We start from the raw sequence: 129,885 nt of genomic DNA on the forward strand, positions 1-129,885 counted from the left end.
ACTAGTGTGTTTCTTTGTACCAGTCCTAAGCCCGGATAAATGGGGAGGTTTACGTCAGGAAGGGCATCCAGTGTAAAGTTTTGGCAAATGAATATGCGGACAATAATACAAATTTCCATACCAGATTGGTGGAGTCCCGGGTTAACAACGACCGCCACCAGTACTGTTAGCCAACAGGGTGCTGGCAGAAATTGGGGTACTATTGGCTGAAGAAGGAGAAGAAGAGGGGGGAAACGTGTCTAAAGGCAGGAGGAGAGGAGGAAGGTAAAGAGAGTGGAACTAAGGGTAGGAACTTTGAATGCTGGCAGTATGACTAGTAAGGGGAGAGAGTTAGCTGATAAGTTGGATAGAAGGAAGGTTGATATATTGTGTGTGCAAGAGACTAAATAGAAGGGGAGTAAGGCCAGGTGGATTCAGATTGTTCTATCATGGTGTGGATGAGATGGGGTAAGGGGTTATTCCGAAGGAACAGTATGTTATGGAGGTGAAAAGAGTGTCGAACAGAGTATTGATTATGAAGGTGGAAATTGGAGGTCTGATGATGAATGTTGTCAGTACATTTGCCCCACAAGTTAAGTGTATGATGGAGGAAAAAGAAGATTTTTGGAGTGAGTTGGATGAAGTGATGAACAGTGTACCCAAGGGGCAGAAGTGGTAATTGGAGCATATTTCAATGGACATGTTGCTGAATGTAACAGAGGAGATGAGGAGGTGATGGGTAGGTATGGTGTCAAGGAGAGGAATGAAGAAGGTCAGAGGATAGTGGATTTTCCCAATAGGATGGAAATGGCTGTGGCGAAAGCATATTTTAAGAACAGGCAAGAACATATGGTTACGTACAAGAGTGGAGGAAGATGCACACAGGTAGATTACATCCTATGCAGAAGAGTCAATCTGAAGGAGATTGAAGACTGCAAAGTGGTGGCAGGAGAAAGTGTAGTTAAGCAGCATAGGATGGTGGTCTGTAGGATGATGTCGGAGATCAAGAAGAGGAAGAGAGTGAGGACAGAACCAAGGATCAAATGGTGGAAGTTGAAAAAAGAAGACTGCAAGGTTGAGTTTAGAGAGAATGTGAGACAGGCACTGGGTGGTAGTAAAGAGTTACCAGACAGATGGGAAACTACAGCAGATGCAGTAAGGGTGACAGCAAGAAGGGTGCATGGTGTGACATCTGGACAAAGGAAGGAGGAAAAGGAAACCTGGTGGTGGAATGGGGAACTACAGAAGAGTATACAGAGGAAGAGGATAGCAAAGAAGAAGTGGGATAGTCAGAGAGATGCAGAAAGTAGACAAGAGTACAAGGAGATAAGGCACAAGGTGAAGAGAGAGGTGGTGAAGACTAAAGAAAAGGCGTATGATGAGTTGTATGAGAGGTTGGACACTAAGGAGGGAGAAAAGGACCTGTAACGATTAGCTAGACAGAGGAACCGAGCTGGGAAAGATGTACAGCAGATTAGGGTGATAAAGGATAAAAATGGAAACATACTCACAAGCGAGGAGAGTGTGTTGAGCAGATGGAAAGAGTACTTGGAGAGGCTGATGAATGAAAAGAACGAGAGAGGGAAGAGTTTGGATGATGTGGAGATAGTGAATCAGGATGTGCAATGGATTAGCAAGGAGGAAGTAAGGACAGCTATGAATAGGATGAAGAATGGAAAAGCCATTGGTCCAGATGACATACCTGTGGAAGCATGGATGTGTTTAGGAGAGATTGCAGTGGAGTTTTTATCCAGATAGTCTAATGGAATCTTGGAAAGTGAGAGGATGCCTGAGGAGTGAAGAAGAATTGTACTGGTGCCGATATTTAAGAATAGATAGATAGACAGATAGATACTTTATTAATCCCAAGGGGAAATTCACATAATCCAGCAGCAGTATACTTATAAAAAAACAATGTTAAATTAAAGAGTAATAAAATTGCATGTAAAAACAGACCATAACTTTGAATAATGTTAGCATTTACTCCCCGGAGTGGAACTGAAGAGTCGCATAGTGTGGGGGAGGAACGATCTCCTCAGTCTGTCAGTGGAGCAAGACGGTGACAAAAGTCTGTCACTGAAGCTACTCCTCTGCCTGGAGATGACACTGTTAAGTGGATGCAGTGGATTCTCCATGATTGACAGGAGTTTGCTTAGTGCCCGTCGCTCTGCTACAGATGTTAAACTATCCAGCTTTATTTCTACAACAGAGCCTGCCTTCTTAAAAAGTTTGTCCAGGCATGATATGTCCTTCTTCTTTATGCTGCCTCCCCAGCACACCACCGCGTAGAAGAGGGTGCTCGCCACAACCGTCTGGTAGAACATCTGCAGCATCTTATTGCAAATGTTGAAGGACGCCAACCTTCTAAGAAAGTATAGTCGGCTCTGACCTTTCTTACAGAGAGCATCAGTATTGGCAGTCCAGTCCAATTTGTCATCCAGCTACACTCCCAGGTATTTATAGGTCTGTACCCTCTGCACACAGTCACCTCTGATGATCACGGGTCCATGAGGGGCCTGGGCCTCCTAAAATCCACCACCAGTTCCTTGGTCTTGCTGGTGTTCAGGTGTAAGTGGTTTGAGTCACACCATTTAACAAAGTCTTTGATTAGCTTCCTGTACTCCTCCTCCTGCCCACTCCTGATGCAGCCCACGATAGCAGTGTCATCAGCGAACTTTTGCACATGGCAGGACTTGTATTGGAAGTCTGATGTATATAGGCTGAACAGGACCGGAGAAAGTACAGACCCCTGCGGCTCCTGTGTTGCTGACCACAATGTCAAACCTGCAGTTCCCAAGACGCACATACTGAGGTCTGTCTGTAAGATAGTCCACGATCCATGCCACCAGGTGTGAGTCTACTCCCAACTCAGTCAGCTTGTCCCTAAGGAGCAGAGGTTGGATGGTGTTGGAGGCGCTAGAGAAGTCCAAAAACATAATTCTTACAGCACCACTGCCTCTGTCCAGGTGGGAGAGGGATCGGTGTAGCATATAGATGATGGCATCCTCCGCTCCCACCTTCTCCTGGTATGCGAACTGCAGAGGGTCAAGGGCCTGGCGGACCTGTGGCCTCAAGCGGTGAAGCAGCAGCCACTCCATGGTCTTCATCACATGTGACGTCAGAGCAACAGGCCGGAAGTCATTCAGCTCACTAGGACATGATACCTTTGGGACTGGGGTGATACAAGATGTTTTCCAAAGCCCGGGACTCTCCCTTGTTCCAAACTCAGGTTGAAGATGCGCTGTAGAGGACTCCCCAGTTCCAACGCACAGGCCTTCAGCAGTCATGGCGATATACCATCTGGACCTGCTGCTTTGCTGGCACGAAGTTTCCTCAGCTCTCTGCTCACCTGTGCTGCTGTAATTGTGGGTGGGGATGTCTCACCTATGCTGGTATCAGCAGAAGGATGGTTGGAGGATGCAGTACTCCAAGGTGAGAGTGGGTTAGGGTGGTCAAACCTGTTAAAGAAGTTGTTCATTTGGTTTGCTCTCTCCACTTTTCTCTCGATGGTGGCACCCCGCTTCGAGCTGCAGCCAGTGATGATCTTCATCCCATCCCACACTTCGTTCATGCTGTTATTCTGCAATTTCTACTCCAGCTTTCTCCTGTACTGCTTCTTTGCTGCCCTGAGCTGGACTCAGAGTTCCTTCTGCACGCGCTTGAGATGATGCTGATCACCAAATTTAAAAGCCCTTTTTTTCTGTTTCGAAAGCGCCTTGATGTCACTTGTAATCCATGGCTTGTTGTTAGCATAGCAGTGTACTGTTCTTACTGGAACTACAATGTCCATACAGAAGTTGATGTAATCAGTCGTGCAGTCAACAGCCTCTTCAATGTTCTCACTATGTGACCCCAGCAGTATATCCCAGTCTGTAGTTCCAAAGCAGTCTCTCAGAGCCTGCTCTGCCTCAGGAGACCACTTCCTGAATGATTGTGTGGTTGTAGGTAGCGCCCTCACTCTTGGTTTGTAGTGAGGCTGAAGCAGAACCAGGTTATGATCTGCTTTCCCAAGCGCAGGCAGCGGGGTGGCGCTGTATGTATCTCTAACGTTTGCATACAGTAGGTCAGTAGTCCTATTTCCCCGGGTGTTACAGTCCGCATACTGGAAGTAGGCAGGTAATGTTTTATCCAGCGTTACATGGTTAAAGTCTCCAGCAATTATCACAAGCACCTCAGGGTGCTGCGTTTGTAACTTAGCAACTGTGGAATGGATGACGTCACTCGCTGTGGTGTTATGGGTCCGCAGCTCGCTGAGCAAAGGCCGTCTTTTTAAATAAATAATCACCGCACTCGCTGCGGTTTCGTGAGGGGGCGTAGTAGTCGTAGCAAGCCTCGGGGCGATCTGCGGTGTGGGCGTTTCTCACCGTGTGCACAGCTGAGGAACTGCCCACATCCGTGATTGTTCCCGTGGCTAATGTGCTGTAGCTGCTATGGCCCCTCTCAATATAAAAGAAGCGCAAGTCGGATAGAGAGAAGAAAAAGATGAAAAAAAAGATCAGAAAAACGAAAAGAGAAGGAGACGGAGGTTACAGGGAGCGAGGGAACAAGTCGGTGCAAGAGAGAGCAAGAGAGAGACACACGGAGCGTGTGGGCAAGCGAGTGCTCGTGGGCAGCTGAGCAGACAGCCTGGGTGTTAGGCCAACAACCAGGGCGTAGTAGTTGTTGTCGCTCCCGCTGAACAAGCATGTAGCGGGAGTGACCAAAGAAGGAGACGGGTGACTCCACATGGGGCCGCGAATGGCAGCGGGAGTCAGGATTTGGGATGTGGTGTCCTCCACGTGAGAGCCTTGGCCGTGAGAGGAATTCCCAAGTCGCGGTCTCGAGGGAGCGGAACCGAAGCCAGGGATCGGGACAACTCCAGATCAGTTGTAGAAAGAAGGTCAGCTGCAGGTAGAGTGGCTCCCCTGTTGCGAAGACTGGACAGGGAGAAGCAGGGGAGTCACCAGTTAAAAGAAGGCACCGGGCTTGTTGTTGTTTTTAAAGACTGCTTCCCGTAGGAACATTTTAACCTCTGATTTTAAAGGATTGTTTTTTTCTATTGTTTTTACCTCCACGTTTTTTTTATGGATTATTTATTTAATGAAGATTTTGAAGTCACTGCACTATTTATTTGAACACTGTTTTTGTTTGACTGTTTTAATAAAAGCACTTTTTCACTTTTTACCATCCCCTTGCTCAATTGTTGCCTTCACTGACTAGCTCATCGGTGACATTACCGACGGTGTTGGGTGGAAGGGCTCCTGAACAGCTATGGGAGCATGGAGTCAAACCCGCATCGTCAGACTCGCTATCTCTGCGTTCGCTCATGGGGGAATATAAACAATAACAATAATCACGTGTCCAAACTCTCTTGGCAAATAATAGGGACTTACGGCCAACAGTTCGATGTCCCTGCAGCAATTGGAGATTTTAATGTTTATATGTCCTGAGTTGCACCACTTTGTATTGACATAGAGAGCGACACCCTCTCCTTTTTTTTTTCCGCTGTCCGCTCTAACTGTGCTAAACCCGGGTAGCTCCACGTTAGCATCTGGGATGGTAGTTGTTAGCCACGTTTCACTAAACACAGCAAGCTGCATTCTCTATAGGTTCTGACATGGTAGTGAGTTCACATTTCCAAGGATCACAGAAGGAACCAACGGTTTATAACGCCATTTTCTCGCAAGCTGTTTGGCTTTTATCTTATCTTTTATCTTTGCACCGGCTTGGCTGCCCCGATATCGTCTTTTTACCTCGTCAGGTAAATAGGGAACCACACCGGCGTGGGCATTTCTTCTCAGTGCTTTAAGTTGACAACTTGAATAGGCAAGTCTCGGAGTGTAAAAATCCATGTCAAGTAGTAAAAATAGTAAAAAGTGTCCAAGGAGCGATTCCACATAAAAGAAAGTGGTAGAAGTGATCAGTGAAATAGAGAAAAATAGAGAAAAACAGGTAAAAAGATAAAGTTATAAAACGGAGCTGCTGGAATGGCTGCCACTCGCACGGTGCCGGAAATTAGAGATGATGAATAAGGGGGATGTGCAGGACTGTAGTAACTACAGGGGGATAAAATTGTTGAGCCACAGCATGAAGTTATGGGAAAGAATAGTGGAAGCTAGGTTAAGAAGTGAGGTGATGATTACTGAGCAGCAGTATGGTGTCATTCCAAGAAAGAGCACCACAGATGCGATGTTTGCTCTAAGGATGTTGATGGAGAAGTATAGAGAAGACCAGAAGGAGTTGCATTGCGTCTTTGTGGTCTACAGGGTGGTTGTGAGACCAGCTACTGTATGTTATATGGGTTGGAGACAGTGGCACTGAACAGAAAGCAGGAGACAGAGCTGTAGGTAGCAGAGTTAAAGATGCTAAGATTTGCACTGGGTGTGACGAGGATAGACAGGATTAGAAATGAGTACATTAGAGGGTCAGCTCAAGTAGGACGGTTGGGAGACAAAGTCAGAGAGGCGAGATTGCATTGGTTTGGACATGTGCAGAAGAGAGATGCTGAGTATATTTGGAAAAGGATGTTAAGGATAGAGCTGCCAGGAAAGAGGAAAAGAGGAAGCCTAAGCGAAGGTTTGTGGATGTGGTGAGAGAGGACATGCAGGTGATGGGTGTAACAGAACAAGATGCAGAGGACAGAAAGATATGGAAGAAGATGATCCATTGTGGCAACCCCTAATGGAAGCAGCTGAAAGAAGAACAGAATAAGTTTTCATGTATGAATTTAACATATAAGAAAACACTGGCATCATCTTTCTCTTTTCTTAAGATTTCTCATTATTTACAATTGTGCTGAACAGAAATATTAATGATTTAATTGTAAAAGTTAATTCTCCGAACAGAAACAATTGTGTAATTGTGGGGCAGGAATGATAGCACAAAGAGTGGGACATTTTACCTGTTCATGGTGTGGACGTTATACCAACTGTAAAAACAGACTAACAAGGTGAAAGGGTTGGAATCTTCTCAGAGCAACCCATTTAACAGAGAAATAAAAACACAAAAAAACTAAATAGTGGTTGGGTCTAATCCTGACTCTGAGTCCTGCCACGTGCAAAAGTTCGCTGATGACACTGCTATTGTGGACTGCATCAAGTGTGGGCAGGAGGAGGTGTACAGAAAGGTAATCAAAGACTTTGTTAAATGGTGCGACTCAAACCACTTACACCTCAACACCAGCAAGACCACGGAGCTGGTGGTGGATTTTAGGAGGCCTAGGCCCCTCATGGACCCTGTGATCATCAGAGGTGACTGTGTGCAGAGGGTGCAGACCTTTAAATATCTGAGAGTGCAGCTGGATGACAAATTGGACTGGACTGCCAATACTGATGCTCTATGTAAGAAAGGTCAGAGCAGACTATACTTTCTGAGGAGGTTGGCATCCTTCAACATCTGCAGTAAGATGCTGCAGATGTTCTACCAGACTGTTGTGGTGAGTGCCCTCTTCTACGCGGTGGTGTGCTGGGGTGGCAGCATAAAGATGAAAGACGCCTCACTCCTGGACAGACTTGTTAAGAAGGCAGGCTCTATTATAGGATTAAAGTTGGACAGTTTAGCATCTGTGGCAGAGCGACGGGCACTAAGCAAACTCCTGTCAATCATGAATAATCCACTGCATCCACTGAACAGTGTCATCTCCAGACAGAGGAGTAGCTTCAGTGACAGACTTTTTGTGAGGAGATCGTTCCTCCCCCACACTATGCGTCTCTTCAATTCCACCCGGGGGAGTAAATGCTAACATTCATTTTATTTTAATTTTTTTCATTTTTTTTACTATTTAATATTGTTTCTATGTATCAGTATACTGCTGCTGGATTATGTGAATTTCCCCTTGGGATTAATAAAGTATCTATCTATCTATCTATCTATCTATCTATCTATCTATCTATCTATCTATCTATCTATCTATCTATCTATCTATCTATCTATCTATCTATCTATCTAATCCTTTATTTGGTGTTAACCTGAGCGGAAAGGAAGCCAGGACTGAGGTAATTCATCTGGAGTGAGATCATCATCTTGTGGTAGAAGAAGGAAGAGAGGTTAGTGGCTGTGCCCCTTTCTCTCACCTATGGTGCAGAGCCTCAAGCACACTCCCGCAATGTGGTTGCATGACACAATGCTTATAAAGAAGATGATTTAGCTTGTTTTACTAGGCTGGATTATCTGGAATCCCACACTGGAAGAAAGGGGAAAACCAATGGAATGCAATCTCATCTGGGATGGGTACAGGACCCTTACCTGGAAAGAAGAACAAAACAAAGGAGCAAAGGGGAAACAATCCTTTTCCAGAATATATTTGTCTCCAACCTACTAGATGGCAGCTTCCCAGGAATTCGGGAACCATGTGGACACCTTCAGGGCATGATGGGAATTGTAGTGTCATCAATCAGACCTGCTGGTTCCCATGGGTTCCGCCAGAGGGTGCTGCGGGGATTTATGAGCTCTGTTTTACAGGACTTATGCCTGACCCAGAAGTGCTCTGATTGGGCTATGCACTGCCTCCAGCAGTTCTCCCAGATCCTACATAAAAGGAAACCATCCAGCCTCCTTCAGGGAGTCAGCATCGGGAGGAAGGAAGGCAACACTCACTGGAGGGAGGTGGATGGAGAGTTCAAACCTCTGTTTTCAACCTATGATAGTGGCACCCCTATCTGTCACAATTTATATTTTTAAATAGTTCTCATAGTTTGGTCCTGAAGTGGGGATTAAAGATCCTGAAACACATCAGTCCATGAACTTGGATTGTGTAATTTACGAATATGTAGCACTGAACCTTATCAGAGAATTAATGCCTCCAAGAAACCTTAAGTATATACAGTAATCTAAAGATGTGGGTTTGATTTAATTGATTGTTTTTATTGAATAATGGAGGATTAAAAATTGATTATTAAGTGAATAAGTTCTCTAAATCACCCAAACCACATGTATTCCACAATGTATGCAAAAAAAACTAAAACCATCAGCTGTGTCTTTTCCCTTATTTTGTCATACCAGTTCATACACCCAATTATTAACATAATTAATAACAAAACTAAATTTAAAAATGTATTAACCCATCCATTTCCAGTAAGTGTTTTATCTAATTATGGGTTATAAAGGACAGTCTCATCCTACCAGCATTAAGAACATTATTATATGTAGTGTGTTCATAAAGTATACAGGTTCTTTCTCTTTCTGCATTCTTTACTATGCTGTAGATTTCATTTTAATATGGCTATATGTGCAGCTTCTGCTCAATCTACACATCATAATCTATAATGACAACATGAAAACATGTTTTCAGAAATATTTATAAATTTTAAAAATATCAAAATCTGAAATCTCTCATTCATATAAGTATTCCAACCCTTAAATCAGTACTTTGCAGAAGCGTCTGTGGCAGCAATTACAGCTTCAAGTCTTCTCGAGTAAGTCTCTACAGGTTTTCACACCTGGATTTGTTCAGTTCATCCCATTCTTCCTGACAGATCCTTTCAATCTCTTATAGAATGGATTGGAAGCTTTTGCAAACTGCCATCCTCAGGTCTCTCCACAAAAAGGAGTGCCCACTGGTCATCAAAAAATAAGAATGTTAATCCAAAAATCAAAGTCTGCAGCCAGAAAAGCATTTTGTTTAAAAAAAAACAGTAAATAAATCAAAGAAAATAGCTAAAAGAAATCAAATAGAGAATAATAATGTTGGATGCTCAGGAAACCATTAAGCCAACCCCGGTGCCGGTGCTCTGACTGACATCACATGCTGTGCACTCCAAGGGGCTGTTGGGATGCATCACTGTGGCAATGACTTTATTAAAACCCTGGTTTAATAAACACAAAAAATGGCATAACTCTGAGATGTTATAAGACTTTGAATTAAAAAGTGGCGTGAAATTTCCAAAATTAATATGAAATTCACATTCCTCATGGGTTAAAATTCCAGCATACATGAAAAATATGTTCCCAGCAAAGACAGAGAGACAGGGAAAAATAAAAGAAACTTGTAACAGATGCGCAGCCACACTTGTCGATGCTTCCAGAGAACTATACCGTACTTAGAATTTCAGCATGTCTCACTGATAATGAAACTTGGATGAAGGAACACCACCTCTAGCTCAACCTGACAAAGACGGACCTTCTTGTTATCCCAGTATTTCTGTCTACTCAGCATCCCATCTCTGTTCAGCTTGGCTCATTATCACTAACACCCAACAAATCTGTATGCAATCTTGGGGTGATGATAGATGATCTACTGTCTTTCACTGGCCATTCTTGAAACAGTCTCTTGGTCTTACAGATTTGCTTTATACAACGTGCACAAAATCAGACCATATTTGACAGAGAATGCAGCACAACTCCTGGTCCAGGCTTTGATCTTGTCTCATCTGGAGTACTGTCTTGTGTCTCCAAGCAACTGCAGATGATTTAGAATGCAGTAGGACAGTTTTTTTTTCAACCAGCTGAGGTGGGCTTGTGTCACTTCTTTTTTCAGATTCAATATGGGCTCACTGCAGTGGTATTCTTTATATTTAAATCCTTGATGCTTGCCTACAGACTACTCAATGGGTGAGCACCTATAAATATGGAAACACTTGTGAGACCCAATGCTCCTTCCCAATCACTCAGGTCTGCTAATGAAAGGTGTGTGATGATGCATGGAAACACGAAGAACACCCTGAATGAAGTCAAAGTGAAAAATTCAGGGATATTTTGTTAAAATCATAAGTGAATGTGTATTACATATTTAACAACTGGGAGAGCAATTAAACGGAACATGTTGAGACCAGGCAGAACACAAAGTATCAAAGTAATAGCAGACAGAAACAAAGTCTTATAACCATGTTGGGCCTGCCTGGGATGGGTTTTGCACAAATTATTTTTGGGGTGTCTGCTCCATTAGCATTTCTCCCAGTTCTTCAGAAAGAAATCCCTCCTTCAGATTTCTCCAGTGTCTGTCTCTCTTTCTCTTTCTTTAATTTGGCCTCTTCTCCTCTTTAACATGATTTTCAACAATTGCACTAATGGAAGGGACTGTCATTTAAACCCTACCCAAGGTTTACTCTCAAGGCATTTCCAGTGTCAAAGATGTCCTTCAGTACAAATTTCCACGTCTGATAGTTCACGATCTCCACCCAAAGATTCCTGAGTCCATTGTTTCTTATGAGACAAGGACCCCATGGCAATATCTGCTCCAGAGTTGCAAAGTCCTTAAAAATGTATATCCCAAGGACACCTCAAAAAGTCCAATACACCTAATAAATGGAGGGTATTATTGTTAGAAATATACTATTGAAGATGGCAGGGAGACCTCCAAGATTTTAGAACATTAAAAGATGTATATACTGTAGGTGTGAAGTGCAGGGGATAGGGTCCCCAATGGATTAAAAAATGGTAACATTTCCTGATAACCCTGCTGTCTCCTCTAGCTTCAGGATTTTTCCTTTGGCATCTCCTGGGTTCACTTCCATCAGGAATAGTTATGAGAATACAGGCTGTTTCATCTACATGGAAACCCATAATGGTATTTGCTTGAAATATATCTGTTACTTTCTGATTGTCCTCCATAGACACCCCTGATTTATCATGCACTCTGGTAATCTGTTGCAATCCTTTGTGGTCTGATACTTATTTTTTATTTGTAAATGTTATTTCTCCTTTGAATAAGACCTGTGATGAGCCTTACCCTGTCCTTTTCCACTTTGGCTTAATCTTTGTTCCAGCAAATCTTTAGCATGTACTATATAAATAAAAGAACATAACATGATGAATATTTTAATTTTATTATTATTTATTTTATTTACAGTACAGCGTAAGCTATACATTTTTTAAATTTGAGTTAAATATAATTGCGACCACCAGGTGGTGCCAGGGAACCCCAAACCACAGACACTGTAATAATAAACACAATATATGAATAAAATAAAGGTTCCTTTTTTCTCATCAAGCACTTCCTCCCAAAACCTCTTCCAGCAAACAGCCACAATAACCATACACATCACTGACAAATCAGTAAACCCTTCTCCTTCTGTCCTCCACTGACTTTTGTCCACTGCCTCCAGACTCTGACTCTCTGAAATGAGGCAGCAGACTCTTTTCATGTTGGATCCAGGAATGCTTACGGTGCCATTTGGAGGATGGAACCAATCGTGATCCTCGGCTTTTCCTTGTCCATCCATTATCTCATCCCGGCCAGGTACAATTTTATTTCTTCATCCTGCCGAAGTAATGTTACGTCCTCTGATCCAGCCAGTATGCACGTTATCCTCCAACAATAATCAACAAAGCTATTTTTAAGTTTAAAATTGACATACATATGCAGTAAAAGATTATATTACACAATAAATAGACATACATTGGTGCTTAATATAGCAAATACTGTAGGTGAACAGTCAGGTTACATTTGTTAAATAGCAGCCAATAAAAAGTAGCAGCATTCCTTTTTTAAAGTATCCTTGTACTTCAAAGCATTTACATTACTAGGCTTGAAGTAATAAAATAATCTTTCACAGTTTTATGTACAGTGCAGCCTGCGTAATATAAAGTTCTCCTCTTCAGATGTGATGAGAGAATCGGCCACTGTGAGGCAGCGACAAACCACATTAAGGTCAGCATGTCTTCTGTTCTCATCTTCTAGCACTACATAAGAGTGTTCTTTCTGCCAGATGCTAAAACCTGTAGTGGACTTCAAAAAAGAATTAATATGTACATTTTTAGCCATGTGACTGAATATATTGCATTTTCATGTTAGACTACAAGCCATGTAAAACTCTTTTGGTTGAGACAGCTGAATTTTAACACGTCTAAAATCTTAGTTGGCTTCATAAAGAATTCAAATCAAATCTTGTGCAGTAAACTATTAATGTTACCAGAAACTGTGATGAGTTATTGTAGGCAATATTTTAATTAGTGACCTTCATAGCAGACATTTTACAAAAGGCCTTATTTCTTGAAAAGCTATACAGTTAAAAAGTGTTAGTACAGCTAAAAAGTATTACATTTTCATAGCAATTTCACCATATCTCTCTATTACATAAAAAAAATCTTGGGTCAAGACGTGATTTTCTTGGAGACACTTTAACATCCTGCAAGACAAGGAGGACAGCTGCTCTACAGGCTTTTAAATGTTCGAAGTACTGTTCGACAAACAGATCACGCAGCACGGCACAAGCAGCAGGAGCAGCAAGCCAGCTGATCGAGCATAGAGGAGGTAAAAAAATTTATTTGTTTCCCATTGTATCACTGTTTAAGAGGTGCGAAGCTAGCAGGGGGCAAAGCCCCCTAGTAACATCTGAAAAAAAAACCCATACATTACTTTAGACTCTATTAATCAGCCGATTAAGAAGCTAGCATTCCCCCAATATCTAACAGAATACTAAAAATTTGCGTTGTCAGTGTTAAAACAGTTTTACTCTAAAACAGAAAATTCTTATATTTTTTCGGTTTATCTTCACTATTGGGGAAGTACTCTGTAAGGATTAATTTAAACACAGATTCTCCTTACAGATATTTTTTGCTGCGATTGAAGGCTGTACTCTTGGATTCATATTAATGATATCACATGTACTTTGTCTATAAAAAGACAAACAATGCGGCAAGTAGAATTTCTGTCAAGTTATGAAGTTTAGTACACTTTGCACATGTATGAAAATCCCATTGCTTTAGGGAAATATGTTATTGACAAATCATCATGAAAGTATTAAGGCATAACAAATAACTGAAGCTGTAGAAAAGTTGGCTTTAAACAATGGTTTACAGCAAGCAATATGAAACACTGAAAAGAGAACATTGAAGTGAGAGTGTCATTCGGTCCATCAGCCCTTCAGTTCCTCCTATTGAAGACGACTTTAAAACCATAATTAGTGACACTTTAAGGCACAACACTGTCTCTGCGCTTTAATGGAAGAAGCTGGCATTTTTGACATTGCTTTTTTATGAATTCCATTTTAACACTCATCTCAGAGCCTCTACTTTCCAGTTTTAGAAGCTTTAGCTTCTTATGTCTCATTTTACTTGCTGTACAAATATTAAACCTGTTTTTATAAGTACATTTTCAATCTTCAGTTACTAGTTATTTAAAATAATGCATACATAAGAAAACCTGAAGTACTTATCGTACGCTTAATGAAGAAGTTCTGATTTTCTTATGCCTTAGAAAAGGATTTACATAATGCTCAATCTTTGTTTTCCAGTGCACATTTCAAAAAGTCCATCACTGTGCAACAAAGCATTCTTCTTTGTAATGCAGGAAATAAGTCAAATTGTTTCTGTCTTCTTTTAAAAAATCAAGCTGTTATTCAACACTAAAAAGTGCAAGAAACATGCAATCAACCAGAACTATGTGCAGTGCTGGCATGTGCTTAAACTGTGGGCTGAAGACAAACATCAAAGAGGCTAACAAGACATTTGAGACTTATGTGTTATCTCTTTATCATACAACACAACATAGCTTGCAGAGTAAATGGACATGCAAGAAAGAGTACTTTCAACTTTATTTATACTTTGTAATGTATGTGCCTTTCAAGGTATATTTCCAAAGAGCATAGTATCTTGAGTATTTAAGAAAAGAGAATAACAATACAATAACATAGAATGGTGAGCCGAATATTAACAAAATGATTAAGAGGTTCCAGCAATTCAAGAAGTGACATGAAAGACTGAAGTTAACTGCCATCATATTGCTGCTTGATATTCTAAGAGATGTCATTCTGGTGCTTCAATGAACAATCAAATTAGTAATGAATTTAGGACACTAAAAGACAAACATACAGTATATATAAAATAAAAAAAAAATAAAAATTGTATTCAGTATAGCAGTGACTGACATTGTTGATGTGCAAAACATCCTGCAGTTATTGTGTTCAGTAAGAAGATAAACGGCAGGTAGTATGGCTAGGACACAGTACTCCAGAAGAGGTATAACCAGTGCATTATAAAGCTTCAGCATAACCACCTTGGACTTGTACTCTACAACATCACACCTCATATTCTAATATTTTGTCATCCTTCATAATGGCTTCTGAACACTGTCTGGCTGTTGATAGTGACGAGTCGACTATGATTTCTAAGTCCACGATTTCTCAAAATCAGCACTTTCAAGTTTCAGACCCCTTAATTTTGCATTTAAATTTAGCATTTTTACTTCATACATATAATACTTTGCGTTTACTTATATTAAATGTATTTTTGTCAAAAATCTGGCTATCCAGATCATATATATTTAACATCACCCTGTTCTAAAAAGGCTCCTCGCATCATCATCCTCTGCTTCCTGTGTTTTAGCCAATTCTGCACCCGTCTACACACTACACCCTAAACCCCCAATACTTTTAGTTTGATGCCAAGTCTCTCATGTGGGACCTTATGAAATGCTTTTTGAAAGTCCAGATAAATATCATATGCAGCACTTTGATTGTATCCTTTTGTTGCATCCTCATAGAATTCCAGCACATTAGTAAAACATGACCTCCCCTGCTGAAACCCATGCTGACTGTTCAGTAATACACCTGTATTGCTATGTAATTGTTCAGTCTTCTCCTTAAAAATTACTTCCATTAATTTACATGTGATTCAGGTTAAGCTTACTGGCTTATACTTGCTTGGTTCTACCCAATGACCCTTTTTATATAACGGAATAATATTTGCCAATTCACTGTCCTCAGGAATTTCCCTAGTGTACAATGGCTTTTGAAAATTATGCATCAAGAGTTTATGTATGCAGTCACTAACCTCCTTAAGCACTCAAGGATAAATGTTATGTGGTCCTGGTGATGTGTTATGTTTCGGCCTATTTAATCTGAGTAGTACATTTCCAAATCACTCTGTACCTTCTTAGTATTCACTTTTACTACTGGGAGGTAATTCACTTCCTCACATGTGAAGACTTGTCTCTCTATCATGCCTAATTCCAAATTATGGAAAAAAAAATCCTTACTTATATACACACAGTGCTGTTTGGTAAAAATATTCTGGTGGGGACATGCAGACCTGGAAAAGAGACATTGTCAGAAATGGTGCTGCCATCCTGAGAAGTCATGCAAAGGGTTTGCTTCTCTGAGTGTGAATGTGAGTGAGTAAGTGATAGAGAGAGATGATCAAACCCTTACAGAGCAGAGCTTATGAAACCCATTACTCTGCTTAAATCCATTGGCCTATATATGGATGGGGGTACACAGGGATGACTGGATGAGAAGACCATCTCCCGGCAAGGACAACAAGATGAGAACACCACTTCCAGGCAGGAATGAATGGATGAGAAGAATGAGACAGCTCTGCTTCACTGTAGTCAGAACGTTATGTCTGATTAGAGGTACCAGGCTTCCATTTTCAGATCAGAAGAACACCAGCAGCTCGGAATCACCGCTGTGGCATGTGCGGTCTGGAGAAGAGAGATCAGGAGAGTGTCAGGAAGATTAGGTCAAAGCCCAATATTAAATGATGTAAAATTATGTAATAAAGCTTTCCAGATTTTCTAATATAGTGGGCAGACACTCCAAAATACAGGGAGGGTCTACAAAGCTCAAAACCTTGTATATAATTAATAGGACTTTGAATCAATCCTGCAGGAAATATATAGCCAGGGCAATAAGACTAAGACAGTTTTCTGAAGTTGAGAAAAAAATAAAATAAAAAAAAAAACAGGCAGATACTTCTTGATTATTTGGCAAAGGCACAGTAGATCAAGACCAGAGATTTAGGTAGCGGATTCTGGATGTGTCAGGCAGGAGGGCCCATCACATTACTTCAACATGGCACACATCTGTCCTTCCTTCTTCTTTAACTGTTGCCCCGTGTTACGGCTAGACTCTTCTACCTCAGTATAACTGTTAGAAAGGAAGACCGTAGGTAAAAGATGTTCATGCACTTAGTTCAAACATTAATAAAGTGTAACGTTATTTCTTGTTCTGCCTCTTTTCTTAATACATCTGTACATTTTTTTAAAAATAAATTTTAATGCAGCCCCATTGTTGGCCATTTTTATTAGATCAGTGTGCTAGTTAAACACATTTACCATTTATATGTTTTTATGCTTACTGATTTTTCTACTCATTTGACCTTTTCACTGTTTTTGTTTGAGAAACATTTTTCTCAATGTTCTACTTTTGTTATTTTTAAATGTACCATTTATTTATTTGATTTTTTTGAAGTTACAAAAATTAACTGGAACTGTTTAAATATAGGTGAATAAAAACATTCACATTAGATGAGGAGTGTGCACACAAAAGAGAGCAGAGATGCGGTTAGACATGTAAGAAAGAATTTTGCTGCACTCTGTTAACATGCTATTAATCAAGAACTGAACTATTTGATGCTGTTTTGATTCTGGTCTTTTACTAGAAAATATTTTAATTTTAAAGCTGTTATATTCAAGTCAATTCAATTTTATTGTCTCAATCGATGTTTGGTCTCTCAGCAGATTTTACAGAGTCACCAAGACATAACATTAAAAAATCATCACAAAGAACATAAACTTATTACAAATAAAACATATGAGGAAATCAGACTGATTTAACATGTTAATATCACCCACAACTTGTCAATTTTTCATAACCACTGTCAATATATATTTTTTCATATTCTTTTATGGGGCAATATGCATATGGTCCAAGTCTTTAGTGCTGTTCTTCATAGCTCCATGGACCAGGGGCCTCATGTATAATGCCGTGAATAGAATTCACACTAAAACATGGTGTACGGACAAAACTGGAAATGTGTGTATGCAAAAAAAATTCAGATACATAAAACTCTGCGTAAGCAAAGTTCCACACACTTCCCCTTCCCCTTTTAATGCACATGCACACTATTACAGCCCCCCCATGAGTACTCCTATTTGAATATGCAAATCAATATAAATAGCTCCTTCCATTCAGTGTTTTGTTAAAAGGCCATGGTAACAGTACATGTAAAAAAGAATTTCAGCAAATGTGAAATGGAAGTTCTGCGCAGTAAAGTTGAGACATTGTAAAACACACTATTTGGTAGCTTAAGCAATGGTATAAACAACAAAAAGAAACTGATGGAGTGGCACAGTGTGGTGGAGGCACTCAAAAGGTCAGATATCAAAGTCACCGTGAAAAGGCGAGTCACAGCCCACTGTCTGAAAAAGTTCTATATCAAGATTAGAGTCGACACCAGCAAGCATTGAGGCCTGGGACAAGGCGCCAGCTCATTGCTACCACTTCACCACCGTGCCCGAAAATTTTTAACTATTAACAGTATACATTATTTAAATTAAGGTAACAATTTATATCTAAAATGTGATATATATATATATATATATATATATATATATATATATATATATATATATATATATATATATATATATATATATATATATATACTTTAAAGCATTTCATCATAGAAATGATATCAAGTATACATTCTAGTTTTCTAACAGCACACAGCTCCAAGAGCATACCTCTTGGAAAATTAGGATTTACAAGCCAGTCATCATCATCTGTAAATACGTACCACTCTCTTCTAATTCTTCCATTTGTGATGTCTTCTAACAATGCTAAAGCAGCTATGATAGTTGAAATAGTTTGGTCATTCCGTGCACCATTTTATTATTACAGAATGAAATGCAATTAATTTAAGTGTGTTTGATGATAAAATCGGCATCATGGATGTGAATCTAAAAAAGAAAGGTAAATGACACAGAAACAGTAGCACTGCATCGACGCTGGGTGCCTCCAGTTTGTAAAACTAAGCAGAAACGTGTATACACATGGCATGAAGCTGCCATGAACATGTGCGTGGCTTATCACCAAGTTTGATTTTTATACATCTCAAAGTGTGCGTGGAAACAGGCATAAACAATATTTTTGTGTGTAAACACCATTTATACATGAGGCCCCTGGATTCAAATCCCAGCCCAGTCATGGGGTGTGCAGAACTGTCACATTTTCTCTGTATCTCCTTCATTTTTTTACAGTTATTTAGGATTCCTCCCCACTGCTTGAATTAGCAGCTCAAGCTTTAAATCCTAGGTCAGGGGTCCTCAATCACAGTCCTGGAGGGCTGCAGGTTTTTTTTCTAATACGGTTGCTTAATTAGAAAGCAATTCTTTCTAATAATTTAATTTCATTGGTTGTTAGCGCTTTAACTCTGCTATGTCAGGTAATTCTCAAAACCTGGGCGTTTCCCCCCTTTCTAAGGATATCACCCACAATGGATGAGTTGTTCTCAGTCCTTCACTTTTTTCTCTTCACTTTCCTTCCAAGTATTTATTTAAACCCAATAGTGCCTGATAAATACACACAGGTGTAAATGGTAACAAGCTAAATGGAGAAATGCTGATCTCTTTTGTCATTTGCATGTTATTGCTAATTAGGAGCAATTAAAAACCAAGAATGCAGCTGTTTAAGACTAAAATAAGCAATAAGGGTTCAAAATCGTAACGATCAAGACAACTAAAATGAAGCAGAATTTGTTACTTGAGCAGTAAGTGCTTCTTATTAAGCAACTGGGTTTTAGCAAAAACCTGCAGCCACTGAGGCCCTCCAGGACCATGATTGTCCTAGGTTATATAAGTGTGCTTTTGTGGTGGATGAACATCCCATCCTGCGATGGCTCCTGTCTTGCACGGCCAGAATACACTCCAGCAGGCTGTTCTAGTGATAAATCAATAGGTCCAGTTTAGAGCCATTGCTTTTAATACTGTGTGCATACAATCTTCTTATTGTCTTGCTTTAATAATAAGCTGCAGAATCTAAATCTATATTAATTTGTACAAAAATATATTTTTATACACTGTACTCAAAATGTCTATAAATTTTCTTTTTTTCTGAGAAACTGAAAACAAAAAATATATAAAGCATTTGCCTACTGATTGATGTTCATTTGATCTTTGTTGTAAATCAAGTATGAAGAACTGACATTTTAATGCTTTCATAAATAGCAAATCTAGCACTTCCCATTATATATATATATATATATATATATATATATATATATATATATATATATATATATATATATATATATATATATATATATATATATATATATATATATATTTTTTTTTAAATGCTCCATTTTCTTTGTCGTTGCCACTTAAAGAACATTATTACTCAGCAGTTAGTATCTGAGCCAGTTATTGTGAACTGTTCTATTTTTAAATCAGTATCCATTCTGTCTGACTGTCAGCCTCTCTCACTGTATCATGTTACATGTTATGGCTTACTAACACAGAAACATATTTCTTGGCACACTGCGGTAAAGAGTTCTAGTACACAGTTTCTCTTCTAGGGCCAGGCTAAGTCAGAAGTAAGGCAGAAGGTATGACTGACTCTTTCATGAAGCATGCAGGATTTGTTTACATAAATTTAAGTAATCTAACTTTGTTAACTTTTTAAATTCCTTTGCCATGAATGCATAAGTTAAAGAAGCTTGTATTTTTTATTACATTCATACCATCAAAAGTGATAAGAGCTTAAGAAAAGCTGCACAAAAATCCATGACATTCTAACTAGAGTGCGTAAACCTGACCAGCTAGATATTCCACAAAGCGTTTTCAGTTAATAAGCTTAATTTAAATTAATAAACTGGGAATATTTCAACCAGTTTGGGTTTCACTAAAGCAGATTATGCAAGTCGTACTTGGTAACTGAGGTAGCAAAGTGTAACCTTTTGGCCTGTTCTGCACTAGTCAATAGATGGAGCTTAGCAAAATGTTATGAACTGAGAGTTCATGAAACTCATGTTCAATGACAAACAAAAACTCAGAGCAAGGTTTAGAGGATTATTTTTTTACCATTTACTCATCTAAATTAATTTTGCATGTTCATTACAGGTTGCATTACAAGTAGTGTAGTGGTAGTGCAGCTACCTCACAACAAGTGCACTGACTTTCAAGTCCCATGTACTCCTTCTGTGGAGTTTGCATGTTCTTCCTGTATACATACTGGATTTCTCCCACAGTCCAGAGAAATGTGTGTTAAGTGGATTGATGATGCTTTGAATTTCATTACTGTTTGGCTGATAGAAAAATGAAGGTTTCTGAATCATTAAAACTAACAGGTTTTATTAGCAGCAGTAACTGGTTAGTAATTAGGAAAATATCTGGAATAAAAAACCTACTGCCACTGTGAATGTCCGTGAATGTTTGACACCAGTTGCCTAGAAGCTGGTTATCTTAAAAGTTTATTCAATGTGTATACTTCCTAAGAGATCCTTTTAGATTTCAAGGTTTTTACATTTCTGTATACAGTAAATGATAAAATAAGAAGTCTGAAGATGATGAAGATTGGGCTCTGAGGCTAGGGATCTGCACTAGCAATCTTGCTGGTTCAAATCCCACAAATGTCAGAAGTGATTTCACTCCATTGGGCCCTTGAGCAATGTCCTTAACCTGCAATTGCTCTGTCCTGGGTATGACGTTAACCTGCATCCAGCTCTGCAAGCAAGTACTTCAGCCTACAGGGAAAATATGGGGGTTGGTGGCAGGACTGGCACTCTAGTCTCCATAAAAAACCTTACACTGTTCCATTCCATCTGAACTAGTGTGGTGCTGAGGTGTCATCATTTGCATGGGACCTAATCTAGGATCCAGAGGTGGTTTGTCATGTGGTGGGTGCAGCAACGCGCAGTATCAGCGTATGCTCCTTACCTCTTCTCTCTCTGAAGACTGGAGGAGAAAAATACAAGTGAGAATTTCTTGGTGGGGTGGCCTGATGGCACAGTGGTTAGTCTTGTATCCTCGCGGTTTCATCATCCTTCACTTAAATAATGTACCCAGTCAACGTCTGCCAATTCAGTTACAGAAAGTCCTACTTATAAGAAATTACTAAAAATGGCATTGGAAGATGTGAGTCTTGTTGGATGTTGGATGAACATTAATGTTTATTGATGCCTACCATTGGCTTAAAGTAGAGAAACCACAATCAGGCAGATAAAACACTTTCAGTTAAGAAATCCTTTTTCTGGGTCATTAATGCAAGTAAAAGCATTAGGTGCTTTTCATATGATCATTTATACTGACACTGCATCACACGCTAATAGGAATGGTCTCAGTTTATTCATTTTTTGTTTTAACTCCTACACAATTAAATGAAGATTTGACTTTCTCACTTATGTACAGTGTGGACTATGGCCGGCCGTTCATCCCAGCCAATACCCCCATGTCGCTTGATGGAGCCCATCCGGCAGCATGGAGGTACCCTGAATTCCAGCAGGGCATCATGGATATTGGAGTTTTCCTTCACAGTCCTGCTGGATACCATGGGGGCCACAAGGGGACGCTGCAGGGAGGGTCAGAGACTTGTATTTACCCTATAACCCGGACGTACATCCTGATCACAGGGACAGAGGAAATGACGTACTTCCAGGATGAAAAAGAAGAGCTTTTGATCTGACCCGGAGGTGCTTGGGAGTCACATGGACTGAGCTTTCAGAAGCACTTCCTGGTCAAGGACTATAAAGGATTCTGGGAAATCCCAGATGGACAAGCTGAGCTGGGTGGCAGGGTGGCAAAGCGTCTGTGAGAGTGGAGGATTTTGTATTGGAGTAATTATTGTATTGTTTATTAATATAGTGGAGAGGAGGGTGCTTTGTGCACTTTATTATTATAATAAATTCAACATTTGGACTTTTAACTGGTGTCTGACGTTTGATTCGAGGGTTCAAGGGAGCGACAGCGCCCCCTATCTGCCACAACAGATATAAAGTTTAAACAAGGTACAATTATTGTAGTGAGAAAAAGTGCTGTACCAACAGATCTTAAACTCAATACTCAAAAACTTTCTGGTATTTTAGACATCTCATTTTGAATTTTTCCATATCGAAATACCTAATTTTTTCTAAACTCTCAAAGTAGTGCAAAGAAAGAATGCTCAAAGAAACATGCAGATAGTAGGATACAAAAAGATAGTTTAGGTAAGACTATGAGCAATGAGGGCAAATGATCCATTGTAAGAACCTTATGACTGACTGGCAAACTATCATGGATTGATTCCTGTCTTGTGCTGCACTGCTTGAATATACTCAGACTCATTATAGCCACATACAAGCAACATTGAATGAACAGAGCTGTTCATTTATTACCATTAAAACTGAATTTAGTGTGCTATTTCCTTGCCCATTCTTGTATAAGACTTCATGAATTTACCTTACTCTGTAGACATGTTATTACTACTACTGTACTATTGTCACTACTATAACTAACACATTGCTTTAATTTCATATTTATTGAATATTTATTGAAATTGAGGGTAAACTTGACAGTGTGCCATTAAGCCCTTTCTGGCAGAATTTTAAACAGCAATCTTGTATACCTAGAATACCCAGCGTAAAATGTTTTCACATTTCTTTCATTATACAATTTAAATTACAGACAGACATTGATCAGGGAAAAAGACTCTTCAATACCAAAGTAAAGTTTACAGCATCTGATCATTCTGAGAGTGTCTGAGGTTTGTTCAGTTCCTCTGCATTAACAGTATCTAGCTGTGAAGTTTGTAATGCATCAAAAACTCATTAGATTGTGTCTTATCTTCTTTAAACTGAGTACAAGTAAGGATTAAATTTGAGATATCTGATGAGACTACAGTCAAGATACAATAAACCTAAGTTAATAATAATTCTTTGCGTTTATATAGCACTTTTCTCACAGCAATTGCAGGTTAAGGGCCTTGCTCAAGAGCCCAACAGAGCAGAGTCCCTTTTTAGCATTTATGGGATTCGAACCGGCAACCTTCTGATTGCCAGTGCAGATCCCTAGCCTCAGAGCCACCACTCAGATGTGGACTGGCTCAATTACTATAATACCTTGCGTAAAAGAGCATTAAAACTAGACTTCAGAGCCACCACTCTGCCTAATCATGTTAAACAATATCGTTAGGAAAAAAAAGGTTGGAAGAAATTTTTAAGTCTAATTACCAAAATAAAAATAGATACTGATAGAATAAATGTCAGTATAGTAACCGGAAAAAAAAAAAATTGGCCAAAAAGGAAATAGAATATATAGCTATAGCAAATGTTACATTGCAGATAGACCAAGTTACAAGCAGAATCTTCTTTGCATTACCAGTACACGATATGCCTGATGTTCATATTTTAGATGATGTCTAAAAACAGATCTCTGAAAAGTAATCTAAATTAATTGCAAATATATAACAGAAAATAATTGATTGCATAAGTGTTCTTCTCCTTCAAGTCTATATTTAGTAGATGCACGTTTGGAAGCCATGACAGCCACAAGTCTGTGTGGACAGGTCTCTGTCAGCTTTGCACATCTGGACACTGCAATTTTTCTCCATTTTTCTTTGCAAAACATTGATGCACATTGTAATAAGACCTTAGTTTTCTTTGGAAAGATGTTAATTAATGCTTGGCAAAAAGTTTGAGGCAGGCCATAACATGAACTTGAGTCTGGTCTAGAAGTTGATGAAACTTTAGCTACCTTTTCCTTCTCTTTCTGACCCCTTGGTCCCCTGATCATGCTTTTAATACTGTATATTGATTAAATACAGGATATGTTGGATAGATAATAAAACAAGGTAAATAACACCACTGCCAGCGGAGCACCGTCTCATACATCCATTTCTTGCAATGGATGACACCAAATAAGCATTGACTAAACATTGTTGTTTTTAAACCCGTGTAGCTTTGGCTTAATGCTTGGGGTCATTGTCTTGCTGGAAAACAAATCTTTCCCCAAAGTGCAGTTTTCTTAAAGACAGTATCAGGTTTTCTTCCAGAATTTCCTTTGCTGCATTCATTGTACTCTCTACGTTCACAAGGCTTCCAGAGCCTGCTGCAGAGAAGCATGCCCAGAGCATGATGCTGCCACCACCATGCATGATGGTGTTATGTTTTTAATAATGTGTAGTACAAAGATGGTGTTCAGTCTAATGACCAGAAAGCTCATCTCACCATAGAACCTTCTGCCAGCTAAACTCACAGTCTCCCATATTTTGTAACTCAAGTAAAACATGAGTATTTCTTAGGCTATAAAAGTGCAGGCATTACTCAGGCAATGGTATAGGCACACCTTGGATATGTGTCAGGCCCAAGTGTTACCCTGGATGGTCTTCTCCTAACTTTATAATTGCATCTTGTAAGAAACACCTCTCATCAGAAGTGATGACAAGGTGAATCTGTCTTCAGACAGTGAAACTGAAACAGACAGTGAAACCGAAAGTGATTTTGGTGAATCCATATGTGCAGTGTGCTGTTCATATTATTATTATTATTATTCATTATTGTTATTATTATTGTATCATTATTATACTTTCTACATTTCAGACTTTTTACTTTTAGTGTTTGACCCATGGGTGGTGCAGTGGTAGCGCTGCTGCCTCGCAGTTAGGAGACCCGGTTCACTTCCCGGGTCCTCCCTGCGTGGAGTTTGCATGTTCTCCCCGTGTCTGTGTGGGTTTCCTCTGGGCACTCCGGTTTCCTCCCACAATCCAGACATGCAGGTTAGGTGGATTGGCGATTCTAAATTGGCCCTAGTGTGTGTTGTGTCCTGTGGTGGGTTGGCACCCTGCCCAGGATTGGTTCTTGCCCTGTGTTGGCTGGGATTGGCTCCAGCAGACCCCCGTGACCCTGTATTCGGATTCAGCGGGTTGAAGATGGATGGATGGATGTTTGACACATTTTACAGTAGAAAGATGAGGTTTAATAAAAACATAATTTTTCAAGCCAAAAAATGCAAAACTTTTTACATCTTCTTTTGAGAATAAAAGAAATGTTAAGGATGTTACCGTGACTCCAGAAGATATTCACTGACTTCGATATTTGCTTGCATCCATCCCACAACTTGTGCTTTTTAATCACACTTTCACAGAGTTTCTTGAAGCGTATTTATAACACAATCAGCCAAAATCCCGAGGCTACAGATCGGTGATCTGCATTGAACTAATTATGTTGCTTCTAAATCCAATTGGCTACCCAGTGATGATGTAGGTGTGTTAAAATAGGGGTGAATACTTATATGATCAGTTACTTTGACTTTTATATTTTTGATCAATTTAGACACCTTTGCAGAGATCTTTTTTCACTTTGACATCAATGATCCTTTTTTCTGTTGATCAGTATGTTAAAAAGCTAGATAAAATTTACCTGTAATGCAGAACTGGTTGCTGTCCAAACTGTGTCCATTTTAATTTAAAGGACAACATTGAAAAGTCTGAATTCATTTAAGTCGCTTTTCTTGCCATTTTTCTAATAGCACAGGACGTCTTCTCTGAATCATTTTTTTTCCAGTTTAGTGCTACACTTTCTTTAACATAAAGACTAATATTCCAATCGTTTCTCACTCTCTGACAAAACAAGTGTCTGCTCAATGCTCTTTATTTATACTGTCGGACGTTTGCAGCAGAAAAACAAAAAAAGAGAGATGTGGACTGGCTCAATTACCATAATACCTTGCGTAAAGGAGCATTACAACTAGACTTCTGTAAAGCTTTTTTGTGAACAGCCAATTTACCAATTTAGTATTTTTGTGAAAATCGTCCGATTTATCGATCAGAGTATCCCTAAGCAAAGTACATTTAAATGTTACGTTTAGTAAATATTCCAATAATCAAAACTTTATCTTATAATATTTATTGCTTGTAAAATAATATATTGCATTGCAACCAGTAGTTATTGTTAGTTATTCTAAGCACTGTTGTCAACTTGCACTATCAGCATTGTCATGTCATCTAAAGGATGCCAGACTGACGGCAACCTTCCTCTTCATCCTATCAATCCTAGGAGGCTGTCTGAGGAATAGTAAGGCAGGAGACTTATGAAGAGCAATGCAGATAAAAAATCTTAAAGCATTATCTTGGGCTGTGATTTCTGTATCATTTGCACAATATGCTTGCCAGGTAAAGAGGTCTTCACCAATGACATCTGCACTTCACATTCCAGTTTTGCTGTACTCTGCTTCCAGTACAGTTTGGAAGCACTTGGCCTTGTAAATTAATAATACCAATTGCACAAGCAAAACATAGTCAGACCCATTTAGTACAATTCAGGGTCATGGGTAGCCAAGCCCTAAGCAGGCACCACTGAGTGCAAGGCAGGAACCAAGCAGAATAGGGTGCAAATCTATCCCAGGGATCAGTCATAATCCCACATTTGCACAGGGCGAATTTAGAAACAGAAATCAACCTAAAGCATATAAAATTTAGTTGTGTGAAGACATCCAGAGTTCCAGGAGAAAAACCTTGTGCAGAGGTTCAAATGTGTTCTGCCTGAGCTTTTTGAGATTCTGTGCAATTCAGACACATGTAGATTAGGTTGAGTGGTAAATCTAAACTCATCCTGTGCGCTTCTTCATTGTAGCTGATGTTTGAGTTGTAGACTCTGATTGTTGTCTCCATATAAAGGAAAAAGTAGTTTCATAAATCAAATATGTGAATTCAACTCCCTTATAGATTGTAATGTTTATAGTCATATGTGTGGCAGAGTAACAATTTTTTTTTATTTAATTAGGCAGAAAGCAACATGTAAAGGTCATAAAACATAAGAAACCCTGTCATTTATTTTGAACAGTATTATTTAAATTATAAGGCTGTCATTTTAAAACAGAGCAAGAGCAATCATTTCCAAAATTATTACTGATCAATACAGAGGATTTCTTTTTTTTTACTTTCATTTACAATATTCATCATATTTCAGAAGGTCTCCAATCTTTGTTCCTGCAAGGTGCTTCTCAAATTTGAGATCTACAGCCTTGCTTTGTTCTTCAGTCAAATAGTTTTTCCAGTCACCAATATCACCTGAGTTGTAGGGAAAACAAAATGATATAATTAGTTTTAATTTTACACCAATCTGATTAGCTCTTAGACTTTATAACACTGGTTCATCTCATTTAGTTTTCTTTTCAGATCCTATTCTGTCAGTGTCAAGCTCTAATAGAATGCCAGTCTGTTATCCTGCAAATACAGACTAGTTAGCACAGACTATTTGTCATCATGTACCCATTGTTTGTGAGTCAATTTGCAAAAACGTCTTTGCTAAGTAAATACATTTTTCCTCCAAGTAAATAATGAAAGAAACAATTAAAGAAATAGTGTCAATACGTTGATTTTGTAAGTCAGCAACAACTATAACAACAGGTTTACATTGTCTAACCCAATTAACCCAGACCAGGGTCTTGGGGTGTGCTGGAGCCTATCCCAGTTATGCACAGGATACACAGCAGGAACAAACTCTGGACAGTGTGCCAGTCCATTGTTGGGCAAACACACACACACTAAGTCCAATTTTGTGTCACCACTTCACCTAACCTAACCTGAATGTCTTTGGCCAGTGTGAGGAAGCCAGACCACCTGGAGGAAACCCACACAGAAACGGAGAGAACATGCAAACTTCATGCAGGGAGGACCTGGGACATAAAACCTGGACTCCTTACTGGAAAGCAGCATCATAGCACTGTGTCATCCAAGGATTGCACACAAAATTAGAACTTACTATAACATTATAACAACGATTTGGTTTGCTTTAAGTGTCTGCTGTCAACTGTCAACCAATCGGGATCAAAATTTCAAAATTTCTTCTCTGTGATATTTTAGTTTCAAAGCTAATGGCACACTGTTTCCTGTGTGAAAGAAACAGGATTCCCACACTCATTGAGATCCCGGAAATATTAATGCAAATTAAATCTATTTTATTACTGTTAAAAGTGTGTTTTTAAAAAAAATGAAAGTCTTAGGATTAAATAATCATGCAAACATTATATTTTCTTTTCTTTTTTCCAACATAAACAATGTCACATAAAAAGTTGCTTTCATTGCTTTAAAATAAAAAAAATAGTGAGAACAAAATTTCAGTGTGTAATTTCATATTTAATAAAATTACAGACTTTGGTCAAGGGATTAAAACATGAATATATAACACTATATTGTGACGTGTGAGTCCCTGTCTTGCACCCCAAAACACAAAGCTGAGTTTCAGTACTTTAGCAAAACCAACTTTATTCAGCTTGAAACAGGAACAGCACAATTATTTATTGTAACGGGACCTACCACTCCCCTATACACAAACACAGCAATCAGGCAGCGTCGTAGCCAGGTTAGTGGCTAAGTAATACTGTTCCCTGCATTTAAAATGTTCCTTGCATCTCCCATTGATGATGGTGCTTATAGCATGACTGCAGTTGGCTTGGATTTGCTTCAGCAACACTGGGAGCCTGTGGTTGCCCTGGCAACAGATAAGCTGTCTTCCACAGACATGACAATCGCGCTTTGGGATGCTCTTCGGCATGTCGTCCCAATGGGGGGTGTCCCAAAAGAGTTTGTATGAATATATGCACATATATATACAGTGCATCCAGAAAGTATTCACAGTGCATCACTTTTTCCACATTTTGTTTTGTTACAGCCTTATTCCAAAATGGATTAAGTTAATTTTTTTCCTCAGAATTCTACACACAACACCCCATGATGACAACGTGAAAAAAGTTTACTTGAGGTTTTTGCAAATTTATTAAAAATAAAAAAAACGAGAAATCACATGTACATAAGTATTCACAGCCTTTGCGCAATACTTTGTCGATGCACCTTTGGCAGCAAATACAGCCTTAAGTCTTTTTGAATATGATGCCACAAGCTTGGCACACCTATCCTTGGCCAGTTTCGCCGATTCCTCTTTGCAAAACCTCTCAAGCTCCATCAGGTTGGATGGGAAGCGTCGGTGCACAGCCATTTTAAGATCTCTCCAGAGATGTTCAGTCGGATTCACGTCTGGGCTCTGGCTGGGCCACTCAAGGACATTCACGGAGTTGTCCTGAAGACACTCCTTTGATATCTTGGCTGTGTGCTTAGGGTCGTTGTCCTGCTGAAAGATGAACCGTCGCCCCAGTCAAGAGCGCTCTGGAGCAGCTTTTCGTCCAGGATGTCTCTGTACATTGCTGCAGTACTTTCCCTATATCCTGATTAGTTTCCCAGTTCCTGCAGCTGAAAAACATCCCCACAGCATGCTGCTGCCACCACCATGCTTCACTGTAGGGATGGTATTGGTCTGGTGATGAGCGGTGCTTGGTTTCCTCCAAACATGACGCCTGGCATTCACACCAAAATGTTCAATCTTTGTCTCAGCAGACCAAAGAATATTGTTTCTCATGGTTTGAGAGTCATTCAGGTGCCTGCCATGTGCCTTTTACAAAGGAGTGGCTTCCGTCTGGCCACTCTACCATACAGGCCTGATTGGTGGTTTGCTGCAGAGATAGTTGTCCTTCTGGAAGGTTCTCCTCTCTCCACAGAGGACCTCTGACAGAGTGACCATCGGGTTCTTGGTCACCTCCCTGACTAAGGCCCTTCTCCCCCAATCGCTCAGTTTAGATGGCCAGCCAGCTCTAGGAAGAATCCTGGTGGTTTCTAACTTCTTCCACTAACGGATGATGGAGGCCACTGTGCTCATTGGGACCTTCAAAGCAGCAGAAATTTTTCTGTAACCTTCCCCAGATTTGTGCCTCGAGACAATCCTGTCTCGGAGGTCTACACACAATTCCTTTGACTTCATGCTTGGTCTGTGCTCTGACATGAACTGTCAACTGTGGGACCTTATATAGAGAGGTGTGTGCCTTTCCAAATCATGTCCAATCAACTGAATTTATCACAGGTGGACTCCAATTAAGCTGTAGAAACATCTCAAGGATGATCAGGGGAAACAGGATGCACCTGAGCTCAATTTTGAGCTTCATGGCAAAGGCTGTGAATACTTATGTACAGTACATGTGCGTTCTTAATTTTTTTATTTTTAATAAATTTGCAAAAATCTCAAGTAAACTTTTTTCACGTTGTCATTATGGGGTGTTGTGTGTAAAATTCTGAGAAAAAAATTAATTTAATCCATTTAGGAATAAGGCTGTAACATAACAAAATGTGGAAAAAGTGATGCGCTGTGAATACTTTCCGGATGCACTGTATATATATTGGTATATATAGTGCTATTGTTAAACACCCTTTTGGCATCTTTGAACACCAAGAATAAAGACAAAGACATGAAGCTGGTCTTAGTGTGAAGTGTTAGTATTGACTCAGAGGCATAAAAAACGCTCTTAATTTAAGATGAGTCTGCTCTTTAAATGTTGCAATGCAGAGCCTCCCTTTAAACCCCATGTTTTTAAGGAATTCAGTTTTCAAGAATATCGTCCTGACTTCTAAAAATCCTAATTATCATCATATACAGCTTAAATGTGTGCACCGCTTCTATGCCACCTCTTCTGAACGCTATGCAGTGGGCCTGCTCAGTGATCCTCATTACCAGCTCTGCCATATTAAAAGCCCAGGTATGTTTTACATATGTTTTGGAATTGTTTGTCAGTGTTTACATTCCCTTTATGTGGGTGTATATGTGTGTATAATGATTCCCCTCTTGTCAATTTATAATGCTTTTCTGAAACCTATATGACAAAATGTTTCTGTGACATTCTTGATATTGCTTAACAATAAAATTTAATTTAAAAAAATACAGCAAAAACAACAAAATTGAAAGACATAAATGACTGTCACATAATATAACATAGTAAAGTGATAGCTGACAAACACTAGAGCCTTCAGTCTGAATTTATCTACACAGTAACCACTTCAAAGACTTGCCAACAAAAGCAATAGTTTTATCCTACTGTTTGTGTGTTGATTCACATTTTTCTTTCTTCAACAAATCTTTCTTAACTATGTTTAAAAGTTGCTGTTGGGTTCAGTGAAGTTTAATATTTGTATTAGATCTTTTTAAATAACAAAAAACAGTCTGAGTTCTATGAACTTGCTTTATAAGGCATGTTGTAAATATGATAACTTTTTGCAATACTGTTGTGGAGGATTGCCGGCTTCGTGCTCCGGCCCTCACCCCCAGGCCGCCAGGAGGAGCTCTCCCGACAGCAGGATCGTGCCCCGAGTTCCAGCAGGGCCTTATGGACTATGTAGTGTTTTTACTCAGCCCTGCTGGATACCTTGGGGACCACCGGGAGTCCCTGTAGGGGGGCTCATGGGCTTTTGTGTGCCCTATAACCCGGGAGTACGTCACGGTCATGTGACAGGAAGGAATGACGTGCTCCCGGGTTGAAGAAAAGGACTGTTTGTCCTGACCCAACAGTCCACAGTTCCTTATTCCTTCTGGGTCAGGGCAAACATTATGGTTTAAAAGCGCAGGCCGGTTGTGTATCAGCTCTGGCATAGTAAGAGGTCAGTATTCTGAACTACGTACAGAAGGGGCCTGTTTGTGAAATGCGTACTCTTTCTAATCGAGCTCACTGTAGCAGGGGAATCTCTGCCCCGGGATCCGCATGTTTTTAAATGTCTGGGATATCGAAACATTTTAACTTTATAAACTCTCATTTGTTACAACCGGTTGGAGACAACCTCCAACGATGAATGGGATCCAGGAGCATATATCAAAGCGAATGCTTAATAGACATAAGGCAACTGTGTTTTCATTCATTTCGCTAAATGAAAAGTAATTATTTTAATACAGAATAGTAGCCCCCCAAAGGCCGGGTGATTTTAGACGTGTGAGTAATATAATTAAGTTATTTTTAAAAGTAATCCCACACTGCACAAGAGAGACAGATTCCATATGTGTTTTAGGATTTGCTGTGGTCTGTAATGATTTTAATTTTTTTTCCTTAGCTCATTTCTATAACATAGGAGCCTTTTGACAAAGGAAAACTCTGTAAATACACTTGTGCATTTAAACGGAGATTTAAGAAAGCAGGTTTCTACCTTAGGCTGATTACTCACCTTATCCCAGTTTTGTACGTGCATGTGAAAGCACTCACTCACTGTTACACTAGCACAAAATTTTGATATTTTCTGTCTACTCAAAAAACTAAAATTATTTCTATTAACACAGGTGATAACTGGAAAACATTTCACAATTTTTAATTAAAAACTTAAAAACTGAAAACCCCAATTATGATTTTTGTTTTGTCATGGTAGGGTCCTAGGGTGACACTTTTCCCCTTTATACTCTCTTATGTAGACCTTAACACATTCTTACCAAAATAGTTCATCATTTCCCAATTCCTGTAACTTCAGGTAATTAGACAGAGCTCCATAACAGGCAAGAGAAAAGTATTATAGGTCAAATACACAGTGCCATAAAACAAAAGCACTGAACCCATACAACCTGGTATTGCTATTTGTTTCGTTTTTTTCCAGGTAACAAAATACATTTTCAGTAGCCACGTAAAATGACCAGTTGCTTTAACATGAAAATAAAGCATCTTTAGAAAATAAAGCATCTAAAAGCATCTTTGCAAAGGTCATATTTTTAAAACATAAGAAAAATCCTTGTTTCCAAAAGAGTTCTGCCCATTTTTTCCAACAGTTTTCTTGACAGATCTTTGGAATCATCATAGCCTTTCTGATCACATCCACCCCAAACATAGCATATAGCTGTCAGCTGCCAGAGGGGACTGGGCGGTATCATGGTCTGGAATCCCTACAGATTTTATTTTTTCTCCAGCCGTCTGGAGTTTTTTTGTTTTTTCTGTCCCCCCTGGCCATTGAACCTTACTCTTATTCGATGTTAATGTTGATTTATTTTTTATAATTATGTCTTTCATTTTTCTATTCTTTAATATGTAAAGCACTTTGAGCTACTGTTTGTATGAAAATGTGCTATATAAATAAATGTTGTTGTTGTTGTTATTTCTGTACTCATTTTAAATGATAATAGACAGTATAAAGTCCCTAAAGGAACTGGGTAGGAACTGGAGACATCTGATATCTGCTATTATATCTTTTTTTGCAAAAAAAGAGTTTTCATAACAGTTTTAATCGCGCCCCCTAACGTTTTTTGGAAAGTAGCCCACTAATACCAATATGTCCTTTTTTTAACTTAATTATGTACCATAGATGCATATTTTATTATAACTACTTAACTTTTATGAACTTTTATCTAACTCAATATTTATTTTTCTAGTATCAGAATGTAGTTTAAGTTATTTTGTTTTGGGTTCAATAGATGTATTTTTCATATTTTTGATACTTTTTCTTTTTTTCACAACTTCGCGCCCCCTTTTTGTTACTTCGCGTCCCCTAGGGGGTCATCCCCACAGTTTGAGATCTACGGTTGTAGGAGATTATTTGTAAAACACTCTGTGGCACTTCAAGCTAAATTAGATTTCCTTGGTTATTCAGCCGTCCATCGGTGTTCCGTTTTTGTTATAAATTGTATTTAATCTCTATTTACTAAACATTTTATGTTGATTAGAAAACAGTTATCTTGTTTAGGTTTTAATTTAAAACCACATTTTCATCAACAGGCTCTTTGGTACTCAGGATGCTTTGTATAATACCAAGTTTTAGAAATTCTGTTAATGCTTGGTAACAGCCTTCCATTTTACATCAGTTATGAACCCCTGAAAATAAGAATGGTTATAGTATGTTATAGGAGCCTGTACACTACAGGGCTGATGATTAGGCTTATGCTGGACACATTAGGCAAATCAGGATGGAAAATTTAGTGAATAGTTACATAATATTATATGTGTTAGCACAAGGATTAAAATTTTACTAAAACTTTGTGGTTTATTCTTTCTTTTAGGTAGTCCAGGTTACATAGGACAGCTATCATTGAAAACTGCTTTTCCCCTCTGTTTGTGAAAAAGCACCCTTTGTTTTAGTAGCATTCAGGGTGAAGGGGATGTAAGTTTAAACTGTGATTCCAAGAGTCAACAAGTGTCTGCAATCTTCTTGAATACGAGTCAAAGGACCAGGGTTTGTGCAGGGATCATAGTCAGGGCAGAGTTAAGCTAGACATTATTATTCCAAAATGTAACATTGATTCATCCATATGACAAATATAAGATAGTAAAAAATAAACTTTACAAATACCAAGTCACAGAGGAGATTAAAAAACATATTAAGACTGGATCAACAAGGGATCACCCCAAGCTCACAGCACACTACAACAGAACCTACGTGTTCTGAGGTATATTATCAGCTAAACTGTCATCTGTTTACCAGTTCCACGGAGTTGCAAAGAGTTAGGGAAAAACATTATTTAACATCTGCTAGTATGAGGCTAATTAACATTAGCCGGTTATTGTTAGAATCTTATCTGGAACTAAAAGTCAGGTTTGTGTTCCTCCTGATTCAGGAAGAACATTAAATATTGGAGTTTAGAATATGAACTAGACTGGTAGTCTTTATGGTAAGGACATTAGTGCCAAAATAAATAAAGTTAATTATGAAGTAAATAATTACATGAAAAAGTGGAGTTATAAAGGAGTTATTACAATTTGAAAAACTGCTGTGATGTATAAAAAGCATTGATAGATGACAAAATCAGCATGAAAGGAAACCTTTTGAAATAAATAAGCTTTTTTGACATGCGCAGTCTGGAATAGTCTGAATATGTCTTAAAGAGTTCATTTTTAAATAAAACTTAAAAAGGCTAATTAAAAATATTAAATAATAAACCTGAATAAAACACATTTAATGATATCAATCACTGTTAAGTATTATCAAGCACCGGGATCTATTTATAAGAATTATTTAATTTTGTTATAAACAAAATGATTGGGTACATTTTGCTTTGAAATTAACAATAGTTTGATACAGCTTTAAGAATTAGAATGCAAGACAAACCTATACACTTAATAACAAATGTTGCTGATTCAATAGGAGTATCTCAGATCTCTGTTTTATTTTAACCTTTTGACAAGAAGCCCCTGGTCAGGGAAATATACCACATATATTGAAAATGAACAGCGCCGACATGCTAACTAAATAGATATAATCGAAGATATTTTAGAATATGGACCCTGCTAACCCATGATTCTGATTCTGGTTTTCACTTAATTGTCAAACATCCTGAGAGGCCTATGGATCTTGTAATGGAGAGTGCAAAAGATTCAATAATCTTTATTCTTTAAAGGTCAATATGACGGAGATATAGCGCCTGTGTCCACAGTGTTAATCAACCATAGGACATGATGTTCAAAATTCAACTAGGGTTTTTCAGAAGAGATAGGACAAGTGCGGCGTGTGTTCTGTATTCTCTTTTCTGTATTAACTATTCACAATGACCATACTCCCGAGACCTTAGGTTTTTTTATGCAAAAGTACATTTCACAGACCCGAATAAGAGACATCCATCAAAATGCTCTTGACACAAAGGAGGCCCAATCAGGCCAGTGGGGTGGGAGTCTCTTTTCAAAGAGTCTTTGCCCCCAAGCAGCCTGGATTTGTCGGGCTATAAAAAACATTTTCAACGACGTGTTTTGAACTGTTAACAATCAACATCTCTCCGGCTATGCTCCTGATCAGGCATGATGGTCTAAGGACCAGACGGCCACCTACGATGGCCTGTTTTGACCTGAAGATATCGTGCCCGACTCCGAGTACTCTACGCCTAACAGCTAGCCTCCAGACCAGCCTTCTTGGCCAGACCTTCTTATGCCTTGAACTGACCAGATCTAGGATCCTGAGCCTCAGGTACCTACCCATGGTGATATGTATTGGTCAGATCGTTTCCTGGAGAACCGCGCAGTACCTGACATTTTTGTATCTGCTAATGTTGTCCCAGGGCTCCTAGCAGGGGGTGAGGAGATAGCCATTCAGGCCATGCAACAAGAAGAGGCCGTGGATGACCTGGTAAAGGCGCCGGTCGTTTCAAACATATCACCCAAGGATGGGATTATGCAGACATGGCCCTTGAACAAACTGACAGACCCTGATTGAGACATTTCAAAAGGCTCTGAAACTGTTCAAAAGTTTGATCGCGGCTCTGCCGGATATAATAATGGATAGGCACCTAAAAAGTACCGGGCAGGGATGTTTAATAGACCAACCCTGCCAGACATGGCCTGCGTGTCTGTTTGACACTGACCAGCTCAGGAGCCTGGTCATAAAGACTCTGGGCTGCTTCAGCATCTTTCTACTTTTTCACCAGATTCACGACGTCGACGATCGGAAAAATTAATATTCTATTCAGGAGTCGATTGTACAAGCCTTTCATAACATGGACGCTGACTCTTATTAAAAAATGCCTGAAATAGCCGAGACTTTCTCTAAACGCCATTTTATGGACCTAATAGGTCTGATGGACCTTTAAGGTTTTATGGGTATATGACCTGGCAAATCAGATGAAGTGTCTGAACTGAATGTACCGGTGAGATCACCAGTTTTTTGTCTGCTTTTAATCACGCTGTTTAGATGTAATATGTTTTGAAGTGGTTGGTAAAACCTCTTTCAATTTTAATATTGTTTTTGAAAATAAAGTACCATTTGATTTTTAAATTCTAACCCTAATTTCTTTCACCGTCAAGGATGGAGGGTCGTTGAAAAAGTTTTTTATAGCCCGACAAATCCAGGCTGCTTGGGGGCAAAGACTTTTTGAAAAGAGACTCGGCCTGATTGGGCCTCCTTTGTGTCAAGAGCATTTTGATGGATGTCTCTTATTCGGGTCTGTGAAATGTACTTCTGCATAAAAAAAAATTAAGGTCTTGGGAGTATGGTCATTGTGAATAGTTAATACAGAAAAGAGAATACAGAACACACACCGCACTTGTCCTATCTCTTCTGAAAAACCCTAGTTGAATTTAGCGCACAGGGTTTTAGGGTTAGCGCACAGGTCCATATTCTAAAATATCTTTGATTATATCTATTTAGTTAGCATGTCGGCGCTGTTCATTTTCAATATATGTGGTATATTTCCCTGACCAGGGGCTTCTTGTCAAAAGGTTAAAATAAAACAGAGATCAGCAACATTTGTTATTAAGTGTATAGGTTTGTCTTGCATTTTAATTCTTAAAGCTGTATCAAACTATTAATTTCAAAGCAAAATGCACCCAATCATTTTGTTTATAACTAAATTAAATAATCCTTATAAATAGATCCCAGTGCTTGATAATACTTAACACTAACTGATATCATTAAATGATACTTCTGTGTTTTATTCAGGTTTATTATTTAACTAGACATTAAGCCCGTTAAAATAACGGGTGCTAGAACAGTAGTGCATAAACATTTGTAGGAACAGTCTATATTAAATGGCAAGGGACCTTGTATGTGGCTGTAATATGTGTCACTGTATTGTGTGTCTTTAATTTTCTCTCTCAGTAATACTGGTTTGTATTTCCGTGAAATGCCTGTAATTTTGTCTGACAGTAATACAGTGGAACCTCGGTTCACGACCATAATTCATTCCAAAACTCTGGTTGTAACCCGATTTGGTCGTAAACCGAAGTAATTTTCCCCATAGGATTGTATGTAAATACAATTAATCTGTTCCAGACCGTATGAACTGTATGTAAATATATATATTTTAAAGTTTTTAAGCACAAATATAGTTAACTATACCATAGAAAGCACAGCGTAATCTATAATAATAAAAGGCAAAGCCCTCAGTGACTGACTGCCTGACTGACTCACTGACTGACTGACTGACTCATCACTAATTCTCCAACTTCCCATGTAGGTAGAAAGCTGAAATTTGGCAGGCTTATTCCTTACAGCTTACTTACAAAAGTTAGGCAGGTTTCATTTCGAAATTCTAAACGTAACGGTCATAACAGTCGACAACGTCCGCCATGTTGAACTTTCTTATTTATGGCCCCATCTTCACGAAATCTGGTAGGTGGCTTCCCTGCGCTAACTGAAACCGATGTACTTACTTTATTTCGAAGGTATGACGCCACTGTCAGCCGCCATATTGAACTTTCCAACGTCACCAATTTTCAAACTTCTCATGTAGGTAAAAGGCTGACCCCATCTTCACGAAATTTGGTAGGTGGCTTCCCTGCGCTAACCAAAACCGATTTACGTACTTATTTCGGTGGTATGACGCCACTGTCGGCCGCCATATTAATTTTTCCAAACATCACTAATTCTCCAACTTCTCGTGTAGGTAGAAGGCTGAAATTTGGCAGGCCCATTCCTAACAGCTTACTTACAAAAGTTAAGCAGGTTTCATTTCGAAATTCTACGCGTAACGGTCATAACGATCAACAACGTCCGCCATATTGAACTTTCTTATTCATGGCCCCATCTTCACGAAATTTGGTAGGCGGCTTCCCTGCGCTAACCGAAACCAATGTACATACTTATTTTGGTGGTATGACGCCACTGTCAGCCGCCATATTGAACTTTCCAACGTCACTAATTCTCCAACTTCCCATGTAGGTAGAAGGCTGAAATTTGGTACTTATTTCGGTGGTATGATGCCACTGTCAGCTGCCATATTGAACTTTTAATGAAAACCGATGTCTGTACTTATTTCGTTGGTATGACACCACTGTCGGCCGCCTTATTGAACTTTCCAACGTCACTAATTCTCCAACTTCCCGTGTAGGTAGAAGGCTGAAATTTGGCAGGCCCATTCCTTACAGCTTACTTACAACAATTAAGCAGGTTTCATTGTGAAATTCTACGTGTAACGGTCATAACGGTCAACAACGTCCTCCATGTTGAACTTTCTTATTTATGGCCCCATCTTCACGAAATTTGATAGGTGGCTTCCCTGAGCTAATCGAAACCAATGTACGTACTTATTTCGGTGGTATGATGCCACTGTCAGCCGCCATATTGAATTTTCCAACATCACTAATTCTCCAACTTCCCGTATAGATAGAAGGCTGAAATTTGGCAGGCTCATTCCTTACAGCTTACTTACAAAAGTTAAGCAGGTTTCATTTCGAAATTCTACGCGTAATGGTCATAACGGTCAACAACGTCCGCCATGTTGAACTTTCTTATTTATGGCCCCATCTTCTCGAAATTTGGTAGGCGGCTTCCCTGCACTAACCGAAACCAAAGTACGTACTTATTTCGGTGGTATGATGCCACGGTCTGCCGCCATATTGAACTTTTCAACAGTCTTTGTTACTTATGGGCCCATCTTCAAGAAATTTGGTACACGGGTTCCCAACAATAACTGAATCCTACTTATGTACATATATATACGTCCATAGCCTGCAGCTCGGTCACTGTGTGAGGCGGCGTTGGGTCTCCCATCCCAACTCCTCCCACGTTGTTGGCTGCCTGCCTATAGAAGGCCGTCCGTCGCTCCAGTCTCTACATTCTCTTCCTTGCTTCGCTACGGGATTCACGTCTCCCTACTGATAACTACAGCCTTTTTGTTTAATCCACGGCTTCTCCGTTGTTTTATTGTTTATTTATTACAATTATAATTATTGTATAGGTATTTTACACTTACTTTACATTGCTCAGGTACCCATTTCCTTTATCATTCCAACCCCCATTACCATGTCTATCGAGATGATCACTATCGATCAAAGAACTATCACTTACCGAGTGGTATCCATGCCCGGAGATACCACCTGCCTTTTCCATTCTCTGTGTTACATATTGCACGGCCATATCAGGCTCACTCTTGATATCCAGAGGAACATTGTGTCTTATGTATTGAATGATCTGGACAGGTTCATTGTGTGGACGGATGACGGTACAGGAGATAATTATACTACACAGGAGCATTATAAGAGTGAAATGCTTAAGCCCGTTACCTATGGTTCTGCATGTTAGTTGATGGCTGCCGCTGAATTGTTCAGTTGTCGCTTTCAAGTGTACCGAAATGGCCAAATATTTTACACCTTTCGACAACTGCCAATGCCTCTTAAACATCTTAGATTCACAGGTGATGATTTCAGTAGTGGACACTTTGATGTTTATGAATGTTTAAACTCTCAAAAGCTGGATGTGATTTTATCGCTGAAACCGGTTGTGTGCTTACAACGCTTGACAGATGCCGAATGTCACTTCAATACAACAAATCCTGCAAATACTGTCATAATTGAAACAAACCATGAAACTCAAACCAATTATGACAGCAGCAATCCAAGCTGTGAGATTTGAGACAACATTACTGTTCACATGGCCAACTGTAAGTTGCATGCTCAAGAGTAAGCTCAGCGCATAGCTTGGTCATGTTACAACCGGAGGGCCGAACTGACAACATGGTATACAAAGAGATCCTTAACAAATAATTATTGGCATATTTTCCCTCAGTTTAAAAAGGTAAAATTTTCTTCTTAATAAAAATTTTAATGCAGTACTTCGCCGCTTCGAAGCGCGGGTATTTTGCTAGTAGTAAACTAAATGTAAAAACATTGAATAACACTAAGAAAACCTTGAACAACAGAGAAAACTAACACTGCAAAAATTTGCGCTATAGCCTTATGACCCGCTCGCTAAAAACTCTTTTTTTAATGAGTTTTAAGCACAGGGGAAAAAATGAACATTTGAAAAATCTGTTATTTAATAAACAACCAAGAAAAGTAACATTGCAACAATGCACGCGCGCGCCTGTGTGTGTTTCTCTCTCTTGCGCGCCTTTGTGTGTGTCTCTCGCGAGTGTGTCTCTTAAGTGCACGCCTCTGTGTCTGTGTGTGTGTCTGTCTGTCTGTCTCTCACCTGTGTGTGTTTCTGTCTGTCTGTCTGTCGCGCGTGCCTGTGTGTGTGTGTGACTTGTGTGTGTGACGCGCGCGCCTGTGTGTGTGTGTGTGACGTGTGCGCGCCTGTGTGTGTGTGACACGCGACTGTGTGCGTGTGTGACGCGCGCCTGTGTGCGTGTGTGTGTGTGTGACTTGCGCGCGCCTGTGTGTGTGTGTGTGACTCGTGCTCACCTGTGTGTGTATCTGTCTCTCTATCTGCACAGGGAATGCACAGGAAGAGACTGAACACGTGCTGTGTGGCCCCACGCATGCGCACTTCACCAGAAGACACACACACACGGACACTGGACGCACACAAGGGTTTTATTAAAGAGGATGATATTTTTAATTAGCCTTTTTAAGTTTTATTTAAAAATGAACTCTTTAAGACATATTCAGACTATTCCAGACTGTGCATGTCAAAAAAGCTTATTATTTATTTCAAAAGGTTTCTGTTCATGCTGATTTTGTCACCTATCAATGCTTTTTATACATCACAGCAGTTTTTCAAATTGTAATAACTTCTTTATAACTCCACTTTTTCATGTAGTTATTTACTTCATAATTAACTTTATTTATTTATTTTGGAACTAATGTCCTTACCATAAAGACTACCAGTCTAGTTCATATTCTAAACTCCAATATTTAATGTTCTTCCTGAATCAGGAGGAACACAAAAAACCCGACTTTTAGTTCCAGATAAGATTCTAACAATAGCCGGCTAATGTTAATTAGCCTAATACTAGCAGATGATAAATAATGTTTTCCCCAACTCTTTGCAACTCCGTGGAACTGGCTAAATAGATGACAGCTTAGCTGATAATATACCTCCGAACACGTAGGTTCTGTTGTAGTGTGCTGTGAGCTTGGGGTGATCCCTTGTTGATCCAGTCTTAATATGTTTTTTAATCTCCTCTGTGACTTAGTATTTGTAAAGTTTAGTTTTTACTATCTTATATTTGTGATATGGGTGAGTCAATGTCACATTTTGGAATAATAATGTCTAGCTTAACTCTGCCCTTGACCATGATCCCTGCACAAACCTTGGTCCTTTGACTCGTATTAAAGAAGATTGCAGACACTTGTTGACTCTTGGAATCACAGTTTAAACTTACATCCCCTTCACCCTGAATGCTACTAAAACAAAGGGTGCTTTTTCACAAACAAAATGGGAAAAGCAGTTTTCAATGATAGCTGTCCTATGTAACCTGGACTACCTAAAAGAAAGAATAAACCACAAAGTTTTAGTAAAATTTTAATCCTTGTGCTAACACATATAATATTATGTAACTATTCACTAATATTTTTCCATCCTGATTTGCCTAATGTGTCCAGCATAAGCCTAATCATCAGCCCTGTAGTGTACAGGCTCCTATAACATACTATAACCATTGTTATTTTTCAGGGGCTCATAACTGATGTAAAATGGAAGGCTGTTACCAAGCATTAACAGAATTTCTAAAACTTTGTATTATACAAAGCATCCCAAGTACCAAAGAGCCTGTTGATGAAAATGTGGTTTTCAATTAAAACCTGAACAAGATAACTGTTTTCTTTTCAACGTAAAACGTTTAGTAAATAGAGACTAAATACAATTTATAACAAAAACGGAACACCGATGGACGGCTGAATAACCAAGGAAACCTAATTTAGCTTGAAGTGCCACAGAGTGTTTTACAAATAATCTCCTACAACCGTAGATCTCAAACTGTGGGGATGACCCCCTAGGGGGCGCGAAGATGTGAAAAAAAGAAAAAGTATCAAAAATATGAAAAATACATCTATTGAACCCAAAACAAAATAACTTAAACTACATTCTGATACTAAAAAAATAAACATTGAGTTAGATAAAAGTTGATAAAAGTTAAGTAGTTATAATAAAATATGCATCTATGGTACATAATTAAGTTAAAAAAAGGACATATTGGTATTAGTGGGCTACTTTCCAAAAAACGTTAGGGGACGCGATTAAAACTGTTATGAAAACTCTGTTTGCAAAAAAGATATGATAGAAGATATCAGATGTCTCCAGTTCCTACCCAGTTCCTTTAGGGACTTTATACTGTCTATTATTATTTAAAATGAGTACAGAAATGACAGCTATATGCTATGTTTGGGGTGGATGTGATCAGAAAGGCTATGATGATTCCAAAGATCTGTCAAGAAAACTGTTGGAAAAAATGGGCAGAACTCTTTTGGAAACAAGGATTTTTCTTATGTTTTAAAAATTTGACCTTTGCAAAGATGCTTTTAGATGCTTTATTTTCTAAAGATGCTTTATTTTCATGTTAAAGCAACTGGTCATTTTATGTGGCTACTGAAAATGTATTCTGTTACCTGGAAAAAAACAAAACAAATAGCAATACCAGGTTGTGTGGGTTCAGTGCTTTTGTTTTATGGCACTGTGTATTTGACCTATAATACTTTTCTCTTGCCTGTTATGGAGCTCTTTCTAATTACCTGAAGTTACAGGAATTGGGAAATGATTAACTATTTTGGTAAGAATGTGTTAAGGTCTACATTAGAGAGTATAAAGGGGAAAAGTGTCACCCTAGGGCCCTACCATGACAAAACAAAAATCATAATTGGGGTTTTCTGTTTTTAACTTTTTAATTAAAAATAGTGAAATGTTTTCCAGTTATCACCTGTGTTAATAGGAATAATTTTAGTTTTTGAGTAGACAGAAAATATCAAAATTTTGTGCTAGTGTATCAGTGAGTGAGTGCTTTCACATGCACGTACAAAACTGGGATAAGGTGAGTAATCAGGCTAAGGTAGAAACCTTCTTTCTTAAATCTCCGTTTAAATGCACAAGTGTATTTACAGAGTTTTCCTTTGTCAAAAGGCTCCTATGTTATAGAAATGAGCTAAGGAAAAAAATTAAAATCATCACTGACCACAGCAAATCCTAAAACACATGTGGAATCAGTCTCTTGTGCAGTGTGGGATTACTTTTAAAAATAACTTAATTATATTACTCACACGTCTAAAATCACCCGGCCTTTGGGGGGCTACTATTCTGTATTAAAATAATTACTTTTCATTTAGTGAAATGAATGAAAACACAGTTGCCTTATGTCTATTAAGCATTCGCTTCGATATATGCTCCTGGATCCCGTTCATCGTTGTCTCCAACCGGTTGTAACAAATGAGAGTTTATAAAGTTAAAATGTTTCGATATCCCAGACATTTAAAAACATGCGGACCCCGGGGCAGAGATTCCCCTGCTACAGTGAGCCCGATTAGAAAGAGTACGCATTTCACAAACGGGCCCCTTCTGTACGTAGTTCAGAATACTGACCTCTTATTCTGCCAGAGCTGATACACAACCGGCCTGCGCTTTTAAACCATGCCTGAATATTCTCAGAGTCCTATGAATTTGTACATTAATCGTCGTACACGCAGATATATAGATATAAATGCTGCATTTTATATTATACGCACACACGAGCGCGCTCATGCGCCTACACACGAGTGAGCGCACGCATGCACTTGAGAATAAACTTGGAAATTATTCATAGTAAGGATAAAATATAAGGGTTCATCCATCCGTTTTCTAAAAACATACTTGTTTGGTGCATATAATGATCAAAAATATGCCATACCGTGATCCTTGATGTTTCTGACGAGATTCGGTGTCCTCTTTCAGTATTAACGGCCTGCTGAATAATGGACCGGTCTGAACACTTAATTATATACCCAAAAAAGTGGTATTTTTTGAAATGTGCACGGTGATCTGTAATAACAGATGCTTGCCCATCATTTTAACTGGACACCCGTGTAATGTCTGTTGTCCGTCACAAGGCTGACATCTAAAAATCCTTACATCGAAAAGTCCAGAATTTGTTTAATAGAATCCATTGTAACCCGAAGATTTTTTTAAACAGCTGCATGCTTCTCCGTAAGACCGTTTTCACATTTCCCAAAGTTTGCTCGGCCATGAGGTCATAAAAAAGCCTGAGCCGGCCTAACAGCTGAAGTTCGACACCGATTTCCTAACACCCACTACCTTAGCTTCAGGTGGCCAGAGGTGGTGTTGGGGTTTGTTGTGCTTTGGAAAGATCGGTTTTGACAAAGAGTATTTTAAAGTTCCTTTCTCTAACCCGAGATATCCTATCTGATTAAGGCAATCAAACTTTTAGAAAAAAATAAACAGATTTCTTCATGAGGGGTGGATTAACAGGGGTGTTAATGGATAGAACAAGGGATTGTTTTAGATCGATTTAAATTAAAATTATAAATATATTAATTAATATAGCATTTAGACATCTCAAACGTGATTTAAAAGGGAACTGTTGCATCTTATTTAACTGTGTGATTTTTAAAGGGCTTATATCGAGCTAGTTATCTTGTGTTTTACACGTTATCATGAAAGTCTTTAACTTTTAAAGATCCATCCATCATGGGAAAAGTAACTGCATGCCCAATGCATGGGATGGAAGGAGGGGGGGTTACGCCCAGCTGTTGACAAGCATGCGCGCTCCTGTGCCTGGGTTAGGGGATGGGGGAACTTACACACAGCTCTGAGCATATGGCCGGCACTGACGGCTCTAGCTATGCTCCGGACTCAGTGTGAACAGCGAGAGAGAGAGAGAATGATCCTTTCTGTGTGCTTTGAACTACATGACCTTGCCTGCACATACGCGTAGAGCTTCTGCATTGGCCAGCTCGCGGGCGCGCACAGGGGGCTGCCTGCTCTGAGAGTCTCTGTGTAGACAGAGAGAGCCGGACAGCTTGTATTTCAGTGTGCTTTGAACTACACGCACTTGCCTGCGGGGGCTGCTAAAAGCTGGACTGCTTGTCTTTCTGTGAGATGGGAAAGGCTGGATCTGTAAGTGGGCTTAGATAAAAAAGTGGCTTACAAATGATAAAGTTTAGATATTTTAAAAGTAATAGTTACATAGATACAAGGATTCTTACCCAAAGCAATATTGGCAGGAACGGCGCCAAGTTAGACCGGTCCGGCCAGGGCATGTGTGTGTGTATGTCCTCGGAAGAAGTGGCCCAGGAAGTGGAGGGGCCAGCCAACAGGTGGGGCTATCTGGGTATGGATAGGAACATGCCTGAACTTGTCCAGGGTCCGGCTGCAACATGCCTGAACTTGTCTTCGGAAGAGGGGGGCTGGGAAGTGGTTGGGGGTGGTGATGGGCTCAATAGGGGCGGGGGCCTAGGCAGACATTGGGCATCTCTGGACATCCATCAAATTGCCCTTGACAGAAAGGAGAACCAAACAGGTGGATGGGGTGGGAGGATGGTAGGGGGCGAACAGGTGGTTGTGGGGTGGGGCAAGGAGGGGGGCGAACAGGTGGCCGAACAGGTGGTTGGGAGGCTGGGGCAAGGAGGGGGGCGATACGTTAGGCAAATCAGGATGGAACATTTTTAGTGAATAGTTACATAATATTATATGTGTTAGCACAAGGATTAAAATTTTACTAAAACTTTGATTGACAATTTGACAGATGCCGCCTGACAGTATACTGCTGACCACCACATACAACACACTTCACATTACGTCAACATAAAGGTTATAATTTAAACATAACACAAGTCTGGGATGTGGAGGACACCAGAATCCCTGGAGAAAACTCACAAAGACATGGTGGGGTAGATATCCAGTTTGGGTTCCCGGAGGTTTTAAAAGCAGTATTTCAGAAATTGCACACTTAGCAAATATTTTAAAAAAAAATTTAAAGAAAATGTTTCTTACCTTTCCTGAATATAATTGTGCCTAATTTGCCATGGGTATTCATAGAGTTTTCCTTCATTGATTTAAATGTACTCCTACTGCAGATTGACTGAATCTGCTCTTCAGTTAGTGTGAAATTGAAGAACTTGGCAGTTTTCTTCACTTCTTCTAACATGTTCTGGAAATGAATTAAATTGAAAAAATATATTGCATTTATAACTGATTTGCCCAAAACAATTAGAATTGCAATGAAATGCTTTTTCATTTTATAACAAACAATTTTAAAACCATGGCCCAGTAGCATCGAACAAGAGATAGGAACTAAATCTATATGATCTGCCAGTCCTTCTAAGGACCCACTCATCCTCATGAGGATAATTTAGTACTCCTTATTTATCTAACATGGAAGTCTTACAGAAATGGGAGGAAAATGACACGGACACAAAGAGAATATTCAGGATTTGAAACAAGGATGCTGCATCTATGAAATAGCAGCATTAACCTTTGTGCCATCCTTTTAAGGTTATAAGGTGTCTAAATGTTTCCCATAAATTAATGACAAATTGTATCTTTTTTCTTCAGACAATAATATAACAAATAAAACAGAAAAGTGCTCACTTTTTTCAGCTCTTCATATACTACAATATGTACATTTTCATCATTGATCTTCTTGTTCCAAGCTGATATGCAGTCAAAGTAGGAGCCATAGAAAGCTGAAAATACAATAATGAGCCAGAAAAATTAAAAATACATGCAATACCAATATTTGTTGAAGTATTGGCTTATAATGCAAAGCTATTCTTGTGAACATAATGATATTAACCAATAATAAGGAAGTAGCATAATTTACATCTTTCAAAAAATTATTTTTAATAGTTACAAGCAGTAACCAAGAACCAAGTAATAATTTTACCAACATAAACATAATTTTTTTTCCACAAACGTGTGCCATATAGACTGTTAACCTTTGCTTACTGTAATAGACAATCTTAAAAAGTTAATGTTAAAATTGACATAAGCATTTACTTAAACAGACTAAAATTTCAACTGCAGATAGTTACGTAGTTAGTAGAAGACTCTTTTATCCCATATAAGCTATTATGTAATGGAAGTTCTCAGTTATGTACTAATACTACAGTCTGTAATGTACTAATTGAAGGAGTCAGTACGTTAGTAGGGATGAGCGAACCCTGCTGAATTTGCTTTGTTCTGCATAATTGTAGAAGTGTTCAGGAATTGTGGCAAACTTTGCAAAATGTATTTAAGTCAACAAGGGAGGCAAAACCTAAAATGGTTTGGAGTGGATTGTAATAGTACAATTGTCTTTTTAGTGACTCTGAGAGCTAGGGAGGATAGAGAATATGCAGGACCATATTGTGGCCAGAAATGATACCTGACCTGTGATAGAGCAAAGCTAATCACTGTGCCACTTTTTATCTCTGAGATAAAATTGTACTCCAAGTCCACAATACTCTTTCATCTGTCTCTCTCTATGTCTCCGAAACTGCTGTCACTATGACTAACACCTACACAGCTTGTGATGCAAGAGATCAGTATTATATACTAGACAGTGCTATAAAGTATTTGGTGGGGTACACTTATAGGACACATGCATAAAAGTTCTGTTCATCCATCACGCAAATCGGGCAGATAACACAAATCGAGTAATAACATCTCTGTCCAAGAATGGCTACTACAGCTCTGTGAAATGACAGTAATTTTGCAAAACATATTTGTACGTGTTCCAAGACGTTCGTGAACCGAGGTTCCACTGTATGTATGTATGTATGTAAATTTATGTATGTGATAACATGAAAAACTTATAGAAATGTAACCAAGATATGCAAACTTTGAACCGAAACATCACAGAAAGGAGGTTTTCTTTCTTTTGTGTTTTCTCAAATTTTCTCTCTATTTTTTGTATACTATTTTTGTTTTTAATTTCACAAAAACATTTCAAACAAAGACACTTGTACTACTCAATGCACAAATTAAATTTAAAGTTATATTTCAGGACAGAAGGTGTAGATTCATTTTGTGTATTTTAAGGGGTGTGAGGGATGGCCGGCCGTTTATCTCGGCCAGTACCCCCAAGCCTCCAGGTGGAGCCCTCCTTGCAGTATGTAGGTCCCCAGAAGACCAGCAGGGCATCATGGACAATGTAGTTTTTTTGCGCAGCTCTGCTGGATGCCATGGGGGCCACTAGGGGACGCTGCAGGGAGGAATAATGGATATTTTCCCTACGCCCCGGAAGCACACGTAGATAAGAGGAATGACTTGCATCCGGGGTGAAGAAAAGAACTTGTACCTGACCCGGAAGTGATTGAGAGTCACATGGACTGGGGATTGGGAACACTTCCGGGTCAGGATATATAAAAGGACTGTGGGAGCTCCCAGATGGCGAGCTGAGCTGGGTGGAAGGGTGGCAACGCGTCTGGGAGTGGAGGATTGTTTATTATTGTATTTTATGACTAGTTAATGAGTATTGTGGAGGAGTGGGTACTTTGTGCACTGTGGAGATTTAATAAAGTCAACATTTGGACTTTTATCTGGGGTCTGGAGTCATGGACAGGGGTTCAAGTGAGCGAGAGTGCCCCCTATCTACCACAGGGGACCTTTAAAGGGAGCCTCGCTCTCTCTCATAGAATGTGAAGTGGAAGTGGAAGATGGCAGACTGTGAGCCATGAGTCGACAAACTCCAGATCTTTGAAAGTCAGATTCAGCAACTCCTTGCTAGACAGACGCACATCAGGGAACAGAAAACTCACCTGCTAAAAGAGACCTCCTCGACAGCTGGGACCAAAGCAGTTCTACTTGACTCAGCAACATCAACCCCATGGCATGCTACTTGCACATTGGACCAAATGAGTTTTATCCCCGCTAATATTTGAGATGACGATGATGATGGAATCTGGTGGTTTTGCAACACAGGCAGGGCCTCAAGTCTAGATCACCTCCGTTGTCTCAGGCAAACATCACCATTGATAACCGCATTGACCCTCTTCACTCCCCCACTGTGTCGGCAGATTTTGGTGATGTATTTGTTGTTGGGGATTCAATTGTTTGCCACCTCAGAATTTCATGCCCTAAACATAAAACTTTTTTTTGTTTGTTTTTCTGGTGCTCTAGTACAAGATATTACGTCAACAGTCATCAAGCACAAGAACATGGTTGTTGGGACCATCATACTACATGAGGATATAAACAACATTCAACATAGACAATATAGACAGTCGGAGGTTGTAAAAATGGACTTCACAGCACTAATTCAAGCCGTATATTAAAGGACCCCGGCTGAGAGAATTATCATCTCAGGTCCTTTGCCTTTGGCTAGAAGGTCGGATGAAGCCTACAGTCAACTTCTATCCTTGAACAACTAGATGAGCGGCTTCCGCAAGAGACAAAACATTGGTTTCATGGCAATCTCTGCCACCATAACCTGATCAAGGCACTATGAAGCCCTCTGAGATGATGCAATGAAGGTAGGTTTCCCTGCTGTCCACGAGAACAAATTCATCAAATCCTTTCATTTGAAGCATGAAAACAAACAGGGATGATTTGTGACCATTTATGTTAATTAGAATGCCCAGTGGGAACTGGGCGGTTATTTGTCTTTGCAACCCCAGCAGATTTTGTTTTTTTTTCTCTAGATTAAGTGGAGTTTTTCTTGTTTTTCCTGTCCTTATCTGACCTTATCACCAGACTCATCCTTAGAGACTTACATAATGACACTGTATATATGGATACTACTGTTATGCTAGATATGTATTATGTTTTAAAGATTTTTGAGATTCATTTGTTTTTTTTCTTTCTATGTCTTTAATTTTATTTCCTTATTTGTTTTTTCTTTTCTTGTAGTTTTCTGTTTGACATCTTGTAAAACACTTTGAGCTGCATTGTTTCTTATGAAAATGTGCTATATAAATAAAATGTTGTTAGTTCAGGCATCAAATACTTTTTTTGCTTTCATTTTCTAAAAGTGTTTTTAATATATTGATATCTTGTGCTCTTCACTATTAGAAATACTCAACCATGGATGAAATGCAAGGACCTATTACAGTTTGGACTGATAACAATGTCTAACAGGGCTAGGCTACATTAGTCTATAACGACAAGAGTATATAGACACAAAGTTAAACAGCTAAAAAATTAAATTTTGTGCTCCATTGAAGAGTGGAGAGAAAAATAATACATAAGAGGATTAAAAAAAATAACAATGCAAATACAAGTGTGGCTTTGATCACAAAACAACCTTTTAATTTTTATTTTAATCAATGGATTTACATTCTTGTATAAATTAGAAAATAGCTGGAATCAAACTGCCAATTTTAACCTGTTGTGTTTCAGCCACAGTTTACTTTCCTTTTATTTTTTATATCTATTACTTTTTAATTATTACTTTTCAAGGGCGGCACGGTGGTGCAATCGTAGCGCTGCTGCCTCGCAGTAAGGAGACCTGGGTTTGCTTACCGGCTCCTCCCTGCGTGGAGTTCGAATGTTCACCCCATGTCTGCGTGAGATTCCTCCAGGTGCTCCAGTTTCCTCCCACAGTCCAAAGACATGCAGGTTAGGTGAATTCGCGATCCTAAATTGTCCCTAGTGTGTGCTTTGTGTGTGTGTCTGTGCCCTGCGGTGTGCTGGCTCCCTGCCCGGGGTTTGTTCCTTCCTTGTGCCCTGTGTTGTCTGGGATTGGCTCCAGTTGACCCCTGTGGCCCTGTGTTAGGATATAGCGGGTTGGATAATGGATGGATTACTTTTCAAATGTTTTTCTTATTTTATATTTTTGCCTATTGTTTTACATAGACTCCTTAGCATTATGTTTATCCCCAGAAACACAAGTCAAAAACACTGAAATATTTTCAACAAGATAAAATGTTATGTGTAACAGAAACATACATATCAAAATGTCAATATAAATACATTAGGAAAGCTATGTCTCGTGTCCACTGATGTACTGATGCAGTAGTAGATGTCCTTTTTGTAGCAAGTTTTGAAGTCGTCACCAACGCCCAGCCCGATGTCACAATCAGGGCAGTTGAAGCATTTTTCTTTCTTTGCACACATTTCTTATAATATTTTTCCTGTTGCTTGAGCATAATAGGGTGGAATGTCAGTGCCTGATCCACACTTGTTATTTTAGGTTTCCACAGTGTAAGGCTTAGTGACTTCTACATTTACCCTGATACGAGCAATAGCTGCTGCATTGTACAGCAAATGCTTAGGGGCAAACATCTTTCTTGTCTTTCTACCTAATTGCAATCATTTTGCCTTTTTGCCATGTGCCTACTTGTACTCTGCTGTAGCTTTATGCAACTGAAGTCACCAGGCATATCACAGTCCTAGTTTTAAAAGATTTTTTGTTTCCCTTTGTCCTATTTAGCCAGAGGTTTTACACTTTCCTCTTCCTTGAAGGGCATTTTTGTGTATTTAGGATATGTAGAAGTATTTTTGCACTTTTAAAGTCAGTTCTCCATTTTGTGCCTAGAGTTTAGAGTAAGGGTTTCTAGGGTGAGGCCTGTTTTGAGGCAGACTAGTGAGATACTGATCTTGTCTTTTTATGTATTTTGTGGTCTGTGTCCCCTTTTGCCATCTTGCATCTGTTCTGTTTCAGAAAGGGATTTATGTTATCAGTGTATATGTTTTGTTTCTATTTGGCTAAGTATCTTTGGTTATGATCCTTGTGCATTGTGGGTGGACTGCCCTCAGCTTAAAAAGGCTACTTTTGGTTAATTGAAAATCCACTCATGGGGGTAATGAGTTCTCTATTGCTCTTTTTTGATTATTGCAATTTGTTGAATTTTGTGGACTTTCGCTCTGCCTTTTAACTATTCGTTGTTTATCACATTGGGACTTTGTTCACATTAGGGATTACCTTCTATGTTTTTGTGCTCTTTGAGGTTTCCGTGATTACAAGTAACTCCTTTTTATTTATAAAGATTCTTTGTTGCTCTCTTGATTACTGGCTGAGGTCTGTTGGTGTTTCCCATTCTATTGGACATGTTGAGTATGTTTAGGATTCTTTGTCCTTATGATCTCTGTAGTTCATAACAGTGTCACTGTGCTCATAACTGACTCATTAGTTCCTATTGCCTGTCACGACAAATGACACTGTCTAAGATGTCATGGTGTCTTTTTTAGTGTTCAGTTATTTGGAGTGTATTTTCCACATGCTTAGCTAGAAATAAGTCAAGCAGAAATTAGGACTTTACACATTTCTTGATTAAGCTTTCTGGTTTCCATTTTTCATGAAAATCAGTTAAGTAGTTAAAGCAATCTCTTAAAGGCTAGTAGCAAGCATTAGATGCTATCGCTCAACAAGAAATTCATATTTTAGATCTTTTGAAAAGTATCATGTCATTTCCCAAAGTCATTATTCCCTAAACAACACAGTATAACAACTACTTACATAGCATTTACATTGTATTAGGTATTATAAGTAATCTTGAGATGATTTAAAGTATATGAGGAATGTGCGTAAGTTATATGCAAATAGTACGTATGCCGTTTTATATAAGGGACTTGAGTATCTGAAGATTTTGGTATACAGAGGACTGACTACGCAGCCCTTATTAACATTTTTATTTGTATTTTTTGTTTTCTACTTGCCGTTTCTCCTCAGACTATTAACTTCCTTAATTTCCTGACTTTGGATAAGGTGCACCAACAATAACACTACTTCCAAGTGTAGCAGTCACTTGAATGAAAAGTTGCATTAGTTGGCTTAGACTGTGCTGTAATGTGAGATTTTGTATATAAGTTGATAAATATTTTGTATGTCTTTATTTGTAATTTAAGCAAAACTAAGTCAGGAAAGTGAATTTTACCACAGAGTTGGGGGAAGTGCTCAAAACAAATGTTTCTCTGCTAGAGTCTTTCTCTCATCCTCCACACAAAGCCAGGTTGCCTAACTGCCAAGCTTTACCTCAACAATTGGTTTTGGGGGATGGCAGGTGTTAAGATGTTCTATTTCCCCATTGGTCTGAAGTATGGCTGTTTGGAATTGGCTTGTATCAGAAGCCTTTAAGTACCACAACGCCCTATTGGCTGTAGGGGTTGGACAGAACACCTATGAAATTTGCTTGGTTAACCTCACTCTCTCTCCTACTAACATCTGATGAAGGAGCATCTCTCTCCTACAAAACTGCTGAATGACCATCTCACACCATGAACTGAAAAGAACAACACAATGAAGAGCGCAGCTCAGCAGCCATATTAAGACAGGCATGCGACCTGTTCTGAAGAAAGCTGACCACAAATGATGCCTTAACTAGAGACATTTTTAGTAACTAACAAGTTTGTGTGCTGCCTGAACTACACATCACCATTTATCAGGTTGTATGGTTGCCAATATTCAAATTTACTTTGCATATTGTTATTATTTATGAATATTACCAATAATACATTGTTTAAATTGTACCTTAACTCCTGCTTGTCTTTTACTACACCTAATTGCCTGAGGTTATAGATGTAGAAGGGAAGGTGGGGGGAAGTTATATACTAAAATGCCTTATAAACAGTGGTAAATCTGTGAGATTTGAGGCATTCTGACAAAGGCTACAAATTAATAATACAAAAGAGGAAAGCAGAGTAAAATATATTACTCTACCAAGGCAAAACAGCCTGCTATACCAATTGGCCATTCTTTGGCCCTCATTGCGGTGTTTGCTTAAGATTAATAGGATATTTTGCCTTGTCTTTGAGACTTTTGATATGTGGCTTGTATTATGACTTTGGAGAGTTTTTCTAGGCCTAGGTTTTTTAGGTTTGGACTTTTTAGATCATGTTTGGCTTAAACTTACACCCTTTCTTTTTGATGTCATTTTTTTGTTTTAATTTCTTCTATTTCATTTTTTAAGATTGTTCCTCTTTAATTAGTTAATTCTGCTTGTTTATTATTCTTCTTGCCTTATTATTTTGCATTAATTGTTGGAAATAAACTATTTAAGAGTGGCTTCTGTGAGAACAGTCTTCCCTGTCTTTGGTAAATCATAACAAGAACAAAAACTGGCAGAAACCCCATGAAGTTGCAAGATGACAGTCATTCCCTATTTCACCCTAAGCTTTTATGTTAAATATGTTTAGGGTTTGCCAAGTCTGTTAATCCTCTACTACTACTATGGATTTTAAGTTTGCCTGAGCGTGGGAAAGGCACTATACAAAATAAAACGTATTATTATTATTATCATTAAGGAAGAAGTTGGAGTAAGCTAATTAAATCCAGTTGTGTTGAAATGACTTTCCTTTTGTTTAATTTACAATTAGACACAACTTAACTACTGGTAATAAACTGAATTTTCAAAGGATGTACACTGAGCATGAAATAATTAAAAAAAGGGCATAATACCACATATGTGAAAATGAAAAAAACATATATCCAATATTGTAAAAGTAGGGTAGATATTTTTCAAAACTTTTTAATTTACAGCCTATTAAAGGCTGAGGTAATCTTCCTTTTTATTGACTCACCTTTTCCCTCCATAAACATAGAGAAAAATTCATCCCATACCAGCTTCTTAAACCCCACAACGGGGTTATGCAGGAAATGGTAAAAAGAAACAGCAGCGTCTTTGGGATTTCGTATCATAGTCAAAATCTGTAAAAACAAATTATGAGATAAAGTAATTCTTAAGATTTGAAAAACAACCAACTTACATCATAATGTTTTCATTTGTTTTCATCATTTTAACACCAAAATTATGTGAGCAGGTCTAAGATTACACTTGTGTCCTTGTCCCAGTCCCAGTTCCAAAAAGATTTTTCAAAGTCTTGCGTGTGCTCACTGATAGTGTACTTGACATAGCTAACTTTTCATTAGATAGTGGGAACTTCTCAGATTTTCTAAAGACAGTGGTAGTAAAACCCCTGCTCAAGAAGCATGGTCCAGACCCCTTTCTCTTTAGACTAGTTTTCTAACCTGCCTTTTATCAAGTATAATTATAGAAAAAGCAGTTTTCCAGCAGTTAAATAATTCAAATTTCAGTCAGCTTTAAGTCCAAAGCATAGTACAGAAACTGCACTGGGTAAAGTGGTATATGACCTGCTGGTTAATGCTGACACAGGTCAAATAAATGGTATCTTAAATCTGAGCACAGCATTTGACACCATAGACCATAGTATTCTGAAACACCTTAGACCAAGGGAGGGTCTCTCCGGTAGTGTCTTAAACTGGTTTCAGTCTTATTTAGGTGTGGTGATTGTAATTTGGGAATCCATGATATTGTATACTGTGTACCACATGGAATTATCCTGGGCCTACTGTTATTTTCAATCTACGTGCTCCTGTTATGAACAGTTTCAGTCTGGTTTTCGCCCCCTCCATAGTACAGAAACTTATCAAAATTACTAACAACCTCCTTATGGTAGCTGATTCTGGTTTAATCACTATTCTCATCCTTCTTGATCTGAGTGCAGTCTATGATACTATTTGTCACACTACTCTTTTTAATAGATTATCTTCGATTGGCATTACCCACACTCCACTAGATTGGTTCAAATCCTACCTATCAGGCCGCACTCAGTTTGTTAAGCTTAAAATTTTCACATCCCAACCCACCACTGTTACTTCAGGTGTACCCCAGGGCCATGTCCTGGGGCCCCTCCTTTTCATTATTTGCCTCCTTCCCCTTGGCAATATCTTTCGTAAATATAACATTAGCTTCCACTGTTATGCTGATGACACTCAGCTCTACCTCACTAGCAAACCTACTTTTTCCTTTCCACCCTCCTTGCTTATTGATTGCATAGCAGTAATCAAATCCTGGTTTTCTTCAAATTTTATTAAATTAAATAGTGACAAAACTGAGGTTCTCCTCATTGGTACAAAATCAACATTATCCAAAACTGATCATTTTTCATTTGTTATTGATAATTTCTCTGTCTCCCCTTCCCCACAGGTTAAGAGTCTGGGTGTCCTCCTTGATAGTACTCTATCATTACACTCCCACATCAATAACATCTCCCAGACTGCCTATTTGCACCTGTGTAACATTAATTGTATTCACTCCTCCCTCATTCCCCATACCACTGCTATTCTTGTTCATAGACTTGTTACTTCTTGTCTGGATTATTGTAATTCCCTTTTTTTTGGTCTTTCTCACAAATCTCTTTATAAGCTTCAACTGGTCCAGAATTCAGCTGCCCGCATCATTACTAGAACCCCCTCTATTCATCATATCACTCCTATCTTGCAGCAGCTTCACTGGCTTCCAGTTGAGTTCCACATTCAATTCAAAATTCTTCTGTTAACTTTTAAGGCTATCCATAACCTTGGCCCTCCATATCTGTCCAACCTCCTCCATGCTGCCATTTCCTCCCACACCCTTAGATCCTCTTCATCCATCCACTTCACTGTCCCCTTTATCCATCTTTCCATCATGGGTGAGCAGAGCATTCAGTTACTCTTCTCCCCAGCTCTGGAACTCACTAGCGTTTGAACTTAGAAATAATGAATCATTTTCACTTTTCAAATCTGAACTCATTTGTTTAAGACTGCTTTTTCTGTTTGACTACAATTGCTCTGTCTGATTTTAAATTTTGTGTTTTAGTTTATAATGTGTGTTTCATCTATTGTTTGGTTCAAGCCCTTCCGTGAGAATCCTAAATCCAAAGAGGACTGTTTCATTTATGTTAGGTAGAATGCCCAGAGGGGACTGGGCGGTCTCATGGTCTGGAATCCCTACAGATTTTATTTTTTCTCCAGCCGTCTGGAGTTTTTTTTGGTTTTTTCTGTCCCCCCTGGCCATTGAACCTTACTCTTATTTGATGTTAATGTTGATTTATTTTGTTTTATAATTGTGTCTTTCATTTTTCTATTCTTTAATATGTAAAGCACTTTGAGCTACTGTTTGTATGAAAATGTGCTATATAAATAAATGTTGTTGTTGTTGTTGGTGGTGTCCTTAAGTGTTTAGAAAGGCGCCTACGAATAAATAAAATGTATTATTATAATTTTAAAATAATATTAGGCCAGATTATATCAAAACACAAGGTGAACTACCACGGCTATGCAGATGACAAACAGCTTTACTTATCTCTGGTACCTGATGACCCTGAAGCTCTAGACCCTCTGACCCAATGTCTACCCTGTATTTCTGAATGGATGAGTAGTAGTTTTCTCAAGCAGAATACAAGAAACAGAAATTTTAGTTGTTGGCAAAAATGGAAATAATGGGGTACTTAGAAACAAACTCGATCCCTTAGCATTCAAAGTCAAAGTGGAAATAAGCAATTTAGCTGTAGTCATAGTTTCTGACCTGAGTTTCAAATCGCACATCAAATACCGTATATACTCACGTAAATGTCGGGTCATGAAACCCGAAAAATCGATCATAAAATCAGACCCCGACTTATACGCTCATTCAAAAATGCAACACTTAATTATTTTTATTTTTACATCTTGCCTCTTCCAATCTTGCATCAGACACATTGTTGCAGCAGCGCAATTACTAATTTCTTTCGCTACTTCAATGACGTTTCATTTAAAACCAGCTTCGAATTTTCGTCTGATGGAACATTCCATCGTAGATAAGGGATGCTCTTACGATAAAAGTGTATGAGGGTTTGAGATACAAAAAATACAAATCAAACGTTGCTTCGGAATAGTTCAGGTATTACCATGTGGTCACGTAGTCACAATAGAGAGAGAGAGAGATTAGGAGCACATGCTGATACAGTGCATTGCCACACCCAAATAGAAATAAAAGGCAGTGTTTTCCGTGATCTCTCTCTCAGGTGGGCGTTAGCATAGCATAATCCCTTGTACCAATAGCGTGAGTTTTCCGCATTCAACTTATACGACTGACATTATAAAATACCAGAAATTATATGGTAAAATCAAGTCCAGACTTATCCACGAGTATATATTCGGTATACTATTAGAACTGTGTTTTTCACAAAAGGAATATTGCAAACATTAGACCTCTTAAAACACTGCAGGATGCTGAAAAATTAATTCATCTAAAAAAATATCAATCATTTGCAGATAGTTCAAAATGCAGCAGCAAGAATCCTATCCTGAAAAAGAAAACCTGAGCACATCTAAGTAACTTTAGCATTGTTACATTGTGTCCTTTAAAACTGACATAAATACTATTAATGGTATATAAAGCACTAAATAATCTTGCTCCTTCCTATATTTTGTCCAACTACATTCCAAGTCATAACCTTAGATATTCTAATAATGGTCTGCTGATTTCTGCTATGCACCACAAATCTGGAATACTTTACTAATAGAGAGATGCCAGGTTAACACTGCGGATCATTTAAAAAAAAACTTTTAAAAACCTACTATTAAATTTCGCTTTTTCGTAGTAGTATTTTTCATTCAATTTTTAATAGTTTATCTACGTGTAGAAACGTCGCATTCTTCATGAATTTGCAATCATTAATCTTTGCTTTTCTCCGATTTCTTTTCCAGTTTGAAATGTCACCACCACTTCATCAAAGTACTGTACAGCCATCTGTGATGTAGGAACATTGTTGATGAGATCTACTGAATTGAATCTTTTAGAACGATGCATCAAAAAGAATAAGAAGTTTCTTAAGTACATTTATGTTAGGTAAAGTGCCCTGTGGAGTCTGTATGCTTTTTTGTCCTTTTAACTCCTGTAGATTTTCTTTTTAATGGCATCATTCCCCTGGAGTTTTTTTTTTCTTTTTTCTGTCCTCTGGGCTATCTGAGGATCAAATTTATCACTCAAAAATTAAAAACAAATCTATAAATAAGAACTCTACTTTATGTATTACTTGCAGATCTGTGTTGTGTAATTGTACATTGATTTATTCTTATTTAATATTTTTGGTAGTTGTTTATTAATTCATTTTATTTATTTTTAATTTTTTCTTTTTGCTTTGATTTCTTGAAAAGCATTTTGAAGCTAATTTCCTTTATATGAAAACATACAAGGAGTGTTCAAAAAGTTTCCGAATTCCAAAAAGAAATTACATAACTTTTCTACATAGTCACCTTAATTTGTGATGCGTTGAATCACCTTTTTAATGCCCAATTATTACTTCTCCCGCCTTTACCATTTCTAACGAAAATATAAAAGTGCAGAAATATTTTGAATTCCCCTTGTACTATAGAAATGAAAATGTTCTTGTTTTTGTTGTTAAGCAGGGTTGGTCAACTTCTCCTACAGCAAAGCAACATCACATGAATGTGGGTGTGAGTCGCTCTCTAACTCCAAGATCCAGAAAATGGTCAGTCCTGACTGGAGTGTCCATAGGTGTTAAATAACACTATTAACAGTCCTTATTGCTCTTTGGGACTCATTACGACTAAATTAAACTGTTTTGATTTTCTCACGCTGAGTTGCAAGTAGCAGTTAATAAGCAATGGAATTCAACTGGAAAGACAATGTGTACAACATTGGAGGACAACAGTAGCTGCATGGAAGGAAGAAAAACAAGTGTTTTGGCCCCTGCAAACAGAAGAGAGGCTTGTCAAGCTTTGAAGTTGGCACAGATGTCTGTTTAGTGTTTGCTCCATATTCTGCCTGCTAGGACCTTTGTGGCACAATATGAGAGTTGTATATATTGATATAATCAGTCATGCCAGGTGACAGAACATCAACTTGGTTACAAATACACAGTAGAGCGACATGCTGTCGGACTGGGACTTCAGAACAGTTGTAAGGCTAATAACAGTAGGGCCTTTAATACTGGAGATAAATAACTGGGTTATAATGAATACCTATTTCAGAGATTTATTTTTGTTTATTTTTTCTTGAATAAATGGGCCAGTGGCTTATTGCAATATCACATTTTAAATGTAAATGTTTCATAGAATAAACAATGAGAAAATCTAATACACATTTTGAGAGGGAACTTCTTCATGGATTATTTCAGGCTTTGTTGCAGCAAATACAGGTAGCCTAATGGTTTTATAATGTTTATGTTACAGTCAGGGTTTTTCCCTAAATGTTCATTTTCCATTTAATTCATTGATATCTATAACTTGTATTTACTTTGTACAAAAACAGTCAACTACAGTAGGATAAATACATTTGAAGCTGGAAAATTACGCTGAATTTAAAAATTAACTTGTTAGCCACAATTGTGCATATTTCTAGCACTGATAACTGGTATGGTGAGTGAAAAGCCCTGTTGCAGGATGCCTTGATCTCTTATTTACTGGTTCCTTTTCTAACTTCCTTGCCAAATTTAGGATTTATGAGCAGAAAGACACTTAAAAGAGTCACTGACCCTCTTTGTTTTAAAAAAAATAAGAAATGTTCAAATGAGAGAGGCCTGAATGTTACAGATGAGAAAGACTTAAGACTTCCCTACTTAAAGTTCTATGTGCATTGAAGGCACAACATTGTAACTTAATGAATGAGCAAGCAGAAAGGTGGCCATTAGAAGAGAATGAGAACACTTTAACACACAAGTCAAATGCAAAACAGGAATATGTGTTTTTCCACATTTGAGACCTACCTTTCTTTAATTATATTGAAGTCTTGTCAAAAGTGATCTTAACAAAGTACACATACTTTTAGTAGATTATCATGCTAAATAAACTGTTGAACAGTTGATTACAATGGGATAATGTTATGACCGATTACATTTTCTTACTGAATTTTCTGTAAGTTTGCTGCAGTGCTCAACATTTCAACAATTAGCAATAAGCTGAACAGTTCAGAAATCATAGTTGGCTGCTCATATTTATTTTTACAACTTACTGGTTCCTTCCTGATATGAGTTTCTCTATTTACACGCCACTCTTTTCTATTTCTTGCTTTCTTCGGCATCTAAGTAGGTTGTACATGTGCACATTTTTAAATGTAAACTGCAGTCACATGCACGAGACAGAAATTCTGCTTATGGATATCATGTTCCATGACTGAAAATCAGAGGCACCGTGTGTTTGTCTCGTTCACTAAAATATAAATATAATAATAAGATATCGATGGAGGCTAAAAACAAATACTTGCAAATAATAACATAATTTGGCAGTTTCAATGGCCTAAAAGTGTCTTCAATTATTTAATAGGTTTCAAGGTTATAGTATTCGTTCTGTTTATTGTCGTAATTCTTTTCTTGAGTGTTAAAAGTCATTCAGAAAAAATATCTTTACACAGGTAGCATTGTCAGACAGGAGCATTTGGGTGCCATTTTTGAAAAATCTCAAAAGGTAAGCAATACCAGCCCACACCAGGAGGGTGCGCCATCATCATTATTTTCGCCTTCTTCATCCACAGTCCGGAGGCTTTTGGACTGGAGTACCACTGACATCATTTCTGCTTTCATCACAACCAGAAACCATCATAACAGGAGCAAATCCAAGAAAGTCCCTGTTCATTCTGCACATGAAAACCAGAGCTCTAGGACTCTTCATCTTTGCTCTCTTCAGCAGTGGCTGTGGTTTTTGCATCCTCGTGTGTGATTTTGTTGTCTGTTTTTGTCCTTAAATCTGCATTAAATGGGGTTGTAACCTGACTCTGCAGCTCTTTGTGATCTTGAACATGAGTCTTTTTCTTACAGCACATAAAGTCAATTAAAAAGGTATACAGTGTCAACAAACATCTGCATGGGGTACTTTAGAAACATAATTATATGAGAATATGAAACACCTTCACAGTTTGTTGACATTTTTTGCATCTTTCAAAAGGACCATAAGGGCTCCTGTGGAAACTTGTTTTGTTCAAAAAATCTGAATATACTCCATATTTAAATGAGCAGAAGTATGAGCTCATCATGAATATATTAAACTCTTAAACTCTTAGAAAACCAAATTGTTAAAAATGAATATTAACCTTAACTTTCTTCTCAAAGAATGAACTTGGAAGATTATCAGGATGCAAATGTGTTCCCAGGATTCTTTGAGAAGGCATGCTAGAAAAAACCTGTAAAATAGAAACAAACAGTGATTACATTAGACTGATGAACATTCTTTTCCATTATTTTTGTAACAAAGTGTATTTTGTTAAAATCCAATTAAATGGTGCTGTCATTTAAATTGTAAAATGATATATTATGAACAAAGTTTTATTAAAACCACCATGGAGCAAATATAACAGAACCACCCTTTTGGACTACTCTACTGTCAGACTACTGTAGATCAATGTGGTGTCTCAGAGTATCCATTTTCTGTGCTGGATGGATAAAATTATTCCTGTCTCCAATTAAGCATTTTGTTTGTCTCTTCTTCTATAATATCAATATAATTTTCTTTTAAATTTCATTACTCGCTAGCAGAGTGCACAATTTTTATTTAATGAACAGCAATTTTTGATTGATGAGCAACAAAATTAATATTAAATAAAATTACCAGTATTTATCAGGGGAATACATTTGATTTTAAAGTACCAAGAGTAGTAATAATCATAGTCAAAATAATAATTAAAAAGGTAACAAATCCATCCATGCAGCATTCCATTCATTCTTCATTTTCCCTAATTCAGTTTTTTTCCATTTCAGCAACAAATGAAATCACAATCTCTTCCAGCAGCACCAGGCACAATGCAGTAACCAGCTCTGTGTAGGACGCATTCTATCTCATACTACACTTGCATATACATCTAAACCAATCCAAACTGGAGAAATATGAGAAGCTGCACTGGAGAAAATATGGTAACTCATTGTGACCAGGTATGGAAACATACCTGATTTGAACAAATACATACAACTATCCAGGTAACAAGGAACTGTGTCTGAGATCTAGGCTATATGGTACATAATGCCTATTGTGAATGATTGCATAATAACTGCAGAAAAATGTTCAAATCTTTTATGTATTGTAAAGTAAGATGTTACTTATTACTCTATGGCATTAAGCATGAACAGATCTAAGGGTTTAAAAATCAAAGGTTAACTATATGTCTAGTCTTATTCTATGCCAAGCTTTATGATTGCTGAATGAAAGACAAAGGTTGCTTTTATCAAGGGTTTATTTTTCAGTACATACTAATTTTGGATATACTTTAGATATACAGTATGCTACAAGGACAAGTGGTATCACATTTCAACTGGTATTGCAAACCAAAGAGGGTTAATCTGTGCCTAAAAATTGATATTTTCTGAGGACAGAAAATATGTGTCCTTGGTATCTGGTTTGGAAAGAAAAGGGATGTACTAGGAAACTAGAGACAAATCATTTTGTTCAGATTTCAAATTATTGGCAGAGGTGCCCGATATTTAATACTAGATTTTGGTTTGAAGACTCAAAACATTTATAGTCATAATTTTCAATTAAGCAGCTAATATCGATGGGATAAAAAGTTTTTCATGGCATTGTACTGTATATGGTAAAGTAAGGTATCTGCCTCCTGCTGAGAATGATCCCAATGTATGTAGAGTTGTTTGGGCTGTTTTACATTTTCATTTTCTTATTTTTTTTTATTTTGCTATTATTTATGCCCTTTACATCTTTAGCATTCTACAGTATATAGTTACAGAAATGAGGCATTTTTTTCCAACATGTTAGCTGTGCAATAAGATGATTCTATGCCACATATTAATTACCTATACAAATTCTATCAATTTTATTACTAAGTAGTTTTAACAAATTTGAAGGAGGAAACAAAGTCTATAAAATTTTAAATAATAATATATGTGTTAGTAATATGTGCAAAATATTTCATGTAATGTATATTGCTGTAAGATTTTTCTATTTAAAATTATTTTATATGGAAGATGAAATTATTAGAAATATAAATTTTCTACCAACCTGAAGATTTTCGGGTTTTCTGAATTCCAGCAAAGGTGGCATCATTTCATTTCCTTTTTCGGTTGTACCAGCAGTAATAGCAAGACTGTTTAAGATGTGAAACATCCAGTTAAATCCTAAATTAAAACATAAGGGGGAAAAAAAAGTGGGGAAAAAAGGGAAATTTCATTTTCCAGCATTTTTACACTCAAGTCAAAAGTAAAAAAACTGTAGTCACGTAGCATACAATAAATGTGAAATACTAGCTGTTTACTTTTTGTTTATAATATTGATTCTCATTCTACATATATATATATATTATCTGCTAGCACAGCAAGAAGACAGTTTATTAAAATAGGCTTAAAGGTACAATTGTAAGTCCTTCTGCTTTGATTGCATCCTGCATTTATGAACATTTGTTCACCAGATATGCCAACCCCTACATCCATCTTTCCTTGTGTGCTTCTTATTGCCTTCATTCATCTGACATTTCAGTCTGGTTGTGGATGGCATGATGCCAGGACATATGAAGGTATGCTGCATGGTTTATTCATTTATGCCAGCTACTTTCCCTTGTTCTTTGGACATTCCTGCCCTCTTGTGGATGCCGGATGACATTATACCTCAAGGGCATGTACGACAGACGGTTACATGTTATCGCTTTATATAAAACAGAGATGATGTTATGACTCTGTCTAATGTATATCATGTCCTTATGCCAGAATAAGTTAATCAGTGCTTCATTTAATTAATAGTATTATGGCACTTTCATATCTCCCATCAGGCCTTGTCATGTGAACTCTAAAATAGCTCTATGATGTCCCAGGTACTGGCACTGCATTTGTTCCTTTAAATTCTGGGCATCTGCATGTACGTGAATGAATCAATCTGTTTTATTTCTAGTGCCAGAAAATAAATCCATTGCCATGCACATGACTAACACAGTCCTCTGCAATTACACAGAACTTCATTCTCTCTTTATTTCTTCAGAACTTCAACTCAATTACAACACTCTCTTGCACTGGCTTGCATATCTGTTTTCCTGCCACAACAAGCAAACTTAATTGGACATTCACGGTGGGATATTGGAGTGCCTGGGGTGTGCAGCTGAAAATGAAAGAGCAGCCAAGGGGGATGAAAGGAGAAAAGGTGAGAATAGGTGTGAAAAAGCTGCCATTTTGACAAAGTTAAGAGAAATTAAAAAGTTAGTCAGTTAGTAGGGAGAAATATGTGATCCCATGGTTAGAATGAACCTAGCTTCTAGTTCAACTTCAAGTTTATTTGGCATTCTAGTCAACAACAACGACTTTTATTTATATAGCACATTTTCATACAAAAATGTAGCTCAAAGTGCTTTACATAATGAAGAATAGAAAAATACAAGACACGGTAAGAAAATAAAATAAGTCAACATTAATTAACATAGAATAAGAGTAAGGTCCGATGGCCAGGGTGGACAGAAAAAACAAAAAAACTCCAGACAGCTGGAGAAAAAAATTAAATCTGTAGGGATTCCAGACCATTAGAGTGCCCAGTCCCCTCTGGGCATTCTACCTAACATAAATGAAACAGTCCACTTTGGATTTAGGGTTCTCACGTAAGGACTTGACAGTTATATCTTAAATATGTTAGGATGAAATTGAGTTACTCAAGACCACAAAATGTGCAAAAGAAAAACCCACAAAAAAAAACATATATATATTAGACATTTATAAATGAAAGACCTGTGTGTGTGCATGACGCAGTCCGCTCTGCTCATTCTCAACCACAGCCACTAAATGACGCATGCATGCACTTTTAAATTTGCACCACCTGGCAACAATGATCCACAATGTCAAAAGGAAGCTAACAAAGAAATAAGTAAAGCACCTCAGCAATTGAGGCAAGGATTTAAGTTTTCACTAAAACATTGTCTATCTGGAGGTATTTTCTCAAGACAAAGATTAATAGGACTCATTTGCCAGTGATACGGCTAAGATATGGTATCGCCAGTGTCTTCTTACGAAAGCCAGTGTGGCAGCAAGCACAAGGTGGGTCCACGTCCTCTACACTGGGAAATTCTTAAGAGTTAGCTGATGCCTCTTCAAGTTCATGAATATAGTTAAACTGTTAGGGAGTCTTTGGGTTGTTTTTTAAAGACAGTGCTAAATTCACAAAGTTTAATCAATACCTACAGCATGTAAAATAGTCAATTAAATACGGCTAAAGATACATATGTGCATAAAAACTGGCTTGTTATGTGCTCTTTACTTAGAAGTTAGCAGTCTTATTTCCTGTGGGAAGAACCTATTGCACATTCTTGATTTTGTGGAGTGATTTCTCCTACCAGAAGACAGGAAATTGAACAGTCCATGAGAGTGGTGTGAGGAGTCTCTCACAATGCAGAGGGCTTTCTTCTTGCATCTATCCTTAAAAATGTCTTCACTGTAGGGTAGAGAAACCCCAATAATCCTCTCAGCCATCCTCACCACACGTCGTAGAGTCTTCCTATCAGACACTCTTCAATTTCTATAACAGGACATAATGTACCTCATCAGCACACTCCCAGTAGTACCCTGGTAGAAAGTGGTAAGGATGGGAGAAGGGATTCTCACTCACTTCAGCCTCCTAAGGAAGCGTATCCTCTGCTGAGCTTTCTCGTCCTGGTGTGTGGTATTGATAGTCCAGGAGAGATTCTCAGTGATTTAGACGCCCAAGAATTTTGTACTGCTGACCCTCTCCACAGGAAAGCCACTGATACACAGTAGGGGGTGTTCGGCCTTTGTTTTGAAGTCCACAATCAACTCTTTTGTCTTGTTTACATTAAAGGAAAGATTGTTGTCCCCATACCAACTCACTACCTTTTCCACCAGATGTCCCACAGCTGTTGTATCATTAGCAAATTTAATTAGTTCATTTGTGCTGGATTTGGAAGCACAGTCATGTGTTAGCAGAGTAAAGAGCAATGGACTGAGGATGCAACCTTGAGAGTCCCCAGTGCTCTGTTTGATTGTGCACAATGTCTTAGTGCCAACACGTACTGTCTGTTGTCTTTTTAACAAGAAGTCCAAGATCCAGTTATAAAGTGAGGTGTTCAATCCGAGCATAGAAAGTTTCACTATTAACTGCTGTGGGATGATGGTATTAAAGGCTGAACTGAAGTCAAATAAATAAAATCTTGGCATATCTGTTCATTTTCTACAGGTGGGATAGAATAGTGTGTAGCGCAAGTGTGATTGTGTCATCTATGGATGGGTTAGCACCATACACAAACTATAAGGGGTCCAGTGAAGGTGGGAAGCTAGCTTTAACATGACCCATGACTAGTCATTTAAAGCCCTTCATTATGACAGAGGTCAGTGCCACAGGCCAATAGTCATTGAGGCAGGTTATAGTTGTTTTTTTTGAGCACAGGAACGATAGTGGCAGTTTTAAAGTGTGTAGGCATGACAGACTGAGAGATGTTAAGGATGTCTGTAGAAACATCTGCTAACTCAGCAGCACAGTCTTTTAACACCAGACCAGGTATGTTATCAGGACCTGCAGCTTTACATGGATTAACGCTGCTAAGTCTCCTCCTCATGTCAGCTGTACACAGTCTAAGCACTTGCTCACCATCAGGAGGGTGGTTTTCTTCCCTGGTGTTTAATTCAATGCCTCAAATCTGCCATATAACTCTTTTAGCCTGTCAGGGAGGGATGCATCAATGACCTCAACCTGTGTTATTATTTGATAGTCCGCCATGGCTCGAGTCCCCTGCCACATGCGTCTTGTGTCTCTGGAGCCACAAAATTTACCCTTAGCTTTTCCCGTGTACTCCAGCTTGGACTGCTTGATAGCTTGGGAGAGGTCAGTTCTTGCCAGCCTGAGGGTTACTTTGTTCCCCAGTCTAAAGGCAGCATCCCTGATTCTCAGCCTTTTCTGGACCTCTGATGCCATCCACGGCTTGTGATTTGCCTGAATTGTGAAGGTTTTGATGAATGTGACATCATCCAAGCACTTCTCAGAGCTAGTGTACTCATTATCAATGTAGAAATCGTTGTATGTGGCAGCTCCTCTGAACATTCTCCAATCAATGCTTGCAAGACAGTCGTGAAGTACTGAGACAGCACCCTCCAGACAGACTCTTATCTGGTTCCGTACAGTCTTACTGCGTTTCAATACCATTTTGAATGCTGGAAAAATCATAATAGAAATGTGATCTGAGTCTCCAATGTGGGGGTGAGGGGGTGCTTCGTAAGCCTCTTTGACAATTGTGTACAGCAAGTCCAGCATGATAGCTCCTTGAATTGGAAAGTGGAAATACTGGTGGAATTTAGGAAGAACAGTTTTTAAATTTGCATTGAAATCTCCAGCTACCATAATAAAACAATCTGGATGGACTGTTGCTAGCTCATTGATAGTACTATAGAGTTGCCACAGGAAGTGAATACCAATAGCTGGTAAAAGGGCCGGCATTTCACAATCAAATATTCCACAAGTAGTGAACAGGTAGTGGTTAAAATTTCAATGTTACTGCATCACACAATATTGACGTGCACACATAGTCCTCCACCTCGGGCTTTACCGGAGCTTGTGACACCCCATGTAGTGGGAATTAGGATCACCAGCCTACACTCTAGGTGTCTAGTATGTGAGACCGAGTGTGACCAGGATGATGGTGTAAGACAGGGAGACACGGACACAGAAAGGTTTGGGTTTTTTAAAAAATAAAGTGAGATTGTATTTACAGGTGCACTTAAAGAAAACAAAAATAATGTCCTGTGGAATTTATATATCGATACACAGTCCAATTCCACAAAGGACACACAAAAACAGTAATCAAATGGAGCCCAAAAAATGACTATATACAGTATTTACAGTGCTGCCAGAAAGTCCCAAATGGAAAAGTAAAATACACACAAACTAGTGAAAACCATATATACACAAACCAAAATGAAGCTGTCTTCCTCCACAGTGCTCCAAGTCAGGAAGCTGCTCCTTCAAACAGTGTATACAGGATTCACCAAAACAAAAATATTCAAAATACAGAAAAAGTGTATATACAAAAATAAACAGTGCACTAATAACCACAAACCTAATATATAAGAAGAAAAAATATTTACAAATAGCAAGGCACAAGCCGTAATGCTTGGTAAATTCAAAACGCGGCTCTATCAAGTACCTTTCTCTACGAAGATCTAGTCAGAAGAAACCCCCTGTAGAAGTCATGATTCCCTTTTGTATTCGGCGCCCCTGCGCTGACCAGTTAAACTGCCGTGCGTCATCCCTCCGTGGGCACGCGATGACGTGAACACGTCTGCGAAAGGAGGCGTCTTCTGTCCCACACAATTACTATAAACATTCAAGCAGTCAGCGCGCGCGCGCATAGCTATGCCGGCTTTTGAGACGCGGACTGCGCTTCTTCCAAAAGTGAAAGCAAGCATTTTTACATTTTTTCCTCCTTCCCTGAGCTACAGCTCAGACAACTGCAGAGTCTACAGAAGTGCCCAGTTTGTGAATTCTGACCACAGGCTAGTTGTTGCTACTCTTAGGATCCAGCTTAAGTCCAGTAGGTTACAACCTACTAGGAAAAGGAGCCTGGGCTTGGCCAAACTCCAAGACCAGACTGTTTCTAATGAGTTTGCATGCAGTTTGTGTGAGGAACTTTCAGATTGGGGTATGACTGCCGATCCTAATGTGATGTGGGGAACCTTCAGTGACAAGACCCTGAAAGTTGTGTTACCGGTGTTCCCAGAAGGAGGTGTTTCATCGCGCAGGGCACCCTGGATATCACTCAGAGGAGTTGCAGTGCACGGCTCAATGGCAACTCGGGTCTGTACCGGGAACTGAGAAGGACGGCTGCGAGGGCTCTGAGGGCAGATAAAGAGGCATTTGTTAGAGAAATCTGTGAGCAAGTGACACACCATCTGTGGTCTAGCGACCCACGTCTTGCTTACAGAGGAATCGAATCATTACACACATCTGAATTTGTTCCTCAGAGAGTCGCAGTCAGGGCAGCTGGTGGAGCGGTCATTATGGATGACCCTGCAGTTGTAATCCGCTGGGCTGGATACTTTGAGCAGTTGTTCAAAGCTGATCCTCTGGCTAGGACGTTGGATATCTCTGGGTCCATGGTTCTTGAGGCTAATCCTCCAATTAGCTGTGAACCACCCAATCTCACTGAGATTGCACAGGTGGTGGACCAGCTGAGGGTGGGAAAGGCTGCAGGGATCTGTGGTATCCAGGGTGAACCTCTCCAGGCTGGAGGTAGGGCTGTCTTTCTGGCATTGCAAGCAATCTTTGATTCCATTTGGGAGACTGGCATCATCCCAACTGACTGGAAAACGGGACTTGTCTTCCCTATCTGGAAAGGGAAGGGTGATTGCCTGGATTGCAGCAACTACAGGGGGATAACACTGCTCTCGGTGCCGGGTAAGGTCCTTACTAGGGTCGTCCTCAATAGGATCCGTGATCACTTGCTCACCTACCAGCGACTGGAACAGTCTGGTTTTACGCCTAAGAAGTCTACCATCGACCGCATCCTGGCACTGAGGGTTCTCATGGAGCACAAACGTGAATATCTGCAGAGTTTCTTTGCAGCCTTTGTCGATTTTCACAAAGGTTCGACTCAGTTGATTGAGTTGCCCTGTGGGACATCCTGAGGGTTTGCGGGATCTCCTCGAGGTTGCTCGATATCATGGCTAGCATGTACACTGGTACTGTGAGTGCTGTGCAGAGTGGAAGCAGGACCTCTGCATTTTTCACAGTTGATTCTGGGGTTCATCAGGGGTGTGTTCTTGCTCCTACTCTGTTCAATGCTTGTATGGACTGGATGTTGGGCAAAGTCGTGGGGTCCAGCAGCTGTGGGGCATCTGTTGGTGATGAAAGATTCACTTTGCTGAAGATGCTGTGATCTACACGAAGTCAATGGAGGCTCTGATTGGGGCACTCGAGAGACTGAGTGAGGAGTCTGAGTGTCTGGGCTTGCAAGTGTCCTGGATAAAAACCAAGATCCAGGCCTTTAATGACCTCTTGGACACATCCATCAACAGTGTGTCTGTATGCGGAGAGAGTGTTGACCTTGTTGAGAGGTTTACTTACCTTGGCAGTGACATTCATGTCTCTGGTGATCCTTCTTATAAAGTCAGTAGATGGATTGGGAGAGCATGGGGGGTCATAAGGTTGCTGGAAAGGGATGTGTGGTGCTCCCGATAGCTATACAAAAGAACGAAGGTACTTTAAAGTCTTTAGAGTCCTGGTGCTTCCTGTCTTGTTATATGGTTGCGAGACATGGATGCTATCCAGTGACCTGAGACGAAGACTGGACTCCTTTGGTACTGTGTCTCTCCGATAAATCCTTGGGTACCTTGAGTTTGACTTGACTGTGTCGAATGAGCGGTTGCTCATGGAGTCCCGAATGACACACATTACCTGCATTGTGAGGGAGCATCAGTTACGGCACTATGGCCATGTGGTGCGTCTCTCAGAGGTTGATCGTAAGATCCTCATTGTTGGGGACCCAAGTGGTTGGACCAAGCCAAGGGGTCACCCAAAGAACACCTGGCTGCGGCAGAAAGAGGGTCATTTCTGGAGGGTGGGACTGGACCGAGTGCCTGCCTGGGAGGTTGCAAACACAGGATCCCAAGTTGTTTTGTCGTGTAGTGGGTGCAGCAATGCACTGTACCAGTGCATGTTCTCAAACTTGACTTGACTTGATTTATTTTTCGTCAGTTTTCTAAAAACTTCATTAGAAGATACCAGAGCGACTCATATTAAATGTTAATTAGCATCTGTCACTCCCAGTGATAACCATGTAGCAGACTAAAAGAACCCAGTTAAGATTCACTCTCCTTTTGATGGTGATTAATTTATGTTTTCAGTGTGTAACGCACCCAGCCTTGGCCCGACTCACACACTCTCCCTCAGAGAGACAAAAAAGCAACCAGTAATAAAACAGAAATTAAAGACTGTATTTAACAATAATAAACAAAATACAACTATACAAACTACAACAATCCCAAACCAGTTCCCTTTACGCCAATATATAATAAACACGAATTCAACAAATACAAACCACTAACAAAAACCACACATGATGAAGTCCATGAAAATGGTAACTGATGTAACGAAATAATGGAGATAGATAGTCCAGAGATCAGCACGCTGTGTATGAATGTAAAGGTCAGTCCTACATGTATTTCCTGATGAGATGATGATGTGTGAATAGGATCAGGAGTGCTCCTTATTTCACAGGACGACAACAAATCCTCAGACAGTCCTCATGCAGCAGGAAGACACCAGACAATCCATACACCCAAAACAGGAGACGATCCAGGACAAAACAAGAATCCACAGGTATCAAAATGGGAAGGCAAACAGACAGGCAACTCCAGACACGAAACACAAAAGACTTCCTTTCTCTGTATAACTACCTCCCTTTTGGTCTCGTCTCGTGAGAGATGGATGTCTGAGTGGAGCTCCGTTAACAGCGGTGTTATGTATATATATAAAATTCTTTTCGCGTTTAAAACGGAAATGGCATATGACCACACGAAATGGAAATTACGTATGACCACAGAATCTCTATATATAATTCACTAAGGCAAGACAACTATGGAAAGCACGCCGGAAGGGGCGTGGATTCACTAAACCGCCGACAAGTGAGACACCTATGGCGCACGCAGGAAGGAGCCACGCCCACCAACTCCAAGACCATTGGATATGACGACAACTCGCAGGGCCACGCCCACCAACTCGGACGACGACACAGAAAAAATGGCGTCATTTATATTCGTCTGTCATAGAGGCAACATGCAATGCAGGTCAGGTTAATGTCATGTGCATGTCATGCACCTCCGAGCTACGTTGACTGTTCATAGAGGCATGTTTCTCGTGAAGGTGAATCGCCATATGCAGCGTGTGAAACAGTGTGCGAGGGGTATCCCATGGGATCCTTAAAACAATCCTTTACAACTGAGGTTAAAGCACAATGAAGTAAGCAGTCTTTAAAAACCGAGTTTTCGGTTACGACGCATGACCTCATGCACCATAGCAAACTGTTTTACATGCTACATACAGCTATTCGCATCCGCGACAAACATGCGTCTTCTTAGATGCTCCTGCAGGAACACGGAAGACGTTTCCCTGCCCACCAACACTCCTTTTTCACCGGCCAGCGTCTACCCTCGCTCTCTAGGCATTCACACTGCCTGCCCATTTGCCTGGACGCAAAAACTCCCCGACCACCCAGTTAGTCCCTTTCGTCTGTGCTAAAAGTCCACATGCACGTCTGAGCCACGCAGCATTTGTTATGCCGCGGGTTCACTATTGTGTTGTGTTTTGCTATCTCCAGAGTTCCATCTTTTCATTCACTTACTGTTGTATTCTCACACCAACCCGTTTTAGACAACCGTGTCTTTCCAGAAGTGTTTAGCATTCAATAAATAATTATGCATGAGATTGAGCGTGTGTCTACCCGGCGCGAAGAGGCGTGGGTAAGCCGTTGAACCCCATTCAGGCTGCAAACCGTGGAATTCCCACTAAGCGCGACTTATACGTTCCCACTCATTACGTCCCTACCCTTTGTACACACTCCCCTCCCATCTCGCTACTACCGTGGTCGGGTGTCTTGGTGTATTATATATGGAAAAGCAGCCAAAACCGCACGGAGCAATGAGAAGTCTACGTGAGTCACAGGTGGGATCCTTAAAACATTCCTTTACAACTGAGGTTAAAACACAATGAAGTGAGCAGTCTTTAAAAAACGAGTTTTCGGTTACAACACACGACCGCGTGCACCATAGCAAACTGTTTTACACGCTACATACAGCAATTCGCATCCGCGACAAACATGCGTCTTCTTAGATGCTCTTGCACTTTGTGCACACCCCCCTCCCACCTCGCTACTACCGTGGTCGGGTGTCTTGGTTGATTATATATAGAAAGGCAGCCAAAACCGTACAGAGCAATGAAAGGTCTACGTGAGTCACAGGTGCATCTGGACTGTGTAAAGACGACAAAGACTCGAGTGACGAGTTGGAGGTGGGCACATGAGCAGGCAGTGCATACTGAATGAGAAATCAGCACACTAGCATGATGGAGGGACGGACGATTGTATGTTGGTTCGTTCCGTGCATTGTTACAATGTTGCTTTTCTTACTGATTTTTCAAATGTTAATTTTCTCCCTGTGCTTAAAAATCATTAAAAAACCAGCCTGATTATGCGGCGTATGGTACGCTGCGGGTTGGCTAGTATATTATATTATATTATAATACAGGAACTAATCACTTCATTTGTGGACGGCAGTTTTATATTGTCTTTATGATTTGTTATTATTTGTGTGAGAGTTACTTTACCGATATTGAAAAGAAAGAAACATAAACACACCGATATATCCCATAGAAGTGCACCCCATGTCGCCCTCTCCCAGCCCACCTCTCTGGACTCCAGCACTGAGCCATCCGCCGCCAGGCGCGTTCTGAAAGAGAAGTTTTATTATTTCGTCCAAGTGACTGTCGTGGAAACTGACACATTGTAACTTTTTTTAATTGGCAGTACTTGATAGTAGAAGAGACAAAGAAACCAGCTTTGCGTCTTACTACTTTTTAACTGCACCGAGCTGTAAACAATGTGAAGACAAGACCGCCTTCAACGGTGAGGGGTCGTGACAACAAAGTGGATGCTGGGAGGCGCGGAATGTTGGGGTGCTCCGCCGGGTCGACAGCTTTGTAGTTTCCGGTAGTGTCCTCTCTTCTCACAATGTTTGTGATACTTCGAGTGCCCCGTCGGCTCCTTGGACAGTGGAAATCTTTGCAAATGAGTTTAATCGGCGCCATCGAAGCGTGACTCTCTTGGTAAATTGCGGTGCAGGGCTACTTACTCTCCCTTAATGTAAGTTCGGGTCACTAAATCCCCGCAACATTCAAGGTTGCTTTTGTGATGAATTCTTTTAAGAAGATGGAGGGTTTACATCTAAGAAGATGTGCCAACCTCTTCATGTTAAGTTTTGGACTTGGGAATTGTTTGGACCTTCTGCCTGTTAAGCACAGAAGGAAAGCATCCACATTTCTCAGAATAATTTTTCTCTGGCACGTCACTGGCACATAGTGCAAGGTTGTCAAGTAGGTAGTTTACCCAAAACAACTGCAGTAGTACTCAATGTATCTTTACTTCTTAAATGTTAATGAAACACATTTTAATAATTTATACAGTTCTTATATATCATTTAAATTTTCTTATGGAAATGTTTGACTATTTAATAATTTATGCACTTCTTATATGTTCTTCAAATTCTTTTATCAAAATGTTTTACTACTTAATAACTTATTTTATATATACTTCATTTTATTTTTTTCCCCTTGCACTCAGTGAGTAAAGCCACTGGGTAATCAGCTAGTTTTTTATATTATTTCCTTATTATCCTGAGATATCCTGTATTTATCCAACTCGAGGGTTCTACTACAATATATGCAAGCATATATAAATATGTGCGTCAAGAAAGGGGCTCAGAAAGAAATGGAAAAGAAAACTAAAACTACATCCAAGCCCAGACCGAGAAATTCAAGTTCAAGCTTAAGGTACGACCTTTCAGAGACTGACCTGGAACAGATGGGCGAAAGCCCAGGCTCCTCGGGACCACGGTCCACTACATCGTCTCCAGTTGAGAGCGAAATGGGGAGCGAATGTGCGATTGACGCAGGTCAAGATAGCTCGCCGATTGGAGAAGATCATTTGAAACTGGAAAAGGCCTTGCAGTCCGCGCTTTCACCTACTCCTCACGAGCCGGCAACATCAGCTGTAATACAGCTTGCCACTTCACCTACGGTGCACGAAAGCAGAAATGATCTGTCCGAACTGAAGGTGATGATCGCTGAGCTCAAACAAGAGATAAAGAAAAGTGAAAAGGCCAGCGAGAAGGCAAGTGAAAAGCTACAGCAGGAGCTGCAAAAGCTGCGACAGGATAATAAAGACTCGGAGAAACGCGTATATATTCGCTTTGAGGTGGCCTTTAAAAGTATCTATACTAATAAAAGACAAAGCCCTCACTAACTCACTTACTCACTCAATCACTGATTCATCACTAATTCTCCAACTTCCCGTGTAGGTAGAAGGCTGAAATTTGGCAGGCTTATTCCTTACAGCTTACTTACAAAAGTTAAGCAGGTTTCATTTCGAAATTCTACACGTGACAGTCATAAAGGTCGATAACAGTCGACAACGTCCGCCATGTTGAACTTTCTTATTTATGGCCCCATCTTCACGAAATATGGTAGGTGGCTTCCCTGCGCTAACCAAAACCGATGTATGTACTTATTTCGATGGTATGACGCCACTGTTGGCCGCCATATTAGATTTTCCAAACGTCACTAATTCTCCAACTTCCCGTATATGTAGAAGGCTGAAATTTGGCAGGTTCATTCCTTACAGCTTACTTACAAAAGTTAAGCAGGTTTCATTTTGAAATTCTACGCATGATGGTCAACAACGTCCACCATGTTGAACTTTCTTAATCATGGCCCCATCTTCACGAAATTTGGTAGGCGGCTTCCCTGCGCTAACCGAAACCAATATACATACTTATTTCGGTGGTATGACGCCACTATCAGCCGCCATATTGAGCTTTCCAACATCACTAATTCTCCAACTTGCAGTGTAGGTAGAAGGCTGAAATTTGGCATGCTCATTCCTTACAGCTTACTTACAAAAGTTAATCAGGTTTCATTTCGAAATTCTACACGTAACGGTCATAACGGTCAACAAAGTCCTCCATGTTGAACTTTCTTATTTATGGCCCCATCTTCACGAAATTTGGTAGGCAGCTTCCCTGCGCTAACCGAAACCAATGTCCATACTTATTTCGGTGGTATGGCGCCACTGTCAGCCGCCATATTGAACTTTCCAACGTCACTAATTCTCAAAATTCCCATGTACAGTAGGTAGAAGGCTGAAATTTGGTACTTATTTCGGTGGTATGATGCCACTGTCGGCCGCCATATTGAACTTTTCAACAGTCTTTGTTACTTATGGGCCCATCTTCAAGAAATTTGGTACGCAACACTAACTGAATCCTACTTACGTACATATATACGTCCATAGCCTGCAGCTCAGTCACCTTGTGAGGCGGCGTTGGGTCCCCCATCCCAACGCCTCCCACGTTGTTGGCTGCCTGCCTATATAAGGCCGTCTGTCGCTCCAGTCTCTACAATCCCTTCCTTGCTTCGCCACGGGATTCACATCTCCCTGCTGATAACTACAGCCTTTTTATTTCATCCATGGCATCTCCGCTGTTTTATTGTTCGTTTATTATGATTATAGTTATTGTGTAGGTATTTTAGACTTACTTTACATTGTTCAGGTACCCATTTCCTTTATCATTCCAACCGTACCCGCATTAACATGTCTATCGAGGTGATCACCATCGATCAAAGAACTGTCACTTACCGAGTGGTTTCCATGCCCGGAGCTGGCACCTGTCTTTTCCATTCTCTTTGTTACATATTAATATCTTGAGAAACATTGTGTCTTATGTATTGAATGACTGGGACAGGTTCAAGGTGTGGACTGATGATGGTACAGGAGATAATTATACTACACAGGAGCACTATACGAGTGAAATGCTTAAGCCCTTCACCTATGGTTCTGCATGTGAGTTGATGGCTGTCGCTGAATTGTTCGGTTGTCGCTTTTAAGTGTACTGAAATGGCCAAATATTTTACACCTTTGGACAACCGCCAATGCCTCTTAAACATCTTAGATTCACAGGTGACGATTTCAGTAGTGGACACTTTGATGTTTATGAATGTTTAAACTCTCAAAAGCTGGATGTGAAGTTATCGTTGAAACTGGTTGTATACTTACAATGCTTGACAGATGCCGAATGTCACTTCAACACAAGTCCTACAAATACTGTCGTAATTGAAACAAACCATGAAACTCAAACCGATTATGACAGCAGCAATCCAAGCTATGAGATTTGAAACAAGATTACTGTTCACATGGCCAACTGTACGTTGCATACTTAAGAGTAAGCTCAGCGCACAGCTTGGTCATATTACAACCGGAGGGCCGAACTCACAATGTGGTATACAAAGAGATCCTTAACAAATAATTATTGGTATATTTTCCCTCAGTTTAAAAGGTTTAATTTTCTTCTTAATAAAACTTTTAAGGCAGTACTTCGCAGCTGTGAAGCGCGGGTATTTTGCTATATATATATATATATATATATATATATATATATATATATATATATATATAGATATAGATATAATGTGTGTGTGTGTATGTGTATATATACAGTGGTGTGAAAAACTGTTTGCCCCCTTTCTGATTTCTTATTCTTTTGCATGTTTGTCACACAAAATGTTTCTGATCATCAAACACATTTAACCATTAGTCAAATATAACACAAGTAAACACAAAATGCAGTTTTTAAATGATGGTTTTATTATTTAGGGAGAAAAAAAAATCCAAACCTACATGGCCCTGTGTGAAAAAGTAATTGCCCCCTGAACATAATAACTGGTTGGGCCACCCTTAGCAGCAATAACTGCAATCAAGCGTTTGCGATAACTTGCAATGAGTCTTTTACAGCACTCTGGAGGAATTTTGGCCCACTCATCTTTGCAGAATTGTTGTAATTCAGCTTTATTTGAGGGTTTTCTAGCATGAACCGCCTTTTTAAGGTCATGCCATAGCATCTCAATTGGATTCAGGTCAGGACTTTGACTAGGCCACTCCAAAGTCTTCATTTTGTTTTTCTTCAGCCATTCAGAGGTGGATTTGCTGGTGTGTTTTGGGTCATTGTCCTGTTGCAGTACCCAAGATTGCTTCAGCTTGAGTTGACGAACAAATGGCCAGACATTCTCCTTCAGGATTTTTTGGTAGACAGTAGAATTCATGGTTCCATCTATCACAGCAAGCCTTCCAGGTCCTGAAGCAGCAAAACAACCCCAGACCATCACACTACCACCACCATATTTTACTGTTGGTATGATGTTCTTTTCTGAAATGCTGTGTTCCTTTTACGCCAGATGTAACGGGACATTTCCCTTCCAAAAGTTCAACTTTTGTCTCATCAGTCCACAAGGTATTTTCCCAAAGTCTTGGCAATCATTGAGATGTTTCTTAGCAAAATTGAGATGAGCCCTAATGTTCTTTTGCTTAACAGTGGTTTGCGTCTTGGAAATCTGCCATGCAGGCCGTTTTTGCCCAGTCTCTTTCTTATGGTGGAGTCGTGAACACTGACCTTAATTGAGGCAAGTGAGGCCTGCAGTTCTTTAGGCGTTGTCCTGGGGTCTTTGTGACCTCTCGGATGAGTCGTCTCTGCGCTCTTGGGGTAATTTTGGTCGGCCAGCCACTCCTGGGAAGGTTCACCACTGTTCCATGTTTTTGCCATTTGTGGATAATGGCTCTCACTGTGGTTCGCTGGAGTCCCAAAGCTTTAGAAATGGCTTTATAACCTTTACCAGACTGATAGATCTCAATTACTTCTGTTCTCATTTGTTCCTGAATTTCTTTGGATCTTGGCATAATGTCTAGCTTTTGAGGTGCTTTTGGTCTACTTCTCTGTGTCAGGCAGCTCCTATTTAAGTGATTTCTTGATTGAAACAGGTGTGGCAGTAATCAGGCCTGGGGGTGGCTACGGAAATTGAACTCAGGTGTGATACACCACAGTTAGGTTATTTTTAACAAGGGGCAATTACTTTTCACACAGGGCCATGTGGGTTTGGATTTTTCTCCCTAAATAATAAAACCATCATTTAAAAACTGCATTTTGTGTTTACTTGTGTTATATTTGACTAATGGTTAAATGTGTTTGATGATCAGAAACATTTTGTGTGACAAACATGCAAAAGAATAAGAAATCAGAATGGGGCAAATAGTTTTTCACACCACTGTATATATATATATAGATATAGATATAGATATAGATATAGAGAGATATAGATAGATATATATATATATATATATAGATAGATATATAGATATAATGTGTGTATGTGTGTATATACAGTATGTATGTGTATATATAGAGAGAGATATAGATATATTTATATAGATAGATATATATATACTGTATATATAATGCGTGTGTATGTATGTATGTGTATATATATATATATATATATATAAACTGCTCAAAAAAATTAAAGGAACACTTTGAAAACACATCAGATCTCAATGGGAAAAAGAAATCCTCCTGGATATCTATACTGATATAGACTGGATAATGTGTTAGGAGCGAAAGGATGCCACATCGTTTGATGGAAATGAAAATGATCAACCTACAGAGCCCTGAATTCAAAGACGCCCCAAAAATCAGAGTGAATAAATTATGTGGCAGGCTAGTCCATTTTGCCAAAATTTAATTGCAGCAACTCAAAATTGTATGCAGCACTTTGTATGGCCCCTGTGTTCTTGTATACATGCCTGACAACATCGGTGCATGCTTCTAATGAGATGACAGATGGTGTTGTGGGGGATCTCCTCCCAGATCTGGACCAGGGCATCACTGAGCTCCTGGACAGTCTGAGATGCAACCTGGTGGCATTGGATGGACCAAAACATAATGTCCCAGAGGTGTTCTATTGGATTTAGGTCAGGGAAGTGTGGTGGCCAGTCAATGGTATCAATTCCTTCATCCTCCAGGAACTGCCTGCATACTCTCATCACATGAGGCCAGGAATTGTCGTGCACCAGGAGCCACTGTACCAGCATAGGGTCTGACAATGAGTCCAAGGATTTCATCCTGATACCTAATGGCAGCCAAGGTGCCTTTGTCAAGCCTGTAGCGGTCTGTGTGACCCTCCATGGATATGCCTCCCCAGACAATCATTAACCCACCACCAAACTGCTGATGCTGAATGATGTTACAGGCAGCATAATGTTCTCCATGGCTTCTCCAGACCCTTTCACTTCTGTCATGTGCTCAGGGTGAACCTGCTCTCATCTGTAAACAGCACAGGGCACCAGTGGTGCATCTGCCAATTCTGGTATTCAATGGCGAATGCCAATCAAGCTGCATGCTGCTGGGCAGTGAGCTCAGGGCTCATTAGAGGACATGGGGCCCTTGGGTCACCCTCGTGAAGTCTTTCTGGTTGTTTGGTCAGAGACATTCACACCAGTGGCCTGCTGGAGGCCATTTTGTAGGGCTCTGGCAGTGCTCATCCTGTTCCTCCTTGCCCAAAGGAGCAGATACTGGTCCTGCTGATGGGTTATGGACCTTCTATGGCCCTCTCCAGCTCTCCTAGAGTAACTGCTTGTCTCCTTGAATCTCCTCCATGCCCTTGAGACTGTGCAGGGAGACACAGCAAACCTTCTGGCAATGACACGTATTGATGTGCCATCCTGGAGAAGTTGGACTACCTGTGCAACCTCTGTAGGGTCCAGGTATCGCCTCATGCTACCAGTAGTGACACTGACTGTAGCCAAATGCAAAACTAGTGAAGAAACAGTCAGAAAAGATGAGGAGGGAAAAATGTCAGTGGCCTCCACCTGTTAAACCATTCCTGTTTTGGGGGTCATCTCATTGTTGCCCCTCTAGTGCATCTGTTGTTAATTTCATTAACACCACAGCAGCTGAAACTGATTAACAACCCCCTCTGCTACTTAACTGTCCAGATTAATATCCCATGTTTCATTGACTTTATGCTATACTCTGATTAAAAAGTGTTCCTTTAATTCTTTTGAGCAGTGTATATATATATATGACAGCAACACTTATAACAGTGACAAAACAATTACATTGACAATCATGTTACGTTATTTTCAAAATGTTTCCTTTAATTTTTCATTACTTCTTTAATACACTACTTCTCCGCTGCGAAACGCGGTATTTTGCTAGTGTATATATATATATATATATATATAGATATAGATATAGATATATAGATATACAGATAGATAGATATGGATATATATATAATGTGTGTGTATGTATGTACAGTATGTATGTGTATATATATAGAGAGAGATATAGATAGATATATATATAGATATTAGATATATATATATATATATATATATATATATATATATATATATATATATATATGACAGCAACACTCATAACAGTGACAAAACAATTACATTGATGATCATGTTACGTTATTTTCAAGATGTTTACTTTTCTTTTTCATTACTTCTTTAACACACTACTTCTCTGCTGCGAAGCACGGGTATTTTGCTAGTGCTGGATAAAATGGAGGAGCACATTCAGGAAAATGTGTCTAAACTGAGCACACTTGCCAATCAGCTGAAGGATGTTAAGCAGACATTCTCGAATTGAAACAGCCAAAAATCAAGCATCCACTGCTGATGGAAAAGCAACAGCTGCCAATTCCAAAAAACTTGGAGACGGACTTGCTGCTCTGGAAGATTGAAGCAGAAGGAATTATATTAGAATCGAACAGAATCATGAAAGTCCAAACCCAGTGAAATTCGCAGCTGAACTATTCTCTAAAATAATTGGAGAGGACTTTAAATTAGATACCGAGATAGCAGCAGCTTATTGCATACGTGGATCAAATACCTTTAGACCTAGGTCTTTTATTATCCGCTTCGAGAGGTTACTATGTAAGCTAGATGTGATGGCACTCTTCAGACACAAGCAAGAGAATATATATGAAAATAACCACATTCGTATTTTCCCTGATTTCTCTCCCACAACAGCTGCTAAACGTGCAGCCTTCTATAACATTAAACAGCGGTTATGGCAAGCCGATATCAAATACAGCCTCTTATATTCTGCCAAACTGAAAGTGGAAGTTCAAGGCCAATATTACGTCTTCTTCATCAAGGAGGAAGCAGAAAAGGAACTAAGAAAGCTGATCCCGACTCTATTCTGAAACACAATAGTGAGTCGCAGCCTGTCATGGCATGGGTTTATTATCTTAATACCTTAAGATTGCTGAAGATTATATTTTATGCTTATAGTTTGTTAATGATTATATTTTAGGCATATAGTATTTTTTTTATTAATTTTATTGCAATCCATACAAATCAATTAAGTTTTTACACAAAGAAAAATTGAGTTAAGGACAAATCGATCCCCACCCCTGAGAGAGAGAGCAAGGCAAATGACGTGAAATTTAAGGCTTGTAAACATACCTAAATTAATAAATTCTCTGTGCTTTATGAGCTTATTTCAAAATATTACTGATTAAATCCTGCCATGTTTTGAAAAAAGTCTGTACGGATCCTCTAACTGAGTATTTTTTGATTGATTTTTTCCAATTTCGAATAGTATAACACATCAGTTTTCCACTGACTTAAAAGAGGAGAGTTTGGGTTCTTCCAGTTCATCAGAATAAGTCTGCGTGCCAAAAGTGTAGCGAATGCAATCACAATTTGTTTGTCTCTCTCCACTTTAAATCCATCTGGAAGAACCCCAAACACAGCTGTTAAAGGGTTAGGAGGGATTGTGAGACCAAGGCTGTCTGAAAGGTAATTAAAAATTTTTGTCCAAAATAATGTTAATTTGGTGCAGACCCAGAACATATGACCCAGTGAGGCTGGGACTTGGTTGCAACGTTCGCAGGTTGGATCATGCCCTGGAAACATTTTGGAGAGTTTTAGTCGAGACAGATGTGCTCGATATATAATTTTGAGTTGTATAATTGTATGCTTTGTGCAAATGGAGCTCGAGTGAATTCTCTGCATTGCTACTTTCCACTCCTTTTCTGATATATTAATTGAGAGATCTTTTTCCCAGTGTCCTCTTGGATCTTTGAAAGGGAGGTATTGTAAAATGATTTTATATATTGCAGAGATAGTGTCTGAGTCCTTGAGATTGAGCAATATTTTTTCCAGCATGGATGATGGTGCAAGATGAGGAAAATCAGACAGGTTCTGCTTAACAAAGTTCCTGATTTGAAGATAGTGAAAGAAATGTGTAGCTGGAATGTTAAATTTGGAATGCAATTGTTCATAGGATGCAAAGACGTTGTCTATATAAAGATCTCTAAGCAAGCTAATTCCAAATTTTTTCCAGATATTAAAAACTGCATATGTTTGCGAAGGTTGAAAGAGGTGGTTCTCTTGCAGAGGTGCCACAGATAGAAGCTTCGCCGTCTTAAAATGCTTTCTACATTGGTTCCACATTCTAAGTGAGTGAAGCAAAATTGGGTTATTAGTATATTGCTGATAACGTGTGTTTATTCGAGCACAGAGCAAGGAATACAAAGAAGTACTGCAGGATTTTACTTCTATTGCGGACCAAGCCTGTGTATGTTCTTCTACAGTATATGTGTCCAGGTTCTTATCGCCTGTATATTTGCTGCCCAGTAATAAAACTGGAAGTTAGGTAGAGCCATTCCGCATTCTGCCTTTTGTCTTTGTAGGGTTGCTCTTTGGATGCGTGGATGTTTTGAATTCCAAATAAATGAGGTTATTGTTGAATCTAATTGCTTAAAGAATGATTTATTAATATATATTGGAATGTTTTGAAATAAAAAAGGAGCTTAGGAAGAATATTCATCTTAACAGTGTTAATTCTTCCAGCTAGTATGAGATGAAGGGTTGACCATCTATGCAAGTCTTGCTTAATTCTTTCCATGCAGACGGCGAAATTTTGTTGATAAAAAGCTTTATGTTTACTTGTGATGTTTACCCCAAGGTATTTAAACTGTTCTGCAATAATAAAAGGTACAGTGTCTAATCTAATATCATATGCTTGAGAATTCACTTTTATTCAGATTAATTCTGAGACCAGAGATCTTTTGAAATTCTGTGAGTGCTGTTAAGACTGCAGGAACAGAATTTTCTGGGTCCGATATATACAGTACCATATCATCTGCATATAATGAAATTTTCTGTTCCAGTCAGGCATATGGTATTTAGACTATATTGGCAATAGATATCTCTGCTTTTAATCCTAAAATGCCGCTGTGTGGGGGCTTGTTTTGCTTTGGACGTGCTCTGTCTCTAGGTATGTCAGAGGACCGAGACTTTTTGAAGTGGGGTCCAGCCTCACGTGTGGAGGCAAAATAAGGGGGGGAGAGAAAAAGAGCAGGCTATATCTAATCTTTCTTTTTAATCCTTACAATTATAACTACCAATGTAACAATAGGCTACATGGCAATAACTGTTGGTGAAAAAAGGAAATTAAGGTTAAAGCTGTCTCACTTCCAGTCAACACTATCAAATGACATCATAAATTCAGAATCAATGTCTCCATGATGGGGCAGTTAACTTTGTGAGCTGGAATATTAAAGGCCTGAATCATGAATTAAAGAAAAAGAAATTACTCTCTCACCTAACAGGTTTAAACGATAAAATGGTATTTTTACAGGAGACACACTTACTAAGCAAGGATTAGTTCCGGCTACAAAAGGACTGGACTGGCCAAATATTCCATTCTAGCTTTACAAAGAAAACTAGAGGTGTGGGAATCCTTATACATAGAACAGTCTCATTTGTAGTATCAGATGTAGTATCTGATCCTGAAGGGAGATATATGATGGTCATGGGCAACTTTTTTAACTTTAAAATGATTTTGATAAATGTTTATGCACCTAATATCAATGATAAGGAATTCATACAAAATGTATTTGCATCCATTCCCAATGTGAACAATCATAAAATTATAATGGCTGGGGACTTTAATTGTGTTTTAAATCCACTCTTAGATAGGACTCCTGTCACAGGGGGGATGACATCTAACACTGCAAAGACAATTACACAGTTTGTAACTGACCACAACTTATCAGACCCCTGGAGGTTTCTAAACCCACACTCAAGAACATATTCTTTCTACTCACTAGTACATCATTGCTACTCAAGAATAGATTATTTCTTTATAGATAATAATTTCTTTGATGCTATTGTTATGCACCACTGATCTTGGAGCTAAAGTCACTATGCCCTACACACTCACCTCGCAGATGGCGTCTTAACCCACTTCTTTTAGCAGACGAGAACTGTACAGAATTTATTTCCAAACAAATCAGTTTCTTCCTAGAGACAAATACATTCTCAAAGGTTTCTGCAGGAATACTCTGGGAAACTCTAAAGGCCTTCTTAAGATGACAGATTATTTCATATCTCTCCCAAAAGAATAAATAAGAAACAAAGAAAGTATCAGAGTTAAAAAGTGAAATTACTAGAAAATATAAAGAACTCTACAGCGAGGCTCTACATAGGAAAAGGCAGGCTCAGCATTCAGAACTCAACCTCATTACAACTAAAGAAACAGAACAACTAATTTATAAATCCAGACATCATTACTATGAACACGGAGAGAAAGCTAATAAGCTTTTAGCTCAACAAATCCACAAGCAAGACGTTCACAATGCAATCCCAGTAATCAACAACACAAACGGAGACAAAATCATTGACCATATAAATATAATGTACACATTTAGAGACTACTATAAATCATTATATTCTACTGAGTTTAAAGAAGACAACACACAATCTAATGTAGTTCTGGATACATTACAGATACCACAATTAGATACTTTTATTGCGGAGGAATTGGATAAGCCTCTGGCAGAATTACTAGATGCTATAAAGTCACTTCAAGGCGGGAAAGCAGCAGGCCCTGATGGCTGCCCTGAAGAATTTTATAAAAAATTCTCTGCTCAGCTAGCTACCCTCCTATTAGCAACATTTACAGTAGCTAGAGACAATCAAATTCTTCCTCAAACTTTTCACCAAGCATTAATAACCATCTTTCCTAAACAAAATAAGGACTTATTACAATGTTCATCATACAGACCAATTTCACTTCTGAATAATGATGTTAAGATACTCTAAAAATCATAGCTAGAAGGATGGAGAAAGTGCTGCCTTCGGTAATATCACAAGATCAAACTGGATTTATCAAGGGTCGACACTTATCTTCCAATCTTCGACGCCTGTTTAATGTAATATACTCACCAACAAAGTCAAATGCCCCAGAAATATTATCATTGGATGCAGAAAAAGCATTTGACACGATTGAATGGAAATACCTTTTCACTACATTAGAGAAATTTGGGTTTGGCCCGAACATTTGTGCATGGATCAAACTACTGTGTACCAATTCAGAAGCTTCAGTTTGTATTAACTACATTTGTTCAGACTACTTTAAACTAGAATGTGGTACCAGGCAAGGATGCCCATTGTCACCACTGCTATTTGAAATTGCCATTGAACCACTGGCGGTTCACTGTCGAAATGCTTATCAGATAAAGGGATTATCAGAGAAGGACTGGAACAGAAAATTTCTCTATATGCAGATGATATGGTACTGTATATATCAGACCCACAAAATTCTGTGCCTGCAGTCTTAACAGCACTTACAGAATTTCAAAAGATCTCTGTTCTCAGAATTAATCTGAATAAAAGTGTACTCTTTCCAGTGAATTCTCAAGCATACAATATTCGATTGGACACCTTCTCTTTTATCAGTTTAAATACCTAGGGGTTAACATCACAAGTAAACACAAAGCTCTTTATCAACAAAATTTCGCCATCTGTATGGAAAAAATTAAGCAAGACTTGCATAGATGGTCAACCCTTCATCTCACTCTAGCTGGAAGAATTAATGTTGTTAAGATGAATATTCTTCCTAAGCTTCTTTTTATTTCAAAACATTCCAATATACATCAATAAATCTTTTTAAGAAATTAGATTCAACAATAACCTCATTTATTTGGAACTCAAAACATCCACTATCCAAAGAGCGACCCTACAAAGACCTAAAGCAGAAGGTGGCATGGCTCTACCCAACATTCAGTTTTATTACTGGGCAGCAAACATACAAGCTATAAAAACCTGGACACAAATAGATGAACATACACAGGCCTGGTCCGCAATAGAAGTAAAATCCTGCAGTACTTCTTTATATTCCTTGCTTTGTGCCCCAATAAATGCAAGTTATCGCAATATACTAATAACCCAATTGTACTTAACTCACTCAGAATATGGAACCAATGTAGAAAGCATTTTAAGATGGAGAAGCTTTTATCTGTGCACCTCTGCAAGAGAACCACCTCTTTCAACCCTCGCAAACATATGCAGTTTTTAATATCTGGAAAAATTTGGGATTAAATTGCTTAGAGATCTTTATATAGACAACATCTTTGCATCCTATGAACAATTACATTCCAAATTTAACTTTCCAGCTACACATTTCTTTTACTATCTTCAAATTAGGAACTTTGTTAAGAAGAACCTGTCCGATTTTCCTCATCTTACACTCTCATCCATGCTGAAAAAATATTGCTCAATTTCAAGGACTTAGACACCATCTCTGCAATATATAAAATTATTTTACAGTCCCTCCCTTTCAAAGATCCAAGAGGACAATGGGAAAAAGATCTCTTAATCAATATATCAGAAAAGGAGTGGAAAGTAGCAATGCAGAGAATTCACTCGAGCTCCATATGCACAAAGCATACAATCATTCAACTCAAAATTATATATCGAGCACATCTGTCTCGCCTAAAACTGTCCAAAATGTTTCCAGGGCAAGATCCAACCTGCGAACGCTGCAATCAAGTCCCAGCCTCACTGGGTCACATGTTTTGGGCCTGCACCAAATTAACATCATTTTGGACCAAAATTTTTAAGTGCCTTTCAGACAGCCTTGGTGTCACAATCCCTCTAACCCATTAACAGCTGTGTTTGGTGTTCTTCCAGATAGGTTTAAAGTGGAGAAGGACAAACAAACTGTGATTGCCTTTACTACACTATTGGCACGCAGACTTATTTTGCTAAACTGGAAGAATCCTAACTCTCCTCTTTTAAGTCAGTGGGAAACCGATGTTTTATACTATTTGAAATTGGAAAAAAGCAAATATTCAGTTAGAGGATCTGTACAGAATTTTTTCAAAACCTGGCAGGATCTAATCAATAATATTTTAGAATAAGCTGTTAAAGCACCAAGGAAGCAATTATCTCTGCATATCTTTTTCTTCTCTATTCATCTCTATTGGTCTATTAAACTCATCAATTTAGGTATGTTTACAACCCTTAAGTTTTACCCCATTGGCCATGCTCTCTCTCTCTCAGGGGTGGGGGTCGACTTGTTTTTCAATCTCAACCCTATGTTTTGTAAAAATTGATCGATTTGTATGGAATGATTACAATAAAATTATTTTTTAAAAAAAGTAATAATAGCTGCTCCCCCTTTAAATGTTGCGCTGGCCTCCTTGTCCCCAGCACCCCCTGCACCCTCAGTAGAAACCAATCAGAGCCGCTGCAGGGACTGCTGGGATTTGAAGTTTCTTTACCCAGTGGCACCACTACAACAGGATGGAAAACCAGAAGGGTGACATGTGTTTCTACTTAATCCACATATAAATGACCTCCAGTTTGAAAAGACTGCTAACAGACCCCACATTTTCTCTGAAGAGTGTTTGAAAATCACTGCATTTAAACTGCTTCAAAGTAGAACGTGATACTCAACAAGGATGTCCCCTATCACCATTGCTCTTTGCAATCACCATTGAGCCATTGGCCATTTACTTTCGTAATGCATTAGAGATAAAAGGGATAACCAGAGAAGAATTTGAACTGAAAATATCACTGTATGCAATGTGGAACGAGCCTCAGACACAGACAGGAAGACATTGTAAATTCACCACCACACGTTTATTTACAACTATTTACACACAATAATAAAGTGCACACAACCCATTTCACCCCCAAAGTCCAGGCCAACACCACACTATGCCTCTTCTTCAGACTGCCTCTTTCTCTCTCCTCCAGAGCTTGTCCTCTTCCACCCGACTCTAGCCCTGAATGAAGGGAGGCGGCCTCTTTTTATGTGCTCCAGGTGCTTCCCGGCAATCTTCCACTGGCACTCCCCAGTGTGGCGGAAGTGCCAGCTGCATACCCAGAAGCACTCCGGGTGTCCCCAGTCTTCTTCCCCCCAGCACTTCCTGGTGTGGCAGAAGTGCTGAGGTCCAGGGTTCTCCAGGCATTGGGGCGCCCCCTGGCGGTGACCATGGGCCCCTACAGGGTCGAGCTTCCAAGCTCTGTACCCGTGGCCCCCACAGCAACAAGGGCGGTCACCCCCTCGTGGTCTGGAGGAGGCGTGAGACCGCCTCCAGTCCTCTTGGGAGTCCCGGCTGGGTACCACCCCCAGCCGCGTGCCACAGCAGATAATGTGGTACTGTATATATCAGACCCTCAAACATCTGTACCAGTTGTCAGGGATGCCAGGGGCGACAACCCAGCCGGGACGCCTTGAGGGACCGGAAGTGGGCGTGCGCCCATCTGGGATCACGAGTTGAGGGCTTGGAAGCCCAGCCCTGTAAGGGCCCGTGGTCACCACGAGGGGGCGCCCCGATGCCTTTGGAGCCCTGGACCTCAGCACTTCCGCCACACCAGGAAGTGCTGGGGGGCAGAGAAGAAGGTACACCCGGAGAGCTTCTGGGAATACAGCCGGCACTTCCGCCACACAGGGGCGTGTCGGTGGGTGATTGCTGGAGTTCACCTGGAGCACATCCGGGTGCTAATAAAAGGGGCCGCTTCCCTTCATTTGAGGCTGGAGTCGGGTGGAAGCAGGACAAGGCAGAAGGAGCGAGAGTGGAGGCGGCCCGAAGAAAGGCAAGGTGTTGTTTGGCCAGGACTTGGGGTTTGTGTGTGCACTGAATATTGTAAATATTGTAAAATAAACATGTGGTGGTGACTTTCAACATGTCTGCCTGCCTGTGTCCGGGCCATTTCCACATCTGGCGTAGTCAGCAGGATGCGCCGTCTGGTGTAAGACGGGACCTGATTTCCTAAATCTTGTTGTGGACGGCCCGGCGCAGCAGGGGACCCCCCCACGTGCCGTGGGAGCAGCTTGCACACAGCCCCACGGGGTAAAAGTACCCCACGGACCGCCAGGGGTCCACAGGAGAGCCGTTTTCCCCTGAGGCGAATAGACGGCGTGTGGAGCAGGACTGCAGCAGGCTCCTGCGGGTGCGCCTTTGCTGGAGGCGCCCAGGACGGCATTGCTACTAGGTAGGCCATGCCGAGGACGTCTCCTCGGTTAGATGGGACCCGGGAGGTGAGTTCCCTGCGTGTTTTTTATCGTTCAGACAGGGGCTGCCCAGATCCGCGTCAGTGGCGGACGCATGCTGGTCTGCAGGGCTTCAACAGCACGGTGGCAGCTTCGGGAGTTGCGGAGAAGGAGCCGCTGCAGCTCGAGAGGCACTGGAAACAGCGAGGCTACAAGCAAGCACGTCGCCGCTGCAGGAGGGGAGCCAAAATGGCCACGGGCCAGAAGTCCCTGATTGGAATGATGTGTCTTGCATGCCCGCCGATGACTGGAGAGAGGCGGGATGAAGGAATGGCCATCATGTGCCGGGGGGAGACCCGATTGGGCCGGAGGAAGAGGCCCACAGGAAGTTGCTGGTGTTTGGGGCTGATGGACAGGTAAGCTCCGCATCGGTTAACTCTGTCTTTGCTGGCTGCTCTGTCGGAACTGGAGGCGTGCCTTCAGCCTGCGGAGCAGTGTTTGTCGCAGGTGCTACGTGCCCTCCGGGCAGAGTTGCGAGTGCTGGAGATGAAGGTGGTCGCGTCATTCAAAGAGCTGTTGAAGGCGATCAGACTGCGCGATGCTGGATACTTCAGCTGGAGGTGTACGGCGGGGAAGGTGAGTTCAGCCGTCCCCGTACAGCATGAAGGAGGGTCTGCTGAAAACGGCTGTGATACCAATGATCAGCATCAAGTAAGCAGTCCTCCGACAGTGGACGCGGCGCAGGGGGCTGTGCGCGCAATGAGGGGAGAGACAGCAAGAGGGCTGGCAGGACACGGGCTGTTGAGTGCCCCAGGTCCTAGCGTCCTCCACCCCGAGTCGGCAGCATTCTAGCGCCACTCTGCAGGGACGCAGATGGGAAGGAGTCAGGGCAGGCCAGAGCGACAGGAGGAATCGAGGGGTGAATGCCGGTTCCTCCGATAGGATGGGACATGGTGCTGGGAGCACCCGTCCGAGTGCTGGCCTCCCTCTGAGGGAACCCGCAAAGTCAGCGGAGAGGAAAGGTCTGTAGGCGGTCCCGTCTAATCCACCGACAGGAGGGACACGGAACCCACGGAGGGGGTGCCAAACAGGCAAGTGTCGGGGTGCTGGTCGGAGGGGGGAACGCTGCCAGTGCGCGGCACAGAGGGACGCCAGGGAAGGGTGTCTAGGCAGCGGTTCTGCCCCTTTGTTTCTGTTTGTTTCAGGACCGGACCCCGGACAAGCAGTAAGACCCGCTTCGTGGGGAACCTTCCCTCAGGTGACGGGCCGTCTGCTTGAAGGACTCTCTGCTGGCGAGGGGCTGCTGCCACGGCTGGACGGAGGCTAGGAGGGTGCGAGTGGCTCCAACCAAAGGGGCACAGCGTCCTCGGAGGGGGTGCCGAAGGAGCAGGCCCTGGGGTGCCGAGTTGGACCCCGGTGGGTCAGAAGTTGCCCTCGCGGGACGTGCCGCTCCTCCCGAGTGGTCTTCGCTGGCTGTGGGGCATTGTCAGGGATGCCAGGGGCGACGACCCGGCCGGGACGCCTTGAGGGACCGGAAGCGGGCGTGCGCCCATCTAGGATCATGTGGGGGCCACGGGTTGAGGGCTTGGAAGCCCAGCCCTGTAAGGGCCCGTGGTCACCACGAGGGGGCGCCCCGATGCCTTTGGAGCCCTGGACCTCAGCACTTCCGCCACACCAGGAAGTGCTGGGGGGAAGAGAAGAAGGGACACGCAGAGAGCTTCCGGGAGTACAGCCGGCACTTCCGCCACACAGGGGCGTGTCGGTGGGTGATTGCCAGAGTTCACCTGGAGCACATCCGGGTGCTAATAAAAGGGGCCGCCTCCCTTCATTCGAGGCTGGAGTCGGGTGGAAGCAGGACAAGGCAGAAGAAGCGAGAGTGGAAGAAAGGCAAGGTGTTGTTTGGCCAGTACTTTGGGGACTTTGGGGGTTTGTGTATGCAGTGAATATTGTAAATAGATGTAAAATAAACGTGTGGTGCTGACTTTCAACATGTCTGCCTGTCTGTGTCCGAGCCATTTCCACACAGCGTTCTTTTATTTCAAAAGATATCTGAACTTAAAATTAACTTGAACAAAAGATTTCCCAGTGAACTCTCTTGCACACAGTATTACACTGGACACCTTTCCATTTTTTTAGCAGATCAGTTTAAATACCTAGGAATAAACATCACAAGTAAATATGAAGGTCTTTTTCAAAAAATTGTTGCTTTCTGCATGGAATAAATCGAACAAAATTGAACAGATAGTCTATACTCCATCTTACACTAGCAGGGAGAATCAACACTGTCAAGATGAAAATCCTTCCTAAGTATCTTTTTCTATTTCTGAGCATCCCCATATACATTAACAATTTATTCTTTAAGAAATTAGACTCAATTATAACCTAATTTATTTTGAATTTGAAACATTAACACCTCCTCAGGGTGACTCTACAATGACCTAAAGCAGAAGGGGGCATGGCATTACCTAACTTTCAACTTTGATACTGGACAGCTAATATACAAATTATAAGGATCTGGAAATCGATGCCAATTGATGATCATACACAAGCCTTGTCCACACAAGAAATAAAATTTTGCTGTTCTTCTTTAAATCCCTGCTCTGTGTCCCAGTAAACACAAATTATCATCAATTTATTAGTAATCCAATTGTTCATCGATCACTCAGAATATGGAACCAATGCAGGAAGCCCTTTAAGACAGATGAGCTTTTATCTGTTGCACATCTACATGATAATCACCTTTTTCTACCCTCTGAAACATACATAGTATTTAACCTTTGGAAATCGTTCAGGATTAAAAAACTTAGAGAATTGTATATAAATGTCTTTGCCTCTTATGAACAATTATGCTTCAAATTTAACCTCCCATCCACACAATTTTTACACTACTTTCAAATCAGAAATTTTTTCAATAGGAACCTGCCTAATTTATATTACCTACCACCCAATTCTATTCCAGAAGAAATATTGATCAGTCTGTCAATCAGAAATATCAATCAGAGAGCATCTCAATAATATATAAAAATATTTTAAAGTTCCTTCCTTTCAAAGATCCCAGGTTACAGTGGGGAAAGGATCCAAAATGTATTTAGGACAATATCTAACCTGTAAACATTGCAATCAAGCTCTAGCCACACTGGGCCACTTGTTTTGGGAGTACACCAAATTAACATCATTCTGGTCAAAAATCTTTGAATGCCTATCAGACAGCCTTGGTGTCACTATCACTCCTAACCCATTAACAGCTGTGTTTGGTGTGCTCCCAGATGGGCTTAAATTGAAAAGGACAAATTGATTGTAATTGTCTCCATCATATTATTAGCATGCAGACTTATCTTGCTCAACTGGAAATATTCCCAGCCCACATGTTATAAGTCAGTGGGTAACTGATGTTGTATACTATTTGAAACTGGAAAAACATAAATTGTCACATACTTTTTTAAAATATGGCAATACAGGTAGTCCCCGAGTTACAGACATTCGACATACAAACAACTCATACTTATGAACGGGGCCGCAGCTGCACCTTCATCTGTCTGGGGGACGCAACTCAGGCTCCTCAGTAGCTGCCGCTCCGTCATCTTTGGCTTGGGGACGCTGCAAGCGGTGGCTGGACGGAGGCTGGAGGGGGGGCGGAATTGCACAGTGCAGTGTAGTGTCCCTTGGGCGGCCCCAGTTGATGAATGGGGAAGTGGGGGCTGCAAACCATTCATTCTTAGTGGGCAGCTGGGTGCGCGGTAAGCAGTTACCCGTGGTCCATAGTTACCGGGGCCGCAGCTACCGTGTAAGACCTACTCCGAAAATAAGCCCTAGCATGATTTTTTGGCTGCTCTGTAATATAAGCCCTACCCCAAAAATAAGTAAGGGTGCTTGTACTGTTACGTACATAGCAAAGAACTAACCAATGAAGACTTTATGGAACTAGAACAGCAGATGATAGCATTCAGCAAAAAAAAAAAACAGAACCTAGGGACTCCAACAAAACAGTTTTCTACAAAAGAGTTAGCTGATGCATTTCCTCTCAGGAATGGCAAAGTTAGAGGAGCAAGATCCTGATACAGAGAGGTTCACCAAAGTTTACTGAACAATTACTGAAAGCCTGAATGCTACAAGGCTATTTATGATGAGAAAAAGAAAAGCTCTGTGCAAACCTCCCTTGATGCCTACTTTAAGAGACCAGTCCCATCCTCTTCATCAAGTCCATCAAGTTCTACCAACATTGTTTAAGGCTGTACTGTATTTGAAAGTGTTTATTTATTAAAAATAAGTAATATGTTGAGATAATGTAAAATTAAAATAATGTACCTGTTCGGACTTACATACAAATTCAACTTAAGAACAAACCTACAGTCCCTATCTCGTACGTAACCCGGGGACTGCTTGTATGTCTCTTATTCCATTGTTTTTTCATTCTTGCGCCTCAGTTCTCCATTAAAATCATGTTGGACAAGGGTGTGGCAATCATGGCTCCAACGCTAATGAGGGTCAAACTCATGCGTGTGCACTTCGATGTGGGATCCAAGATATGCTTCTGGAGCTGTTCTGCCATGCTACCTACATCCAACCAGAAAGCACATTTTCTTATATAAAATGCATGTGCCACAGACCTGCTATCTCACACTTCAACAAAAGGAGCATTTAAGGTCCATCCAGCTGTAGCCAGGACCCATAACGGGAGTTAAGACCACAATCACTCCCGGGATTAGGATTATATACTGAGATTGCTGAATTGCCACCCACCAACAGTCTGGAGACCCATGTAATGCTGTAGTCTTGATTCACATCAACCAGCAGTTCCTTCTAATGGTTAGATATATGTCACAAAAATAGTCACCCTGCTGCCACTTATTGGACAATGGGATCTTAGACACCTAACTAGCTACTAGCTAACAACCCAGCTACTGGCAGTTCTGAAGCATTCCCCATAATTATAAAGCATAGTGCTCCCTAATAGTGGTTGTCCATTTCCCACAGCCAAACCATAAAGAATCTTATTAATATAAACCTTCCCTTTTAAGTTTATTTTGGTCCAACTCATGTCCTTTACTGTGAGCACTGGTTTTCATTGAGTTATCTGTCATGATAAATAGATAGAGAGATAGATAGATAGATAGATAGATAGATAGATAGATAGATAGATAGATAGATAGATAGATGAAAACAAAATGATACTGTGCAAATTAGTGTGTGGCAGTAAAATATATTCAATTTGATTCTTGCTGTAAATTACAAGTTAAACAATGTTCCTTTAGACTAAATAAAAGATTTACACATTCTCAATTTCTTAAAGACTTCTTTCTACATGCTGAGAACTTACATTCTGTTATACTGACAGGGAAAATTGCAAAGCATTAGATGATTTTTCAAGGTACCCAGCATAGACTGAAGGGTGGATGGTTTCTATGCTCTCCTTTATCAGCTGCTTAATGAAAGCCTTGCTAAACATTCCTGCTTGTGTGCCTCATTGCTCACTAAGAGTTAAATATTGTACATCAAGTCACTGACTAATTAGACACATCCTGACTGAACTATTATCTTTACTCAAATACCACAACCAGAACTGTAAAGAGTACAGAACTCAAATTATTTTCTCAAAACCCTTAAACTTACCACATTTTGGATATGACATCAGTAAAATGTCATCTGCCCTGGCTTCAAAAGTGTCCAGTGCCTGTAAGGTTTCTAGAGAAGTTACTACTGAAGGATACGGGATTCCCTTATACATAAAGTATGTCTCTTCTACTGGCATTTCTTTTATTTTTTCTACCAGGTCTTCAAACTCTTTCATAGCAGTGTCTCTATCCATGTTAGATGCTTGCTTTCTTCTGGAGAGGTGAGAATGAATCTGTCCCACAGGCAGATGTCTGTATAAAGTGGTGCCTCACTTTCACTTTAAATACTGCAGCAGAAATAAACTTTAGTGAGCTGCTGCAGGTAAAGAGTACATGAGGAGCCACCCCCTTACAGCACCGGCATGCAATTTTACTCACTCATAATAATGACATAAATGTGCCGCCTTATCTATTTAGGGATTTAGGAGTGACTAGGCAGGGAAATGTTTAAGAAGAAGTGAATGTATGGTTCAGAAATGTTGCAGTCAGATTCAGCCTTATATAGACAGAGCCCTTTTTTAATATATAATTTCTGTGTGTTACAATAAATAATATTTTTCAATTAAAAGGTTATTCAAATAAAAAATAAACTGCTGTCTCTTATTTAAAATTAGAAAATAATGAAGCTCTTGTTCAGGTAGCATGTGATGCAATCAAAATCCTTGGTGATTTTTTACAAAACAGTTACAATCAGATTGAAGTTGTTGTGCCGTCTCTCTAACCTTAGCACCTTAGCCCTAGAGACCTGAGGTTTTTAATTCCCATATCTGTATGATGTTTACATGTTCTCCCTGTGTCTAATTCCGGTATTCTTCCACTTCCCATATATTTGTATGTTACATTATTCATTGTCTCAGAATTGTGAAGGATTGTTTTGTGAACGAACGGTGTCTTGTGTATCAACACTTGTGGAATAACATCTAACTTCCCATGACTCCCATGACATAAATAATTGTGTTCACATAATATAGGTGAATGTGTCTTAATGCTTATAGAGCAGTGTTTGTGCTTTATAAAGTTTCTAATGTTGGTGTCCGATTAATATCTTCTTAAATTATTGCCTATCAAGAAGCCCCACATATCATTTTCCTAATTCAATGCTATGGCAAAAGCAACACTGAGAGATTTTGTTCACAGAGTAAGGGATTCCTATGCTTTACTCACCCCTTAACAAAAAGCTATGCATAAAGAAAAAAAGAAGAGAAATGTGATACAAATTCTGCTGTATATAAATTGTTGAATGAAACTGGTATGCCAAAGATCATGTTAAACAATGTCATATGAGTTTCTGAGCAGAGTTAAAAGGATCTTAAAGAAACAAGCGCACTGTAAAATCAAATCAGAGTGGCATACACCTGATAAAAGTTGCACTGAATTTAGTTTCATGGCACAGAGGAACATTGATCTTTGAACTTGCAGCAAGGTATGATTAAATGAAGTGAGAAAACCTAATTCTGAAGTTTGTCTGCTAAACCCATACACCTGTTTGTACAAATCAGTAGTGCAAGATTATGTTAGAAATGGGACAGAAATGACTGAATGCTGTTCTACCAAAAGCAGAGAGAAAATATTTTGGAACCATTTTTAAAATTACAAACAGCAGAAGACCTCAACAGATTATGACAGGGTAAAAATGGCCTGAAGGAGAGTAATTCCTGAACTTGGTATAAGCCATAGTTGGTTGAATGAGGTCTCAACTTTTAGAACAGTGTAGGCAGCCTGACACTAGGGGATGCTGTTCTTCATATAAACAAGCTCCTTAACAGACACTTGATCATACTTTTAACAGTGCAGAGTATGGACACTGGGTCGTTTAATATGGAGTGGTATTTCTAAATCAATTGGTTCATTGCTGCGATAATGTAGGTCCCTCTTGTTTATTTTGACTCGATTGTTTCATAAAGGAGAGGAAGGGGTGTCTGGTAAAAAGGCCCCTTGCCAACATGGACACTCTGACAGCTCTGATGATAGATAGCTTACTTGATGTAGTTTTTAGTGAAGGCTGAGAAAAATTTATGAACTCTGTTTTTTTGTGGAGAAAGGACATTACATTTCTAATAGAATGAAAACTCAATAGTGGCCATGACTGTTGCCAATCATCGCAATTCTGGTAGAAAAGAGAGCATTGCACTGTGATGTCTATCCAAATTTGTGAGTAACCCTACATGAAAACAGGAAATTTGACAAATGAGAGGAGACCATTCAGACCATCAGGGTTGTTTGTTTAGCTAAGGGCTTGATGGACTGAATGGTCTCCTGTTATTTGTCAGATTTCTTATGGTCCTATGTAGGAGGAGGAGGAGGTTAGGAGCACACACTGATACAGCACATTGCCGCACCCACCGCATGACAAACCAACTCAGCATCCCAGATTAGGACCCGAGTGAAGCCATGCAATGGGTGACACCTCAGCACCACACTAGTTCAAGTTTAGATAAACATCACAGTGCGAAGGTGGGATACCTGAACAAACTACCGAGAAATGTAGCTGAAGCAGAATTCTTCTTTGGTTACGTTAAAGAATCCTTTGGCAGTTAGATCTTTACATGTGTCCATTTCTTCACCTTTATTTTTGGTTTTGGCATTTTGAAATAAGACCTTGCCTTTCGTTTTTATTTGATATTTCACATAAGCCATACATATTTTGGTATCCTAGAGATGGCTCTTCCTTAAACAATCAAACTGTTATTTGTGATGTTAGCTAGGAGAATGAAACCTAAGATAGTGTTAGAACTCCTGGCTTCGATTCTTCTTTGCTTGTTACTGTTTTCACACTTTTGTCTGGTGCTCAGTCTTATTTGTGTTCTTTAGGTTTTTGAACTTATGGTCTATTGTGTTGAAACAAATTTCCTGTCCCTTTACACTTCATTTGAATGTAACTGCATATATGTATGTGCTCAAAATAAAATTTTAAACTTCAGTTTCTTCTCAAAATGGTTCAATGTGGCAAAAATGAATCCCTCTCTGTTTACTGATTTGTTAGTTCACATTGACACACTGTTTAAACATTTGTGTGTGATAATATGTTTATTTTGGAATAAAGAATGTTGTTCTGCCTTTCTGTTCTGATTATGGCACCACCATCACAAGGCTTGCAAAAATCCTGCAGCACAAATCGGACATGTTGTGCTCTCAATGCATACCATAATGAAAATAAACAAAAATCAATTTGCGGCAGAACTGAAAAAATCATTTTTATTAATGTGGGGTCAGCATGGCATCATAGTCAGAAGTGCTGCTGCCTTATGTGGTTTAATGCTTGTTTTCATCTTTAACCTCAGCATTGTCTGTGCCAATTCTTGGGTCTGAGTGCAATTGGGTTTTTTTTTTGTCATACATCACAAAAATGTGGCTGTGTGTGTGTATGTGTGTTTATGTGTGTGTGAGTGCTCTCAAAGATAAAATGGCATCCCACCTAGGTCTGCACTTTGTTCTCTCTCTCTCTGTAATGGAAAAAAATTGGGTTCACACAATGGATGGATGCAGTGAAATAAAATGCCAGATTGTGCCTAATGAGTGTAATTGTGCTGATTTGTTGTATTTTACTTGTGGTAGGATATTCTGTATTGTAAAAGAGGCTTTTCACATAACAAGCAGTGAGGACATACTAAGCATGCTGGAAGATGTGTTGTCGGCATTGATCGTGAGGTCCATTTAAGTGTACTTCAGTGCATTTAAGCTAAAACAGGTGAGCCCTGTGCTGTGAAGAGGTTACACTCCTGCTGTTGCATGACTGTGCTTCCCATTAATTAGCTAATTCTATACAGAGGTCAACATTTACAGTGAAATCTCTAAGCCCTGTGTATTAGCCAGTTATGTGATGAGAATGATCAGAATAAAATCTATTGATTTATAATAAGCTTTACTCAGTTTCTTGCTAACTTAATAGAAGTGGAAGAATGTACGTTCTACTATGTGATCCACATTTTGTCACACTTGCCTATGTCTCCCTTACATTTTCTATTAACCTCAACATGGCTCAGTATGTATGTATTTCTTCATGTGGTGTTCCAGGGAAGATGAAATTTACAGGCTCAACCATTACCCACTCCTGAGTTTTAAACACGCGAGCCAACTCCTTTTTGGCATAAGATTATATATTTCAATTCAGCTCCAGGCTTCTACAGTACACGGCAAACACACTCACCCTGTCAGGAACACATTTGTATATTCAAGCTTCTACTGTAAAAATAAAAAAAGCAACAATTTGAATGTCATTTCTCTACCAGTAATGAGTTTAAAGCCTCAAAGTACAAAAGAGTCAGGAAAGGGGCATGATATTCTCTATAGCTAATTAGTTGTATACTGTATTCCATAGTTAGCATAGCATATTAGTTTTTGTGCCCATTTGTATGTTTTGTTTTGAATATTGTTTTGTTAATTAATCCTTTATATATGTATTTCTATTTTTGTGTTAGTGAATTTAGTCAAGTGCCCTATCCCCTTTCTATAGAGTTTAATGGCCCAGTGCTGTCATGACATTCAGCTGGAGGACTACCCTCTGTCTATTTATTAAAATATTGAGTGTTGCAGTAGAAGCATCTTATTCAAAATGAGCACTTTTGTAAATTTCTGGTTTTTCTGACTTTTTCCTCTGTTCTTGTGGTTTTTAAATTTGGGTTTGTGTCTTTCACGTAGTGCCAGACAAAGAACATTTGGGGCTCTAGGCAGGTTGGATGGACATTGCCCCTCATTGTCCATAACAGGTAGTCGGTATAATGAGACTTCAGCAACCTGTTAACCCTCTGTGTCTGGACCATGTGTCCCCTCAAACAGCTCCCCTTTGTACATGTACCTTGGAATTTAACGACTATGCACACCTTGGTGTATGGAGTGTGCATACTTTTACTTTCATAAACGACACCCACTTAGTATGATGACCTTACTCCTTGGTGTCAAGAGCACACACTCATTAACCTTCATAAATACCACCCCTTAGATGATGGCACCCTAGGCGCTCGCTAATGGGTTGCCTGACTTTGGCTTCAGGTTTCCTTTTAGACAAACCTGTGTGTTTCTATCGCTCTGTTTAGTGTTATTGGTGGTTCTTGTTTAAACATACAGTACAGTGATCCCTCGCTGTATCGCGCTTCGACTTTCGCGGCTTCACTCCATCGCGGATTTTAAATGTAAGCATCTCTAAATATATATCACGGATTTTTCGCTGGTTTACGGTCAATGGGTCTTTTAATTTATGGTACATGCTTCCTCAATTTGTTTGCCCAGTTGATTTCATACAAGGGACGCTATTGGCGGATGGCTGAGAAGCTCCCCATTCAAAGCACGTATTACGTATTAAATAAAACTCCTCAATGATATACGATACGCTTCCCGCACGGTGCTTTGCACACTTAAAAGCTCTAACAGCCCGTATTGATTTTTGATTGTTTGCTTTTCTCTCTCTCTCTCTCTCACTCTCTCTGACATTCTCTGCTCCTGACAGAGGGGGTGTGAGCAGAGGGGCTGTTTGCACAGTGGCTATTTGCTTAGAAGATACAGACGCTCCTTTAAAAATTGCTGAAACACTACCTTCATATTGATCCCTTCATTGCGCCGCTTTATCGCGTTGCTATGCATACTGAAAAGCCCAACAGCCCTATTGATTTTTGATTGTTTACTTTTCTCTCACTCTCTAACATTCTCTGCTCCTGATGCGCACTCCTTTGAAGAGGAAGATATGTTTGCATTCTTTTAATTGTGAGAAGAACTGTCATCTCTGTCTTGTCATGGAGCACAGTTTAAACTTTTGACTAAAGGGTGTTATTTCATGTCTAGAGGGCTGTAATAATGTTATTTAGAAGGTCATAAACAAGTTTTCTATGCTCTAACTGTGAAATTATTAGATTTAAAAATAAAGAATCCTACTTCGTGGAAATTCATTTATCTGTCTGGAGCGGATTAACCGCGATAAACGAGGGTATTACTGTATAACTGTGCGGAGAATATTTATAAACAGTGTGGGAGAGTTTCTAAGGGCTTAAAATATATAAAAATAACCATACAAACATATGGTTTCTACTTTGTGGATTTTCACCTATTGCGGGGGGTTCTGGAACGCAACCCCCGCGATCGAGGAGGGATTACTGTATAAAGAGGTGGTGTTTTCATGATTTTTCCCTTTTTTTACTAATTTATGATTTCTTAAAATTATTAAGGAATGATTTGATACAGGGTGTGGAGACCAGGGACTCACCAGCCACACAAACAGCCGACACGACAGATGCAAACATAAGTGCTGCAATATAAAGGGGTTTTATTCCATTGGAAATGTTTTCCACCCATTTCCCAATAGCACCAATACACAGTACAGCCCAGGAATACAGCACTTCTTCTTCTCTCTCACTGTTTCCTTCACTTCAACTCATCCACAAGCAAGCTTTGTCCACCTCCTCCTGACTCTGGCTCCCTGAATAATGGCAGCTGGCTGCTTTTATAAGACACATGGAAGCATTGCATGTGTCCAACAACCTTCTTCTGGCAGCACTTCCAGATGTGGCAGAAGTACTGCCAAACAGGGCCAAACAGGGCTCAACAGTTCCTGTGGCATTCAGCCAATGGTGGAGCAATAACAGATCCACTTGATTATCACAGGGTGTTTTATGTATTGAAATCACAGTATATTGTGTCACTTGCTGGGACAATAATTTCAGGGTGATATTCTAAAGACAAGACCCAGGCATTTAGTGGGACTGCAAAATGAAAAAAAATCAATGTTACACTTTTTTGCACTTTAATTTGTTCCTTCATGTACAGTGCTAAACCTGGCCTGTCCTAAATTCCCAGCTCCCCCATTCCCTAGTTTAAACAATTCTCAACCGGTTCAGATGTAACCAGTCACAGCAGAACAGGTCCCATCTGTTCCAAGATGAGTCTCAGTTCCCCATAAACATATAACCTTCTAACCTACCCCAAAATTTCAGCCACTTTTTAAGTCTTGTCATCCCCTCATCTTACCTGAACTGTTGCGTGGCACAAGCAGAAATTTGGAGAAGACTACGTTGTCAGTTTTGCTCCTCAGTCTGGCACCAAGTCTGGCACAGAACTGACAGAATATGTATGTCAATAGTTCCAATGTGGACAATGACAATTGCATCCATGTTGGCTCTGTCCAAGAGCCTATCAACACTTCAAGGGAGGTCTCCCACCTATTCACCCGGAAGACAATACACCACATGAAACTCTCTGTCTCATGAATAAGCCTGCACATCCATCCTCCTAATGATTGAGTCCCCAACTATCACAACTCCTCTCCTTTTGAGAACTGGTTTTAAGGTGGCCCATTGAGCCTCCTTATGCCTGCCTACCACCTCACCTATATGACTTAAGTAAACAGTTCAATTAAGGAAAAAATTGAAAACTCACTCCTGCTTTGTCTGCCTTTCCAAGACTTTCCAAAAAGATTATATAGACCATTTTTATTTCATGGGGACATTTTCATGATCATTAGGTAAAATTTCTAACAAATGGCCTCTAAGATAGATAGATAGATACTTTATTAATCGCAAGTGGAAAGTCACATACTCCAGTAGCAGCATACTGATAAAAAACAATATTAACGTTTACCTCCCCTGGGTGGAATTGAAGAGTCGCAAAGTGTGGGGGAGGAATGATCTCTTCAGTCTGTCAGTGGAGCAGGACAGTGACAGCAGTCTGTTGCTGAAGTTGCTCCTCTGTCTGGAGATGATACTGTTCAGTGGGTGCAATTGATTCTCAATGTTTAACAGGAGCCTGCTCAGCACCCATCACTCTGCCACAGATGTCAAACTATCCAGCTTCGTGCCCACAATAGAGCCTGCCTTCCTCACCAGTTTGTCCAGGTGTGAGGCATCCCTCTTCTTTATGCTGCCTCCCCAGCACACCACCGCATAGATGAGGGCACTCGCCACAACTGTCTGATAAAACATCTGCAGCATCTTATTGCAGATGTTGAACGACACCAGCCTTCTATGGAAGTATAGTCGGCTCTGTCCTCTCTTGCACACACATCAGTATTGGCAGTCCAGTCCAATTTATTATCCAGCTGCACTCCCAGGTATTTATAGGGATGCACCCTCTGCACACAGTAACCTCTGATGATCATGGGGTCCATGAGGGGCCTGGGCCTCCTAAAATCCACCACCAGCTCCTTGGTTTTGCTGGTGTTCAGTTGTAGGTGGTTTGAGTTGCACCATTTAACAAAGTCCTTGATTAGGTTCCTATACTCCTCCTACTGCCCATTCCTGATGCAGCCAACGATAGCAGTGTCGTCAGCGAACTTTTGCACGTAGCAGGACTCCGAGTTATAGTGGAAGTCCGATGTATATAGGCTAAACAGGACCGGAGAAAGTACAATCCCCTGCGGTGCTCCAGTGTTGCTGACCACATTGTCAGACCTGCAGTTCCCGAGACGCACATACTGAGGTCTGTCTGTTAGATAGTCCACGATCCATGCCACCGGGTATGAATCTACTCCCATCTCTGTCAGCTTGTCCCTAAGTAGCAGAGGTTGGATGGTGTTGAAGGCGCTAGAGATGTCCAGAAACATTATTCTTATAGCACCACTGCCTCTGTCCAAATGGGAGAGGGATCAGTGTAGCATATGGATGATGGCATCTTCCGCTCCCACCTTCTCCTGGTATGCGAACTGCAGAGGGTTGAGGGCGTGGTGGACCTGTGGCCTCAGGTAGTGAAGCAGCAGCCACTCCATGGTCTTCATCACATGTGACGTCAGAGCGACAGGCCGGAAGTCATTCAACTCACTAGTACGTGATACCTTTGGGACTGGGGTGATGCAAGATGTTTTCCAAAGCCTCAGTTCTCTCCCCTGTTTCAGGCTCAGGTTGAAGATGCGCTGTATAGGACTCCCCAGCTCCAATGCACAGGCCTTCAGCAGTCATGGCGATACTCCATCTGGACCCACTGCTTTTTCTGGCACAAAGTCTCCTCAGCTCTCTGATTCCCTGGGCTGCTGTAATTGTGGGTGGTATCAGCAGAAGGATGGGTGGAGGGTGCAGTACTCCAAGGTGAGAGTGGGTTAGGGTGGTCAAACCTGTTAAATAAGTTGTTCATCAGGTTTGCTCTCTCCACATCTCTCTCGATGGTAGCACCCCGCTTCGAGCTGCAGCCAGTGATGATCGTCATCCCATCCCACACTTCCTTCCAATGTCTAAGGACATTGTACTTCAAAACACCATCATCAACTACTCTTACACAGTCAGGCTTTTTCATTTTTTTCAATCTGACCAGAAACCCACCCTCTAATTTCCTCTTAAAAGGTCACCATATATAACATGTGCCCAGAAACAAATATCCTTGTGTTTGTAAAAAAATCACTGCTGTTTCCCTTTCTAAAGAGCCTTCACAAACTGTACCTACACCTTTCTTATAGGTTATCTCTCTGCGTAGAGATGAAAGTGAAATCCTTAGGTAGATCTGTGTGAATATTAGAGTATCTAAAGAGATTTGTTTTTCAGTGCTGTAGAAAAAAGGGAACACATAAAACACACTTTCGACTTCTAAATATAATTTTATTTATATACTGTATGACAGTTATCTGGCATATAATGCTTTTTTTGAAATATTAACTGCTTCTTTGGACTCAATAACTGAATTCATCTCTTCTACAGCCATATACCACAATGTACAAGGCTAAGTCAGTAATTATCCACACTTTCATGATCATTTTGTATGGTTGGCTGTACGGCTCTCCTCCCAGACATGTGGAAGTATAGTGTGTCTATGGTCACAATGGTAAACTTCTGACCTTGATCAGTCTGTTTCTCATGTTGTTTTCTAGGAGTTTACATGGCCGCTGCAATCTCCATTTACACCAAAGATAAGCAATGAGCAGTGATCCACTTTTTATGGGCCGAAGATAATTATTTGTAGCCATTGGACAGTCATTTGCAGGTGGAATTTGGGCACACACCGTCTTGTACAGCAGCTTCAACTTAATGACATGTATAATGAACTACTCATTTTAGGTCCTACCACTATATTTCAATGGTATTAATATCTAGACTTTGGTCAGGACATGTCCTATTCTGAAGTAAATGCTCTTGTGTAATTCACATTACATGTTTTAATGCAAGACATGGCTGCTGTTCTGGTGCAACTACTGCTTATAGTCAAATGGCTTGACCATCCCCTGAAGAATTCCCTGAATAACTGTTGTGGTTATTTCAAACATGTAAAAACTGTTTAGATCTAAATCATAATAATCCACACCAGCATGCTTCTTATTGCTTTTCTGAGCTTCTTACTATAAAAGGCAGTATTAACTTATCCCAGTGATGTTTTGGTTAAAAATGTAATTTTTTGTTGCTTTTTAATTGTTTTTTGATGAACCTTCTCATTCTCTTATCAGGTTTTAGAACATGAGGACTTCAAATTATATAAACTGTGTTGGTGCATTGTACTGTGCTACTGTAGGGAGCGAGAGAAAAGCGCTTTCCACATGTAAATAAACCTGTGCTGTGCTTGAACTCATGTCTCTGCCTGTTTGTGACGTGGTTGGGGTGCTGGAGCACCCCAGCTTCCACAAGTGGCATCCCAGATGGGACTAGCTGGCTGTCTGTATACAGGATGCCCTTTTTAAAACAATTTTCTTGTAGCCAACCTGACATGACAGCACAAATGTGCACACACATGGCAGCACGCAGCTCACCTTAACAATCTTAACAAAGATGCTCACAGAAGCACTGCTCCAACCCGATGGGGAAGAAGAAGGCCAGGTGAGGCCCAAAGCAATGAGCTGCCAGACGCACACTGTTGTTGGTGCAGCTGGCTCTGTATACCTGCAGGAGAGGCCACTCGGAAGAAGCAAACTCCAGAAGACAGGATCCGGGAGGTTGGTGTCAGGCCAAGGGGCAGTTTACCCTGGGAAGGTTATCTGTCTGTCCTGTATACCTGTGGCCAAAAGCACGCAGACCCATGGAATGAAGGCGGGACAAGCTCAGAGAAATTGGCTAATGAAGACTGGGGCCCGCTGCACTGCAATAAATGAAGGCTGGAGGAGGATCACCTGGTGTCTCATTTCCCATCTGAGCCAATCAGAGGGAGGAGGGATGGCGGAGTGCCACCCTCCCCAAAGCAGATAAAGGATTGGATGGTGTGTGTCAGAACCCCGCCAATAATTGGCTACAGGCAGGGCTGCAAAATGTCCATTTCGAGCTCGAAGGACACCTGACAGAGCCTCTGCAGAAGATGCCCAGGCATAATGGCTCTCGGCCGGCGGATAAAGTTGAATAAGGTCTGAATCCACTGCCGGCCAAATTAAATAACCTTGTGTTGGCTGTACAGGAAAGGGAGAGGGTTCTCCAGCCTCTACAGTCCTTATTGCAGGTGATTGGCCTATTGAGGCAAACAATGAAGGGGCTGTAGTGGACCACCAAGGAATTCCTGAAGACATGCAGGAGTGTTTGAAGTAGCTTGATGTGAGACTCTCCACCCACGCAGATGCAGCAGTACAGGTGAGTGTTTTCTGTACCGTAAATAACAACAACAACAACAACAACATTAATTTATAAAGCACATTTTCATACAAAAAGTAGCTCAAAGTGCTTTACATAATGAAGAAAAGAAAAATAAAAGACAAAATAAGAAATTAAAATAAGACAACATTAGTTAACATAGAAAAGGAGTACTCTCCGATGGCCAGGGTGGACAGGAAAAACAGAAAAAAATACTCCAGACGGCTGGAGAAAAAAATAATAAAATCTGCCGGGTTCCAGGCCATGGAACCGCCCAGTCCCTCTGGGCATTCTACATAACATAAATGAAATAGTCCTCTTTGTAGTTAGGGTTCTCACGGAGTCACTTGATGTTGATGGTCATACAGACTTCTGGCTTTTAATCTATACATCACTGTTGGAACATCACGGTGCTTTAAGTAGATGGTGGTGGCGCAAGCAGATTACAGTCAACAATTACCCCTAAGCTTTTTACCTCCGTCTTGACTTTTAATCCTAATGTATCCAGTTTATTTCTAATAGCCTCATTGTATCCATTATTGCCAATCACTAAGATTTCAGTTTTCTCTTTATTTAACTTGAGAAAGTTACTATTCATCCATTCTGAGATACAAGTCAGACATTGTGTTAGTGAATCAAGAGAATCGGGGTCATCAGGTGCTATTGCTAAGTACAGCTGTGTGTCATCAGCATAGCTGTGGTAGCTCACATTGTGCCCTGAGATAATCTGACCTAACGGAAGCATATGGATTGAAAATAACAGCGGGCCCAGGATAGCGCCTTGTGGAACACCATATTGGATATCATGTGTCTTTGAGTTGTAATTACCACAACTAACAAAGAATTTTCTCCCTGCCAGGTAGGATTCAAACTAATTTAAGACACTGCCAGAGAGGCCCACCCATTGACTAAGGTGATTTCTAAGAATATTATGATCAATGGTGTCAAATGCGGTACTCAGATCTAAGAGGATGAGAACAGATAAATGGCCTCTGTCTGCATTCACCCGCAAGTCATTTACTACTTTAATATATACCAGAAACGGAGATATCCCTCCCATCGTGATTACGGCGGTACAAGAATCACATGAGAAAAAATATCTTTTAGCTTATACAGTATTTACTGACGGTTAATGCGGTTACAGACTGGGAGGCGCATGGACAGGCTTAATCCAGGTGGGAAATCTGGATCAACACAGTCAGCCATTTCTCGTCACGAAGCTGGGAGGTTTTTCTTCGAACTTTGTCGACACCGCCTCGAAGGGTCTGGCTGCTGTCCAAGCCTTTTATAATGTCTTGCTTTATTTGCTGGTCTTCTCTGTCTCCAAACAAGGGCTGAATTCCTCCTCCACAAAATACAGAAATATCATAGTGCTTACATGCCGATTCTCATTCCCCCCAATAAGGAAAAAGATTTGTGCTGACAGAGGACAGAAATACCCTATCCTGTGTTTAAGCTGACTATACAAGCCCCCAGTTGTCTTTGGCTATCTAATCCAATGCTTGGCTAGCAATTCTAACTGCTGCGCCCCTGTGTGCCAAATTTAACATGCACATGTGAATAAAACTCATAACAGTATTGTCCAGATATAGTGACATAAAGAAACATGTAGTATAACAAGCCACCCTTTGTCACTGGATCTGTGACAAAAAACAAAACATAAAAGCTATATTCACAAAGCAAAAAGTACTTGATCCTCCATCACAGTGTAGATATTTCAAGTCATTTGCAGACATGTAAGATGTAGTATCACTATGGCTTCTGTACCATTCATCTAAAACCAGCGTAAACATGGACAAACAGTTACATTTAACATGCTTTTATCAAGTAGTGATCAGTGTATCTCATCCATGGTGTTAGTGGAGATTTTTTCCCGGTTATTTCCTACATAGTCTGTGTTGTATCTATATATTACTGAATTCATGCAGTGGGTGTCATAGCATAAGATTATATTAGAATCCTATTTAGCATCTTGATGGATTACTATTCTTTGGCACTCCTATCATTTCTAGCTTCTAGCTTTGGTGTCTAATCCCTTTATGAGTTATAATAGTTATAACATAACTCAGATGCTATTCTAGCTTCATTGCTATGATTATTAATTGTTCTTAACTAGTATTATTGCATAATTGTTCATTCACTATCTGTTATCCTCCCCAACTTCACTATCAGATGTTCTATTCCAAGTTAAAAATTTACAAGTTCACATCATTGATAAATCATGCATATCCTCATACCTTTGAGCCCTTCTTATAATAGTTTCAAGTATATTCCTAGACTTGCTATATATATGCCTTGTCCAACCCAGTGGTCTGTTAACAAAGTCTCTTTCTTGGTGGCTTTGCAGATTGGTAACTTTGCAGATCCGTCTGAACAAAGTGTGACTGCTTCAAGGCACTAAAGTTTTTTCTTACTGGAACAGAAAGTAAACAGTCCTTTTACCATTAGGGAGCTCATAAGATGAACACATGGTGACTGTCCCTTTTTAGCAGAGGTGCACTTCCCTCTAGGCTTGCACTGTATGCAGTGGTCATTCATGGGAGCCTTCAACAGCTGTCACATCACCTCAGTGGCTACAGCCTGTCCCTGCCACAGTCCATAAAACTTGTATTGGTAGTAAAAATGTCTGCTCACATCATGGCATCAAGTTTGAGTAGCTGGACTTACACTCTTTCTTTAGCTCTTCACTCCGTTCCCTCTGGAAAAGCAAGTGTTTTTTTCACCAGCTATTCTCAGGTATGTGCAGCAGATTAAAAGTCATTAGTGCAGTACAGTCTCTGTAAATCTTCATTTGTATATACACCACCTGTTACTTCATTCATAAAACTTTACCACTGAATGGAGAGGCTTTAACCACTAAGTTGAGTGGCCAAACTTAACTACTGTACTTGCTAGGCTAACTAAAGAAGGGTGCAAGGTAGAGCAAATACATAACATAAAGCAATTATTTCCCAATCATATGTATCATACAAATGCAGCATTATAAATAACAATTCTAGACCCGCAGTTCAGTCTCATAAAATAACAGTAAGAAATAGATTAATACATTTGAACTATGCTAGTGACAATGTTTCTTCAGTAGGATCATCATACATTACACAAAATTAACACATTGCCTCAGTTATCCAAGTGTCTTAACTTATAACAGGATGTTACATACAATGGTTCTAATGTATAACTGAATAATCCATTTAGCTATGTGCATTATCACTGAGCATTAACTTAATACATTGATGCAATAACAACTCTTCCTAAAATCAATCACTTACAGAGACAAATCAATACATGTATTTCAATTCTAATACATTTGTAATTACTGAAGTGATAATAATAATCATTTGTCATACATCAAAATATGTAAACCCTCTATACTGTTTTTTCATGAAGTCTAAGAGACAGAAATCAGTCTAGTGCTCATTTGTTTGCATTTTTTCATTTAAACATTTAACACTTGCACTAAATCAGTATGAAAGAAAATTATTCCAATAGCTTTTGTTCATTAATTTATGATTGATAAATATTCACTATCCTTCGATTAGATTATTTCTAATTGCTCTGCCCAAACTTGCTATTAAGCTATTTTTTGCAACTTGTATAGAAACATAGTTTGTTTTCCATCCGTTGATCACTGGATTTGCTGAATCTGGAGAAAAAGAACATCTATAGATTTTAAATTAAACTTTTATGCTTATAATACTTTTCATGAAACTCAGATTTTAAAATTCTTCTCTTTGACTGACCATGGTACAAGCTATTCTGAGATTCGTCGAGGTCAATAAGTCATGGCGTTATTTAAACTCTGCATCTGTTTGCAGGCTTCAAAGACACAGACCAGGCACAGATTGTGTTATCAATCACCAGTCATGATCACTATTGATATTCACATGTATTACATTTAACTTTGAATATTATTATATGGGACGTCTCCCATTTCTACAGTTTATTTAACATTCTTAGTCAGCTGACGAACATAGAAAGACAGACTTACAAATTACATAAACACGCATCTGCCACCCCAGACTCTGAATAAAGATCATTTATTCGTCTTTTATTTTCTTTTCTAGATTCTAAACTCTGCTTCATGTCCAGAATTACTTGGCTAACGCAGAAATTCGTTCACTAGAAAACAGACAATCAACCTTCACTCGTTTCAGTCATTTCTACACACAGTATTTGGCAATTGCTTCATTCTTTCACATATATTCACGTTCTCTTTTTCAACAATACTTCATTCACAGAATAAAGTTCTCGATCTCTAGCAAGCGTGCTATTAACTCACTCGAGGTTGTTTTTTTTTTTTTTGTTTATCTATAGGGTTTCACCATGCAACATACTTAAACGCGTCTTTTCCTTCATGCTTCTTATTAATCAAACAACATCTCAGGCCGCAAGCTGATATTACTGAAAATATTAGGAATGCTTCTTACCTTAGTTTCATATGCGCTATTTTCCAGATCATGGAAATTTCGTGGCGAACATCACGAGTCAGCGGCAACAAGGGCAAAATATTGTCCGTGGTGATCCGTAAAATTCAGCGACAACAAGAGAAATCCACTCGTGGGGAAATCACGCAGCACAATTCCACAACAAGAAAGTATTCCCACAAAAAGTTACGCGGTCACAGAGAATATCCTGACTTAACAAGGAAAACATACATGCTTGAACCTTTATCTCGTATCACCGGGCAAGTGTGCTAACCACTGCGCCACCATACATTCCCTTAAGAGTTCCCAAAATACATAACCTCCATTCATGCACAATCGGGCACATGCTACATATCTGCGAGAACTTGTCTCCCTTATTATTTAGTATTATTAAAAGAGCCCTGGGTCCTAGCACCCTGCGCTCCAAGCCCGCGGCAGTCTCCTGTCGCTCTGCAGGGATGCAGACGGGGCTGGATTTGAGATGTTGCCATGCTCAGACCCAGACTGTCAAGGCGTCCAAGAGGAGAAGGAGGAACCGAGGGATGAATGCCGGTTCCTCCGATAGGAAGGGGAGCAAACGTCCGGAGAAAGGCCGAGGGAATCCCCTGGGCGGCTGGGCGAGCCACCTGCGAGAGAGGTCCCGCTGACAGCGAGAGGACGGGCATGGAACCTGTGGCGGATGACTCAAGCAGGCAAGTCGGGGGCTGTCGGAGGGGGGCGAGAGCACTGCCGGTACAGAGACCGACAGGATGCTCAGGGTGAGTGTCCTTGGCAGTGCTTCTGGCCCTCCTTTTTCTCTTTTCACAGGTCTGAAGCCCCGATGAGCGCTGGAGCCGATGTCGTTTGGGACCTGCCCTCCTGGAACGGGCCGCTCCACGGGAGGGCGCCCCGCAGGGAGGCCAATGGTGACCCAGCTGGTGGGGACGGCAGGGGGCGAGAGCGGCGCAGACCAGAGGGGCGCATTGCCGTCGGAGGGGGTGCAGAACCGAGATGTCCCAGGGTGCCGTGTTGGACCCTGGGGACATAGTAGGACCCTCTCTGGGGACGTGCTGCCCTTTCGGGGAGTGTCGCTCGGACCCACGTGTCGGTGGGGCACTGTGGTCCCCGGCCGGGACGCCCAGGAGGACCAGAGGAGGGCTTGTGCCTCTTCCAGAGGGGGCGTCTGTCCTGGTTATGTTGGGAGCCTCGGGTACAGGGCTTGGAAGCCCAGCCCTGTAGGGACCAGTGGCCTGAGGAACCCTAGAGCCCAGCACTTCCGCCACACCAGGAAGTGCTGGGGGGAAGAAGACAGGAGACACCTGGACGACTTCCGGGTGCACAGCCGGCACTTCCGCTACACAGGGGTGTGTCCAAGGGGAGTGCCGGAAGCAGCTGGAGCCCATCCGGGTTCCTACTTAAGGGGCCGCCTCCCTCCAGTCATTAGTGGATGTCGGGTGGAAGAGGACAGATCTGGAGAGAGGATGGGAGGCGGTCGAAAGAGAGGCACAGTGACTGAGAGTGTGGCCTGGACTTTGGGGAATCGGTGCAAGAGGCACTGGGGTTTGTGTGCACGTTAAACTTGTAAATAATAGATAGTATTGTAAATAAACGTTGTGTGGTGGAACTATGCTGTCCCTCTGTCTGTGTCCGGGTCTCAGTCCACAACGGATAATACTAGAACTTGAGAATCTCCATGGATAACAACGGCGAAATACTCAAAGGACTTGAACTTACGAAAACTGACATCTTTACATTTTAACTGGCTTAAGTAAATGTTGCCAAGGCCCTGTCTCTTTTTCCTTTCTGATCTGCATGAGTAAAACTGTAATCCGGAGGCTGCCCCTTCTGAGCTAAGCCACGTTTCACTTAGTGCAATAAAATCTATTTTTTTATCACTAATAAGATCATTGATAAAAAATGTCTTATTAGTTAGAGCTCTAACATTTAATAGTGCCATATTTAATGTTTCGGAGGGGCAGAGATGAATACTATATGCGTTAGTGATATTTGGAACAGGAACTAAGTTATTTTTATTAGTGCCGCTCTGTGTGTATTTTTTGTTTAATCTGTAATCTGTTTTTATACTTTTAATACATTGTTCCTCTGAAATAGTAATTTTAATTAGATTATTGGTGTTTATGCCGTATTGCCTAGATTTTCTACGTGCGTTGAGATTGGTTATTATAGTATTAATGTTGTGCACTTTAATGGAAGATTCTATTAAACACTTATCATGTCCTAGCACAACAGTATCATTTCGGAAGGGGTTAAGAGCAGAGATAGATAGTCAAGATAAATGAATTACCTTAGATATGTTTTCGGGGAGGACCCGAGCGCCGAAGCTGTTCGGATGCAGGCAATATATCGTTTACGCCAGCATGCAAAACAATTGCTCCAACTGCCCTCTCCTTGTGCTTCTCATAGATTGCCGGCACACGTCTCATCACATCTCGGACACGAGCACCGGGAAAACAAGAAAGAAATGATTTTCCATTAGGGCCTGCGATATTAAGGTTTCTAACAATAGAATCACCTACCACTATTACATCACCAGGGGATGAAGGCGAACTGGGGACGCGGAGAGGGTCGAACCGGTTCTGAGTTAGGATGCTCGCCTGTGCCGATGGAGGTGCTCTGGCCTTGAACCCCCGGCTGCATAGCTGAAATCTGCCGAGGTCATCAGCGGTGTCGCTCCTACGAGACGCGGGGGTGAGGTCGGCACAACACGGGGTTAATGTTACGCCAATTACAGATGGTGAGGACGGTTTATCCAGTAGCTGGGCCTTCAGATCTCTAAGGTATCTTCTGCTTCCACTTCCGCTTCGTGCCCTAGAATGAATGAGAGAGAGAGAATGAGCGGGACTACTAAGGAAGTACTGAGGGATTTAGAAATTGGAAATAAAAATGGATCCCCCAGTGAATTGACCCAGGATGGTGCTGAATGGAGTTGAGTACCAGGGGTTTTGACAGTTGATCACAGTGTGATGACCAATCATGTGGTACAGGTGGAAACAGCTGAGGCGCACGAAAGGGACTGGCTTGTATGTGCTGGTGCCCTGAGTGCCCCACCCCAAATACCGCCAATGGTCTCACACAAGTCTAAAAGGGTGCAGCCAGCACGGGGTCTTTCTCTCTATGCCTTAGAGAGACCAAGACTGTCATTACACCCCAGAATAGAAGGAAGACCGAGAAAAGAAAGACTGGGTCTACAAATAGTGCAGCACATGAGCCTGTGTCCTCACTTGTGGTGGAGGGCCGCTCTCCACTTGGGCGGAGGGGTGAGCTGACCCCAGTTGGGCTTGAGGTAGAGCAGAGCTTCCCACACTGCTTCCATGTGCACAAGGTACGATTACGAGGAGGGGAGCGAATGTGCTACGAGTGTCACCTTGTTTGTCAAGGCTAGAGATATTGTCCCAGTAGGATGCAAATAGATGCCTAGAGATGGTGTAGGTGCTGCTCCTCCCTGTCCCCTTCTTGTCTTTTCATTTCAGGACAGAGTCATGGACCAGACAATGTTGACTCCCCATCCTGGAAAACAGCCCTTGCAGGACAGGACACTTTATCCCACAAGGCTCAGGTGAGGTAGGGGCACTGTGACAGACAGCCATGGCCATTACCCGGCCAGGACAACAGCTAGATGGAAGGACCAGGGGAGAGACCATTTACAAGGCTGTGCCACCACAGATTCCCACAGAGCACCTGTTGGGTTCCATTGGGGTTGCAAGGGGTTGCTGCAGAACCATAATTTGGGTTTCCATCACACCTGGGAGTGATTCCAGGTCTGATTAACGAGTCAACTGGAACACTCCCAGAACCAGCTTAAAAGGAGTTGCCTTGCTTCACTCAGGAAGCCAGAGTCGGGAGGAAGAGGGACGAAGCTTGCCAGTGGACGAGTGAAGGAGTGGTTGCAGAAAGGAGAGAAAGAGTGTGCTGTCCACTGTGCTAGTGAATTATACTGTGCTGCTGTGTGAAGCGAGGGAAAAGCGCTCTGCACTTGTAAATAAACGTGCTGTGCTTGAACTTGTGTCTCTGTCTGTCTGTGTTGGGTTTGGTCCAGTTGCAGTGCCCCTTGTGCCCACAATATATGTACACGCATATAGTATATTCATCCATCCATTTTATTAGCTAACTTTTTCAAGGAGCTGGATCCTATCTCAGCCACAGTACATGCTGAACAAGAAACAACCACAACTAGGTTACCAGTTTACTGCATGATCCACTCAAACATACAATTATAGTTAGTCCTACAGGGCTGATGTAGAGCATCCCTAACAAGTGTATTCAAACTGAATAACATGACCTTCCTAGAAACTAGAGCAGCGACCTACAATCTCAGTAACAGTAGTGATAACCATTTGTACACTTTGTGTGTATACATATGTTTTGGGCCTGCACCAAGTTAAAATCATTTTGGACCAAAATCTTTAAATGCCTTTCAGACAGCTTGGATGTCACAATCCCTCCTAATCCATTAATAGCTGTGTTTGGTGTACTCCCAGATGGACTTAAAGTGGAGAAGGACAAACAAACTGTAATTGCCTTTACTTCACCATTAGTACGTAGACTTATCTTGCCCAACTGGAAGAATCCTAACTCACCTATTTTAAATCAGTGGATAACTGATGTTATATACTATTTGAAATTGGAAAAAATCAAATTCTCACTTAGAGGATCTATCCAAAACGTTTTCAAAACTGAGGCAGGAACTAATCAATAACATTTTAGAATAAGCATTTAAATTGAGGAAGTGGATTCTCTCCCCTGTTTTTTATTCTATTTATTTTGATTCATTTATTTATTTCCGTATTTTTACTGGTATTAAAGTTTTACTCTGCTGGCCTAACTTTCTTTCTCATGGATGGGGGTTGATTTGTTTCAAACCTAGTTTTGCTAAACTTTACTTGCTTGTATTGAATGTTATTTGATTTTAATAAAATTAATAAAGTGTTAAAAAAAAAAAAACTCTTGCCACTGTGGGCCTATTTGGTGTGGTGGCTTTGTATGCTCCTTTCTAATTCCCACTCTTTCTCACATATATTTTTATAAAATCTCATGTATTATTCTTTCTGTAAGTTACTTTAATTTGCTTATTTTAGGACCTCTCCCTGACTTGGCAGTGATGTTTGTTACTGAATCATTAAGAGGCATTACTTCATAGCCCATAATCTGCACTGTTTTGCATGGACTATAAAACTGTCCATAGTGGATTCAAGGTTTGAACCACTACCTCATGGCTCACTACTGTCATACCAGTGTCCACCTCTTACAACCAGCAGGTACACACAACACTTAAGTGCTCCAGAGTTTCTGAAACTCCCTGTACTCAGATTGAAACTTGAGATGTCAGCTTTGATAGAGAAGAGAACAAAACAACAGTTTCAGTGCACTGATTGGTCAGAAATTCTTAGTCCAAGGGTAACAGCAAGCAGATTTTGAGAAGTATGTCATGTACAAGGGGAGTCATCTGGCAAATCATTGGCAAGAAGAATAATCAAGGGAAGATGGCAGACTGAAACAATGAAAAGAAGCCTTGAACTTGAACCAGCAGTTTCGGAGCAGTACTGTCATGTTAATGTGTTTCCTTGCAGATTTGTAATTCATCCAGTTGCTCCTCATCTTGGTGCCAGTCCCGGATGCAAAATTGTTTGATTCATCTGAAAATGCATGCTTTAAGCTTGCCAAAATAAAATGTACAAATGTTGAGTGTGTTTCTGATGCAGGACACATAAAGTTCATCAAAGATCAAACTATACTTAAAAAAATCCCATAAATATTTCTCTCAGGTTTAAAATCAGCTCGCCATAACCAGAATGATCTGGAGTAACTTTATACAGACACAAAGGGAGACTTCATTGTAGTGAGGGCATGGAGGGATGATGACATGGTTTCTAAAATGAAAGATCAGCTGGGCCTGTAATACTTTGGTATCTACATGGAAGAATATTTAAAAATGTGTAAATAACAGTGTTGTAGCTGTATGCTTAAGAACAGTGAAAGGCATGTTTCTTTTTCTACATTATCAAGATGAATCCAGGGGCCACAACTCTAGCGTGATTGTTTCTTTTTTTCAAAATAGTTTCCGTAATCATTTGAATCATACATACATGTGTACAATATATTCATCCATCCGTTTTATGAGCTGACTTTTTCAAGGAGCTGGTGCCTATTCCAGCAAAAATACATGCAGAACAAGAATCAATCACAACCAGGATATCAGTTCACTGCATGGTCCACTCAAACATACAATTGTAGTCAGTCCTACAGGGCTAATATAGAGCAACCCTAACAAGTGTATTCAAACTCAACAACATGGCCTTCCTAGAAAATAGAGCAGTGACCTACAAGGTTGCTCAGTAAGAGTAGTGATAACCATTTGTACATTTTTTGTGTATACATTTCAATCATGATGAGCTAAGTTATCAAGGTAAATTGAAAGTACAGATAGTTACAAGCAAAACAAAGCACCTCTTGCTACTGTGGGCCTGTTTGGTGTGATGACTTTGCATGCTCCTTTTTCAATCCCACTCTCTTGAAAGCTTTTTATAAAATCTCATGTATTATTCTGTCTTGAGGTTAGTATAATTTGCATATTTCCAGACCTCTCCCTGACTTGGCAGTGATGTCTGTTGCTGAATTATTAAGAGGCATTACTACATATCCCATAATCTGCACTGTTTTGCATGGACTATCAGAACCATCTGTACCACTGGTCTACAAAAAATATTTTTTGTTTGCTACTGGGAACTTCAGAGCAGCTCTTTATTGAGTTTTTTACACTGGATTTCATATATGAAATTGGAATTAAGCTAGCATATCAGGTTTTTGAAATACACACTTTTGAATATCAGTATAATATATCAACAGGATATCTGGAATTTGGACTATGTCCTACCAAAATTGTTTTGATGTGTTTATTCTAAAAACAAACCAGAAGATGATACCAGAGACACGTTAAAGCATATTTATGTCAATTTACCTCAAAATAAAAGTGATGTCAGCGTGCCCAAAAATGTTGGAGGCCCTCGCTTTTGCGCTTGTACTGCACATCCGTCTCTCTTTGCAAGAACCAACAGGAGTCACCCATCATGCTCGGAGTAAATTTTCCCCGATATCAGTTTTTTTCATCTCCTTTGTATCTTGATGAAATCTTTCCCCATACTCATCTCTGACATTGCTTAGATTTGGTGGAACAAAGTCGAGATGAGAATGTAAAAAATGCGTCTTCAGTGACATTCTGGCTCCCGTAAGCTAATATACTTTCAGCATATTCTCCACAAGCTCAGTATAATTCTTTGGTCTGTGCTTGTCAAGAAAATTGTGGACAACCTACATAAATGAGGTTGCTGATTCAGTTGGCTTCAGTTTCTTTTTGAACTCATCGTCAAGCATCAGTTCACAGATTTCAGGGCCAACAAAACACCTTCTTTAATTTTGGCTTCACTTTTTTTGAGACCAAACTTATTTCTTAAATGCTGAAATACATCACCTTTACTTTCCAGTCAACCTAGTTGTCCAAGACCTGGAACATCATAACTAAAAAAACGGAAATGCTGGACGAAAACGGTTTTCAGATTTGTGAAATTTTTAAATTTGTTAAAGTACAGGTGAAAGAATCCCAGTAGCAAAATGCTTGTTGACCAGTGTAATTGACTCAAGGTTTGGACCACTGCCTCATGACTCAGTACTGTCATACCAGTGCCCACCTCTTACAACCAGAAGGTACACACAACATATAAGTGCTCCAGAGTTTCTGAAACTCCCTGTGCTTGGAATGAAATTTAAGATGTCAGCTTTGCTTGCCTGAAGAAGGGGCCTGAGTTGCCTCGAAAGCTTGCATATTGTAATCTTTTTAGTTAGCCAATAAAATGTGTCATTCTGCTTGGCTTTTCTCTAGAAAAGAGAACAAACCAACAGTCTCAGTGCATGTGTGGTCAGAAATTCTTAGACCAAGGGTAACAGCATGTAGATTTTGAGAAGTATGCCATGTATGAGGGGAGTCATCTGGCCAATCATTGGCAAGAATAATAATCAAGGGAAGATGGCAGACTGAAACAATGAAAAGAAGCCATGAACTTGAACCAGCAGTTTGGGAGCAGTACTCTGAATTCTATCATGTTAATGTGTTTCCTTGTGGATTTGTAATTCATCCAGATGTTCCTCATCTTGGTGTCAGCCCCCAAAGCAAAAGTGTTTGATCCATTTGAAAATCCATGGTTTGGGCTTGCTAGAATAAAATGTACAGATGTTGAGTGTGTTTCTGATGCAAGACATATAAAGTCCATCAAAGGTCAAGTTATATTTAAGACATCCCTTTAGTATTTCTCTCAGGTGTAACTTTATTACAGACACAAAGGGAAACATCATTGTGGAGATAGTATGGAGGGATAATGACATAATCTCTAAAATGAAAGATCACCTGGACCTGTAATACTTTGGTATTTGCATGGAAAAATATTTAAAAATTTACAAATAACAGTGTTGTAGCTATTTGCTTAAGAACATTGAAAGGAGTGTTTCTTTTTCTGCATTATCAAGATGAATCCTGGGGCCACAACTCTAGCATGATTATTTTTTTCTTTTCATGATTCTTTCCGCAATTATAATATATATAATATAGAGCAACCTTAACATGTGTATCCAAACTCAACAATATGACCTGCCCAGAAAATAGAGCAGTGACCTACTAGCTTGCTCAGTAACAGTAGTGATAACCATTTGTATATTTTGTGTGTATACATATCTGTTTTATCTTGGTAGAGTAATATATAAATTGCTCTACTTACCCCTATTGTATTATTAATATGCAGTCTTAGAATGCCTAATCTCACAGACTTACCACTGTTTATAAGGTATTCTTGTATATGCCTTATCCCCAACTTCCCTTCTATATCTATAACCTCAGGCAATTAGATGTAGTAAAAAGACAAGCAGGAGTTAAGTTACACATAAAATAATGTATTATTGATAATATTCATAAATAATAACAAAATGTAGAGTACATTTGAATATTGGCAACCATACAACCTGATAAAATTGTGATGTGTAATTCAGGTGGCACACAGACTTGTAGTTACTTAATGTCTCTAGTTAAAGCATCGTTGGTGCTTAGCTTTTAGCCACATGTCTGTTCAATATGGCTGCTGAGCTGTGCTCTTTATTGTGTTGTCTTCATCATCACAGGTTAGCAAGAGAGATGCTTCTTCATCATATGTTGGTTAGAGAGAGAGAATGTGGTTGAGCAAGCAAATTTATAGGTTTTCTGTCCAAATCCTCCAGCCAATCCAGACAGCCATATCTCAGACCAATGGGTGGAATAGATCATCTTATCTCCTGCCCCAAAACCATATGTTAAACATCCTGGCTTCCTTGCAGGGGGTTCGAAGACTTTAGCAGAGAAATACTCATCAAACTGGTTTAAGACACATCCCCCCAAATCCTGTCATAAAATTACAGAGAGACAGTCGTAAAAGGGTGTTGTCGGGGCAAACACGAATACCTCTAAATTACATTGGTTTGCCTAAATTATAAATAAAGACATACAAAACATTCATCAAGTTATATGCAAAATCTCACATCACAACAATATCAATTATGATAAACTAAACAATCAAGGTGTAAAGAAAGTACAGATAATTACAAGAGAAGCAAAAACCCTTTTCCCATTGTGGGCCTATTTAGTGTGGTATCTTGCATGCTTCTTTCTCAGCTCCTGTCCCATTCTCTCTCTTGCAACCTTATCCTTTTCCTCCTGATTCTTCTTTTGTTTGTAACATCAGATTTTCCATATGCCACTAGGCAATTTTAAACTCTTTCTGAAATGCCCTATAACTACTCTTAGTCTCAGGTGCCGTCCTTTTTCAAATAAAGTAACAACAGGTTAGAACCCATTTTAGTACACTGAGTTATCCCAGAATTTGAGCCTCAGTAATGTTTCAAGTACCAGGGTCCTAATTTAAAAAACAGGAAAATACGTAGATAAAAAAAAAAAAAAAATCAGATTAATAAAACTTGACATACGCACATTTCTACACAATTTACCATTTATAAATCACAGTCACCTTGTAAATATGCTATGTGAGTGCACCTTAAATGCTGACCTGAACCATCCATAAATGGAGCATGTTAACCAACCTCATACATATGCAATCATGATGATGCAGAATTTCATAGGCCATTTTCACAGGTATCCATTATGAGTTCATGCTAGTTTCATACTGGGATAATCAATTTCCTGTTGAATGGTGGTTGCAAACACAATGAAGCAGTTGGGACTGTTGTTCAGCTGTTCTCTCAAAAATCTTCCTAAACTGACGATGGCATATGTTACACAATTAGTAGAGTGCAACATGTCATCATAAAAACTTGAAAGGGATATAAATGTTTTCATGGAAATGATCTTTTCAACAGCAAAAGTAGGTTCTCTCTTGTTAATGCTATTTTGCTAGCTAGCATCACATGTCATGCTAATTTATGTATGGAGCAATTTTAATTTCCTTTTGTTCTTCTAACGTGATTAGTATCATACAAATCAAGTGTTGATTATGGAGGTGGTGGTAAGATGCAGGTGTCACAGGCCAGTGAGGTAAACAGAGTAAACAAAATTCCCAATGGATTCGTCTAGCAGTTTGCTAATGTAAAGTTACACGTTCTGTTATACAGTGGACTGTTGACATTGCAGATATCTTCTATACTTATTTGCTCTGTTACACTGTCATGTTTTGACATTTATTCACTGTGGTTGAAGATATCTTCTATATATAATTCCACCAGATGGTCAATGTGTTTTTGTGTATGTATGTTAGTATGTACAGTATATATGTATGTGTAGCAGGGCTCAAGTGGAACCAGCCTGATGTGAAGAAGAGACAGGTCTGCAGGTTTAGCAAAGAATAGCCACAAGCCAATGTCAGTGCAGTCTTCAACAGTATTTACTTCTTATGATAAAGCATTCATGAGGTTGAAGGTGACAGAATGAATGTCTGCCGGAGGCTATTGGAAGAGGAGCTCATATGGGAAATGTTAGGCTGGGGTCATGTTTTCGTGTGTCAAGTCAAGTTCAAGTCAAGCTGGGGAGCATGCACTGGTAAAGTGCATTGCCACACCCACTACATGATGCAACAACTTGGGATCCCAGCTTGCAACCCCCAAGACAGACACGCGGTCTAGTCCCATCCTCCGGAAATGACCCTCTATCTGTCACAGCCAGGTGTTACGTCGGCGACCCCTTGGCCAGGTCCAGCCATTCGGGTCCCCAACAATGAGGATCTTACAAGCCGGATCACCCTCTGGGAAAGGTGCCACGTGGCCGTAGTGCCGTAACTGACACTCCCTCACAATGCAGGTAATGTGCCTCATTCGGAACTCCACGAACAACCGCTCATTCGACACAAAGTCAAACCAACGGTACCCAAGGATTCTCCATGAGACACGGTACCAAAGGAGTCCAGTCTTCATCTCAGGTCACTGGATAGCATCCATATCTCGCAACCATATACTGTAGCAAGACAGGAAGCACCAGGACTCTAAAGACTTGGACCTTCGTTCTTTTGCATAGATATCGGGAGAGCCACACACCCCTTTCCAGCGACCTTATGACCCCCCATGCTCTCCCAATCCATGTACTGACTTCATAGAAAGAGTCACCAGAGACATGACTGTCACTGCCAAGGTAAGTAAACCTCTCAACATAACTAAATAAAGAAACCTTGAACCTTGTATTTTCTTTAAGACTGACTACTTCCTTACTGTGGAAAAATAAATGGATATGTGACTCCACATCCACGGTCACCTGTGCTAGCATACTTTTTGTTTTTTGGGATTCAGAGAAAGTACAAAGGGGAAGATTTTGAATATTATGCTACAACATAATTGCTTCCACTTTGAACCCCTGACCTGAAGAACTCAACCAGTCACAAAATATTTAAATATACCAAACCCTGCCTCCACTCCTGCTTCCTCTGATCCCTTGTCCGTTGTATATAACCTGGCCCTCACCTGGAAGATACTGTCACTAGTGACTGAGCCAGGAGCAAGACACATGTCATCGGAACCTGTTGTACCTTGCTTGAGATTGGCAACAATTTCTTTTTCCTTCAACTATCCATTATTCCCTATTCCTCCTCTGTATTAAATGGGGTGTGACAGGGCATGTTGGTTCCATGCCCCCACTACTGTTTGGGAGCCTCTTGAACCAGCCACCATCAATAGTCATAACCAAAATAAGCCAGGCAAATGAGAACACATACATCCAGACAAGGTGTGGATGTAAAGGCGAATCAATGCTTTTATTAAAATTAATCCAAAACAAAACAGCGCTTAAAATAGTGACGTTCTTTATCATTATCCCCAAAAAATAATGGATAATGATAATGATAAGGTTAAAATCAATCCAATAAATAAATATTTATAACACAAAGTTGAAATTAGGCAGGAAACGTTTCTTCTAAAAACCGATCCCCGGTCCATCCCTTTAAAATCAAAGTTTCCTCTGCTTATCCCACATGGGCCTCTCATTAGAGGAGATGTCCAGCTGTCCATGGCTCATAGCAGGGCTCTCAATCCAAGCTGAATCTCGCTCCTTCACCTCCTGCTGCCACTCCCCAGACATATGCAGGAGCGAGCACCAGGTCACTGAGCTGCTCAGCCAGAGTGGCCCTCTTCAACCTCTGAGCACCGGCCTCATGGTCCACGAAGTGGCTCTCCTCCTGGCTGCTTGCCTCCTCTCTTATGTACTGGCTCACTTCCCTTCCTGGATGGCTGACTGGCTGGCTGCTTTTTCCCTTTTCTTTAACCTCCATCAGTTCATCTTTTCTGCATCTTTCTTTGGATGTTTCCGCCCTCTGCCATAAACGCTATCGTTATATATGACATTCCCAATTGGGCACAGGTAGAACGTGCCATTCCCTCCAAGGCAATAATGAGGCACCTGTCTGACGATCGCATTCGCACATGCATGCACTATTAGCCAGGTACCCTAACTGTCCCTGGAGCAAAGTGCACTCACACACACTGGTGCTCAATCAGAGCCTGCACGTAATGGAGCACAATCATTTATTTAAAATTAGGACAGTGCCACTGACCACTTATAACATGGGCATGGGGTTGGCTCTTCTTCTCACACTTAAACACTGTCCCCAGTGTCTCCTTTAAATTGACTACTAGGAAAGCAGCAGAATAATCACATGCTTGACTATGCTACAGACTGAAGAAATCAATGGATGAAAAGAACTGCTTTATTCTGAGCTGGCTCAATACAGGCACATAGAAATTAAGAAGAGGCAATCATTATGGAGTTCAATTTGGGGCACTAATATCTTAGAACACAGATGTTAAAAAGTTTATTTTACACAATAGATATTTAGCGTTAGGCACATTATGACTGGTCCCATCTCAAAACACGGCAAAACATGTGTACCAAACACATAAAACACACATCTGGGGAAAGTGTAGGTTTAAGCACAGTTAATGCCACAGAAGGAGTGTTGGCTTTTTATCATTATGGATAGTAAAAACAGAAGAATAAAGATTATAGCAATTCATCATAGTTCTCCATCTTGTTTTTAAATGATAATGATTTTAAACTTATGGCAGTAATATGTTTAGGTCTAAAGATAGATGTATTTGAACATCTGACCAGTAGATGGCTGCAATGGATTGTCATTGGGATGCTAGTCAGACATTTAAGATGTAAATAGAAAAATGTGAACATTATTAGAAGAGAGGAAATCAGCATCAAATTGCATTTTGAATATAATCCTTAAAAGTATTTTTACGGTCACAATTGAAGCAAATGGATTATTTCTGTGAAAGGAAATTATGCATTCATAAAGGCACAGTCTGAAAAGTCTGGCTGTAGGAGCTCTTCATCAGTCAGATTCATAACATTCCTAGGGAAGCACATCACAGTTTTACAAAATCTAATTTTTAATAGTACATTCTCAACCCCACTTAATCCAATTAAGAGTTTGTGTGGAGCCAAAGCCTTTCCTGGCAACATAAGGTACAAGAAATGAATCAACCCTGGTTGAAAAATATAGTAGTTGAAAATAAAAATGATGTTTTTTGAAGGAAACAATAAAACTACCCTTTGGGAGTAACTATATAAAAATATAGCCTTATGATCTATCTATCTATCTATCTATCTATCTATCTATCTATCTATCTATCTATCTATCTATCTATCTATCTATCTATCTATCTATCTATCTATCTAGCAATCTTTTATTTATCTTAAATAATACAGGATTCTGAGTTGCGTTTGTTTCTAAACGAGACACTTTCTAGTGAGGAAAGGCACAACATGAAGAAGAGAAAGAACAGAAAGAAGGGCTGGTTTAGGATGATGATTGCTGAGTGCCTGCTGTTGGGTTTTGGGGGGTTGAATCTGTTGTTGGAATGCAGAAATATCAGAATCTGTTTTTTTTTTTCTTGTCTTGGGAGACTTGGAGATTCAGATTTAATGTTTGCGTAAAATTTACACTTAATAAGTTTCCATCAGTGTCTCAATGTTGCTGTTGTCAAAGATATTTAATAACAGCATTTCCCTTACTAATCCCTTCATAATTTTGTACACTTCAATCATGTCTCTTAATAATCACTGTTTGCTTAAACTGAAAAGGTTCATGTTCTTCATCCTTTCCTCATAGCTCATACCTCACAGTCCTCAAATTAGCCTAGTAGCTCTCTTCTGGACATTCTCCAGCACTTTTTCTATGCGTTTTTATAATACCAAACTGTACTTAGTACTCCAGATGAGACTAGTGTGTTATATAGCTTAATCATAATCTTCCTTGACTGCACTGATCAGTCTAATTAAACTAACTTTAGCCAGTGTTGATATACTATCTTGCACAGTGAAGACTTTACCACCTCACTCAGATCCTTCTTACAAGGCGTAAGTCCAAGTTTCACACCTCGTATTATGTATTTAAATCTAACATTTGTACTTGAAATGAGAGTGATACTTCACATATACTTATGTTAAATTTCCTTTGCCACAAACCTGTCCATGCCTGTTCATGTTCTAATGATTCAGTTGATTCTACATTATCTACCATTATCTACCATTCGATGAGATAATACGTTAGGACCCGTCATTACTAAAAATTATTGTTATTATGTGTACATTTTAAAATAAAATTTATATATGTTACGTGCCCTGCAAGTGGGCCACAGCAACAAAAATGACAAAGTAGCAAATCCCGAAGTGTACACGAGCTTTGCCTCCACCAAAGGATGAGCTATGTTAACCAGGTCTGGAACTGAACTCCACTGGCTCTCAATGGTGATGTAATCCGGGTCTTTGGCCCTGAAGTCTTCTATCAGTGGAATATAGATAAAGTGAAGCAGCAATGAGAGCACACTGCTTTCAGTCCATTGTCCAAGTTGCGTCTGAGGGGTGGGCTGAAGTTCGGCCATTTAAGGCAACCCTGACGGAACCATTTCAGTGTGAAACACATTCGTACTTATTACGGCTCCATTCCACAGTTTGTTTTCACAGTTCACTCTAAAAGAGGAACCCATTGTTTCCTAAATAACATCACTTTTGGTGATTTATTACATTAATAAAAGAAAAAAAACTATTGTGGCCACTCTTTTTTTTTTTGAGTGTGCCACACATATACAAGAAACAAAAACACAGTTGCCAGTATGAGAGGATGTTGAAACAGTCAGTCAGTAGAACGACCTTAAGATTTGTTTTATTAAACTTGCTCTCAGTCTAGTAGTATGAATGTGAATGAATAGACAAGGGAGAAAAGTGACAGTGTAGGATGACTGACATCTTAAGTAATACTGTTTACCATTTTAAAATTGCAGTGCAGAGGAAGGCAGTAACAAATATACTGTAGTTGGGCTTGTAGGCGGGTTCCCCTAATTAGAGATGTAAAGTGAGTCAGTTGAGGGAGCCTGTAATTGCCTGATATTGTCGAAATATACCGTATAGATGCAAAAAATAGGATGAACAATACATCAGTTTACTTATAACTGTAAATTAGTTTTGTCCTGTTGTTGGTTATTCTAATTTTGTCCTACTGTTTTCAACACCCATCTCCATTTGAAAACAAACCATGGATAGCTCTTTGAATGTTTATAGCTATGTTATAATATAGCTACAATCTCAGTTTGGGCTGTACCAGTTATAATAATTGAAGTCAGGTATATTGGGGTGTTAAGAGCGTCAAAGCCCATTGCCCTGTTTCAGTACCAGTACTGAACTTTCACTGGCAGAGTAGGTGAGGACCTGGAACATGAACATGTTTTTAGCTAGTTTCTCATTTTTTTGCATTGTTTAGAATTTGGAGTTCATATCTGTTCTGTTTTTTGGGTGCTATGCTCCCAATTATTGATTTAGAGCTTAAGATGAAGTCCTAGGCTTATTGAACTATATACTTTTTTGGCTAATATTTATGCTATTCTGGAAATTCCTTATTTCTTAAAACGTTAAGTGTTGGTGTTTCTTTATATTTACAGAATCAAATGATTTAGTTTTGTTTAAGTTTCTGTTTTTCACATTTGCTTCTGTTTATTTTGTGCTAGTTATTACCATGGAATAATGTTTAATTTTGTTGTTTGTTTTTTAATGTGTTATTCTTCCTTCTACCTTTTTCCCTAATAAATTAAATTTCAATAATGTTAAAGGTTTGAATTGCTTTCAGTTAAGATTAAGGTAATCAATTTAACTGAGACACATCTGATGTGCTTGCTATTAGGTGTGGCTTTATTTACAGTAAATATGATTTTTTAGAAGGCTGTATGGCCTCTGCAAGTAACATGTTGATGGTGAAACACATTTTTCCTAATAATTGTAGCATATGGTATATGGTGTCAATGCCACTTGCCACATTTTTTTTTGGATATTAGAATAAGACTTTGGATTGGATGAACTATAGCCAAAGGCAGAAAAAATTAA

The 129,885-nt window shown here is 39.9% G+C and overlaps 1 protein-coding gene across 1 annotated transcript; it reads right to left on the minus strand.

Annotated features, from left to right (window-relative positions):
* Positions 1–26,582: 26,582 nt before the first annotated feature.
* LOC120526863 (sulfotransferase 6B1-like) lies at positions 26,583–97,458 on the minus strand. The gene is made up of 7 exons (XM_039749981.1): positions 97,122–97,458; positions 64,633–64,748; positions 62,720–62,809; positions 55,431–55,557; positions 47,583–47,677; positions 46,986–47,142; positions 26,583–27,653 (listed from the first exon to the last, which is right to left on the minus strand). Exons 1-7 carry the CDS (start codon positions 97,315–97,317, stop codon positions 27,526–27,528), a joined length of 909 nt encoding a protein of 302 aa, XP_039605915.1. The 5' UTR covers positions 97,318–97,458; the 3' UTR covers positions 26,583–27,525.
* Positions 97,459–129,885: the final 32,427 nt, after the last annotated feature.

This window comes from Polypterus senegalus, chromosome 3, assembly GCF_016835505.1.
Source record: "Polypterus senegalus isolate Bchr_013 chromosome 3, ASM1683550v1, whole genome shotgun sequence".
In the NCBI taxonomy this organism is placed as follows: Eukaryota; Metazoa; Chordata; class Cladistia; order Polypteriformes; family Polypteridae; genus Polypterus; species Polypterus senegalus.

What these genes read in the sequence shown, in the direction of transcription:
- LOC120526863 (XM_039749981.1), bottom strand. Translation starts at nt 97,317, where the DNA reads ATGGATAGAGACACTGCTATGAAAGAGTTTGAAGACCTGGTAGAAAAA. An exon ending in GATGTCATATCCAAAATGTG is followed by an intron (nt 64,749 to 97,121) that starts GTAAGTTTAAGG and finishes GTTTTAATTTAG; the next exon opens with GATTTAACTGGATGTTTCAC. An exon ending in CACAATTATATTCAGGAAAG is followed by an intron (nt 27,654 to 46,985) that starts GTAAGAAACATT and finishes CCTACAACTCAG; the next exon opens with GTGATATTGGTGACTGGAAA.